This window comes from Cupressus sempervirens, chromosome 9 (genome assembly GCF_028749045.1).
Source record: "Cupressus sempervirens isolate cs-2001-9-10 chromosome 9, ASM2874904v1, whole genome shotgun sequence".
Lineage (NCBI taxonomy): Eukaryota > Viridiplantae > Streptophyta > Pinopsida > Cupressales > Cupressaceae > Cupressus > Cupressus sempervirens.
Genome location: NC_143126.1, coordinates 218,881,008 through 219,025,186, shown reverse-complemented (window position 1 = coordinate 219,025,186; position 144,179 = coordinate 218,881,008). Strand labels below are relative to the sequence as shown.

The 144,179-nt window shown below is 34.1% G+C and overlaps 1 pseudogene; it reads right to left on the bottom strand.

Moving 5' to 3' along the window:
* Positions 1-134,876: 134,876 nt before the first annotated feature.
* On the bottom strand, positions 134,877-138,792 carry LOC149538296 (uncharacterized; annotated as a pseudogene).
* Between the last annotated feature and the right edge of the window lie 5,387 nt (positions 138,793-144,179).

The following is a 144,179-nucleotide window of genomic DNA, read 5'->3' as shown; positions in this document are numbered from 1 at the left end:
TTAATTCCTAAGGTTTTCCTGCCTTGGCCCTGCAGAGCCTAAAGTGAAGTGAGTCCTAGTGACTCTGTTAATATTGGTCTAAAAAATAAGATTTGAACCTGTTGATTATAAGATTTAGCTCATCTTTAGGCTTATCCCTATCTTTTTTTCCTAGTATCTGGTGTTTTTTTACCTGATATGTTCTTTACCAGAATGAACTACAACAAAATGGCAACTCTGCTAGTAAGGTTCCACACTAATTTGCTCTAGGATTCTCATTGGGTTTTATTTCAAGGTTATCATTGTCAATCCTTGTGTTGTTCTTTGTTGGTTAGGCTTCATATTATATATTTCCCTTCATAGGGTGGCGGCTCAGGTTAGGTTTTTTAGCTAGTGCTATAATTTTAAGAAAATCCCAAACTAGATGGTTGATAAGAAGAAGAACACACGTTCTTTTGAAAAGGACCACCCTGAGATACCATTATTTTTTGAGTTACCTTCTAGGGTAAGAAAAAACCAAATAAGAAAAAGCCAAATCTCAACTCTGCATGGGTTCCTAGAGATAACGTGTTAGCCCAATCATTGTATCACCCTGTGGTAGAAAAGTAGTCATCTTCCAAGAGTACTGAGTCAAAAGAAGTTACATTATTAGGAGAGACTTTTTCTACCCCATTAAGGGAACAAAGGGTTTTTCATGATAAAAATATCTCTCCTGTGGGGAATTATCCTTGTAGACCAAACCTGATAAATGAAATGAATCATAGTTGGGGTTTTAGGGAAAACTTGGATGTGGGTTTTAGTCCTAGACATGAAACATATGTAGAAAACCTTATGGATTTTGACCCAATGGGTTCTGAAGTAGCTACTACAGATCATAAGGAGCTATTTCTAGAGCTGGTTCTTCTTAGGAAGAGAGTTTCAAAAGAAGAAGCCAGCCATATACATTTGGAAAAAGAAAAAGATAAAATTATCTTGAATACTATCATTGAAAGGGATAATTTACTAAGGAGAATGGCTTCCTTCCAAGAAAAAAAAAAGAAATTGGAGGAAAGATCTTCTAATTTACATTCTGACATCTTGAAAGATATGGAAGTTTTGAACTCTAATGTTCAAAATTAAGAACAACTTCTTAGATAGAAAGATTCCCTTATTGTTACACAGGTTCACCCTTATAAACAATTAGAAACTAGAGTGGAAGAGGTAAATAAGAAGGACTTAGATAAGGGAAAGCAAAAGGTTGTTGGGATACAGATCAATGAACCGCATATTCCTAGTAAGCCCACTTCTTTTGCTATGTCAAAACTTGACTTAGATCTGGAAAGGGCTAAAAAAGAAAAGGAAGATTTAGCAAAGGAGCTTGAGAAGGTAGAAAATTAAGCCCAAGAAGCTGAGACTAGTAGAAAGATTTAGTTCATTAAGTCTTTAACTTTTCCCTAGCCTTTCAGCCTAGTCAACCTTCATAGGTTGTTCCCACTATATCAAGCATTGTTGCTCTCACAATAGGCCAAGGTTCTTCACAATTAGCCCCTAGTTCAACCTCTATTAAAGTTGGTCAGTTTCCCCTTGTTCAACAGACCCAAAAAACTCTATTTCCTTTTCAAAGTCAGGCTATCAGAGCAAGTATTTCAAGTTTTCAAATATCCTAGAGGAAACCAATTTATATGGAAAAATATAGATAGATGTATTTCTTGGGTATTCCTAATTTTCCTCATCCTATCTCAAATGAACTTAGGGATAAGGTCACAAATTTTGATAGAAATAATGCTTACTGGTGAAGAGCATCTCAAAAATTTCATTGATATGCTAAATGATTATGAGTTGGAACATGAAGATGTAGTAATAATTTTTTTTGTTCTTTCACTAATTGAGGATGCTAGAGATTGGTTCAGAAGGTTGCCTGATGACAGTATCAAATCATGGACTAATCTTGAGACATTATTCAAAGGACAATATGGGGACAAGACTAATGTTGGTTTTATGTTAAATGACTTAAACAACATCAAGAAGAATTTGAATGAGTCAGCCTTTGACTTCAATGTCATATTTCAAAAAGGTATGTATAAGTTATTCCAAGTGATGAGATTAAATGAAGATGTTTGCCTTACCACTTACTTCAATGCCTTTAATAGTATGATGGCTTATGTTCTTAGAGATAAAGATCCAAAAAAATTAAGGGATGCTTATACAATGGCTGTAAATATTGAAAAAAATAGAAGAGCTTCTGGTAAACTTGGAAAAAGGGATGACCCTAAGTTGTTCAATCCTAGAGGTAAGAAAGATAATGAAAAGCCTATTATAGGAAAGAAGCCTGAGGATGATACAATGGGGCAAGTTTTGAGTTTACTGAAGAAGTTGAGTCCTCTTGATTACCAAGGAAAAAAATATAATGTTGCAGAGAAGGTTCCTTTTAATAATAATTTTAATTGGCAACGTAGGATGCAAAATTACCCTTATACCACTCAGTGGAAGGATGGTAAATGAGTTCCTAACCCAACTCAAGGAAATAAGGATAAAGGAACACCAGATCCTTTGCAGAGAAATTCTATAAATATGGTAGAGGATATGACTTGGTGTTTTACTTGTCAGTCCCCTCATTTCCTTGATTTCTATACTGTGGCCCAATCCTTTGTTACAAACTAGCTATTTCAACATGGTGAGGAGGCAGAAAAAAATTAGGAAGGTGTGACATGTAACATGATTCACCTTTGTGATATTGATGGGGAATCTAAACATGATGTTGCAGATCAGGGAGTTTCATAACACACATATCATCAATAGATGTTTTCTGATAATGAAGATCAAGGTGTGAATATTACATGTAACACTTTGTTTAAAACTAGTCATATCAATTTGAGAAAACCTTCCAAAGAGGAAATTTATAAGATTACTTCAGCAATGGTAGCACAAGTCCAAAGTCATCAAAATTTGAGAAATAGAGTTATAAATGGTGCCCTTGTGAAGCCAGTAGGCATTTTTATCAAGGATAATACTGCAAAGGTTACTCATGAAAATAAGAAGAATCTCCTTGAAACTTCTAAAGTTAAGGAAAACAAGAATAAGAAATGGGAACCCAAAAAGAGGGCACATTTCCAAGAAGTTGAAGTCATAAAGCCCATTGCATCAAAGAAAGGATCAATTTCTAAGGTTGTTAAGAAGGAATCATCTATTGTTCAAACTCATGTAGCCATAGGTATTAATGTTAAGCCTACTAATTATGATCCAATTGATATGATTTATATGCTATTACAAATTGCTGTCAAGGTTCCCTTATCAGAGATGTTTAGAATAAAAGAACACAAGGATAAAGTTTTCTCTTGGTCAGGGGGGATAGATAATGGTAATGTTGTTACACAAGAACCAACGCTTACACAACAATTCCTAGACCTAACAAAAGAAAAGGAGGATAGTGGTGTTATGTCCCAAATACCCCAAATGTACCTAGATAATTCACCAGTTGCATATTTGTAGGACATTGATCCTTTTTTCCTCATCTTGGCCATAAATGGTAGAACCTTAAAAAAATGTATGATTGACTCTAGTGCCTCAAACAATATAATGTTGTTTAAGGTTATGGAGGCTCTTGGTTTGGGATTTGATACTAAGCAAGGTAGATGTAGGGCAATGGATGCCAGAGAGGTAGCTATCATAGGTATTATCAACACTTTACCTTTTAGGCTTGCTACATACCTTGATGAAGAATTGACAGTTCTTGTAGTAGATATTCCCCCTCATTATGGAATGTTACTCTCAAGGAAGTGGAGCGCTACAATGGGAGGAAGTTTGTAGTGTGATCTATCATATGCTACTTTCCAAGTAGGGGAAAAGGCTATCAAGGTCAATAGAGAGCCAAGAGTAACTTATACTTTTGAAGAAAAAATTGACAATGATATAACCTGTTTCTTGGACATAGATGTGAATGTTTTCAGAGCTAAATTGATCATCCAAGAAGTTGAAAAATTTCTTGCACTGATTGAACAAGAGGTCACATGTTGCTTGGATTCTCCAAAATTGTGGAGCATGTACTTTGATGTAGCAAGTTCAAAGGAGGGGTTAGGAGCAAGAATTGTTTTTGTCTCCCCAGAGAAAAATACATTCAAGTATTCCTTTTATCTCAATTTTGCATGTACCAATAATGTTGCAGAATATGAGGCTTTTTTGTTAGGATTGAAAGTTGCACCACACCATGGAATCAAGAAAATACATGTTATTGGTGATTCTGAATTGATTATGTCTTAGGTTACAGGGGTATATGTATCAAAAAATAAAATATTGAAGCAATATAGGAATGTTTTTTGGGATATGATTGAATCATTTGATGCCTTTGAAATAATATGGAAAGATAGAAGTAATAATAAAATGGTTAATCTATTGGAAAATGTGGCCATAAAGCCTGATGATATATCATTTGCTAGTGTATCTACTATAGAAGTATAGAATAAGCCCTCAATCCTAGATAATGTACATAGTTGGAAAGTTTTTGAGGATGATAAAGACATCCTAAATTTTCTCCTTAATGAGGATAAGTATCATGGACAAGAACTTGATTGAAGTGCTTGGGTAGAAATAGTAGATGGAAAAGAGAGAATTTTTGGCCAAGAAATATTATAGCTAAAGACCAACAAGGTACCCAAAGGATTGGTTGCATTGGAGAGTTCTTTTGATAATCAAGACTAAGTACATTCAAATGCAGAAAACAAGAAACCACAAGCATTAGAAGAGGTCAATTTGGGCATAGCTGAATCTCCAAAGAGGGTGTACATTGGTAAGACCTTAACCCCTGAGATTAGAAAATCTTTGATAGACTTGTTAAGAAAGTTTAGAAATGTTTTTTCTTGGTCTTATGATGACCTCAAGGCTTAGAGGCAAGATTTGTTCCAACACATTATACCTCTTAAGGAAGATGCAAAACCTTTCAGACAAAATCAAAGACCTATAAATCCTACCTTAGCTCCTAAGATGTAGGAAGAATTATCTAAGCTTAGGAATGGGGGGATAATTAAGCCAATTAGACATTCCTCATGGGTGTCTAACTTGGTACCTGTCAGAAAGAAAAATGGTGATATTAGACTCTGTGTTGATTTCAACAATTTAAACATTTCATCTTTAAAAGATAATTATGGATTGCCTAATATGGAGGCTATGCTACAACAAGTAACTAGTTTAGAATTGATTTCCGTGATGAATGGTTTTTTAGGATATAACTAGGTTCTTGTTGATGAGAAAGAATAGTTCAAGACAACTTTCACTACTCCATGGGGAACATATGTATATGTAAGAATGCCTTTTGGTCTCATAAATGTAGGTGCAACTTTCCAAAGAGCTATGGATGTTGCATTCAAAGAATATATTAACAAATTCATGGTGGTATATCAGGATGAATTGAGTGCTTATTCAAAAAAAGCTAAGGACCATTGTGCACATCTTGAAAAGATTTTTAGGAAGGCCTTGGAATTTGGTGTGCCTTTGAACCCTAGAAAATGTACTTTTGGAGTCATAGAAGGGAAGCTTATAGGACATATTGTCTCAAAGGAAGGGGTAAAGATTGACCCTAAAAGGGTAGCAGTAATTAACAAAGTCTTGAAACCAAAAAATGTTAAAGGTATACAATCTTTCTTTGGACAAGTTAATTTCTTAAGAATATTTGTGACTCTTTTTGTTGAAATTAGTAGGCACATGTCCACCAGATATCAATTATCCTCCATTAAGCATGAGATTAAGTGCAATGATGTGAGGATAAGCCTATAATGGTGTAGCATGCGAATCAGTGGTGTAGACAACATGTGCTAAATGAGGAGTGCAGATAACTATGTTGTCAACATGACAACTCAGTGAATGATGCATACTCACGTGCTGTAGACACCATGTGCATAATTAGGGTTGCATAACTCAATGAGAGTTCACAAACTCCTAAGTGTCTCACCTAAAATAATAATAAAATAATGCAAAATAATTAAATAATGCATTAACCTAAGTAAACTTAAGTAAGTGTAATAAGTAAACACTTATTTACACCAACACCCCCCCTTAAGTGCAACTTAAGGGAATGCCCTTAAGATCACGAAATCTAGGATGAAATGCAATATGGGTCCCGGCTACTAGGCCATGTTAGGTACCCATGTACATAATGATATGCAATCTCCCATAAAGCGAGGAAAGAGGGAAAACCTCATGGGAAAAACCCTCCCCCAAAAATAGAGATAAATAGGGATGCATGGATGGATGGAGTAATCAAGACCCCCCCTTATGACATACATCCAGTATATACATAAGAGAATGATGAGAAGAGGAAGAGAGATAGGATAGGCTCCACACCCCCCCCCCCCCCCCAAAGAAGAATGTCAAACAATGCCTGCTCCGATGAAGAAGCTGACCCAAGACTGCAGAATGGTGTTCCTCCCCTTAGGAAGAAACAATGCCAAGGGTAGAAATGAGACGCTTTCACTGTGTGTGGAAAGAATCCCATGGATAAGTGATGTCTCTGAAACCTGCTCAACTGGTTGAAGAACCTGTCCCAAAGAACTATTTGTCTCTGCAACTGATGAAGAACCCTGTTGCAACTGTTGATCATAAGTATCCACATATCACTTCAACTTGTGAGGATCGATCATGTAGAGAATGAACAAAAGAGTCTAGAACCCTCATGACAACTAAAGAAGGTAATTCTACATCAAGAGGAAGAGGCACATCATCAATACTATGCTCCAAATCTATCACCAAACTTGTATCTAGAAGATTGGATGTACCCTGCTGTTCTGGACCTATCACTATGCTGATGTATGCATGTGGACTGAACTGATGAAGTGAACTCTCGCTATAACTATCGATAGAACCCCAATGTTTGAATCCTTTGAAGCATTATCACTGGTGTCACTATCAGTATCCACACTGTATGATGTGTGAAGAGGAGTAGAGGACAAGCTTGGTGAACTTTCCTCAAAATGTACATCCTTCTCCACAAATATCTGATGTGTCTCAAGATCTAGAAATTTGTATGCCTTCACACTGTCTTCATAACCAATGAAGGTACAAGGCTGAGATGACTATGCCTTGCATTCCTTGGAAGATCTCTTTGCCCATGCAGGACAACCAAAGACTCTGAAGTGTGTCACAATAGGTTTTCTGCCGCACCATTTCTCAAAAGGAGTTTTGCCATCTAAGGCTGGATGAGGAGAATGATTAAGAATGTGAGCGACACTTGAGATTGCTTCAAATTCTAATGATGGATTGAAAGACTTGGCATGAATCATGCAACTTTCCATAGATTTGAGAGTGTGGATCCTCAAAGCTACAACATCTATCTTATGTAGACTAAATGCTGGTGGAGTCTAAAGATCAATTCCCTCATGTCTGCAAAAGTCCCTAAGTCTTCTGTTCACATCCATGTTTCTGTTGTCCATGCAGAGTACTTTGATGGCTTTCCTAGATTTTCATTCTACATGAGTCTTGAAGTCTAGAAACTTGTCCAACACTTCACTCTTACTATGCAGAAAGTAGACGTAGGTGAACCTTGAAAAGTCATCAACTAAGGTGAGGATGTAGCGACCCCGTCTTAATGCAAAAGGATCAACTAATACCATGTGAACCATCTATAGAACACCTATTGCTCTTGAAGACTTCCCTCTTTGTAAGTTTTCCTCTGGATGCATATCCACTAAATCTATTGAACACTCACCCGTAGAAAAGTTGACTTGAGGTAGACCTTTCACCATGTGGTATGTGCAAAGTTGCTGAAGATAGCGGTAGTCAAGATGACCATATCACTCATGCCATAATTGCATGTTTGAATTTGCTTGTGTTAACAAGGCCTTTAAAGAAGACTTGGGTACAAAATGCAAGAAAGAGTACAACGTCTTGTGATCATTCACTTTCCCCACTACAACCAAGGAATTGTCTTTAAGACTGTGCACTTGAAATGAGTTAGGAAGGAACTCAACTCTATGTCCATCTCCAAGGTGAGTGATTTGGTAGATTGAGAGGAGATTTGAACTTAGGTTTGGAACATAGAGAACCTCTTGAAACTCTCCATTTTCCATTTCCACGTTTCCTTTTCCTTTAACTTCCATTTTACTATCATTCCCCATGAAGATATGTGGTACCTTTGAGTGATTCAATGAAGAAAAATCCTCCTTTGAAGAACCCATATGATATGAGGAACCTGAGTCAAATATCCATTCCTTTGAAGAGTTTAAATTTGCCATAAGTGCTTGCCCTTTGCCCTTGGAATCTAAAGACGACCCTTTATCCTTGTAAGCATTAGGCAATGGAAAATTATGTTTCTTCATGATGTTGGTTAATTCATCAATCTTCTTAAAATGACACTCATGCTCTTCATGACCAAATTTCTTGCAATAAGAACACTTCTTCTTCTCCTTATTGTTGTCCCCTTTCTTGTTGGAATTTGAGGACTTTCCTTGTTGATTGGATTGAGGTGTTGTCTTTTCTACATCCTCATATTTTCTCTTCCATTTCTTCTTACCCTTTCCTTTATTTGAAGATTGTGAAGCTGAATTTTGAGAACCCTCATTGTTGGCCACCAATGCTTTGGATGGAGGTGTTTTGAGAATCCCCATTGATTTCAACTTCTTTTCTTCATCATCCAATAGTTTAGCATATTCATCAAAAGTGACTTTCTTATAGGTAGACCCTAAGGTAGTCTTTGAAGTGTTAAAAGAAGATACAAATGTGGAATAATCTAATGGCAGCTTGTTATGTATTAGATAGATTAGTCTGTCATCTTTTATAGAACTCCCACAATCAGTAAGCTTTGTCCTTAGTTCATTCACCTTGATGATGAAATCCTGGATTGAGTCATACGACTTAGGATCTAAGGAAATAACCTCATCTTCAATTTTGAACACATCCTCTTCAAACACTTTCCCATAAAGGCTTTCGAGGTTATCCTAAGCTTCCTTGGATGTAGTACATTTCTTGATTTGATAGATGATCTTATCATCTACCCCCAAACATATATCACCTAGGGCTTTTCTATCCATTGCTACCCATTCTGAAATTTCACTTGCTGATACATTATCACCTGCTAGTTTAGGAAGAGTACCATCTACATATTGTGAAACTCCATTATGCATTAAGTGATACAACATTTTGATTGACCATGAAGCATAGTTATGAGGAGTTAATTTAGGAAACTTAAAGTTGCCTATAATGCAAAAAATGAAAGAAAAGTGTAGAAAAGAGAGAACACAACACCAAAAACACCCCCCCTTTTCACTAAATCAGGAAACCCCCCCAAAATAGATGCTTTGGGCACTTTATTAGTAGTGAGATTACAATGGGCCACTTGCCAATTTTGGCCTTCATGGACTTCTAATTTTTCTTGTTACAACCTCTTAATAGAGTACAAATTTGAAACTTTACAATGTGCTACAATTCTGAAGCATTACAAAGCAAAGAAGGGCGCTATTGTTGAAAGTGACACTTTTGTCCACACAACCCTACAATTTGATGCCAGATCTAGAAAGTAGACAAAAAAAATGCACTTTCAAAAAAAATAGAACCTATTTTTGACTGCAGATGTGCCCGTACAGAGCATTTGAAGTTGCAAAATGTAGGATTATCTAGGTACAATCACCAAAAAATGCAATTTTTGAACAATTCTTGCACCAAAACAAGAAAATAGATGCACCACTAAAAAATTTAGAAAATTTTACCCAATTTCAAAAAAAATTGCACTTGATTTGGAGTCCGGATGTGCGAGTTACGGCCTCTTGAAGTTGGACTGCAAAAACCAAAATGAATGTGGAGAGGGGTTGCACCAGAAAATCATGAGGTTAAATTTGATGGTCATACGACCATCACAACAGTTGAAAATTGCCTTGGTATGATGTCCAAATGACCATCAAATTTAGGATCACGAAAAGATGACATCAACAACACCAAGGCTTGAGATGACGTTAGCGCCTATGTGCAGTACAGAATCGTACAAACATTTCTGCATGTCCTGCCTGCGTGTTAGTACGAATTTGCTGACTAGGTGGTGAATCAGCTGCTGAGTCACTAGGGCTCCATGTGGATCTGATGTGGCATGGGGCAGAGTTGTGTACAGTCAATGCTGAGTGTATTGCTATGTCACTTGGTGACTGGGCATGGCGAACGAATAATTGATCACCATGTGTGTCACTGTTCGGGCAAATTAATTATCACCGCATGGCAGAAAAGGTGGGTGGGAGTTTGCACTTGCCAGAGATTCTTGTATTTTCAGACTGATGAGGAAGCGATGCCGGATTCATGGTTAACATCGTCGATATTTATTTTCTGTTCCTGGGACTTCCCTTATCGTGGCGAGTTCCTCAATTTTTGTCCCAAATTCATGGGTTTTGGAGTGATTAGCACTTTACATGCAGAAGCCCGCAAACTTGATTATGAAGAGGCTATCGAGTTTTGGGGCTGCGTGGGCTTGTTGTCCTACCCAAAAAATTTGTGAATGGCCTCTAGCTTGATGTTGCCAAAAATATAAATTATGGTGGTCATTAATCAGCTATGTACGGGAAAATTTAATGAGCCAATTTGAATATTGAACCCGCAGATTTAATATAAAACCTGTGAATTAATAATCCATCACCAAATAATAGAGCCGAGCTGGGGTGTGACTGCCCGATTTGGAAAAAAAATTTCTCTACTAATACTAATTTCAAAAAATAAATCCAAAAATAAAATTCAAAAAATCCAAAATGGGAATAAATTGCAGAGAAGATCCAAAAAAATAAAATAATCAAATCAAATAAAATGATCATACCCAATTGCAAATCGAGGCTTTCGGGTTTCGATTTGCAATTTTTTTTAACCTCACGATAAAATTCCACCCAATATAGGCAAGTTTATAGTCAATCTTCACCAAATCAATGCTCTAAATGCAACTGTGAGGTTAGATCTAGCTCTAGACACTCCCAATTTCTGCAGATCCTTCGAATTCATGTTGAGGTGTTGAAGCATGAACGGTCTCGAACGGCTACGTGATGAGAATCTCCATTGGCTCTGATACCATGTAAGAATTTGTCTTAGGCCAAAATTCACCCAAGAACTAAAGAACTCAACACAAGCACACAGTAGACCAAAATGGACAAAGTATGACTAGAATGATGATATTCATTCAATAACTGGATGAGAGTACACTAGGAGTGCCTGAATATAAAGGCCTTAGGAGAGCTTCTAGAATGCATAGAAGTCAGCATCAAGATATGTCATACAACCAAGTACATTTCCACTAGATATGGGTTATCCTCCATTAAGCACGAGATTAAGTGTGATGATGTGAGGATAAGCCTACAATGGTGTAGCACGCAAATCAGTGGTGTAGACAACATGTGCCAAATGAGGAGTGTGGATAACTATGTTGTCAACATGACAACTTAGTGAATGATGCATACTCTTGTGTTGGAGACACCATGTGCATAATTAGAGTTGCGTAACTCAATGAGAGTTCACAAACTCCTAAGTGTCTCACCTAAAATAATAATAAAATAATGCAAAATAATTAAATAATGCATTAACCTAAATAAAACTTAAGTAACTGTAATAAGTATATACTTATTTACTCTAACAAAGGTTTATCATGGTGTTAGGAGCAGTGAAATGGGTAGCTATGATGCTATGAAAGGGTGGACATCAAAGGATCATAAGGGAAATGTTGAGGTATTGCGATTATACGATGCCTTACTATTGTAAGATCATAAAGAAGATAAAGGAAAATAAAGGCGATGTGCTATTAGACAAGTGTCCATTTCCTTATTGGACAGAACAAATGTACAAGTGCCAGATGTATGCGTTGTCAGGATTAGTGGGACTACAAAAAGATTTTATAATGTGTTTTGAGAGGCAAATAATGGTCTCTAATCTTAAGATGAATATTTTGTTGTGAGATATCAAGGTTATAAAAAATGTCTTGTGATGTTATGATTAGGGTATGGTCATAAGATTTCCCATAAAAAATGTTAAGTCACTGATGCTACAATATAAAATATTTAAAGGTTTGTTGTGACATCGTAGAAGCATACAAGATAGCTGGCGATGTTATGAAGAGATGAATGTAACCACGATCATTTGATCATAGGCTAAGAAAGGGTAATCTACGATGCTACAAAGTTGCTTGCTGTGTGATTGTAGAGGGAGATCAAGCTAATAAAGGCACTATTTTGATGCTACAACAACAAAGGAGTCTTAAGATTGTAAAGGGGTTTTGCCATTGTGTTTGACTAGTCGACAAGAGTTTTCCAAGGGGTGTTCGTAAGATTGGAAAACCAATTTTGTAATAACGACACTATTGCAAAAGTCTTTTCACCTATCATTGTTGTAACATCGTAGGATCTTTTTTTGATAGTAAAATAAAGTCTTTCATTAAGCTAGAGATGATCATAAGTTCTCAACCAATAGGAATTGAATGCAATACAAAAGACTCATTGTTGAATAATAATGGTGACGCTCTACTGAGTTGACAGGATAGATTGATATCGTATTTCAAGCATGTTGAAATCAATGCAAAATGAACAATGATTTAAATATTAATTCATGAAGATTTTCCTTTTCTCAAAGTCACAGTTCATCATTTGTAGAGAGAAAGAATTTGAGCATCTCGAGAGTTTTCTAAATATTCTAAGTTGTTATTTCCAGAGTTATCTAGCAATTGTTCATGGTAAATAGGGAGTATTTAGGAACCAAGGTGCATAGGGGAACATTTTTGTGTAGATGCTTTACAATTGGTGATTTCACCATTGGCAAAGAAGCCCTAGACTCAATCCACTCCTTTTTGCACCATTATAATATGTGCACTGGCCCCTATAGAATGTATGACCCTATTAGTTAGATGAGGGTCACCCTTAAGGAAATGAGGAACTATGTATTGCCAAGCACCAAGGAGTTGCCTAATGAAGATATCATTCCAAACATAGTGGCAGAAGGTGAGGTAGCTAACAAGTTGACAAAGCTTGATGATGGCCTAAGGGTAGAGACAAAGCTAAAAATAATTGATCCCAAATTTCTAGGTTTCTACATGGATATCCCTTATCCCCAAAGGATTAGGAAGATTTTCATGGATCATACTAAGATTATGGCTAAATTGCCATAGAGTCCAATAGGGGAAGAGGATAGGGTTTGTCTTGATAGCCCTAAACTAGATTTGACCTTTGAAGTAGGAGAAGATGATGCACCTCGGGCATCATGGCTAGCAAAGGAGAACAAGAGGCAAAAGATTATTCACATCCCTCCTAAGGTCAAACAAAGAACCCTCTAGATTTTGCCAGGAAATAGTCAGTATTTTGCTAACTTAAGACAAAATTATTTACAAAGTAGGGCTAATGCAACTGAAAACACCCTCACAGCCTTGGAATTAGCCGTAGCAAGATTAGATGATAAAATCATCCAAGCTCAAAAATTCTTAGAAGATGATGATTTCATTAAATCCCATGAATTCAAGAGTTTCTTATATAAGATCAAACAATACTAGTAAGCTTGTTCTGAAGATGAAACCAGATGAGTTTGATGAGCAGAAGATGGAATTAATAGAAAAACTATAAGCCTATGATCCTGAAAGTGAGGTAATGATTTTAGAGGAGGCTAGAGATTTAGTGCAAAGGAGTGGCATGCTACTGGTGCTTGGATGGGATTTAGAGCAAGCATTCATGCTTGATTAGATCAGGAGGCAGGAAAATGCCATTTTTTATTAGGCACTTGGTGCAGACAGATTAATGAGAGGGACTAGTTTCAACATTGATACCAAGTCCCTAACAGTCTAGAGCATGGCCCCTACTTCTAACAAGCAAAAATTGATGGATGTATAAAGTACTAAACAGGGTAATATGATTGTATGGACTTTACAGGGCACCTCTAGCATAGAGATATCCAAAGCATTGAAACATTTTTCATTCATGAACGAGGCCAAAGTGGAAGAAATGGAAACAAGGTTAGCCAAGTCCATACATGATTACATTGATGTTAGAAAGCTTTATGAAGATGAGCTTATAAGTAGCAATGTGTATAAAGAAAAGATTTTTGAGCTTGAGGCTAAGATCCAAGGACCTTAAAATGAGATTACATCTCTCAAGGAGCAACTTGCACAAGCAAAACATAGGATGGTTCTAGCTAAAGTGGCCATTTATTCATAGGATTGATTCATGGAGTTTTAGGGTTTGATAAAGTGGCCATTTATCATCTCTTTTATTGTCCTAGAATTAGAAGAAAGAATGTTAAATCATGTGTTATTTTGAAATTCATGTTGATTTTTGAATTTTAAGGAAGTAAAGAATGAATTACTAGGTAAACCCACCTAAATCTTGAAAAATTCAAAGTGGAGAAGACATCAGAAGTCTTGTTAGTTCATCCTCTTAGTTTGCATATCAGAATACCCATTATGGTCTTTAGCTAATTCTTAAGTTTTTTGATCATCTAAGAGGTTGTTAAAATCCTGTCAGTTTAGGAGCCAACAAGATGGCAAATCTACTGGGGAATGTGTGAAGAAATCTATTGCTTAAAATATTGGAGTCTCCAGTATAAAGTGTACATCTACAGTCATACTTTTTAGTTGTGTCTTTTCCATGTTGTTATTGGTCTATTTTAATAGACAAACCTTGAGAATCTAAAAAATTCTAATACAGATAGGTTGTATACAACGTGGATTGTGTCTAAATAGTGCCTTGTCTGTAAGATAGAGTTTACATTTCCCAAAGTGCATCGTATTGAAGTTATTATGTATTGGGTCCTTGTATCAAATCTATCGTCAAACTTTCTATCCCATGATATTTCCCTATCTTCTAGCCCTATTAATATTTTCCCCTTAGTTGGTGGTGACTCGATCAAAGGTTTTGTAGCTAGTGCTATATATTTTAAGTGTTATTTCAAATGGAAGATAGAAGGAAAAATACAAGAGCTTACACTAAGGAAAATCTAGTAGTGCCTTTGCACATAGAATTACCTCACATGGGTAGGAAGAACCAAACAAAGGAAAAAGGAGATCCTAACCACACATGGAAACCTCATGATAACACCTTAGCTCATTCCCAATATCATCATGTGGTAGAGAGAGAATCTTCCTCTTTAAATTTTGAATTTGAGAATACTAGACTTTTGCATGAGAGATTCACAATCTCATTACTAGAAGAAAGAAACTATCAAGATAAAATTGTCTCTTATTTAGGAGGTGTCACTTTCAGACCTAATGTGTCCAAAGAAGAAAACCCAAGATGGGGATACAAGAACACCTTAAATGCTAGGAAAAATATGTGGCAAGGTCAATAGATTGAGATAAATCTTATAGATCTAGATTATCAAGTAGATTTAGAGTTTACCTCTATAGACCCTGATGAGTTGCTATTAGAAATCAAAATATTGAGGAAGAAGGTTGTTGAGGAAGACGCTAAACACATTCATTTGGAAAAGGAAAAAGAAGCAATTAGCATGAATGATCTCATAGAAAGAGAAACTTTTCTTAGAAGAATGGACTCTCTAAAAGAGAAAAATAGAACAAAGATCTGCTACTTTACATTTAGACATTTTTGGAGATGTGGGAGCGATAAGGTCAAAGATCTAAGATCAAGAATGCCTTTTGAAAGAGAAAGAAGGACCTATTACTTCCCATTTCCATGCCTATTAACCTATAGAAGAAAATTTTAAAGATCTCACTATTAAGAATCCTTATAAAGGAAAGAAAAATGCTTGTGGGAATACAAATCAATGAGCTCCAAGCTGCATCTAAGAACCCTATCATGTCAAAATTTGACTTAGAGTTAGAGAAAGCCAAAAAGGAGAGGGAAGATCTTGCTAAGGAGTTGGAGAAGGTTGAAAATGAGGCCAAGGCTACGAAAACAAGAAGAAAGATACATTTCCTTAAATCTACCTTTGGGCTAGCATCTTGGCCAAACTGAACATTGCAAGCCATACCTTCTATTCTAGCTTGTGGATCTATAGTAAATAGCCATATTTCTTCTTATTCAATACCAGTTTCCTCATGAAATTGTTTGTGCACTCACTCACTAAGGATGCAAGGAACTAGTTCATAAGACTACCTAATGACATAATTGGTTCTTGGGATGATCTAGATTTTTTTAAAGGAGCAATATGGTGATAATAAAAATGCAAGTTTCATGTTGAAAAAATTGAATAATATTAAGAAAAATTAGAATCAGTCAACATTTGATTTTAATGTAAGATTCCAAAAGGGAATGTATAAATTATTTTAAGTTATGAGACTGGGTGAGAATGTATGTCTCACCACTTATTTCAATGCATTTGATAGAAAAATGGCATATATTTTAAGAGATAAAGATCCCACGACATTAATGGATGATTTTAAAATTGTTGTCAACATTGAGAATATTAGGAGAGCATCTAGTAAGAAAGGAAGAAGAGATGATCCCAAATTGTTCAATCCAAGGGGAAATAGGAAAGAAGGTTATAAGCATGTTACAACTAAGAAGCTTGAGGGTGACTAGATGGATTAGGTCCTAATTCTACTTAAGAATTTAAATCCCTCACCAAACCATAAAAATAGGCCTAATCCTAGTGAGAAGCCATAATTCAATAATACACTTAATAAGTAGACCAAATTACAAAACTATCCCTACAACACACAATGGAAGGATGGAACACCCATCCTAACCCTATCCAAGGCCCAAAGGATAAAAATACACTAGATCCATTATAGATAAATTTTGTAAATATGATGGAAGAAATGTCTTGGTGCATTATTTTCTAATCTCCTCATTCTCCTGACTATTGTGTTGTTGTCCAAACATTTTCTATAAATTAGCAAACACTGCCTGAAGAAGGAGAGGAAGAAAAGAGCCATGAGGATGTAGCATGTAATATAATTAATTTATGTGATGATGGTGAAGAATTTGATCTAGAAGAATCTAAGATTGATGTCAGTAATTAGAGAAGCATGTATCAACTACATCATTAGCAAGTATTTTTAGATGATGAAGATCAAAATGATGATAGGATGTGTAGCATGATATCATATGTTGAACATGTGAATCTAAGAAAGCCATATAAAGAAGAAATTGATAGAATAACTACTAAAATGGTGGCCCAAGTTCATATTACTCATAATTTGAGAAATGAGACAATAAATAATGTTGTTGGAAAAGCATTTGGTATTTTCATCAAAGAAATAACTCATAAGATGGATTGTAAGTAAAGAAGAGAATCCAGTGATTGTTGAAGTCAAGGATAGTAAGAATAAAAAATGGGAATCTAAGAAAAAGTTGCAATTTCAAGGTGTAGAGGCAGTCAAGATGAATACACAAGAAAAAAATATAATCTTGATGCTTCCAGACAAGTGGAGGAGCCTGTTGATCAAATGCAAGCAACAAAAGGTAATCTATGTAAACCTTTTTTTAATGATCTTGTTGACATGATTTCCATGTTATCACAAATTATTGTTAGTCCCTTTATTTGAAATTTTTAGGATAGAGGATACTTAGAGAAAATCCCTCTCTTTCTTAGGGAAAATTGGGAACAATAATATTGTTGAAAAATAATCATCAATAGGGTAGGAGGTACCACTTGTAGTAAAAGAGAAGGAAGATAAAGGAGTCATGTCCCAAATACCTTAGATGTATTTGGATAATTCTTTTGTAGCCTATATACAAAACATTGACCCATTCTTCCTTAGCCTAATCATAAATGGAAATGCCTTGAAGAACTACATGATTGATTTAGGTGCCTCAAATACTATCATGCCTTTTAGGATCATGGAAGTCCTTTGCTTAAAGATAGATACAAAGTAGGGTATTTGTAGAGCTATGGATGCTATATAGGTCCTTTTTATAGGAACAATTAATGCATTTCCATTTATATGAGTTTCTTACCCTTATGTTGACCTAACTATGACTATACTAGTAGTTGATATTCTTCCACAATATGAGATGTTGCTCTCAAGAAAATTGAGTGCTACAATAGAAGGTAGCCTATAGTGTGACTTGTCTATTGCCAAATTTCACATAGGAGATAAAGCCATCAAGCTTGACAGAGAACCAAGGGTTATCCACATTCTTGAGGATTACATTGATACAGATTCTACTTTCTTTCTAGACATAGAAGTGAATGCTTTTAGAGCTAAGATCACCATTCAAGAAGTTGAAAAGATAGTCCCATTAATTTCACAAGAAGCAACAAAATGCATAGATTCTCAGAATCTTTGGACAATGTATTTTAATGGGGCTAGTTCTAAAGAGGGGTCAAGGGCTGGAGTAGTTTTCATATCTCTTGAGAAGAATACATTTAGATACGCATTCACCCTAAAATTTACTTGTACTAATAACATAGCAAAATATGAAGTACTTTTACTTGGATTAAAAGTAAACTTTACTTGTACTAATAACATAGTAGAATATGAAGCACTTTTACTTGGATTAAAAGTGGTAGCAAATCATGGTATAAAGAAGTTTCATTTTATTGGTGATTCAAAATTAGTTGTCTCAAATTAAGGAGACCTATGCATGGAAGAAAAATCGGTTGAAACAATACATGAATGTTGTTTGAGATCAGATTGAAGCATTTGATGTTTTTGGAATCTCTTGGATGGATAGAAGTAACAATGAAATGACTAATATGCTGGTTAATGTAGGCATTAAACCTGATGATATATCATTTGTTGGTGTCTCCAAGATTGAGGTGTAGAATAGACCATCAGTTCCTAACAACATAGAGAATTGGAACATGTTTGAGGATGATAGATATTTTGAATTTTCTCTTAAATGAAGATAAATACCATTGCCAAGAATTGGATTGCAACACTTTGGTTGAGAATATAGATGGGAAGAAAACCATATTTGGACAATAAATTATGTAGCTAAAAAAAAAAGTGTCCAAAGGACTAGTGGTTTTAGAGAGTGTTTTTGACAATTAGAATAGAGTTCACTTAGAAGTGAAGGACAAAAAATCATAGGAACTGGAAGAAATCAATCTAGGGACTAGTGAATCTCCCAAAAAGGTATATATAGGCAATACTCTTTGTCCTTCAATAAGAAAGTCCCTAGTTGATTATTAAGAAATTTTAGGAATTTCTTTTCATGGTCATATGATGACCTTAAATCTTATAGGGAAGACTTGTTTTAGCATGTTATACCCCTAAAAGAGAATATCAAGCCTTTAGACAAAAGAAAAGACCTTTCAACCCCACATTATCCCCCAAGATGCAAGAAGAGTTAATGAAGCTAAGGGATGGGGGGATTATTAAGCCCATCATACATTCTTCATGGGTGTCTAACCTAGTGCTAGTTAGAAAGAAAACAAGTGACATTAGGTTGTATGTAGACTTCAGGAATTTGAATGTTGCTTCCCTAAAAGATAACTATGGCTTGCCAAACATGGAAGTTATGTTGTAGTAGGTTACTAGTTCTAAGTTGATGTCCATGATGGATGGTTTTTCTGGATACAATATTGTGTTGGTTATTGAGAAGGAGCAGTTCAAGAAAGCCTTCACAACTCCTTGGGAAACATATGTATATGTTCGAATGCCTTTGGCTTGACTAATGTAGGAGCTACATTCTAGAGAGCCATGGATGTTTCTTTCAAAGAATATATAGATAAATTCATGGTTGTCTACTAGGATGGTCCAAAATCCTACTCCAAGAAATTTGAAGATCACTGCAGGCATCTAGAGAAAATCTTTGCAAAAGATTTGGAATATGGAGTCTCACTGAAGCCAAACAAGTGTACCCTTGGAGTAAGAGGGGGGAAATTTATTGGCCATATAGTATCCAAGGATGGAGTTAAGATTTATCCAAAAAGGGTGGTAGCAATAGATAAGGTCCCTAAGCCAAAAAATGTAAAAGGTATACAACCTTTCTTTGGCCAAGTCAACTTTTTAAGGAGGTTTATCACCAATTTTGTTGAGATCAGTAGACCTATTTCAAAAGTTATTAAGAAAGGGGCGGTGATAAATTGGGAAGATGAACCATCAATAGCATTTCATGAAATAAAGGATGCCATAATGATGTAGGAGCATCCTAGGTTACCTTGTTATCCTGCTCATTTTTGTTCATTTTGCAAGTTGGTGCCTAGCAATTCCTTCATGTGCCTAGAAATTTCTTCATGTGCCGAGTTACTGTAGCAATTCCTTCATGTTCCTAGCAATTCCTTCATGTGCCGAGTTACCCAGTGTATGCCAAGTGTCAACATTTGGACGTGATTTTTAAGAGCTGACTTACAAGATTTATTTCAATCATGACATTTATGTTAATATTTTTCCTTGGGATGTGTCTAGACCATTGTTGGGTCGGCCTTCCTCTTACATAATGTTCTAGAATAATCTATAAGACATTTTGGCAAGTATATATAGAGTGCTTAGGCTTAGAGTTAGGCAAGTTTTTGGAAGAGGATTAGAGAGCAGAAGTGAAAGTGCAAATTTTTTGTTGGATATTTGAATGTGAATGTATTTGTATTTGATTGTAACCTAGAAGGCCTTAAATCTGGGCATGCATGAAGATATTTTGATGAATAAATAAAAGTATTTCACTCTTTTTCCTCCTTTGGTTTTTGTTCTTTGTGTTTGCTTCTGTTGTGTTGACTCTTATAGGGTGGGTTGGATAGCTGGGTGAGCCTTTCGCCCTAGTTATTCATGCTTTGCCTATGTTAGTTGGTATCAAAGAGTTGGCAAGAGCAGAAGAGGAAAATATTACCATGAATATTTGGTGAAGTGGAAGAACAAACCTATTAAAGATGCTTCATGGATTTCTCAATTTGACTTGGATTCAACTTAGTTGTAACATCTCAATGATTTAGGAGAATCATTTCAACCCTGGTTGTCTAATACAGGAGCATCCTAGGTTGCCTTATTATCCTACTCATTTTTGTTCATTCTACAAGTTGGTGCCTAGCAATTCCTTCATGTGCCTAGCAATTCCTTCATGTGTCAAGTTACTATAGCAATTCCTTCATATGCCTAGCAATTCCTTCATGTGATGAGTTACTATAGTAATTCCTTCATGTGCCGAGTTACCCAGTGTATTTCGAGTGTCAGCATTTGGACGTGATTTTTGTGAGCTGACTTGCGGGATTTATTTCGATCATGACATTTATGTTAAGATATTTTCTTGGGTTTTGTCTAGACTGTTGGTGGGTTAGCCTTCCTCTTATGTAATGTTCTAGAATAATCCGTAAGCCATTTTGGCAAGTATATATAGAGTGTTTAGGCTTAGAGTTAGTCAATTTTTTGGAAGAGGATTATAAAGCAGAACTGAAAGTGTGAATTCGTTGTTGGATCTTTGAATGTGAATGTATTTGTATTTGGCTGTAACCCAGAAGGCCTTATAGCTGGGCATGTATGAAGATATTTTGATGAATCAATACAAGCATTTCACTCTTTTTCCTCCTTTGGTTGTTGTTCTTTATGTTTGCTTCTATTGTGTTAACTCTTGCAGGGTGGTTTGGATAGCTGGGAAAGCCTTTAGCCTTAGTTATTCATCCTTTTCCTACATCACATAAAGAATGCACCAGTATTGAGGACACCAGATTATGCAAAACCTATGCATATCTTTTCATTTGCATATTTTCATATTATTGCAACAATCCTCCTCCAAAAGAATGAAGAGGGGTATGAACAACCTATTGCCCTTTTTAGTAAATCACCCCAACTTGTAGAGCTAAAGTATAAAATTAATGAAAAATAGGCATATACTCTTGTCAAAGCTACAAAATCTTTTAGATGTTATCTTGTAGGTGAGCTATTGTTATAGCTTTTGTGCCCAATGTAGCTATAAAAGATATGTTTTCCCAATAAGAGGTGTCTTTCAAGAGATTTAGGTGAATTAACATAATGCAAGAGTTTAATATTAAAATTTAGATTACAAGACTAGTAAGGGGCCAAGGATTATAAAAATTGATGGCTCAATCAAATTTGGATGCTAACCAAATAAACATTGTAGATGAGGACCATAGGTTAAAAATATGTGATATGGATGATTGTGATTGGTATAGAAATGTTATATACTATTTGCAACATATGTAAGATCCATCTCACTTGATTGATAATGAAAAGTGGTTTATGAAGCTATAGTCAATTAAATATATTATTGTCAATGGGAGCCTATGGTGGAGAAATTTTGAGGCAATACTGCTAAAATGCATTGATTATAAGGAGTCAGAAAAATGCTCACTGAAATGCATTCAGGAGTATGTGGAGGTCATTACATGGCCAAAACTACTTCCCATAAGGTAATGAGACTTGGCTTCTAGTGGCCAAGCTTATTTAAGGATGTACATGCTTTAGTCTGGAAATGTGATCCCTACCAAAGGTTTCTTGGAAAGCTAAAGTTCTCTAGAAGTACCCATTTGAAGTCAATGGAAGTGCAAGCACCTTTCCAATAATGGGGAATGGACTTCACATGTGAAATATCAACTAAGTCTAGCACAAGTTATTCATGGATTCTAGTAGCAATGGATTATTTTACAAAATGGGTAGAGGTCATTCCCAAGAAAGCTACTAGCAAAGTGGTGAACAATTTTTTGTTAAATAATATAATAAACAAATTTGGGTGTCCTAGAGAATTAGTGAAAGACAATGCCATGTGTTTTAAATCAGAAGAATTTATAAAGTTTTGTCATAAGTATGGCATTACAAGGTCAACATCATCCCCATATCATCCACAAGGGAATGGGTAGGTTGAATCTACAAAAAGGAGTTTGTTGAAGATTATCAAGAGGATAATAGACAATAATAAGCATGCATGGGATTCCAAGCTTAACCTAGCAGTTTGGGTTGACAAGGTGATAGTTAAGAAAGCAATATGAATTTCACCATTAATTTAGTGTATGGAATCCAATCTAGAATGCCTCAAAATAACCTGATAGGCCTATATAGTTATATCCAAATGTATGATGATGATGTAATAAATGACATGCAGGAAAGAATGGATGAATTGGTAGGGTTGACTAAAATTGGGATGGAAGCCTCTACTAGAAATGCCAAGTTGGAGTTACAGGAAAAACATTTATATGATAAAAGGGTAGTGGCAAGAAAATTTGAGCCTAGAGATCTGATCCTAATGCGATGCAAGGATTGAAGACAAAGGAAAGCATGATCCAATTCTTCTTGGCCCATACTTGATAGAATCCAAACAGGGTGAAGATTCATATATCTTGAAGGAATTATTAGAAAATATTATTGAATTACCAATTCATGGACAATTCTTGAAGAAGTACTTCTATTGAAGGTACTTCTCTTTCCATGAACAATAGTTTAGGTTTGTGTACAAAATGTAAATCCTCGTATATATGTGTTCTCTGTATATATGTTTTTTTTTCTTTATTGTGTGTGTGGCTCTCTTAAATAGTTTTCATTTACCAAGTATGTCATTTTCTTTACCTAGAGATTCTAAAACCTTATGTGAATTAACAAGTATCCACCATCCCTAGAAAGAGCCACTATTGGGATTTTTTAGTTTTTGCATGTTCATTACTTTTTTTGAAGTTTTCTCCTTTTCTAACCTTGAATCCATTTATTTATAGAGGAGAAAAAAACCTAATCATAAACCCCAGATAGAAAAAACTCTAATCACATCTTTTCACTAAGTCTCTTCTAATTCATCATTAACTTTTTAGCCTAGTCATGTGTATCTCTTTACCTTTTAAATGATGCCCCGTCAGTTATGTTTTATCAATTTAGTGTCTTGACCCCATGTCTCCTTTTATTTTAATTAAATGTTGGTCATTCCTTTCTCTTTTCCTAAGTGTTAAATGTTTCCACAGGGCCCCCATATTATGAAATGAAGGTTAAAAGATCCAATTGCCCACACTATCTCTCATATCTGAAAAATCCTTGTAGCGAACATGTGGGATGCGAACATGTGGTAGAAGGGTCCCATCTCTCCAAAAAAGAAATAAATAAATTGACAACACACATTCAATCACAGTCAGAATTTTCTTATAAAGAATAAACATGAATTTGACAGGTGGATTCTTATACCTTAGAATGAAGTGGGACCTAAGCATCATTACCATGAACTTGAGATTTCATTGGGCTACATAGTTGTTGACATTTCATGATGACATGTCTCTGTTTATAGGGAAAAAATATTGAGGGTGATCAAATGACTCGTGTGCCCTCGCATGAGTTTTTTATATCATGGCAAATAAACAAGATTGCACTATGTATTTCATTTTTGGTAAAGACCTCTACTCTTCTTTAAGAAAATCTATAGGTTGCATTGCTTTGCTTGACTAACACAAGAAGCTTGAGATTGAGCAAGATGTGAACACTTAGCACCCTATGAACAATGATATTGGGAGTTGGAGCTAATGAGTGAGTAGGACCTGAACAGTGATTGATTCATGTTTGCAATATGTTAGTGAGGGCCCATAAACAGAAAGAAAGAAAGGATATGATGTAAAATAGATCCACAACTCATGTTATCTTGATAGTCTGTGGACCTTTCTTTGAGATAGAGCATGATGACGCTACGTATCCTCCCCTTTTTTGGGGCTCATAAGTCATGTTTTATGCATAATTAATTTTTCTACAAACAAGATTTAATCATAATTAAATTGTGTTCATCCATAAGCTCAACAAGGAGTTAGATGATCAACAATTCATGTATCATCTCAAGGAAAGGGCAATTGCATGAGATGATGACACATAGTTGGCTTGTCTATGCTCTAAAGACTTTTCAACATTCATCTACATAGTTGTTTCTCATATTTCTATTGGTTGGAGATTAGGCCTAGGGTGATAAGTGGAATGTCAACAAAATTCAAAAGGAGATCAAGATCATCTACAAGGCCAGATGGGTAACATCTACAATTAGAATTCAAAATCAAAATAAATACGGAGGAGAATCTTGTGATTTCAATTTTTTTAGATGTTGTATCACATGAATTCATGGTGAAAATTTTGTAATAAAAAAGGCTCACCCTCATGAATGAATAATCTTTTTGAGTCAAGTCATCAAATGTAAAGGTTTTTTATTTGCAAAAAAATCAAATTAGTTGGAGATATCAATCGCAAATATTTTGAAGCAGACATGGGTGAAAGATTTCCAAGTGAGTAATTTCAATTTCATGATCTCCTTCATTTGAAAAGAAAAATTACATAGATCGTGAATGAATAATTGTAGAATTGTGAAGCCCTAGTTTCCAAAAATTCTATAAAGAAAAGCCCTAGCTCTTAGTATTTAGAGAAATTATAGAGAAGAGGCCTCCCAAAAAGTATTTTTATAAATTTGAATATGAGGATAGGAGATTGCAAGACAATTTCCTTGAGAAATTACCATTATCTAAAGAGGGTAAAAAGGCAGTTAATTTTTGGAAAACCCTAAGAAGTGAAACTTGCCTTGGTTTAAAGGATAGATTTGGGAGCATGGTTGATACTCATATGCCAACCAAGGGCTTATTGGTTTTTAGATGGTGGTACAACCAGGAAAATGTAGCAAGTCCACTTAGTAACATATGTTAGCATGACCTAGCAAAATTAGTGGTTCCTATCATGTTTTTGGACATTGATTTACTCATTGAGTTAGTACAGAAGTATGATCCTATAACTCATGAAAATAGATAAATTAATGGAAATTTGCTTCTCAAAATTGATATAAAATCCATCAGGAAGGCCTTCAATCTACATACAATGAATGAGGTTACTAATAGAGTTAGTTTAAAAATGATGGAGGAATCATTTGACCATGCAAGAGCTGATAGACAATAGAAATTGGTGATATCTTTTGTTAGACAAGATGGTGTAAAATTATCACATTTAGCCATTTCACACATCATAGGAAATTGAAAACACTACACTAATGCCTTTGTAAACACCCACACAACCCTCTACCAGGTCATAGAATTGCCTAATAATAGGAAATTCAACAAGGCGACATTACGGATGTGTTTTGGACTCAATAAGGATGGAGAGGCAGTCAGACCATCAATGAGTCATTGGGAATTTTGAAAATAGAAAAATCTTCAAACTTTAGGTGGTACTCTTTGCTAATGCATTTAATTCTTTTTCACAACAAGAGGTATTTTGCACAATCTATGGATTTGGAACTTGAAAGAGATGGAGAATCATTGTCAATCCGATTATGGACCACTACTTTGTCCTCTAATTGGGAAGGATCCAATTTCATTTTATTTGAAAATGAATTTGGGATAGTATTGAGGAAGAGAATCTTGCAAAATGTAAATAATTTCCTTCAATCTTTGAGGATATTTCTAAGGCCAATTGATTTTGATGAAAAACCAAAGATGTGTCACTAGTGGGGAGATATCTATTTCTAGAAAAACACAACAGTAATCATAATTAATGGTTTTCCAAGTAGGCCAAATGTATTTCCTAGGTATGTTCCCTTGAGGATGGGATTCCTAGAAGCTATCACACATATTGCAATTTTGCAAGATATTGACTTCCCCCCAAGAAAGCAAGGGAAGGAACTTTCTTCCCTGACCTTACCTTATTTCATCATTTTGCAATAATGAATGAAGGAAAAGATCAATTGGTTCATTTTCTAAGACTTTATAATATGAATTTTATCTCCAAAAGGTTAAATGACATTAAGGGATTTAACACAAGGTTAATACAAAAAAAGTTAACATGAACACTAGGGGTGTGCATGAATTCAATTTTCCTAAAGATATCATTAGGAATGATGAGGAATTAGAATCTTAGAAAAGAAAGAAGATTGGGTGGAATAATTTCAAAGATATGCTAAGTGAAATCCATGAGAAAGACCATAATTATTATCCCCTCTTCAATTGAAAAAGCATAGAGAAGAGATTAAAGATAACCTTCAACAATTTAATAGAGATATATGACACAATGAATTAGAAAGTAGGGAAGAGCAAGAAGACAAAGCTCACATTTGTGGATAATGAAGAGAGTCTAAATACTTTTCTACAATCTATAGAAATAGTCCCAACGGAGAAGAGAGGAGAAAAGAGAGCCAAAGAGAAAAAATTGACTTTTGCTACTAAAAAAAACCAAGAACTAAGAGCTCAAAGTTGGTTAAGGATATATCAGAGAAGGAGGTTAGGTGAGAAACTTGTGTATCCTAATATAGTTGAAGTCCCTCACATGGAGGCTATTACAATAAAAGATCCTAAGAGGAGATCTCCATCTCCTAAGTCTCCTAGTCCACCCCCTATTTCTTTTCAATCCATAGAGGCTCATGTTGAAGATATACCCAAAGGGAAAGAATTGAAAGTTCAAAAAGAAAAGCCCATCATTGAAAAGGAACACATCCAATAGATGGAGCTACTAGGAGAACTTAATATATCTTATGATGATGATGATGATGATGAATACCTATATACTCCTAAATAATTATTGGAGGAGCAGATCCTTGAACACCCATAGCCCCTATTTTTGACATTACCATACAAGAAATTAAACATATTATCCCAAGAGAACTGAAGAAAGAGGCTTATGATGTTAGTGTCAATGATGATGAGTTTTTAAAATCAATAGCTTTTAAGCAATTGTTGTAGCAACACTACATAGAAGATTTCTAAAAAGAGTTGAGAAAAAGAGGAAGTTAAAACTAGATGTTGACCCTAATGACCTAGAACAAGAGATCAAAGGTCAAATGATGATTTTGTTTGATAAGATCACCCCAAAAGAGGGAAGACAAATAGTTAAACAAATAGTAGTCCATCTAGCACCCAATCTCAAAATTGATGATGACATTTCCTTTGACTCCATAATAAGAAATATGAGACTAAAGAGACCACACTTGAAAGAGTTGGAAGATATATCAAGTGGTATATATTATAGTAAATATCTAGGTGTCTTGGCAATATGGAATCTAAATAAATTAGAATTAGGTAGAGGAGATGAAACAGGCACTGGAGTCATAGGAAATGTGATCACACAAAGAGTAAAAGATGAGAAGTTGTTTGATTCTACTATCAGGCTACATGAACAAGTAGCCTATCTTCATGATGTTGCACTAGATAAAGAAAAGATACATCAAGAATTGCAAAAGTGGTTTAAACATGTTTTTTCTGAATGTGAACAAAAGAAAAATGAGATTGTATACATGCAAAACAAAATAAATTTGTTAGAAAAAAAAAATTTTGAACTAGAAGTTACCAAAGTCCCTATAGTTGTTGAATCTTCTACAACAAGACAAGAGGAATGATCCAAATAGTGGAGTATTGTGCCTTTCACTCAACAATCCTAGTTGGAAAAAACCAAAGCCAAAAAGAGCAAGAACGATGATGCACTGATAAAAGAAGTGGTGGATCTACAAATGTAGTTGGAAAGTTGTTAGGATAGGCATAATTATGATAGAGAAAATATTGCTAGAACTATATCAATGACATTACATGAAAAGATAGATCCAGAAACTTTTTATCTTTATGAGGCATGTGAGATACTATATTTTGAAATTAGCAAATTGGAAGATGATAGAACCATGGTAAAACCCACATACCAAAAATGGGTCACAAGGGTAGAAAAATGAAGAAAGTGGAGTTATGTGCAAGAATAGACCCTAATGCTTCTTCAAATTTTATGCCAACTGCAAAGATTGTTAAATATTTAAGGAATTTTTCAATGCTACCAGAAAATATTGAAAATAGATTGATGGAACTGAAAGATGCTATAGAAAATTTCCAAGAGACCTTGGTCCCACCATTCCTAGATGTGAACAAGAATGCCAAAGAATTTATTAACTAGAAAGAAGAGGCTATTGATAAAGTAAGTAATTTAGTAAACAATATAGCAAAGAACATGGATATGATACTTTAAGAATGTATATCTAAATTGGTGAATTCTAACATCTTTTATGTAAATTTTGAAAAAGAGATTACTCAAGCTACATTAAAGTACAACTCTTATAGACAAGTGGTAGATCAAATCCTCAAGCATGCATGGCCAACAGATGAAGAATATCAGGGATGGATAAAGAAATATGATCCTGATGATGACTCAAACCATGAGAACCCACTAGAGTAACAAATTGTAAAGTCAGATTATTTGTTAATAAAAAGATTTTTCTGTGTAAAGGTATTTTGTCTCACATGTCACGTCAAGACAATTGATGATTTTGGGAACTTTTGGTCTTTTGACATAAATCACATGTTGTAACAAAATGAATTTTCAAGTTGCTGAATTACATGTGTCCTCCCATCCAAAGCTTGTTGCAATCCTTGTTTTCTATAAAAGGATTTCCAAGATGTAGAATGAGGGTCCAAAATTTGATTTTTCAACTAAATTTTTGTTCATGTTTTGAGTTGGTCCATGCATACTATATTTTTGTTCTAGAATTGAAAGTTAACAATTGCTTTTCTATTTGAGTCATCTTCTGATAGGGATGGTCATTGAATTGTTTAAAATTTCAAAGAAATTAATATAAAATGCAGAAAGCTAGTTGTTCATTCTTGATATTGTATCTTCTTTATTCTCCATTCTATTCTCTAAGATTTAATGGAAAATTTTATTAAATTTTAGTTGTAATTCATTTTTGAACTATATTTCAATTTTCTTTTGCTGATAATCTAATAGGATATGTAAATGATTAATGTAAATTGGAAGAAATTTATGGGTTTTCATTAAAGATTTTGATAAGTATGAGATCTAGAAATTAATGTTGCTAATCTTTTCACAAAGTATCTAGAAGATCCAGAAGTAGATATCCAATTCATATGATTTCTTAGCCCAATAGATAAGGCATTGATCATCCTTGGAGTTGATCTAATTGGAATATTTAATATGATTTAGAAATTCTTATAAATAAATCATTTAATGTTTTTTTATTGAAGTCTTAAAATGCCAACCTGTGCTTGATTCATGGAGTTTTAGGGTTTGATAAAGTATCCATTAATCATCTCTTTTGTTGTCCTAGAATTAGAAGAAAGAAGGATAAATCATGTGTTATTTTGGAATTCATGTTGATTTTTGAATTTTGAGGAAGTAAAGAATGAATTCCTAGGTAAACCCGCCTGAATCTTTTAAAATTCAAAGTAGACATGACATCAGAAGTCTTGTCAGTTGGTCCTCTTAGTTTACATATCAGAATACCCATTATGGTCTCTAGCTAATTCCTAGGTTTTCTAATCATCTAAGAAGTTAAAATATTGTCAATTCAGGAGCCAACAACAGGAAAGGAAAGTCAAGCAAGGCAAGGCAAGACAGGTTAGCCAAGGGAGCATTTGTGAAGGTTGGAAGCACGAGATGGGATGTGTGTATTCATGCTTGTTCACATAGATTACTTAGTTGTGGCTATGTCTTTGAAGGCTTTTATGGTTGTATTACAATGGTGTTTGGTTAAATAATACATGGTGATGGATGCTTTTGGAGGTTGGGTTTTATCCTTCAAAGAGGTTTTCCCAAGGTATATATTGTGTCACAATTTTTGTGGGTATGTTTTCTTTTCTCTTGCATCTAGATTTTAAAAAGTTATTTTTTTTAGATGTATTATGGTTATGTTAAAATGATTATATTTATAGTTGCAAGTTTTCTTACAAGTGGTATCACAACTATGGTTTTGTTGTTGTAACCCTAGATTGAATCCATGGGAATGCATGAGAGAATAAAAGAAAGGGAAAGATATATGGGTTTCATAGGTTGTTTATTGTAGATTTGAGGGTTTTTCTATTATGATGGCTTGTTGGTAGATTTTGGGCATGTAAAATTGTTATTCAAAATGGTTTTATAGATGTTTCATTTAAATTATGTTTTTAGGGGGAAGCTTGCAAAAATGACCTCCTAGGAAAAGATAAACCTCACCATTATATCTAGGTTGGCCTTTCCATAAATTTTGATATATAAATGCCCTATTTTGGCCATGTCAAGAGAAAATGGAAAGCTTTTTAAGTTTCATCCCATGACGACCGTCAAATTTAATCCCATCAAAACTTAAGTCACCAAAAAAAATCACTTTGAAAGTGGTAAAAAGGTTGTATTGGTAAAATGACCATAACTATCACTCGTTATCAAATTTTGGACTTCTTATAGTTATTGGAAAGATAATTCAGAGAACTACAACTTGGTGTAGGTTTGATTCTATGATTTGGACATTTTCTCAGGTTTCTTAGATTCCAAAATTTAGATGTTATTAATTTTAAGCATAGTTGTGGGCATAACTTGGGGATACATAGTCAAAATTTAGACTTTTAATAGTCAACAAAAATCTCTTGTAGATCTCTACACATTGGTTTAGATTTTCTATAGGCTTTTCATGCACTAGTAAAACTAGGTTCAATTTTTTATGCTAATTCATTGAATTTTTTATAGGAATTGGTGAAACATATGACCAAGCCCCTCATTGTAGTTTTTTGTCATAAATTTGATGATAAACTAGAGTGTCAAACTTTTAATGTGCATTGTCATCATAAATAAAGCCACGATATGGAAAATCACAATGTTACAATCCCATTGGCGTTCTCATAATTTTGATGCTAGCAACAACCATTTTGTGACAAGGATGCCATACCCGTGATGCTCTTCTTGTCATAAGTGTCATCAGTGGCTAGCACTAGAAATACTAGTTTGTGATGAAAACAACCTTGCAACAATTTAGGTTGGGTCAAAATTATGATGACTAAAAAATGTTTTTTTTTTTTATGTTGGTAGTAATGGGTCATACACCCAATGTGTTAAGGAGGAATATGAGTAATGGGTTGAGCATGATCAATATGTAGTTGAGATGGAGAACCTGTAGTTTTATCATGATAGGTTATAAGAGGATTTGGATGCAACACTAGAAATGAAGAGAAGATATTAATAGGATAGAAGGGGACTTGGGGATTGAGAGGGATATGGGATACAACCCCCACAATCAAGAAGAAGTTGACTATAGTGAGGGTGCAAGGAGGATGGGATGGTTTAAATAGGGTGGTGTGGTTGATAGTGGAGAGATTCAAGAGAAAGTATGACTATGACTATGAAGATCACATGGAAAAGTGGCATGATTGAGATAGGAGAGATATTTGGCCAAGGTTATGCTATAAAATTGAGGGATTATGAGAGCCTTTGTGGAGGTGAGGGTTGTGATGAGAGATGTGGCACAATCATTGCAGGAGGTGCAATATCATCAATCATTATATGAGGCGATTATGTAAGTGGAAAAAAGAGTACCAAGACTTGATTAGGTCCAATAGTTAGCATGGGTTATCCACCACAAGATGTGCCATTAACCATAATAATGAAGTCCATCAATTAGAAATATCTCCAACTCACCATGGGATGATATATACCCATGAGAACATTTTCATGTGTATATATCGATACTATTAGAGCCATCTAACACTTATTTTTAATCAAGACACATTTTACCATGAAATTATTCCTTGTGTACATATATTAGATGATTTTTGGTGGTGAGAATGTCATGATGCTATATAATGCATATATGCAATCATTTTACTATGCATATGATGGTTTGATAAGGTGTATTATGATGCATGTTATTCATGATGAACTCAACGATATGTTCTCTATGGATGGATGCTATATTCATATCCAAGAACATGTGCACGTGCTCAGTATTGTTAAGTAGATAATCTTGCCCCTATCCAAAAACAATGAACTTATGGACAAGATGAACAAGGTGAGGGATAAGTATAAAGAAAATTTGATCTGCACTTAATTTCTCTTAATATCCTCTTATTATTGGTTTTTCTTAGGATGTATATTTCATCCTTCATTAAGAATGCATCTATGATGACTCATTGTAAGTCATAGTTGATCTACATATGATTGTTGTTCTTCCAAAATTGTAGTATTGAATCATGAAACCTTCCATTTTTCTTAACTATCAAGCCAAAAATACCAAACTATACACAAAATAACTACATTTGAGAAGTTTTCCTAACCTCTTCAAATACCGCTCAAATGTATGGTAGTTCAGTATTCATACCTAGCATTATGGGACAACAATGTAAAGTTTTAACATTATTTCATGGTAATCACCTTAATCAGCTATACTTTGTAATGTTGACAATAGTACTAACACCCATATCAATTTATCATAGTATTAATAAGAGTGCCAATGAATAGTATAATGATCAAGAATGACAAAATATCACATATGGGTACAAAAAAACTTGCATGCATGTGAAGATATTGGTTTTCTTATTTTGGATATCAAAGACATTAATGCATGTGTTGAAAAGAGATCTCATTTTCTATCCATGATGTTGCATGGTTTGACCATGGAGCGAGGAGGAATACATGTAAGGCATTGTCATGACATTAAGATAATTAGTTTGTTGTGATAGATAACATGAAAAATCACATCACATACAATCTATGAAATTAGTAGACTTAATAGTAATTTATTTTTATGATTTTTATGTTCACAATTATCAAATTGTAAAGATCTACAACCTTGTTAGACCTGTATTAACTTCTAGCAATCATATAATTAAGATTTTTGTATATTAATAATGCTAGAAGATGTATCATAATAATTCAATGAAAACCCAAATGACGAAATAAGAAAAGAATAGGTTAAGTGGGTCTCATTTTTGCCTTTGAAATATACTTATTGAGAGCTAGGAGTAATTTCATGGTTGGTTGATGCATACAATTCTGTAATAAGTGCAACAATTTTTCAAAGTAAGAAAAATGTTTTGATGTCATTCAAAATGGACAATGCAAATACTATATAGAAATAAGGGTAGTCAAGTACTACATCAAGCATAAATATCTTTTGTTTTTACTTGCCTTTATTTCTTCATGGCTACGTTCTCCAACCTCATCTTCAACATCATCAACAATAAGATAATTTGAGCATGCATTTATCTTCAACTTCAATTGTCTCTATATCAAAGGCATGCCTGATAATATTAGGCATGCCTTTGATATAGATAATAGTTGCCTCTCCTTGAACTGTCACAGATCAAATAGTCAAAAAATTCTAATCAAATTAACTGAGACACATTAGAAAATTGTATGCTTCCTAGTTATTTTTATTACAAGTCTTCAAGACTTTGTACATAATCTTTAAAATGATGACAAAAATAACAAATCTGATAGCCAAAACTAAATGAATTGTAGGAATTGAGTAGGTGATTATTGTATGAGAGGAATAATTAGGTGTAGCTGAGGTGAAATTTGTGAGAAGGTCAATCTTTACACCATTTACAATAACACATATAATTAATAAAGTTAATTTGAAAGGACCAAAAATAAAGATGAGAAGGAAGTAAATGCATTCATGTCATAGGATGAAAAAACTGGGAAATAAAGTTATGAAAGTAGCTTCAAGACTTGCAATAGTAATGAAGAAGATGACATTAAGGATGAGGTTGACTGACAAGGAGAGTTAATATGTGCACTTTAAGAACCTAAGAGGATAAGGAAAGAAATTTTGATGCACAAGGCTACTACTAAAAAAAAACAATATCGGTTGAACAAGAATATTTACAAGTCATTGAAAGATTTTTTTTGATCTAAAAACATAGTTAGAAGAGGCCAAGAGAGTAAATTAATTAATTAAATCTAATTTTACTAAAAGAGAGAAAAGATTTCAATAATTAGAAAATAAAGTAGTCAAAAAATGCATGCATGATCTTCAACTAAAACACAAGCATGTATGAAAAAACAATGCCTTGGATGATATATTCAGTAAAAAAAAACCTCTAAGGGATTGTATTAGTTGTTGGAGTTGATGAAATCCAACTTTGAAGACACCCAAGATCACCTGCATGCAAAAACCTGTCAAAGAGAAGCCAAGGAGAGAAGAGCATGGAGTAAGGGAAAAACCCTAAATAGACATGAGAGAGAAAATATGCAAACACAAGAAAATATGTATTTACAATATGCAATGAGATGATGAAAATACAATGAGGGAGCTCGAATATAAAGAGCTCCAGGAATCTCCTAGAACAAGCTAGAAGATGCTAGGAGATAAGTGTGACAACTAAGCATACATCCACATCAGGTGGAAAGTCCTCGAACAAAGTGAGAAGATAAGTATGACTTAGGAGAGAACAAACTCTCGTATTGTCAACAACTTATAACTAACTCCTAGACTACAACTATTTAATGAAATGCATTTACCTAAGTAAGCTTAAGTAAATAGAATAAATAATTAATAAATTAATTATTTACTCTAACACCCCCCCTTAAGTGCAACTTAAGGAAATGCCTTTAGCTCACAAAACTAAGATGAAATGTAGAATGGATCCTAGAAACGAGGCCATGTTAGGTACCCATGTACAAATGCAAAAGATGAAACCTCTGAAAATAGGGAAAGAGAGAAAACCACATGGGAAAAACCCTCCCCCCAAAAGAGGTGAGAACCTAGTGAAGAACTAAAGAAGCCTCCAACTAGGGAAATGTCCCCTAAAATAGGAACAAGAAGTGATCGTGAAGAGCATCACTAAAGCTTGAAGAAGTTGCAAAATCTGCCATCTAAAAGAAAACTGCAACTGCTAGTTTGAAGAACCACCGAGGAAGAAGATGGCACAAACCCAACATGTCTATATGGTAGATGATCCATCTCACTGAAATGCATAGGTAGCCATCCACTGCAATCTCCTTCTATATAGGATCAACCACTAAATACATAGCTCACACTAACAAACCTTTAAACCACGAAAGCATTAGACCATTAGAATAACCCCCCCTTAATGCAGACGGGGTGAGATGACAGGCAACTGAGAAGATGGGCCAAAGTCTCCTGCAAATGAACCAAGAACGATGAGAGAGGGAAAGAGGTACAAAACACCCATAAAGACACAGTCAAACTGACTCTGCATGGGCTAATATCATGGAAGGGACACTCACTTGACAAAGGAAGATGGCACAAACATGGCAACTACTATCCCCCCATGGTGCTTTATGAAAATAGTGCAAGTACAACTGTCTCAAAACAACGTTCATGACCCTTGAAATGCAAGAGTGGCACTTTATCTCAGTGCAATACATAAAAGTGCTTCAAAATGATAACTACAATGATCAAAAACAAAAACAAGTTGCAACAAAACATAGTACAGCTCAAAACAAAGGATCCCATACCAAGAAAATGATCCTCGAACCTAAAACACCCAAGATATCCACCATAGAGAAAAAATGTGAAAATAATGATAAAAAGAGCATGCGGTAGAATCTAAAGGAAATGATAGCATTTTTGAAAAGTACACAGAAACAGCTTTCTAGAAATATAACATTTTCAAAAAATTGACATCGGATGCAAAAGATATGCAAGCCAGAGTCAAAAATAGAACTTTGCACTTTAACTGAAAAAATGGGCACTAAAAATGCATCAAAACCTAAAAATACCTACACCAATGTCTCCATCTCAAAACCAACTTTCTAGCACTTCTTTTGGATTAGAAAAATACCTCCATATGCTCAAATTATGGCCAAAAATTAAAGGTAGGTCAAAAACTAACCCTGGAGATGTGCAAGCAAGGTCTGATACAATGTTGATGTCATGCTGAGATCATCATTTCACAAGCTTAAATTTGATGGCCTGCAGCTCATCAATGCAAAAAAGGTGCCACGTGGCAGGTCCACGTGGTAGAAGAGTGACGTGGTAGTGGTGACATGGCAGGTCCACGTGGCACCCAGGCCATGTGTTACCCCTGCGCTAGTGCCAAGTGTACCAAACTATAGACTATATCTGATGGAGTGTTGACTATCAACAGGCTGAGGATGAGCTGTCTACAGGTGGTGAAAGATTGGCGAAGGTGGTGGGCCGGTCAAAAACATCAATGGAGGTTGTGGTAAGTAGGAGGTGCCTCAAGAGGAGTGGCTCATGGGTCGCAAGGAAGGCTGAGTTGTCTATGGGTTGCACCGTCGATTAGTAGTGGAGCGCAAGTTGTGTGTGGATGGCCCTGCGATGGTGCGGTACTGCGCAAATTTTTTTTTTAATTTTTTGCCAAAAATCGTTCGTACAGTCCATACGAAAGCTCTGCAATGAAAAAAAAATTTCCTCCTGGAGCCCTGTCTCCAAAAATGAAAAGTTTTATATGGATCCTAGCTGAAAAGTGCCTTCTGAATCTAATGGCAATGTTCGTTTGGGCCCTATGTGCTCTAAAAAAAATTTGTTCCCCCAATTTGAAGAAAAATACATAAACAAACTAGGGTTTGTGACTTCAAATCATAGCTTCAAAAATCTTTCAATGAAGCAATAGCAGGAAGGCTCTGATACCATGTTGGAATTGATGAAATCCAACTCTAAAGATGCCCAAGATCACCTGCATACGAAAACCTATCAAAGAGAAGCCAAGGAGAGAAGAGCATGGAGTAAGGGAAAAACCCTAAACGGGCATGAGAGAGAAAATATGCAAACACAAAAAAATATATATTTACAATATGCAATGAGATGATGAAAATACAATGAGGGAACCCGAATATAAAGAGCTCCAGGAATCTCCTAGAACAAGCTAGAAGATGCTAGGAGATAAGTGTGACAACTAAGCATACATCCACATGAGGTGAAAAGTCCTCGAGCAAAGTGAGAGGATAAGTATGACTTAGGAGAGAACAAACTCTCGTATTGTCAACAACTTATAAATAACTCCTAGACTACAGCTATTTAATGAAATGCATTTACCTAAGTAAGTTAAGTAAATAGAATAAATGATTAATAAATTAATTATTTACTCTAACATTAGTGTTGGATTAAAAATTGATCAAATCTCTATTGGTCTTAATTCATCAAAAGGGACATCCACTTTACAAGCATGAGTGATAGCAAGAAAAACTTTATTGTTAGGACCACTCCTAGGAGGAAGATATTTGAACACAACTATTTAGGGTATGAATGCACATACTACAACAAATAGAAGTGATTTATCAAATTATAGAAGCAAATAATACCATGATATATTTTCTAGAGTAAGGGATGTGAATAAAATTCATGGGACATAAAGATAAAATCTATTCATGGCATAGGAGGCTAGGACACATAAATTTGGGCAATCTTGTCAAGGTAAGAAAGAAAGGGTATGTTAGTTTGAGCTTCACTTGGTTTCAAGAATACTTTAATATTCTCTACTTAATAAGGTCAACCACATGAAGGTGGAAGCTCATTTGGCCCCTCCCTCTCCCCCCCTTCTCCCCCTAACATCACTCTAACTTTCCCATTAACATATAATTACATATTTCATTCATTCATTCATCCATTTATGAACTATAACTTTCAACCAATACAATCACATAACAGTCATTAATATGACTTAAAATTCATTAATATGCAACATTGATCAATAATTCATTAACTCATCAATAATTTTATAATCACATAACAATATTTATTAACATGACATGAAATTTATTGATACACAATAATCATCAATGGTTCATTAACACATTCATTAAGATAATGTTCTTTCATTATCAAACAAGGTTTATAATAATCATTTACTTTTGGGTTTTTTCTTCAATTTTTTAAGATAGAGGCTAAGAAGATCATCAATTTCTTCATCATTCTCCTCCTCTTGTGGTTGTGATCTCAACATATGATTCTTCCTCATATTTTGAGGAGCACAAGATTATTGTGCCAAAGGAGGGTTTATTGTAATAACAAGTAAATGGGTTAAATTCACAATATTTTTTCTATTGGTACAAGTATTTCATTAATAAAAATAACATAAGAGGGATGTTTCTTTACCTAATAATGCCACGTCATCTACGATAACATTTTGTTCAGCCCCCACCTCAATATGTTGAACACTCAAATCCTATTCCACTTGTTCACCATGATGTTTTGCATGCTCTAAAATACTCATAAAAAATGTTACATGAATTGCAATTGAATGTGTTAAATTGTAGTAATAATTACATAATTATTTCTCAATAGAAAATGAATACCTCCATCACTGTGCTGCACGTAAGGGCCTTCACCATGTGCATGTTGTGTACCAGGATTTGAAGGTTGTAGTGAAATGTCATGTGCATTGTTATCATTTTTTGCTTTATAAAATAATAATAGCTAATTTATGTTTGAATTAACATCAAACCGATTATTTGTCAAGTATTCAATTTGATTTATTTTTTATTTTTCCTATTTACCTATGTGTAAACCAATGTAACAAAACCTTTGGTTTGGCCATAGGAATTTTGGCATAGGCATGCAGCCATGACTTTATAGCCTTGCTTGAAGGCAATTTTTTGGTCTTCTTTCGTGGGTGCTACATTAAAATTTGATCTGTGTATTTTTGGCTTAATATTGTCAATTTTTCATGTATGGTTTGATTAAACTAAAAAAATTTAAAAAATTTACATAAAAATTTTGATTCAAAATTTCATTTACTGCTACTTACAATTCATGTGTGAAGTTTCATATAGCCACCAAAGCCAAGTTTGTATTGGTCATGCTTTACTTGTTTGACCTTTGTAGCCTTTGATGTGTCCTACAGTCTATGAAAATTTTGAAATATGTTAGATTATATAAATATAAATATCACTAATTAGTGCATGATTACATTGTACTTAATTCTTTTGCATACCTTCTTTTTTTATCTATTGATTGAATTCTTTTTTCCTTTTTCCTTTTCTCTTTTACATCTTTTGTGATTTCATTCCACTCCATCTCTGGAATCATAGGACACTTGTACTTTGGATTAAGCTTTAGAGCCCTTCTGTATTGATCCCTCATAGACATTAGATGTGTGCAATCATTTTGAAGAACTTTGGCATTGTCAAAAAATTAATTAAAGCTATGTAGCTTGAATATATTACAATAAATGGATGAAAGGAAACATATTCTACCAATGATATGAAGATACTTACCTTTTACATATGGTGGGTTTGAATAGCTTCAATGTCATTTCATAAAGAGTTTTGTAAAAAACATCATTTCCTGCAAAAGCATCATGGGATCATCAGTCAAAAACAAGGTATGGATAAGTAAACTACAATTACACTATAAATAATAACAATTTTAAAGTACCTAGAAGCTTAGTTACTTTTAACAGAATCATATACGTTTCGATCAACAATAATGACGCCTGCAATAATCCAGTACTAGCAATATGGGCTAATCCAAGAAATGATGGTAAACTATCACTAGTACTAGTCTATGTTATATCCCAAGGAGGTGTATCTATTACTACACAAAATTAATCCATGACTATGAAATTCACCAAAGAAAAAACAAATCAATGCATAATTAACACATAACAAAATATGGCAAAAATAAGAATTTACCAGCTCTATTCAATGTAACATGGATGTTTGCATGCTCCTTATTGTCGATATTACAATTGGAAATATTGGAGTGGTGATCCTTGAATGAGGTATTTGCACTTCATTATGACCTAAAGAATGCATTGTTCATAAAGACATATGCATTGGATAAAGATCAAATGGGGTACTACAAAGCCTCCCAAACATAAGTTGAGTCAATAATGCATGCAAAGGCTAAATGAATGGTTAAAGGTCAAGTATCTCTTCATCTATATGTTGCATAATTCCTCTTTCATCAAACAAGAATAACTTTAATTTCATAAAACCATTTACATCTAATCTAGTTTGTAAATGTTCCAAAGCAAAAATTTCTTGTAACTTTTTAACTTTATTAAAGTCCCTCAAGGATTATTTCCCTAAAGGATTTTCTTTAGTACCCTCATCATGTTGAGAAAGTCACCGAGGTCTCAAAAAGTCCTATAAGAATAATGCATACATATTTTACATCATGATCCATAAAATACTATAAAATATAAGCCTTTATTGAACTTTTTAATAGCTAAAGATTCATTATTGCTTACTTCCAGACAATGTGCTCTCTATATCAATTCCTCTTTCATCGCCTGTGTCTCCTTAGTTTGATTTGGTTCAATAAAAAAGGTTAAGAATATGTGCATTGATTTTTTATGTTCTTTCTAACCATGCTTATGGGGTCAGTGGCATATCTGATGTCACCATTGCATAATACCGTCACCTCCATTTCAACTTGTAATTGCTCTATTATTATTTGTGATTTTCCCTTTTCGTAAGCATCAATTTGTGATACTAATATCAATAAAACTATCAAAATAACTCCAAAGCCATAATAAAAGAACATAATAATATGTCATTTTGTTTCTATCTAATTTTGACAATTACACTAATTAAGGTTTACCTTTGCTAAAGAAGGTTTGGGAAGAAAATCCCCACCTATGTCATGTGATGGATCCATGTCACCCTCTTATAGAGATTAAATATAAAAACATTAGCAAAATGACAGTTATATAATTATCAAAAAATCTTTTCAATAAAATGGTAGATTGTATATTGGATTTATTAATTGGAAGTAATTATTTAAAATGTTAAATATAAAGCGTTAGAATGATTTAGAATAACTAAGTGAATCAGTTATCCTAAGGTCGAGATGTACTAGTTAAACTTTTGAACTCTTCAAACAACTTAGATCTAATCTTTAATCCATTTGATCTCTATAGCAACTTATCAGTAGTTCACAAACTTGCAGTCTCTATCCCAATATTAACTAACTTACATAATGTAAAACATTAAATAGTAAAACATCTCAAATAACATCCACACAAGTAAGACACTAGGATTTAACATGGAAACCCAATTTGGGAAAAACCACCATTAACATGTCACCAATTTTTCACTCTTCTGAAGTGAGCTCTATTAGGAGCCAAGCATATTAAAGGTTACAATAGACATTTTTAGGTGTGACTCTGTTAAAGTATTTAATCACCCTATTAGGATTGGCCTTGTTAGAGGACTTTAAAACATTCCATTAAAATGTCACCTTGATTAAAGGATTTACAAATAACAATTAGATCAACCTTTATTAAAGGATTTTAGCCAATACAATGGTTAGAAACTAATTGCAGATTTATTTGATAAATACAACTCACTTAAAAAAATATAGATCACAATGTATCTCATATTCTTAAAAAAATATAGATCACAATGTATCTCATATTCTAACTCACTCATTGGACTCCATTCATGTCTCCATCATTGTCTCTGATCTACTTGGAATCCCTTCAAGCAATCACTCTTCACCTCTGCTCTTCTCCTCCTTCTCAACCTTCTTCTAAATTTTGCTAGTCAACAAAATTAGCAACTGCTAACCTCTTTTAGGTCAATCCATATGCCTCCTTAAATAGGTAACTTTGATCTTTTGTCACTTAAATGTCACTATTGATCTTAGGTTTGGTCAGATTTATCAAATCCTTCCATCATGTTGTTTCCTCCTCCTTGTAGAAACTTCTAAAAACTTCTCTTTTAATCCATGCCTAGAAAAATCCAAACACAATTTCTCTTACATTAAATAATCTAGTGCATCAACCCTTATCTTCAACACACTTAACAAATTTCAAGAATTCAAGCTTGTTAGTTGGGAATCTCAATTCCTTCAAAAACTATAAAATGTTATCACTTGGTCAATAATGTGTTCCTCGGTCTTGGTCATCAGTAGATAACTCGCTCATCACTAACTTTCTTTCTTGGCTTACATTGATTTCACTTGGTCCAAATTTTCTAATACTCTGTCTTTACTTGTGCTTGATTAACACTATATTTCCTTAGCTTCTATTATTCACTTGATCGACACTAGCATAGCTCATATTCAACTATAAGTTCCTTACTCTAAAGCTCAATTTAGCCTATGTACTTGGTCCTTCATTGATCATATCTACTAGGCTCCATCTCAACCATCTTCTCCACTTAGTGTTATAATTAAACAACACAGTATCTTGTCAAAGTCCAACTAATCAAGTGCCCATTGTAGTTTCTATATAGCTCAACCTTTCTACTAGGCCTTCTTTTTATCTCTTCTTTTCATATCTTCTCTATTAATCAACTTGATATGACACTCTACTTAGGTAGCAACTATCTCACCAATAGGTTTGACATAAATGACAACAAAACAATTGTTCCAATTGTATTTTCCAACAATCTCCCTCTTTAGCATTGATAGAAAATTCCCTAGTTACCATGTAATCCAAAATTCATCCAAGTATCCACTAGATTTTCTTTCATCAACTCCCTCTATGTTCACTAATAGATCTTCATTAATATCCTTAGTTTCATTATTATAATCATTTCATGAAAATTTGATATGCAACACCTCTAGTAATAATTCCAATATCTCCCTCTATCATATCAGAACATAATACCCTCTTTGATATACATCTTCTAAATGTCTTCACAATCTCTTGATGGCAACACCTCACTCTTATTGATAATAAATACATAGGTAACTATGTATACTCTCTCTCTCTCTCTCTCTCTCTCTCTCTCTCTCTCTCTCTCTCTCTCTCTCTCTCTCTCTCTCTCTCTCTCTCTCTCTCTCTAACTTCTCCCTCTTTCATGTATGACTTCTTTCATCTATAATATCTCCCTTTTTACTTTTTCGTATAGTAACTGTAAAATCTCTTCCTTTTTTTCACTATTGATGCTTACTTATCAACTTCTCCCTCTTTAACAACAATGTCAAAGAAACTTCAACATCTTAAGTAAACTTTGTCTCATACATCTTCAACATGTAGATATATCTTAGTGAGTTCTCTCAACTAGGTTCTTCTTTTACTTTTTCGTATAGTAACTATAAAATCTCTTCCTTTTTTTCACTATTGATGGTTACTTATCAACTTCTCCCTCTTTAACAACAATGTCAAAGAAACTTCAACATCTTAAGTAAACTTGGTCTCATACATCTTCAACATGTAGATATATCTTAGTGAGTTCTCTCAACTAGGTTCTTCTTTTGTTATCTTGCATATGATTGATTCAAAATCTTGTGCTTCTATCTTCAAAGTTTTACGAAATCTCCTAAAGTGTGACTTTCTACATCAATTTGTAAGATATTTTGATCAAAACATTTGATACATAGCCCCATCTTAGCTTTGGTAGCCTCAGTTAGGGGAATCACCCCCAATTTACCTCTTAGATATTCATGTTTATCCTTAGGTAAGGATTTTGTCAATATATCAGCTATATGTTCCTTTGTAATTACATTCTCCAATCTCACTTCTTTGACTTGTACCAACTCTTTCAAGTAATGTTACTTTATAGCAATATTCTTGGTATTAGAATGCATCACAAGATTTTTAGATATGTTTATAGCACTTTTGTTATCACATAACATAACAATAGGTTTAGTGATCTCTTCCTTCAGTCCTTTAAAAAATTGCTTGATCCTCACTATATTAGAACAATTAATTGATGATGCTACATATTAATCTACTTCTGTAGATTGGGAGATGCAATTTTTCTTCTTGTTTGTCCATGAAACTAGTTTCTTTCCTAGAAAGAAAGCTCCACCACTTATACTCTTTTTGTCATCAACATTTTCAGCCCAATTTGCATCCATAGACTTTCAATTCAAAATTTTCATTCTTCTTGTAATACAATTTGTAATCCTTTATTCATTTTAGATATCTTAGTATTCTTTTCACAGCCATCATGTGATTCTCTTTAGGATTTGCAAAAAATCTAGCAACTATCCCAATTACTAGAGAAATATATGGTCTTTTATGAACAACATATTACAACTTTCTAATCATTGATCTATATAAGTTTTGGTTCACATCAACAAAGTTATCATTCTTTGAAAGTTTATGTCTAGTAGCCATGGGTGTTCCAACTAGTCTTGAGTCTTCCATACCAAAAAAATTCAATATTTCCTTGATATATTTTGATTGAGTAATGTAGATACATATCTTCATTTGATGCACTTTCAAGACAACAAATAATTTTCTCTCTCCAAACATAGACATCTCAGAATCTTACCTCATTTGATGTGCAAATGACTTACACAATGTATCTTTTCCTCCAAATATGATATCATCTACAAATATCTTAGCCAAAAGTATCCCTTTTCAGATTTAGTCTTCAAATTTTGATTTCCATTTTTCATTTATCCTTGCAAAACTAATATTTACCAAGTATGTGCACAACCTTTCATATCATGCTCTAGTGGCTTGTTTTGCTTTGTACAATTTTTTGTGCAACTTACATACCATATCACCTTTTTGGGGGTCAAAAAATCCTTCAAGTTTCTCAATATAGACTTCTTCTTCCAATATTCCATTTAGAAATGCAGACTTGACATCCATTTGGTACACTTTGAATCCTTTGTAAGTAGAATATGCAAGTAGAGTTCTTACTCATTCTATTCTTGCAACAAGGGAAAATGTCTCCCCATAGTCAATACCTTCTTCATGTGTATATCCCTTACAAACTAGTCTTTCTTTGTTTCTTATAACTTCACCTTTTTCATTTAGGTTGTTTTTGAATACCCATTTTGTTCCAATAAAATTACTATCTTTTGGTCTAGGTTGATAGAATTCTTTAGAATAACTGAGAGGGGTGGGTGAATCAGTTATTTAAGGTCCAAATGCCCTATTAATACTTTTTTAATAATTTTAATGAATCCATACACTTTTCATCTATCCAAAATTAAATCAATCATATAAGCAAGTTACAGTAAATCAATATACAAAGATAAAACATGCAAGATCAACACATGACACAATGATTTACATGGAAACCCAATTTGGGAAAAACCACCAGTAACATGCTACTTGATTCTCACTCTTTTGAAGTGATGTCTTGTTAAAAGCCTGCCCTGTTAAAGGCTTACAATACACTATTAAATGTAACCCTGTTAGAGGATTTCACCAAACTGTTAGGAATGGTCCTAGTTAAAGGTCTTTAGAACATTCACTTGGAATCTCACCCTGTTAAAGGATTTATCTTATGGCTATTAAACCAACCTAAGTCCATAGGATTTAAACTTACTGTTGCAATTGCTAGAAAGTAATGATAATGTTCTTTTGATCTAATATAACTTACAACATACTTTGCAGATTGCATATCATACTTTCAGTTCAATCCTTATGCTTGGCTTCAATCACTTCAGCTATGTCTGCTTGTCTTCCTCTCAAGCTTCATCTCCTTGAGTCTTCTTACTCATTCTTCCAATGCAATCATCTTTTTGGTCGTCTATCCAAATAGAGTTGCTATGTTTTCTTTTCCTTAGCACCTTCTTCAGTACTTCATGCTTTTATGCTTGATCACCTCTCTCTCTCCCTCATTTTTTATTAACTTGTGTCTTCTTAAATAGAAAATTGATTTTCCTTTTTTGCTCAATTCTCCCTCTCCAACTTAGGGTTTCAAAATGGATTAGGTAGGATACAATGTATCTACCCCATATCTTGTTCTCTTCTAAAAAATTTTTAAAAAAACTTCACCAGTTGTATCCTTAAAAATATTCTACATGGTGTTCTGTGCCACCAGCTCATCATTCTTATCTTCCTTTTAATTCACATATTTCTAGATAGCAACCTTGTCGGCTTAGATCTGGTGAATCTTCGATTTCCAAAATAATGCAGCAACTCGGCATTATTGAGTTACTGGTTCTTGGCACCTCTATGTTACTCGGCAACTATACCTGCTCGGCACTTGATTAACTCTGTGTCACTCGGCATTTGAACTTGCTTGACATCTGAAGTTTACTCGGCATCTGATCTTGCTCGGCATCTGAAGTTTACTCGACATCTAAAGTTTACTCAGCATCTGATCTTGCTCGGCATCTAAAGTTTACTTTGCATTAACTAGGAATTTTCTCGGCTCTTACTAGCTTGCTCGGCTCCTCTCTAATGAACTTAGTTGAGCTTTACAAAAGACTTAGCTAAAACCTTAAATCTTTGATATGTTTCAGTGTGCCCATTCTTTTTATCTTATAGTATGTCATCAAATACACTCTTTCATAAATGGCTTAGCTAATCCTTGTACTTCATTACAACATCATAACTTCAACCTTTTTCTAGGTGTTCTAGTTACATCTTATTGATTGCCTCCTCCTTAACAATCAACTAATTGATAGTATTTGGATCACTAAAGCAATTGTCATTCCTGCAAGTAGCAAGTTTGACATCAATGACAAAATAATGATTGAGGACATTCTTTACCAGTTCCATATATTATTCCAACAACTTTACTTATGATCATTTCAATCATTTTCAACAATCTCTCTCTTTGGCATTGATGACAAACCAAACTGATCAATTAATCAACTTAGTTACCACCAAGATTGTATATGTTGTCTTGTTGTATTTTTATTACTGGTCTCATATATCTCCCTCTTTCTTTCTATTGATCATATTTTTGCATATTTCTCCCTCTTTGACATAAATGCCAAAGATCTAGTATCTTTATCATGCAAAATATAAGCTTTGGCTTCTTGTTGATTTTCTCCCTCTGTCACCATGCTTGTGACTGATTTGGAGTTTCTGCTCTTGCTGTCATCCTTTGCATCAATCTATTAATATTTCAATGATTTATTCCTATTGATGCAGGGCAGCTTCCTTGTTGCCTTAAACTGCTTGAGTTAGGGGTATTACCCCCAACTTGCCTCTAATATATTCATAGGCATCCTTGGGAAATGGTTTGGTGAAGATATCTGCAGTTTATTCTTTTGTGTGAATGTATTCCAACTTTACTTGTTTGTCTTCTACCAATTCTCTGACATAATGATACTTGATTGCAATATGTTTGGTTTTTGCATGCATCACTGGATTTTTGGATATGTTTATAGCACTTGTATTATCATAATACAATATCATAGGTTTTGTTACCTCTTCTTTCATTCCTTCCAATAGATGTGTGAGCCATACAATGTTTGTGCAATTGACTGCAGCTGCCACATATTCTGACTCTGCAGTGGACTGGGATGTACATGTTTGTTTCTTGCTAGTCCAGGTGACCAACCTTTTGCCTAGAAATAATGCACCTCCACTTGTGCTTTTTCTATCATCAATTTTTCCTCCCCATCCTGCATCTGTATATGCATTGAGCTCAAATTTTCCATTATTTTTGTAGTATAGACCAAAGTCATCAGTTCCTTTAAGATATCTCATTATCCTTTTCACTGCTATGTGATGATTTTCTTTAGGATTAGCAGAGAACCTAGCCACTATTCCAACTGCTAATGCTATGTCTGGTCTACTATGTACAACATATTATAATTTTCCAATCATGGATCTGTACATTGTTTGATTGACTTCAGCTGACTCGTCATTTTTGGACAGCTTATTTCCCGTTGCCATTGATGTGCTAACTGGTTTGGATTCCTCCAATCCAAACATTTTAAGAATTTCTTTGATGTATTTTGATTGTGTAACAAATATTCCATGTTTGAGTTGATGTACTTGCAACCCAAAAAAAAATTTGATTTCTCCAAACATAGACATCTCAAATTCATGTTTCATTTTGTTAGCAAAGCCTTTGCAAAGTACTTCCTTACCACCAAACACTATGTCATCCACAAAGATTTTAGATACAATAATGCCTTTACCTTCTTCTATTTTGATGTACATGTTGTTGTTATCATCAGTTCTTTCAAATTCAATTCGCACTAGATACTTGTGAAGTCTCTCATACCATGCTCTTGGTGCTTGTTTCAAACCATAGAGTGCTTTATGTAGCTTACACACCATATCCCTATTGTTTTCATCAACAAATCCTTCTGGTTGTTCAATGTAGACTTCTTCTTCAAGTATACTATTTAAGAAAGTAGATTTTACATCCATATGATAAACTTTAAAATCTTTGTAGGCAGCATATGCAAGTAAAGTTCTTACTCCTTCCATTCTAGCAACAGGAGCAAATGTTTCCCCATAGTCTATTCCTTCTTCTTGAGCATAACCCTTGCATACTAGTCTAGCTTTGTTTCTGGTAATCTCACCATTCTCATCTAGCTTGTTTCTAAATACCCATTTGGTGCCAATCACATTCTTGTCAGTTGGTCTAGGAACCAAACTCCAGGTTTTGTTTTTTCTTATTTGATCAATTTCTTCTTCCATAGCTTTATACCAGTCATCATCTTGTAATGCACCATATACTGTCTTGGGTTCAGATTTGTTGATCAAACATGATTCTTGACTTAGTCTGTTCCTTGTCATTGGTCTTGCATCTTTGTCACCAATTATCTATTTAGCAGGGTGATGTCTTTTTACATATTTGGATAATCTTGGCTCTATCCTTGTTTCCATGTTTGATCTTTCAGATTCAGGATCACTATGCACTTCGTTGTCAGGTTGCTCTTCATCATGTGTACTATCTTCATAATCAGATTGTGCATTTTCTTCATTCTGCAACTTGGCTTCTAAATGCAACTCGGCATTCACTGGTTGAGACTCGACTGAGACTGAAGTTTGTTGTTGAGTTTCAATTTGATTGACATCATCCTTATCAACAGTCATTCATTCATAAGAATACACAAAGGTTCTGTACTCTTCCATTTTCTTTGGTACTTCAGCTTGGACTTCTGTGTGCTCATCAAAACTTACATTTGCACTTTCCACAATTTTGTTAGTGTTAATATTCAAACACTTATATGCCTTACTTCTAGTGAAGTAACCAAGAAATATGCCTTCATCACTTTTTGCATCAAATTTTCCATTTCTAACATCTTTAAGGATAAAGCATTTACAACCAAACACTTTGAAATGTTTTACATTGGGTGAGTAACCATATCATAATTCAAAAGGTGTTGTATTTTTACCTTTCTTGACTTGTACTGAGTTCAGTGTATGAACAGCTACACCTACTGCTTTTCTCCAGTATTTTAGAGCAATAGTCTTTTCCATCATTAATGTTCTGGCATAGTCAATCACAGATCTATTTCTTCTTTCAGCAATTCCATTCTGTGGGGGAGTTCTAGGAGCTGACGTTTTTCTTTTGATTCCTTTATCATTACAGAATATCTTGAATTCATTTGATGTAAATTCACCACCTCTATCTGATCTTAGGCATTTCAAGCTTTTTCCAATTTCCTTTTCAACTCTAGCCACATACCACTTAAACATTTGAAAAGCATTAGATTTTTTTTTTTTAGAACATAACAGTCATCATCCTGGAATAGTCATCAACAAATAGCATTATGTATTTATCTCCTCTATAGCTTTGTATTTCCATTGGACCACATAAGTCAATGTGAACTAACTCAAGTATCTCTTTAGATGTATAGTTTTTGCTTTTGAAACTTGACTTTGTCATCTTTCCTAACTGACATTGTTTGCACATGATATTATCAGGCTTCTTCAATTTTGGTAAACCTCTGACTTTCTTCATTTTACTGATGTTGACTAGATTGTCAAAGTTAGCATGACATAATCTTCTATGCCATAACCATGAATCATCAAATTTTGCAAATAAACAAGAAACATCATCCATATCAAGGTAAAACAAATTACTCTTTGTTTGATCTCCTTTTCCTATCAGTTTACCATCAGTTTCATAGATTTTTGTAGTTTTGTTTCCAAATTCCACTTTGCAACCTATATTTCCTAACTGTGAGACACTCAGTAAATTGTAGTTTAATCCTTCAACATAGTATACATTGTCACATGAAATTTGTTCTGTGAGCTTAATGGAACCTTTTCCTTTGATTTGACATGGAGCATCATTACCAAATCTAACACTATTTCCATCATACTGAGTAAAGTTAACAAACTTACTTTTGTCTCTTGTCATGTGATGTGAGCATTTACTATCTGTGATCCATTTGTCATTCTTGTTTATACATGTTACCAGTGCTGTGGGCTCTTCTTCATCAGATTGGTCCTTCATGGCTACATAAACAACTTCATCGTCATTGTCATCATAATTTTCTTCAACAATATAACACTTCTTACCTTTTTCTTTGTAATCTCTCTTGTCATCATTTCTTCTGTACTTGTATTTCTTGCCTTCCTTGGAATCCTTTTTCCGTGGACACCTTGGAGCAATATGACCTACTTCATTGCAATTGAAACAAATGATAGGCATCTTACCTTTGAATTTTTCTTTGCCCCTATGAAATCTTCTAGCAAGAAATGCCTCCAATTGTTCCACATCTTCCTCATCAGTGCTACTGTCACTGGATACATACTTCATTTTTCTTCCTTTCTTTAATTTCACCTGTTCAGCATTCTTTTAGTAATAACTTGGCCTTAAAAGAAGATTCAACATTTTTAGGTCTGTAGTTGTCAAAGTTAGATAACTCAAATGCAGTGAGTCTACCTATTATACCTTTAACACTTAGATTATTTCTTGGTATACATCTTAGCTCTTGTATTGTTGATACTGTAATAGCATAGATAGGGAGCAAGGTTCTTAAGAACTTACTATTAATAGTATCTTCATCTATTTGACCACTCAAACATCTTATTGCACTTACCACTTCCTTTATTCTTGCACCATACTGAGCAGCATTCTCATTTTCTTCCATTTTCATGTCATCAAACTTTCCTCTGAGACTTTCTCTTTTTTCTCTTTGTACATTCTGATCTCCTCCATAGATGTCTGATAGGGCTTTCCACATTTTGAATGCAGTGTCACATCCTTTGATATCATCAAATTCAGCATAGCTGAGTGCAGAGGCAATTTACAGCATTGTCTGATTGTGTTCTTGTTTGTTTTTCATGTCTTCTGCAATAGGAGCACCTGTTGGATCTACATGTTCAGTGACAACTAAATTTTGGGCATAATCTCCTATGGATCCAAGATGTAGCTTCATCAAACTTTTCCATGCAACAAAGTTGTCTTTGTTGAGCTTGGGAACTTCTCTCTTTGGCATTTTGATATGTTCTACTTGTAGTCCCTTTTAAACTGAATCAGCAGTCAGGCTCTGATACTAATTGATAGAATTCTTTAGAATAACTGAGAGGGGGGGGTGAATCAATTATTCAAGGTCCAAATGCCCTATTACTACTTTTTAAATACTTTTAATGAATCCATACACTTTTCATCTATCCAAACTTAAATCAATCATATAAGCAAGTTACAGTAAATCAATATACAAAGATAAAACATGCAAGATCAACACATGACACAATGATTTGCGTGGAAACCCAATTTGGGAAAAACCACCAGTAACATGCTACTTGATTCTCACTCTTCTGAAGTGATGCCCTGTTAAAGCCTTACAACACACTGTTAAATGTGACCCTGTTAGAGGATTTCACCAAACTGTTAGGAATGGGCCTGGTTAAAGGTCTTTAGAACATTCACTTGGAATGTCACCCTATTAAAGGATTTATCTTATGGCTATTAAACCAACCTAAGTCCATAGGATTTAAACTTATTGTTACAATTGCTAGAAAGTAATGATAATGTTCTTTTGATCTGATATAACTTACAACATACTTTGCAGATTTTAGATCATACTTTCAGTTCAATCTTTATGCTTGGCTTCAATCACTTCAGCTCTGTCTGCTTCTCTTCATCTCAAGCTTCATCTCCTTGAGTCTTCCTACTCATTCTACCAATGCAATCATCCTTGTGGTCGTCTATCCAAATAGAGTTCATGTGCTTTCTTTTCCTTAGCACCTTCTTCAGTACTTCATGCTTTTATGCTTGACCACCTCTCTCTCTCCCTCATTTTTTATTAACTTGTGTCTTCTTAAATAGAAAACTGATTTTCCTTTGCCGCTCAATTCTCCCTCTCCAATTTAGGGTTTCAAAATGGATTAGGTAGGATACAATGTATCTACCCCATATCTTGTTCTCTTCTTTTAAAAAAAAAAAAACTTCGCCAGTTGTATCCTTAAAAACATTCTACATGGTGTTCTGTGCCACCAGCTCATCATTCTTATCTTCCTTTTAATTCACTTATTTCTAGATAACAACCTTGTAGGCTTAGATCTAGAAAATCTTCGATTTCCAAAATAATGCAGCAACTCAGCATTATTGAGTTACTGGTGCTCGGCACCTTTGTGTTACTCGGCACCTATACCTGCTTGACACTTGGTTCTACTCAGCACTTGATTAACTCTGTGTCACTCAAAAATTGAACTTGCTCGACATCTAAAGTTTACTCAGCATCTGATCTTGCTCGGCATCTGAAGTTTACTCGACATCTGAAGTTTAGTCAGCATCTGATCTTGCTCAACATCTGAAGTTTACTCGACATTAACTAGGAATTTTCTCGGCTCTTACTAGCTTGCTCGGCTCCTTCTCTCTAATGAACTTAGTTGAGCTTTATAAAAGACTTAGCTAAAACCTTAAATCTTTGATATGTTTCAATGTGCCCATTCTTTGTATCTTATAGTATGTCATCAAATACACTCTTTCATGAATGGCTTAGCTGATCCTTGTACTTCATTACAACATCATAACTTCAACCTTTCTATATGTGTTCTAGTTACATCTTATTGATTGCCTCCTCGACAATCAACTAATTGATAGTATTTGGATCACTAAAGCAATTGTCATTCCTGCAAGTAGCAAGTTTGACATCAATGACAAAACAATGATTAAGGACATTCTTTACCAGTTCCATATATTATTCCAACAACTTTACTTATGATCATTTCAATCATTTTCAACATAGGTATCAGTGACTAAGTTTTATTCTTTTCTATCTTCTCAATCTCTTCATTCATCGCTTGAATGCAATGTTCATTATCCAAAGGATTTTTTACTAATATAGGCTAAAATTCACATAGTAAGCATATATCATGTTAGAATGATTTAGAATAAATGAGAGGGGGGCGAATTAGTTATCCTCAGGTCTTGATGTACCAATTGAAATTTTAAACACTTCAAATACTTCAGATTGAAATATTCAATAGCTTGGTCTCTATAGCAGATAATCAGTAACATAAACTTGTAGTCCACTATCCTAATAGTGACAAACTTGCAGAATGTAAAATATTAATAGTAAAACATCCAAAATGACATCCACACAAGTATGACACCAATATTTAACATGGAAACCCAATTTGGGAAAAATTACCAATTACATGTCACCAATTTTTCACTCTTCTAAAGTGAGATCTATTAGGAGGAAACCTTGTTAAAGGTTATAAAACACTTTGTTAAATGGATTTAGTCACCTTGTTGGGAGTGGCCTTGTTAGAGGGATTAATAACATCCATTAGAATTCCACTTTGATTAAATGATTTACATATGACTATTAGGTCAACCTTGATTAAAGGATTTAAATAGTATACAATGGTTAGAAAGTAACAATAGGTTAATCTGTCAAATACAACTCACTTTAAAAATTTAGATCATAGTTTGGTTCATATGTTGATCCACTGACTAGCCTCCATTTTCATCTTAGCCTCTAATTGGCAATCCTTCAAGAAATCACTCTTCACCTCTTCACAACTCTTTTCAACCTCTTTCTCAAGTTTGGCAATCAATATCATCAATAGTAGCTCCAACCTTATTAGGTTAGCCCTTTTACCTCCTTAAATAGGTCATTCTAATATTTTTCCACTTAAACATCATTGTAGATCTTAGAGTTAGGTTAGATTCATCAAATCCTTCCATCATTTCATCTCCTCTTTTCTCTTCTAGAAACTTCTCCTTGAATTCTTCTATAGGAACTCTCAAACATGGTTTCCCTTGAACTAAGTGCTCTATTTCATCCATCCTTATCTTTAACATGCTTTACATATTCTAATAAATCAACTATATCAGCTAGAAATTAAGATTTCCTCATAATTTATCAAACTATTTCCCTCAGCCAACACTAGGTTCTAACACTCAATCATCACTGGATTACTTGCTACTAGATATTCTGCTTAGAACATATAATAATGCTCAATCAATACTGATGCTTGCTTAATACTATATTTTCTTGGCTTCTACTATCACTCTATCAACACTAGCATAAACTTTGAGTTCCTTAATCTTCTTCTCTTTTTCTTAGTCAATCCTATGCATTTTGTCATTCTTTGATCACTTCTTCTAAACTTTAGTACAATTGTCTTCTTCACTTAGGTTATGATTAGACAATTGCATTATCTTATCAAAGTATAACTAATCAAATTCATATTGTAGTTCCTCATAACTCAACCTTTCCTCTAGGTCCTTTTGTTATGTCCTTCTCAAATCCTCTTCATCAGTCATCTTGATATGGCCCTCAAATTAGATAGAAAAATGTCTTACCAATAAGGTTTGACATTAATGATAACATAACAATTTTCTTAATTATAGTTTCGAACAATCTCTATCTTTGGCATTGATGGCAACACCTCTAGTTACCATGCAATCCAAAACATGTACTGCTACAAGAATATGCCTTTATGTTCAGTATCAGATATTCATTAATATCCTTATTTTAATTTTGATTCTCATCTCAATTTCCAATACTCTCTCTCTTTTAGTTTCATTCTAGTTCTCATCCATGCATCTTTGACATGGAACATACAAACTCCCTCTATCATATCAGATCATGAAATCAATCAACTTCCTCTATATTGTTGCCAATACCATATCCTTTCTCTTTTCAACATCTCTTGTTGAATGACTATCTCTACCTCTTTCATTTATGACTTATCTTCATAATCTCCCTCACTTACATTCTCTCCCTTTTTCATAGTAGCTAACACACTCTCCCTCTTTCATTACACTACAAAGGTAACTAATTCATAATCTCCCTCTTTGACAATAATGCCAAAGACACTTCATCATACATCTTCACTATGTAGATATATTCATGTTATTACATCTAAATCTTATTCACCATCTTTAATATTTGCTTATAATTGATACAATATTATTTTCTTCTCGCTTCACTACTTTAGGCAGCTCCCAAAGTATGACTTTCTGCATCAACTTGTAAGATATTCTGGTCGACTTATTTGATGCAGAGGTCCATCTCAGCTTAAGTAGCCTTTTCTATGGTAATCACCTCTAATTTTCCTCTTAGATACTCATGATAATTCTTAGGTAAATCCTTAGTGAAAATATCAACTATTTTTTCCTTAGTGTTCACATACTCTAATCTCACTTCTTGATTTTGAACTAGCTCTCTCAAATAGATTTTTCCTTATCTTTAAAGAATTGAAATCTAACCTTATGTCGACTTGAAAGTGGTTTACATAGTTGTTTTTGCAATCATAAACAAATATGTCCAATCTGTGTTACTTGGCACATGAAGTTACTAATGCTCAACACATACTATAATTTGGTTTTTGACTCGGCATCTGAACTACTCGACATCTACTATTCACTTGGCACTTGAATCACTTAGCATGGTCTATCTACTCATCACTTGAGTGACCTCAGCACTCATTGCAAATTGGCACAATCTTGTATTTACATATTACACTCAACATGCATTACTAATTTGGCATAAACTATGTAAATTGTCTTAAGTGTGTTGACACTCAATTGTCAAAACCAATCTGAGATGAACAAGTTGTTGGTTTGTATCTTTATTCTCTTGCTTAGGTAGGGTGAAGGGAATATCTTCATTGACATATATGATTTTTTTCTAATCTCGAAGTTCTATTTTGCATTCAACTTCATTCTTTTTTGCATATTCATCAACTTTCACATTTTCACTTTCTACAACTTTGTTAGTGTTAGAGTTCAAACACTTATAAGATTTTCTCTTAGTAGAATATCATATGAATATGCCTTCATCACTTTTAGCGTTGATTTTTCCATTTCTATTATCCTTGAGTAAATAACATTTGCTTCCAAAGACTAAAATACTTCACATTAGGTGCATACCCATACCACAACTCAAAGGGTGTAACATTTATACCTTTCTTGACTTGCACTCAGTTCAAAGTATAGACTATTGTACTTACATCTACTTTCTAATATTTATCTAACATATTCTTCCCATCATTAGTGTTCTAGCACAATCCATGATTGATTTATTTCTCCTTTTAGCTATTCCATTTTGGGGAGGGATCCTAGGTGATGACATCTAACTTTTGATTCCTCTACCGTTGTAGAATATGTTGAATTCATTAGAGATAAACTTTCCTCCTATATCAAATCTCAAGCACTTTAGACTCTTACCTATTTACTTTAAAACTCTTGCCAAATACCACTTAAACAACTGAAAAGCATCAAAAAATTCTTTAAGAAATATTAAAGCCATCATTCTACAATAGTCATTAACAAATAGAATGAAATATTTTTCTCCACAGTAGCTTTGCACTCCAATAGGTCCATAAAGGTCACTATGAACGAATTCCAAAATATCATTAGATATGTATTGAAACTAGACTTTTTCATTTTTCCCAATTGACATTGTTTACACATAGCATTATCAGGTTTCTTCAATCTTGGCAATCCTCTTACTCCTTTCATCTTACTAACTCTTATTATATTATCAAAGTTCAGATGACATAATCTCTTATGCCATAAATATATATCTTCATTTTGTGCAAACAAGCATGTCTCATCAGTTCAACAGAAGCATCAAATAACGTGGCCTTCCTATGATGGAATTTAAATCCATATCCTAATTTTTTCAACTATGAAACACTCAAAAAGTTATAGTTAAGTCCTTCAACCAATAAACATTGTCACATTTGATCTTGTCAATTAGTTGCATTAATCCTTTACCTTTCACAAGACATGGTGCATCATTACCAAACTTAACACACTACCTTTGTATGATTCCATGGTTTCAAACTTACTTTTAGCACCAACCACATGATGTGGACAACCACTATCAATTATCCACCTATCACCTTTACTCACATGTGAGATTAATGTGGTTTTCTCATCTTCATCAAAATCTTCTTTCATAGCAACATAGACAACTTTCTTCATCATTAGTATCAGACTCATTATCAATTTCTTCTTTAGTAATGTAACAAGATTTCTTACCTTTCTTTGTAGTCCTTGTTTCTCCTATTGTCTTGGTCATCTCTTCTACCTTTTTACTTTCTTTCTCTTTTCTCATCCTTGTCTTTTCTGTTAGGACACCTTGCATCAATATGACCAGCTTTGTTACATGAAAAGAGAATTATAGGAAGTTTAACTTTGTATTTTCCTCTACCTTTTGGAAGTATCCTTGTTATTAGTGCTTCAATCTCATGAAGTTAATCATCATAAGCATCATTGTCACCATTCACACACTTTCCTTTTCCTTTCTTACTAATAACCAATTGAGATTTTAAAGCAGATTCAATAGAAGTAGGAGTAAAATTATCAAAATTTGACAATTCAAAAGTAATAAGCCTACCAACTACACCTTCCAAAGTTATATTGTTACCAGGGGTGCATCTTAGTTCTTGTATTGCAAAACCTATAATAGCATAAATAAGAAGTAGAATTCTGAGTACCTTGTTGATTACAGTCTCATCATCAATATTTCCATCTAATCCTCTTATATAATTTACCACCTCTTTGATTCTTCTACAATATTGCATAATATTTTCACCTTCTACCATTCTCATTTCATCAAATTTTCCTCTACGGCTTTCTAATTTTTCCTTCAAAACATTTTTTTCACCTCCATAGATAGTATGTAGTCTATCCCACATTTTCTTACCAATAGTACAATCCTTTATGTCATAAAACTTTGTATAGCTTAGGGCTGATGCAATCTCCAACATAGCTTGATTGTGTTCTTGCTTCTCTTTCATCTGTTAGGCTATCAGAGGAACTGTTATAGTCACTTATTCATGTTCTGTATAGTGTATTACATAATCTCCAATTCCTACCATATGTAACTTTATCAAAATCTATCATGCAGGGAAGTTCTTTTTGTTCAACTTTGGCACCTCCTTTTTTTACATCTTGATCTTTAGCTCCAAGTACCTTTAAAATTTTCTCTACATACACTAATTCTTTGATACCAATTATTAGAATGATTTAGAATAACTTAGAGGTGGGTTGAATCAATTATCTTCATGTCTTGATGTACCAGTTGAACTTTAAAAGACTTCAAATACTTCAGATCTAAACATTTAATAGCTTAGTCTCTATAGTAGATAACTAGTAACATAAACTTGTACTCCATTGTTCTAATAGTAAAAAACTTGCAAAATGTAAAACATTAATAGTAAAACATCTCAAATGAAATCCACACAACTATGAGAGCAGGATTTAATGTGGAAACCCAATTTAGAAAAAACCACCAGGAATATGTCACCAATTTTTCACTCTTCTGAAGTGAGCTCTATTAGGAGCCAACCCTATTAAAGGTTGCAAAACACATTGTTAAATGTGACCTTGTTAAAGGATTGAATCACCCTATTAGGAGTGGCCTTAGTAGAGCAATTAAGAGCATTCCATTAGAATTCCATCTTGACTAAAGGATTTACATATGACTATTGATTCAACCTTGGTTAAAGAATTTCAATACTGATACAATGGTTGCAAAGTAACAGTAGGTTGATTATCAAATACAACTCACTTTTAAAATTCAAATCATATTTTAGTTCATATTTTGATCCACTAACCAGCCTCCATTATCATCTTAATCTCTGATCTTTTTGACAATCCTTCAAGCAATCATTCTTCACCTCTTTACAACTCTTCTCAACCTCTGGCTCAAGTTTTCCAATCAATAGCATCAACAATAACTCTAACCTCATTAGGTTATCTCTTGTACCTCCTTAAATAGGAAATTTTGGTCTTTTCTTCTTATATATTACTATAGATCTTAGGGTTAGGTCAGATTCATTGAATCCTTCCATCATTTCATCTACTCTTTTCTCTTCTAGAAACTTCTCCAAACTTATCCTTGAATTCTTGCATAGGAATGTTGAAACACAGTTTCCCTTGAATTATATTTTCTATGTCATCCATCCTTATCTTTAAAACACTTTACATATTCCAAGAAATTAACTATGTCAGCTAGAAATCATGATTTCCTCATAATCTGTCAAATGTTTTCCCTCACACAACAATGTGTTCTAATACTCAATCACTACTAACTATTCTATTTAGCACATATATCAATGTTTGGTCAATACTTATGCTTGTTTGACACTATGTTTTCTCAGCTTATACTATCACTCATTCAACACTAGCATCACTTGGCATAAACATCAAGTTCATTAAATTTCTTCTCTTTTTCTCAATCAAGCCTATGCATTTGGTCATTCTTTGATCACTTCTTTTAGGCTTCTAATAAATTGTCTTCTTTACTTAGGTTATGATTAGAAAATCACATTACCTTTTCAAATTCTAACTAATCAAATGCCCATTATAGTTCCTCATTACTCAACCTTTCCTCTAGGTCCTTTTGTTATGTACTTCTTCTCAAATCCTCTTCATAAATCATTTTGATTTGGCACTCAAATTAGATAGAAAATTGTATTACCAATAAAGTTTGACATCAATGACAAAATAACAATTGTCTCAATTATAGTTTCCAACTAGATAATTCCTTGGTATTTCCCTTGTCATAACTTTTGATTTTTTATCTCCAATTCTTTGATCAGGTGCATGATGTCTTCTCACATATTTTTCTAATGTAGGCTTAGGTCTTCTCACTTCTACTTTAGGTTCATCTTGTATATTAGCTTTAAGTAACACATTATGTATTTCAACTTGTTCTTCTTTTTGTTTAGCAATCACTTGTTAATGCTTGGCAAGCTCTTCCTAGCACTTCGCACAAATTGCCTAATGCCCAACATGCTATTGTTGTAACTTGGCATGCACTAGTTTCTTTTTATTGCAAACTTTCTTGTCAAGTTAAGGTAAAGTGCTAAGTGCACCTTCATCAATGTATGTACAAAAATTTTAATCTTCGAGTTCTTTCTTACATTCAACTTCATTATTTTCTACATATTCATCAACTTCCATATTTTCACTTTCCACAACTTTGTTAGTGTTAGAATTCAAACACTTATATACTTTTCTCTTAGTGGAATAACCTAAGAATATGCCTTCATCACTTTTTGCATCAAGTTTTTCATTTTTATTGTCTTTCAATATATAGCATTTGCTTCCAAATACTTTGAAATAGTTTAGATTAGGTGCATAACTATACCATAACTCAAAGGGTGTAATATTAGTACCTTTATTGAATTGTACTCTATTCAAGGTATAAAAAACTATACTTACAGCTTCTCTCCAATACTTAGGTGCAACACTCTTCTGCATCATCAATGTCCTAGAACAATCCATGATAGGTTTATTCCTCCTTTCAGCTATACCATTCTGAGGAGGGGTCCTTAATGCAAACATATGTCTCTTGATTCCTCTATCATTGCAAAATGTGTTGAATTCCCTAGCTATGAATTTACCTCCTCTATCAGATCTCAAACACTTCAAGATTTCACTTGTTTCCTTTTCAACTCTAGCCAAATACCACTTAAACATTCAAAATGCATCATATTTTTATTTAAGAAACATTGCAGTCATCATTCTAGAGTATTCATCCACTAATAAAATAAATAAAAATTCACCATAGTAGCTTTGCACTCCAATAGGTACACAAAGGTAAATATAAACCAACTCTAAAATAACATCAAAAGTGTATTTCTTTCTCTTGAAACTAGACTTTATCATTTTTCTCAATTGACATTGTTTGCACATCACATTATTAGGTTTCTTCAACCTTGGTAACCCTATTACTTTCTTCATCTTACTAATGCTTACCAAATCTTCAAAGTTCACATGACATAGTCTCTTGTTCCATAAGCATTTATCATCACATTGTGCAAACAAACATGTATCATGAGACAGGGCTAGATATAACAAGTTAACTCTTGTTCGTTCTCCACTTCCAATCAATTCATCAAAACCATTGTAGATCTTAGCCTTCCTGTGATGAAATTCAACTTTGTATCATGAATTGTTTAACAATGCCACACTCAAAAAGTTATAGTTAAGTCCTTCAACCCAATAAGAATTATCACATATGATCTTATTAGACAATTTTATTGATCCTTTACCTTTCACAAGATATCATGCATCATTACCAAACTTAACACTAGCGCCTTTATAGTGTTCTAAGGTTTCAAACTTAATTTTATCACTAGTCATGTGATGTGAGCAACCACTATTAATAATCCATCTATCACCTTTACTCACATATGAAATAAGTGTAGTTTTCTTGTCTTCATTAGAATCATCTTTTATAGCAACATAAACAACTTCTTCATCATTACTATCAAAATATCATCAATCTCTTCTTCAGCAATGTAACAAGACTTCTTACTATTGCCTTTGTAGTCTTTGTATCCTTTGTTGTCTCTTCCATCTCTTCTTCCTTTGACATTGCTATCTTTCCAACATCTTGTAGCAATATGAACAACTTTATGTTAGGATTAACCTCATATAGAAATAACAATCACATGAAAATATAACCAATATCAAAAAATAATAGATCACACATAAGAGAACAAAAGACACCAAGATTTAACATGGTTCACCCAATCCCTAGGCTACATCCACCAACAACAAGTCCAATATTATTATTATTCAGTAATTACAATGTAATTACAATCTATAATCCCTTATAGCTCAATATCATCACAAGAACCAATTTTTGCATCACACAATATGAAAATCCCTAACCCTAAGCATTTTTATACAATCTTTTTGCCACTTACAAAATTAGTGCTAGAATAATAATAAAATAGTAGCCAACACCTTTTACAATATAAGGTCATTTTTTTCTTTAGGGGTGCTACCCTCAAAAACCCCCATGGGGGCATTGCCCCTCTACCCCACCCTATACTATGATAGGGAGTGCACTTGGGGTGTTGCCCCTTCATCCCATCTTGGGGGTGCTACCCCCAAACCCCCATAGAAATAATGTGTTTAGAAAACCATGCCGAATAAACCTTTGAGTGTAATTAGACTTTACAACATAGCCATCTCTCACTTGGAGACTAATCAAGCTCCACAACAATAACCTCACACTTGGAGAATGATAATAGCACTGCTAAACATGTAGCTCCTACTAGAATATCAAACCATCCTGGACTCTGTTGTTCATTAATGTTGTTCAGTCTAGAAGACCAACCGAAGCTGAAGAGGAGTTCAGCTTCTCCCTTGTTAATATCTTGATAAACATATCTACTAGGTTATCATCTATATTTATCTTCTCCAACTTTAACTATCCATCATCCAAAAGTGATCGAATGAAATGGTACCGCAATTGTATGTGTTTTGTCTTTGAATGCAAAGCTAAATTCTTTGCAAGATGAATGACACTGTGACTATCTATAAACAAATAATTATCTTTCTGAGGGTGTCCCAATTCTTATAGGAAGAACTAAAGCCATATCATCTCCTTGGCTACCTCTAGAGTAGCAACATACTCTGCCTCCTTTGTGGATAAAGCATTGACTTTCTATAACCTAGAAACCTAGCTCATGACTACCCCATCAACAGTAAATACATAACCTATAGTATTCCACCTAATATCAATATCCCTTGCCAAATCTAAGTCAACCTAGCCCTATAAATTAGTAGTGGAGCCCCCAAAATGTAAACATTACTAGACGTTCCTCTGAAATGTCTGACAATCCATTTAACTATATTCCAATGCTTAATTCCTGAATGACTCATATACCTGCTAACAATTCCCACTACATGTGCAATATCTGACCATAGCATACATCAAGATTCCTATAGCTAAAGCATAAGGTAACTTAGACATCTTATCCTCCTCTTCTTGTGTCTTAGGACACGTCTCCTTAGTCAACTTCAAATGACCAAGCAAAGGTGTGTTGATAGCTTTAGCATTCTCCACAAAGAAATGTTGCAACACCTGCACAATATAATCAGCCTAAGATAATGTCAATTTCTTTTTCTTCCTATCTCTAAAAATATTCATACTAAGGATTTTTTTTTCTGCCCCCAAATCCTTCATAGCAAATGAATGTGCTAACTATTCTCTTAACCCCTTAATGTGATCCATGTTAGACCTAGCTACAAGCATATCATCAACATATAAACATAAAATAATGTAGTTGCTATCATCCAACCTCTTAAAATAAACACAATGATCTGAGTGGCACCTGCTATATCCATGTTCATGCATAAACCTCTCAAATTTTAGATACCATTGTCGAGGTGCTTGCTTCAAGCCATATAAACTTTTCTTCAATTTGCACACTAAGTTCTCCTTACCTTTGACCTCAAATCCCTGTGACTATGCCATATAGATCTCTTCATCTAAATCACCATGAAGGAATTTTGTTTTAACATCAAACTTCTCTAAATGTAAATCTTCAGTAGCCACAATACTTAAAATAGTGTGAATAGAAGTCATTTTAACAACAAAAGATAATATCTTATCAAAATAAATGCCCTTTTTCTGTGAAAATCATTTTACAACTAACCTAACTTTAAATATTTTCTTACTACATCTTCTTCTTTTAACCTATAAACCCATTTATTCTGTAAAGCCTTTTTACTTGCAAGCAACTTGCATAAATCCCATGTCTTATTTTTCAGCAAAGCATCCATTTCATCTTTTATTGTAGACTCTCATTGAATCTTTGTATTCACCTACACAACTTCATCATAACATTCAAGTTCACCAACATCACTAAGTAAAATAGAGTATAAAGAAGGAGAAAATCTTTCTGGAGGTCTACTTAACCTTGTTGACTATCTAACTTTCATTGGGGTGTGTGGTATTTGTTGTTGTGGTTATCAAATCTTTGTACAACACTTTCTCATTGAATATGACATCTCTACTTCTTACAATTTTACAATTTTCAAAATCCCAAAGCCTATAACCAAATTCATCAATGCCATATCCAAAAAATACACATTTCTTTGACTTAGCTTCCAGCTTGGTTCTATTTTCAGAATCTAAATGAGAAAATGCTTCACAATCGAAGGTTTTGAGAAAAATAACTCACCTTCTTACCATTTCATGCTTCCTCTGGAATACCACAACCCAAAGGAGTAGAGGGACCTCTATTAATCAAATATACAATAGTATTAATAGCCTCTACCCACATGTTTAAGGGCAACCCTGCATGCAACCTCATGCTTCTTGCATGCTCCATTATTTTTCTATTCATGTGTTCAACCACTCCATTTTGATGTGGAGTCCTTGGAATAGTTTTCTGTCTATGAATATCATTAGTGGAGCAATAATCTTCAAATTCATGACTGCAATACTCACCACCATTATCAAATCTAAGATATTTTAATTTCTTACCAGTCTCATTTTCAACCAAGCATTTCCATTTCTTAAATGTTTAAAATACATTAAATTTATGCTTAACGAAATAAACCTATACTTTTCTAGTTGCATCATCAATAAATGTAACATAATAATGAGAGCCACCAAGGGAAGATGCCTGAGATGGTCCCCATACATCTGTATGCACAAGCTCTAATCTCTCACTTTTCTTTTCCTTCCCAGTCTTCACAAAACTCACTCTCTTTTATTTTCTATACACACAACTTTCACAAAAATGTATATTAACACATTTTAGACCTAGTCAAACTTGCTTTGAATGAATTACTTTCATACCTTTCTCACTCATGTGCCCAAGTTTGTTGTGCCACAATGATTTATTAGAACCTATAGCAGCTATTTGTTCTCCCTGCTCAACTGTAACAACTATTCCTAAACATTCATTTTTCTCTAAAACAATCAAAGTATAAGGAACAATATGACTTGTACAAAGATATAAGGTGCCTACTTTTACACCTTTTTCTATTACAAGGGAACCTTTTGAAACCTTCCAATTTTTATCATTAAAAGTAACTACACAACCCTCATCACCACATTTCCCTATTGAAACTAAATTCCTACTCATCCTTGGAACATATCTTACCTCATGTAGTAGCCAATTATTCTCATTCTGCAACTTAATCTTAACTTTTCCCTTTCCAACAATTTGATAGGGTTCATTATCCCCCAAATAAACAATCCCAAAATCCCCTTGGAAATAATCAATAAAATAACCTCTATGAGGTGTAGCATAAAATGAAGCACCAGAATCTAAAACCCATGAATCATCAACACTTTCTAAAGACAGAAGAAAAGCATCCTCTTCAAATTTTTTACTTAGCACATTTGCCTCCTTGTTCCCTTATGGTTTATCTCCTTCATTGTTCTTTAAAGTCTAACAATCTTTCTTCTTATGCCCTAGTTTGTCACAGTACCAACAATCTTTGATCCTTTGGATTGAGAGCTCTCCCCCTTCAACTTTCCTCTTGATTTCCCACATTTCTAGAATTATTTCCTCTCTTAATCATTCTACCTCTACTTTATGCATTCAAAGAACTTCATGATGTAGATCCACCTAAGGATTTCCTACGAGTTTCCTCACTCAAAATAACACCGATCACATCATCATATTTTAAGGTATTAGATCCAAAAATAGAATTACTCACAGCCATTACCAAGCCATTCCATCTCTCAAGAAAAGAACACAAAATCAAGAGAACCTTAATTTTTTCATCAAAATTAATACCCATAGAAGATAACTGACTAGTAATAATATTAAACTCATTTAAATGATCTACAACAGATCCACCTTCTGCCATTTTCATATTAAATAAATGCTTCATGAGAAGTACCTTATTTGAAGCATAGGGATTTTCATACAATTTTACTAGGGTTTTCATCAACTCTTTTGTCATCTTCGCTTTTGTAATGTTAAATGTAACCAATGGTGTCAGGCATAACTGAGTGCTTCCAAGTGCCTTTCTATCTAAAATCTCTCATTCCTCATTGGTCATAGTTCCCTAGTTTTTAGTTTTTCCTTCTAATAGTTTCCATAAATCCTTCTGATAGAGAAAGTCCTCCATTTTCATCTTCCATAAATATAGTTCTACCTATTAAACTTGTCAACCCTCAACTTACCCTCGTCTGCCATCACTCCCACTCAATTGTAAGACTCCCACTTGACCGTGAGACCTTCTTGTAGAGGATCGCTAAAAAAAATGATGATTGTCTAGTTCTAATACCACTTGTTAGGATTAACCTCAAACAAAAATAACAGTTACATGCAAATATAAACAATATCAGAAAATAATAGATCGCACATAAGAGAACACAAGACACCAAGATTTAATGTGGTTCACCTAATCCCTGGGTTACATCCACCAATAGCAAGTCCAATATTATTATTATCCAGTTATTACAACCTAATTATAATCTGTAATCCCTTATAGCTCAATGCCACCACAAGAACCAATTTTTGCATCACACTATGAAAATCACTAACCCTAAGCCTTTCTATGCAAGCTTTTTGTCACTTACAAAGTTAGGGTTAGAATAATAGAAATATAGTAGCCAACATATTTTACAATATAAGGTCATTTTTGGTTTTGGGGGTGTTGCCCCCGAAAACCCCCGCGGGAGTGTTGCCTCTTGACCCCACCTTGTACTGCGATAGGAAGTGCACCTAGGGCGCTACCCCCAAACTCCTATAGAAATAATGTGTGAAGAAAACCATGCTGAATAAACCTTTGAGTCTAATTAGGCTCCATAATACAACACTTTATTGCATGAAAACAAATTACAAGAATTTTAACTTTGTATTTCCCTTTTCCTCTTGGTAGTCTCCTAGCTAGTAATGCTTCAAGATCCTCAAGATCATTATCAAAAGATTCACTTTCACTATCCTCATACTTTTCTTTCTTCTTCTTAGATTTATGTAAAACCAATTGTGACTTGAAAGAAGATTCAATAGAAGGCGTAGTAAAATTATCAAAATTTGATAATTCAAAAGTAGTGAGTCTACCAACCAAACTATCCAAGGTTAGATCAATACTAGGAGTAAATATCAGTTCTTGTATTGCAGAAACTCTAATAACATAAATAGGAATTAAGATTCTCAATACCTTGTTGATCATAGTCTCATCACTGATCTTTCCTTCAGCTCCTCTTATATCATTCACAAATTCTTTGATTCTTCCATCATATTGAGGAATATTCTCACCTTCTACCATTTTCATTTCATCAAAATTTCCTCTCAAGATTTCTAATTTGGCTCTTAGTACATTCTTATCTCCTCCATGGATATTTTCCAACGTGTCCCACATCTTCTTTGCAGTAGTGCAATCTTTAATATCATCAAATTATGAATAGCTTAGGGCAGATGCAATATTCAACATTGCATGATTGTGCTCTTGTTTCTTCTTTATCTACTGGGCTATCATAGCTCCATGTACTATTACATATTCATTTTTCAAGTATAATATTGGTGAATCATTCGAGCAATGTGCGGCTTCATCAAACTTTTCCATGTAGTGAAGTTCTCCTTGTTCAACTTGGGTATCTCCTTCCTTCGCATCTTGATCTTTAGCTTCAAGTACCTTCAAAATTTTCTCTACAAGCACCATAGATATGATACTAATTGTTAGAATGATTTAGAATAAATGGGGGGAGTGAATCAGTAATCTATAGCTCTCGATGTACCAATTAAACTTTTAAACTCTTCAAATAACTTAGATCTAATCTTTAATCCACTCAGTGTATATAGCAACTTATCAATAGCATAAAATTGCAATCCACTATCCCAATAATAACTAACTTATAGAATGTTAAACATTAAAAAATAAAACATCTCAAATAATAGTCACATAATTAAGACACCAGGATTTAATGTGGAAACCCAATGTGGGAAAAACCCCTAGTAACATGTCACCAATTTTTCACTCTTTTAAACTGAGCTTTATTAGAAGCTAGCCTTGTTAAAGGTTACAATACACATTGTTAGGTGTGACCGTGATAAAGGATTTAATCGCCATCTTAAAAATTACCTTGTTAGAGGACTTTAGAATATTCCATTAGAATATCACCTTGATTAAAGGATTTTAATTGAAACAATGGTTAGAAAGTAATAGCAGTTTGATCTGATAAATACAACTTACTTTGCATATACAAATCACAATGTAGCTCATATGCTAACTCACTTACTGAACTTCATTCAAGTCTCCATCATTGTCTCTAATCTATGTGGGACTCCTTCTAGTAATCACTCTTTACTTTTACTCTTCACCTTCTTCTCATCCTTCTGCTCAAGTTCACTAGTCTAAAAAATTAGCAATTTCTAACCTCTTTTAGGTTAATCCTTATGCCTCTTTAAATAAGTAACTTTGATCTTTTTCCACTTCAACACCATTTTTGATCTTGGGCTTGGGTCAGATTCATCAAATCCTTCTATCATTTCATTTCCTCATAGAAATTTCTCAAAAAATATCATTAAATCCATGCCTAGAAATGCTCAAACATGGTTTCTCTTACATTAAATAATCTAGCTCATCAATCCTTCTCTTCAATATGCTTTACATATTTCAAGAATTTAAACTTGATAGTTGGGAATATCAATTCCTTCACAAACTTTAAAATGTTGTCACTCAGTTAATATTGAACTCCTTGGCCTCGGTTGTTACTAGATAACTCAATCATCACTAACTGTCTTGCACAAATTACATTGCCTTTTCTTGGTCCAACTTTTCTGATACTCTATCTTTATTGGTGCTCGATTGACATTATATTTTCTTGGCTTCTACTATTCACTTGGTTGACACTAGCACAAATCAATTTTGAATATAAGTTCCTTAATATTCTTCTTTAAAGCATGGTTTAGCCTATATACTTGGTCCTTCATTGATCATCTCTTCTAGGATTCAACTCAACTATCTTCTCCATTTAGTGTTATGATTAAACATCACATTATCTTGTCAAATTCCAACTAATCAAGTGCCCATTGTAGTTCCATATAACTCAACCTTTCTACTAGGTCTTCTTGTTATCTCTTCTTTTCAAATCCTCTTCGTCAATGATCTTGATATGACACTATACTTAGGTAGCAACTATCTCACCAATAGGTTTGACATTAATGAAAACATAACGATTGTTCCAATTGTAGTTTCCAATAATAAAGTAATTACCAATCCCATGACAATAACTTTTTTTGTATCTATTTGATTCAAATTTTAATCTATTATTAGCTCTTCCCCTACACTTATTTATTTTATCACACATACAAAAACATGATTTCCCTTGCACACCTCAAATATGTAATTGTGTTTCTTATTAGTTGACCTAGGTCGTGCACTATTTATATAACTTGCAATATTCCCTTTTGATTTTAGCTTTTCATCATTTTACATAGAGAGCATACTTTTTTATATTAAGCAATCTATATCCAATTATTAGAATTATAATAAGGCCCTACATACTCCATCAATTCAATAATTTTATTATAACTAACCTTTATTTCATCCATGGTAAATAGGCCCAAACCATGTAATGAAGATGCAACTATGTGATATATCCTCTCATTAACACAAAAATTAATGTTAATTAGAGTTAGTTCCTTGCGTACCCATTCTTTCTGAATATGTGGACCTCAAGAGAACCTCGATGTCCCTTTGGTCTAATCATCATAAGAACATGAGCCCCCTTTAGCAAGGAAATTTTTTGTGTTTATTTAATTGTCTTCTAATCTTTTGACCTCTAGCTGATCTCCCTATTTTAGACCTACCAAATTTATCACTTTTGTCTTCTATTCCTTCCTTCACTCAAGAAAGATAGATCTAACAAATACTTATTTGGTAGTACGTACAGTCCATCAAATGAGAGATATAGTTAGTAAGAATATCTATATTTTTCTAAATGAGGGTAATGTTGATGAATTCGGCCTAAATATGATGTTAATGGTAAAGAAAAGTCAAGAAAATAATAAATTATTTCTATAGAGTGTGTCAACTTATACCGATCAATCTATGCCACTGTGCAAGATCCTTGTTAAAGGGGTTAAATTTCCTACATATGGAAATCATTTATCTTAAGTTAGCCAAAAATTAAATGATATGTATTCTACAAATTATATACAAGACAGCATGAACAATATGCATCCTCTACTTTATGTGTGCTAGTTATGAAAGATCATCAACAAAAGAAGTGATGATGTTTGTAGTTATTTGCCTAACAATCATGCACAAAATATATACATTAGATATATGAGAATTATTTGAAACATGTGTATCATAAATAATCTATGTTAGTATGATTAGAATTGAACACAATGATATAATTACATATACTATGTAATTAGAATTCAATGCATAATAAATTAATTATAAAAAACATATAAGTCAAACAAATTTATATGAATAAATCAATACATCTTACATTTCATTGACCATATCTCATACATTCAATTGATCATCTTATTTATCCATCTCATCATCATCACCATCATCATCATCATCACCACCACCACCACCACCATCATCATCACCGTCATCATCTTCATCACCATCATCATTATCATCATCATCATCATCACCATCACCATCATCATCACCATCATCACCAGCATCACCAACATCATCTTCTTCTTCATCATCATTATCTAACAATCATCCATCATCATCTACTTTATCTTCTATTTCTTTGATATCTTCTTCTTTTATCATATTACACTTTATTAGCCTTCCTCTTGGATCATGTCTAATAATAAATGACCAACCTAGTTTATGTTGAATGCCAAAGAAAAATAGTTACTCACATTGGCTTGGAAGAACATAGGGCTCATCTCCAACTAGCTCAAATGGCCTTGTATTAATCATTGTAAATATATCATCATGTTCAATAATAGTTCTATCAGAATCATTTTGATTCAGTCATAGCATGTACCATTTGATGACGAATAGAACTAATTTGAAAGAATTAAAGTCACACTCAAGTATATCATCCAAAATATCATAGTATAATTTTCAAATTATTGAGGATGCATGTCATTTCTAGATGAAATATTAGTGACCTCAGAAATTGTAGTTATCCAAAAATCATAAGTTTTCTTCATGTCATCCAACTTTTTTATGTGAAATTCATGGCCATGGTTATACATAGCTTTGTGGTGTTTGACCTGAAGTTTTTGAAATAGGTGAAGATTATTTGGATCAATCTATGAGTTTATATTAAACATATGGGTCATGATTAATAAATTTATACATACCATTCTACCTCCTAAACCATATGCTAGATCAATTACCATTGGCATAACATTGGAATCTTCATTACAATGAGCTTATTTAACCAATGATGCAACACCCTCCCATGTTAATGAGAAACCATTTTGTTGATATTATTCAATCCATACTATCATCCAATAAATATTGTCTTCTATATACAAATGTATTGCATCCCACTCACGACCAACTATAAAAAAAAAAAATAGATCACTTAGCAAAAACTTATATTGAAGATTTATAAGAATTAATTAACTACAATAACATCTTATAATTACTTCTCACTTTCCTCAATCTACCTTTCCCCATCAAGTACTCCCCTTTAAATTTGTTAATGGGTTTGGGATCCCAAATGAAATCTACATGGATATCTGTTGGCACTTGAGAAGATAGTCACTAATGTACACCATGATCTTGTATACCATATATCCATCTACCATAGAACCCTCAGGATGTAATCTTTGTTGAAACAAGCCCTTTGGAAATTTCAAGTGTCTCTCAACAATCCACATTGACCTAGTTTGTATAGGTCCACACAATTCGATCTCATCAACTTGATGCATAAGGTAGTGTTCTTGTAAATCCAAAAAAGTTGAAGGTGGACAATTTTTCATTTCACACATAACCTTAAAAAATTTTCTCTTCCAATAGTTTATATCATTTTTATCAATTTTTTTAGATTAAAACCACCTAAAAGATATTCATCATGCAAATACATATAAACGAGGCTTTGCAAAAAAATATGCAATAAATTACATAAATAATAAAGCAAGTCACAAATATAATATCTATATAATAAATCTAAGAAAGAACACTTCAAACCTTGTGTATTTTTAAGATCATATATAACTTGTTTAAAATTGTTGTCAAAGTTGTGTGGGAGAGATTGAGGTAGAATATATTGCAATAATTTAAAATGATCTTTTCAATATATTATAAAATAATACAATAAAGAGTACATGTAGTTTTACAAATCTATTATGAATAGAGAAGAACATGACTTACCTTGATGAAGGTATGCCAATCATGTGTTTTCAACCCTAGCCCAAAATCACCTTTCTTTGATATGAGACTACTTATGTTTGAAGCAAAACCTGTGGAAAATTTTGTTTTTTTGTATGACTTCTTTTATGGCATCACTTAGTTTCTCCGTTAATAACTAAGGGAAGGCGCTCGTATTAATCTTCTCTTTGTTTCTATTTGATTCAATGAAATTTTTTAGTGCATGATTGGATTCGTGAATGTCATTATAAATTTATTTTTATTTTTTTTAATCATGTCTTCCATCCAATATTTTCCATAGTGTCTCTTTTAGATTCTTTCCAATATGCATAGAACAAAACAAATGCATGACTGGGAGGTGCCCATGCTACAACAACCTACTAAATTTTATAGGGTAAAGTTTTAGTCCTTTTGGAAGTTGGCCATTAATGCCTTGAGGACCTTTAAGAGCAAAAATTACATCATTACTAAACAAAAGACAATATCAAAATATAAATTACAAACAAAAACCATCAAATGGAATGGCATTACCTCAATGATTTATTCTATTGTATTCCAACTTCCATAGGTGAGGTTTCATTCTTCATGGCTTTGATGGAATACTAATTCGATACTTATGATTATTTTGGAGAAAATTTCTAATCTCTCTGAGCACCTTTTTTCCTAAACTTTTTGAATGATGAGATTTCATCTTTGAACCACAAACTAGACATGCAAATTTTTCCTTTGTCTAAAGACCTACAAGATCATGTATAATTGGATTCAATATGTTTATTTTGATATTTAAAAGTATCATGTGCATCTTAAACATACAAAAAAAATGTGTTAGTACTATAACATACCAAAAATGTGTTAACAGTATAACATACTACAAAAATGTGTTAGCCCAGGGGCATCATTTATTGTACATACAAGCATTGCATGGAATTGAAATTATCTTTGTCCTGTTAATCTAGAGATTTCATATATAGTGAACCTATTCCATAACTCCAAAAATTCATCAATAATAGGCTCAATATATACATTCATATCGTTAACTTGGTACTTACCTAGTTGAATGAATAGAAACATTATGATGAAGGGTGCTCCCCTTAATTCCATAAACCATAACAGAAAACAAAGAAACAACAACAAATGCAAGAACAAAATATGGACTTCTTATTTGTGTCACAAATGCAGAATTACAAAATTCACAAGTACAATATGTTAACCCACATCGACGCCTTCATTACAATAATTTGCAAGACTAGTTGTGAACTATCACCCAGAGTTGTTCCAGACAATGTTCGGGTCTTTCTTAAATAGGAAATTTTATGCTGCTTGGGAAGGTTCTAGACATTGAAACCTAATACCTAGGATCGATGGACCCTAACAATACATATAGAGTCAGCCAAATACATCTTTGACAATTAGTTTAGATATTTTGGGTGGCCCAACTTTGAAAGGCCATAACTCATGAACTGTTGCTCTGATTGGCTATTATAACCACTTTTTGGAAATGCCAGCTCTTGATCTATAGGTTTGAATCAATGCAAGCGCCCTTCCATTGAGTTTTTGAACCTCATCCAGGCACTCTAAAGCCTCCAATGATGAACCTGAAGATTTTTCTACAAATATTTTCACTAAAATTTGTAATAACTTCTCTGATACTTAAGCTGGAGCAATGAGATTTTTATGGTAGGCTTATAACTCTAAAATGAACCTTCATGTAGAAAATAAGAACATTTTGAGCTTGTATGAAAAACTTATTAAAAATAGCAAGTTCCTATAAATAGTAACCACCCTGTCTACTAGTCCTTATTAAAATAGAAAAGCCTAAAGAAAAAAAATATTTTTGGGTGATGCAAGATTGCTCTTACACGTAGGATGCTCTTGCATCACATTACATGATTTTTATGACCATTTTGATCTGGTGTTTATGAATTAATTTAGATGACTATTAAATGAAAAAATACCTAGTACAATAATTTCCAACATTATGTTCTCCCACTTTATGGACATACAAAAATAGTCCACGTTGAGTAAACGAATCTCATCTCTCTAAATGGATTGGCATTGCTCGCTACTAATGGAAACTTGAGATTTTGAGGTTCTTTTTTAAAGTGCGTCCAAGTTTCTTCTACATCCTTAAATTTAGAACTATCTACAGGCATTCACCTAATGTCATCTTGATTTCTATTATGTGCATGGTAATCCATAAATTGTGTTAAGCTAGTGCACCTGAATAATCATTGTAGACATGGCATAATGGGAATGTATTGAAGAACCTTGTGAGGCACCTTTTTATTTATTTGATCTAATTGATATCTACTAATATAATAATTAAGGCATTCTATTAGAAATTCATGTTGTGTATGATATATACTATGATCATTGGGACATACATGTATTGTTTGATACTCCATTCCAATATCTTTCATAATGGCAAACAATTATCAGTATGAGTGAGGTATAATGTTTGATGGTGGCAATAAAAATTCACCTATCAACCTATGAAACAAAATATTATTTGTTAATATAAATAATATCAATGGTATGTTAACATAGAAGATGAAAAAAATGGCATACATTAGATACATGAGATTGTTACATTGGATAAATCATTCATAACCTTAAAGTTCACCAACAACAATATAGAAGAGAGAATATTTTTTTGGGAGCCTTGGTATAGGGATTCATATGCCTTCTCAAGTATAGGTTTATCAAGACCATCTTCATCATGATGATCAGATGCACTAATATCATCATCTTGAACATCTTGATCAGTTGCACCAGTACCATATTCTTCAATCGTGTTCTCTAACACATGATCATTTGTGCCAATACCATCATCTTCAATTGTGTTCTCTATCAAAAAATCATCTTTCACACCTCCATGTTTGTCATGTTGCAAATTCACATTCAACAATGGACAAAAATTGTGCCCCCCTTCATTGTGACCATGTCGCCTACAATGTATCTTAGTTGTTGTGATTAGAAGTCTTTGATCCTTTAATACCTTATAATTTTTGCAAGGAAAATAAAATTTTCCATCACCTTTTCTTTTAAATAGAGGCCACAATCTAGAAATTGTCTCATTATTTTGTTCTTGGTTCATATGATCAGGCAAGGTATTTCTTCACAAGAAAATATCTGGGCTTTAATTATATCAAATATAAACATACAAGCATCAGTAGTATCTTTTATATAATTAAAAATAATCAAATATTACTATCAATTTAAGTTTAGTGCACTCTAAATATGGTATCAAATATTACAAAATAGTTTTCTATCTAACTAGATATGATAACAATCCTTAGAATGAACAACAAAAAATTGCAAGACAAGATGTGAAGCCTACAACTCAAGTAGTAGTATTGTCATTCTTAGTCATGTTCAGATGTAGATGATGTGTGTAGGAATAAAATAAGAAATGGTAAGCTATATTATCATTTCAAAGATAGAGAAATAAACTAATGACTAGAACAGAGTCACAAAGAAAAAAAATTTATTTTATGATGCATCTAATTGTTTGAGTTTTTAATAACTTGCTCCTACAATTCTTATCAACACTTCGAATATAGATTGAGAAATATGGATTAAACTAAACCAAATTATAAAGTGGAAGATAGAAAAGGATATTAGAGACAAGACTAAGAAACCTAGGTGGATGAATAAATCATACACAAGTTCAAGTGACAAACTGTCTTGTCATATATAAGATTCACTCTAGATGTATGAGAGTGATAGCATGCTAGTGGAATAGTGATCCTAGTAGGATGAAAATGATACCATCTATAAGAAGCTCCCTAAAACATAGATCTTTGATGAATACTAAGTTTGGAGCGATATAGACTATCTTAAATATCCTACTAAGAGTAATCTGTAGATGGGGGGACACAAAAGACATCATCAACTCAAATTGACCCACTTATGTAAGTGTTGTTACCCATAAAAATGTGTAAAAAGTATGATTCTTAAAAGATCTAATATTCTCATAGATGATGTGATATAATGAGAGACTCTTTAATCAAGAGTCCAATAGATTGGCTGATGATTCCCTATGTAAAACCTTATCATCATTAGTGTCATATGATGCAAGAAGAGCCTATTATTTTGAAGACAAAAAAATAATCCAACTAAACCAACCTTGCTTGCTCTTGAGTGAGAGATGAAGAAATATTATTAAGTGCATACATGGTGAGTCTGGTACCAATTCCATCTCAAGTGACATAATAGGTACAAACAAAAATTGAATAATCAAGACCAAAATTGGAAAGGATGGAGATAATTAATTAAGGTTGTTAAAGTATAGCTTTGGTAGAAGTGAAGTACACTTTACATTTGGTATATGAATTCATGTTTATTACACACACACACACACACACATACAAAGAGTTTTTGAATATACATTTTAGTATTAGTTCATGTACTTAATTGAATATCTTAGATTATATATATGTATCTTTATACCATCAAAAATAAATAAAGGAAATTATGACTCCTGTTAGTTTTAGATTTAAACTTAATTATATTACTCAAAGTCACCTCCCTATGGGACATGACCTCTCTTGCTAATATAAATACTATTGTCAATCATTGAGATAAGTATCGATCACAACGCAATGTGTTATCTTTATCAGTGATTAGTGATTAGAATTAGAGTTATAATTTAAAGGAATTCATAATATACTTGACATTATAATACATACATGCAACAATATAAATTGTCTATCAGAATTCTATATATAAGAGATACTCATAATTCTATATTAGAACTTCACTATTGTTGATCAGTATAGTTATAGAGAAGAATTTAGTATAATTTTTCTCTATTAGAGATCCTTTTACATTTACATTTTATCATATCCATACTGATAGATAAATTTAGTCAGTCTCATAACAGATCAAAATTTATCTTCAATCTAAAATAATGGTGAATCAAGTAAGACTAGAAAACAGACTTGAAGGAGTCTCCAACTTTGTATCATGGAAAATACAAGTAATGATTATTCTGAGAGAAACAAAATTAGAAGGATACATAGAGGAAAATAAATATATGCCAGAAAATTATCCAGACAAAAAAACTTGGAAAAGACATAACAATAAAGCTATCAAAGTAATGATAGATTCGGTTCAAGACCACATCCTCTCATCTTTATCAAGCCTTAAAATAGCTTATGAGATGTTTTCCACCATTAATAATACCTTCAAAACTAATAATAATAGTAGATTGTTAACATTAAAATAAGATTTACCATACATCAAAATGATCAATGGAGAGTCAATTATATCTTATTTCCTAAGAATCTTAGAGTTAAAAAATCAACTTGCAACTATTGGAAGTCAAGTGGAAGAAAAAGAACTTTTCATTATAGCACAAAAAGGACTACCCTTATCTTGGGAAAATTTTATTCGTTGACTAAGGTCATGACTTGAAGTTTGTCAATTTGAAAAACTAAAAAATGAATGTACTCTAGAGGAGTCAAGATTAATTTCAAGAGGAATTATTTTAAATCAAGAGGGAGATAATCAAGATCTTCTAGTTAATACCAAAAATAAAGGAAAGAAAGGGAAATTCAAATGAAAAAGAAAGGAATTCAACAAAACATATAACAAAAGAGATTGTTCAAAAGTACAATGCTTCAAATGTGACAAGTTTGGTCATACTCAACTTTTGTCTGGAATGAAAGAAAATACAAGTAGCTCTAGAAAAAGTTAGAGAGGAAAAAGATGAAAACTTTGCATTCTACTTAGCACTCTCAAGTGAACTAAACTCTAACAAGAAAACTTGGATTATAGAAATTAGATCATCTCATCATATCATAGGATTTTGAGATAAATTTGAAATTTTTGAAGGCTACTTCTCCGAAGAAGTAACTATCAAGGATATTTCTAAATACCCAGTAAAAGGTATTGGGTCATGTTCAATTCAACTCAATTCAGGTATTACTCTTCAACTAAAGAATGTTTTGTTTGTACATGGTATAAAATGAAATTTGGTCTCCATCTCAGGCCTTGTAGACCAAGATTGTCATATCACATTCCAAGAAGATAAAGTATTATCTTAGCCAAAGAAATCCAACATAAAGAATGTTATATCCATCGGATTTAGAGATGGAAGTTTGTACAAACTTTTTAACCATCAAAATATATCCCTAAATCATTCAATCTCAAACATGAATGAAATTTGGCATAGGAGGCTAGGTTATCTTCATTTTCATGCTTATTCATCCATAGAAAAAATAGTAACGGGGTTACCTAGTCATTATGGTATTTGTAAAGGATGTGCCCTAGGTAAAAAATACAAAAGGGTCCTTTTCCAAAAGTGAACACAAATTTAAATCTGTACTTGAACTCATTCATCATGATCTATGGCATCCAATATATGTACCTTCCCCAAGATGATGTCTCTACTATGTAATTTTTATAGATGACTAATCTAGGAAAACTTGAATTTACTTCCTTAAACAAAAAGAATCAACTGAAGCATTATCCAAATTCAAATAATTTAAGGCACTAGTTGAAAATTGATTTGAATAGAAAATAAAAATCCTAAGATCATATAATGGGGGTGAGTATGTTTCATAAATATTTAAACATTTTTGCATCTCTTTTGGGATTAAGAGGGAGTTTTTTGTACCATATAATCCTCAAAAAAATGGAGTCACAGAAATGAAAAATAGATCTATTATTGAATCAACCAGAGCTATGATGCATGATTAAAATCTTCACATCTCCTTTTGGGTTAGAGCCTCTAACACTACAGTTTATATCCAAAATAGATATCCTCACTCAATATTGGAAAATAGAACTCCTGAAGTAGTATTTAAGGGAAACAAACCATATTTAAGCCACCTAAGAATATTTGGGTGTATTATTTATAGTCACATTCCTAAAGAAAAGAGAACTAAACTAGACCCATCAAGAAAGAAGGGCATATTCATTGGATACCATGAATCATCCAAAGGTTACAAGATCTATGTCCTTGGAAAAAGAACTATTGAAATTAGTAGAGATGTAAAATTTGAAGAAGACGTTTCTTTTAATCTCTCCAAGAATATTGATGAATCATACTCAAAACCTACTATTGAACTAGATGAAAACCTTCTAATAGAGAATGAGAGGGAGATTGATACTAAGAATCTTGCATCTCCTAATCCAAATTCAAATAATACTAAAAAATGTAACAATAAAAAGATACCACTTTGGGCAAGAAAAATGATAGAATAAAATCATATAGAACCTAATGAAGTATTCAAAGAAAACAAGAGAACAAGGAACCATTCATGCTATGTAGCACTACTCTCTGAACTCATCAAAATAGAGCCTAAAAATGTTGAAGGAGCATTATTGTGCCAACCTTGGAAAGATGTAATGATTGAAGGATACCAATCCATATTAAAAAATGATGTGTGGGATGTTGTACCCAGACCCAAAGATAAAGCAGTTGTCTCTTCTAAATGTCTATTCAAAATGAAGCATGCACCAGATGATAGCATTGAAAAATACAAAGCCAAATTTGTAGCTTTTAGATTCTCACAAAAGGAAGAAATAGATTATGAAGAAATGTTTTCTCCAATTTCTCAGTACAACTTTATCAAAACCGTTATAGTTTTTGCAGCATCTAAAGAATGGAAGATACACCAAATGGATGTCAAAATTGCATTCCTAAATGGTGAAATTGAAGAAGTATACATCGAACAACCTAAAGGATTTATCACTCGTGAAAAAAATTCTCATGTATGTAAATTGAAGAAAGCATTGTATGGTCTTAAACAAGCTCATAGGGCATGGTACAAAAGAATAGAAAGCTACCTCACAAAATTAGGGTATTCCAAAAATAAAGTTGATCCTAACATAAAAGGTGATATGATTATTCTTGTACTATATGTTGATGATTTACTAATAATAGGTGAAGAACATGAACTAATAGAAGAATTCAACATGAAAGATCTAGGACTTCTTCATTACTTCCTAGGTTTATAAGTCATGCAAAAGGAGAATTACATCTTCCTAAATCAAAGAAAACATATTGTTGACATTCTAACTAAGTTTGGAATGATGGATTGTAAACCCTTAACTACTTCTATGGAAGAAAATCTATATAAACTAAAGAATAATGGATTTGAATTTGAATCTATTGATCCTACTTACTACAAGAAAATTATCAACTCACTGATGTACTTGGTAAACACTTGCCCTGATATATTTTATGTAACTAATTCCTTTAGTCAATTCATATGTGAACAAAAGAAGATACATCTTATAGAAGCCAAGTATATTTTATGATACTTATGAGGTATAATTGGTATGGACCTAAAATATGATCAAGTTGAAATTAATCTTTGTGGATATTCATATTCTAATTGGGCAAACAACTCTACTAATCATAAGAGTACCATAGGATGTTGTTTTAGTCTTGGGTCAGGTTGATCTCTTCGTTTAGCATAAAAAAATCATTAGTTGCCTTAAGCTCTATAGAAGCATAATACATAGCTTCTTCCATGGGAGCCAAAGAAGCAATATGGTTAAGAAAATTTCTAGTCAGATTATTTAGGAAACCCTTGAAGCTACAGTCATCCACTGTGATAATCAAAGTTGTATCAAGCTCTCAGTGAATCCATTTTTTCACAATCAATCTAAGAATATTGAAATACCTTATCATTATATTAGAGGTATGGTAGATCAAGATGTTTTGAAGCTAGAATACATAAGTACAAATGAATAGACAACAGATATATTTACCAGACCTCTTGTCAAACCCAAATTGGGATATTTTAGAGGCAAACTTGGTATGATTAAATTGTAATTGCAAAACCTAAAATCAAGTTTCATTTTTTTCTTTTATTTATGTGTTTATGTAACTATCTTAAATGGTTTCATAAGATATGTAATGAAAGGTGACAATATTTCATTGACATATATATTCAGAAGGTAACCATTGTAAGGTGACAATCTTACAAGTGGTAAAACTATTATTTTGACAAAATTGTGTAGTTATTTCAAATAATTGGAAGTCTTGTTAACAAACATATTATGATCAAACTTCATTAAGTTTTTGTCTCAAAGTGTCAGAGACCATAATACTTGTCAGGATAGAGTTCATGACATTTTGATTTTGGTTATCAGAATACTCTTGGTCACTATATCTAAGTATTGTGAATATGATAAACCTATTCTCCTGATAGATATCATTAGAGATGATACATGTGCACATGTCAAGAGAATATGAGAAACCTTGGTGTTTCACTTCTCCCTTGCTAAGAGGGAGTGTTAAAGTATAGCTTCAATAGAAGTGAAGTAAGCTTTAAATTTGTTATATGATTTCATGTTTATCACATATATATACACGTATATATATATATATATATGCATAGTTATTGAATATACATTTCAGTATTAGTTCATATACTTAATTGATTATCTTAGAATATATATATATATATATATATATATACACGCACACACTATTAAAACTAAATAAAGGCAATCATGACTCTCGTCTATTTTAGATTTAAACTTAATTATATTAATCAAAGTCATGTCCCTGTAGGGACATGACTCTACATGGCCAATGGCCACATAGAGGCATGTCCCTATGGGACATGACCACTCTTGCTAATATAAATTCTATTGCTAATCACTAAGATAGATATCAATCACAAGGCAATGTACTATCTTTAGCAGTGATCAGTGATGAGAATTAGAATTAGAATTTAAAGGACTTCATAATATAATTGACATTATAATACATACATACAATGGTATGAATTATCTATCAGAATTCTATATATAAGAGATACTTATTTTTCTATATTAGAAATTTACCACTGTTGATCAGTATAGTTATAGAGAAGAAATCAATATAATCTATCTCTATTATAGATCCTTTTACATTTACAAAGGTTTCTCTTTCAAAATGCCACACTAAAGTAACTACAATATAATATTGTGATGTAGAGCCTAATCAAACTCAGAGGTTAATTTTTCCCACTTTATTCAGCATAGTTTTCCCCCAGATTATTTCTACGAGGGTTTACGGGGAATGCCCCATGATGGGGTCAAGCGGTAATGCCAAGAAGCTTAATCTAGCCTTGATTTTGTAAGCAACAAAAATAGTGGATAAAATGTCTTAGGGTTAGGTATTTCATTATGTATGATGAGATTGTAGCTTCTTGCAGTGGTATTGAGTTGTAAGGGATTTCATATTGTAATCACTAGATAATATGGATATTGGACTCACTATTTGGTGGACGTAGCCCAAGGATTTGGTGAACCACATTACATCTTTGTGTCTTATGTTATCTTCTGTATGATTTATTATTTTTTGATATTAGTTATATTTACATGTAATTGTTATTTATATCTCATTAATCCTAACAAGTAGTATCTGAGCAAGGTTGTTTTCAATTACCCTATGCATGAAGGTCTCATGGTTGAGTGGGAACGATAGAAAATGAGGGTAAGCTGAAGGTTGAGAAGTTTAATGGGTAACTTTCAGTTATGGAAAATGAAAATGGGGACTATCTTTATTAGAAGGGTTTATGGTGGTCACTGGAAAGAAAATCCTAGAAATTGACTGCTATGATAGATGAGGATTGGAATATTTTGAATCAATATGCACTTGGAAGTATTTAATTATGCCTAGCACAATCTACAGAATTTAATATTATGAAAGCTAAGATGATGTAAGAGTTGATGCAAACCCTAGCAAAGCTATATGAAAATCCCTCCGCTTCAAACAAGGTATTTTTCATGAAGCATTTATTTAATATGAATATGACAGAAGGTGGATCTATTGCAGATAATTTAAATGAGTCAAATATGGTGTCATGCCCTAAATTTAACAAGGAAAAACACAATCAAAACAAATTAAAATTAAAGGTAACCTAAAGATAACGTATATAGAACTATACTTGTTATGAATCTTTTGTTGAACTACGAGGTGTCCGGATAATAATTCATTGTTCCTCAAGGGTGTTAGAAGATACTAATTTGATCATTGAGTTTGGATATGATACAATTAATTGGTAAAAAAGAATTTATTTTCATTTGAAATCATATACATCAAGTTTTCACGAGAGGCCAATTTGTTTCCTAACATTAATTGACCATCTAGGTTATCACATAATAGCTAGGAAATGTTATCATATCAGAATTCACATCCTATCCTAGAAGTGAGACATTACTTATGTGATTGTGAAACACAAATTTCTGCATCGATGTTGTTATAATGGTTCTATAATTGCTTTTGCAAAGATGTTTTATCGCTAGGTATTTTAAATCATTTATCATTTATTCATTTTCCAAATTCTATGATGTATTACTATTTACCAATACTTTATTATTATCAAGAAATCATACCATTATTATTTAATGAAAATAAATACGGAAATATAAGAGTTCAATTAAGAATTACAATTCTATTTCTTACATTATCAACTATGAACTGTTACTTTTAACTCTGATTCTTAGTTTATATCTCCAAATAATGAATTTATGTTCTAACTAGAAAACATTATCTAATTACCAACTACTTAACTAGTACCAATACATATACTTATCTAACCACTAATATATATATATAACTTTATAATTGCTAAATAAATCCTACAATTCTATGTCTATTCACTACAAATCTATTAATCTATATTTTGCTTTAATATACCTAAATGCCAACTTTATTATTCATACCAACTACTAACATAGAACCTTACACCCCCAAACATTCCACTAATCCTATTTAGGTATAGTAAAGCAAAATATAGATTAATAGATTTGTAGTGAATAGACATAGAATTGTAGGATTTATTTAGCAATTATAAAGTTATATATAGATTTGTAGTGAATAGACATAGAATTGTAGGATTTATTTAGCAATTATAAAGTTATATATATATATATATATAACTTTATAATTGCTAAATAAATCCTACAATTCTATGTCTATTCACTACAAATCTATTAATCTATATTTTGCTTTAATATACCTAAATGCCAACTTTATTATTCATACCAACTACTAACATAGAACCTTACACCCCCAAACATTCCACTAATCCTATTTAATAAAAAACTTTCCCTAAATATCCTAATAATCCCAATTAATAAAATACATTCCCCAACCATCCTAATAATCCCATTTAATAACATACATTCCCCAAATATCATAGTAATTCCATTACCCAACCAATGTTTTCTACCCCAACATAATCCCAAGTGCCCACCACCACCTTTTTCACCTTTATTGGCATGAGGTGATAGGGTCCCATCATGCATGGCTCTCCTAGGTGCCTAGGGAAGTGGTCAACATCACCCTTCCAAAAAACTTCAAGTGGGATGTGGTTGACTTAGAGAATGGGCACCCAAAACAATGGTTTCAAGGGAGAGGCACCTACATGGGGATTTGACCATGTCAGAACACAAGGACTTGTGGGATCCTTGTTTATATGCACCCAAGGGTCTTTATAAGGAGAATGAGGCACCTATTCATGATTTACTAACATCAAACCTTTTCTTTTCAACTTTATAAGTGCCCAAAGTCCTTCCAAGGAATGATGTGATAGGTGGGAACCACTTTATCCACCATGATTGACTTAAAACCTAGCCTACCCTACTTTTTATAAAGGATGGATGCCCAAGTCTTGGTTTGGTTTTATTCATGTTTAATTATTTTTTTGCTCTTTTTTTGTTTAGGTTATCTCTTTTTTTATTTCAGTTTGGGTTCTTATTTATTTATTTTTATTCACATATGGTTTTGATGTGACTCAGTCTTTCAGTCCAATCATGGGTCCTTCTCAAAACATATTAAAATTTAACCTATATTATAACCCCTAAGTCTATCAGCTCCCACTAGGGGTATCACAAAATATTCCCTTATTACTTTATTGGTCTATAATTGGGATGGAAATTAGCTACCCATCCCATACAAATTCCAGAGACTAAAATTTGTAGCTACAGGATGGTTTATTTGTTTTTTTTTCACTTCCTTATTAACTCTTAATTTGCAAGTGGATATTACTATAGTATCTAGCTCATCTAAGGATCTATTAAAACTTGAAATTCAAATGGACATATAAAATGAACTATCAAAATAAGATAACTTTCTTCCCTTTTCATAAAATATGATTTTATAAATCAATCACCTATGTTTTGAATTGAGTCAACTATACCCATAAGAAACTTTCACACAACAACCAAGAAATATTTCTATCAAATGTTTTACAATCTACATAAGAAGAAGAGTCTCATTACATAACTTCTCCATGTTACTTCAATTCACATAATGTGAACCTCTAAATAAATACTTCCTTACATAATCAACTTTATACAAATTCCAAACTTCACCTTACACAATTTCAACAATATAAAATAATAAAAATATTCCTTTTTACATCACAACGGAAACAACAATGGGGAGTTAACATCATAAAACATCATGAGGTGACATGGAAATATTTATCTCTTCACAAACACTTGGTTCTTCAACATTGCCAAAGGCTAAAACCCTAATCTCTTCATAGGAATCATCCTTTCAAAACCTGCAATACAACACAAAAACTTGGAACCATGGAGGCTCACCTCCCATCTTAGGCTTCTATGAAGCCACCCACCGAGTAGGGGAAACAAGGTCCAAATGGGATACACACACACATCACCTATTAATGCATGAAACACATCATATAACACAAAACGATCCCTCCCATGGCTTGCACATTGATTCACCATTGGAATCATAAAACATTGGGTGAAGGTGGACTCTTCAAATAGGAGATGTCATATCCATAAAATAAACATTGCATTGCAATTGCATTTTACCTCTTAAGGCTATCATAAAAATCTCCTCCTTACACACAAAACTCCTTGTGCCTCCCAAAATAACAAAGGTGTATGGCTTCAATGGAGCCCATACTCCATGAAAGAGAGAACAACTCCTCATCATGAGGTAAATTTTCTCAACTACAATGTTGAGCCCAACTAATCCCTTCACCCAAGGCTTCTCTTCTCTCCCAAGGGTGAGTGAAGCCTTCACACCCATGATCACATTCAACATTCAAATCAGAATAAGAAAATCAAGAAAGAAATCTAAGAAATTTACATGAACACAATACACATACACACTATCACAACACAATATACCAAAATCTACAATACAAAGATTCACAATGCAATACATGATTCCATAACAAGTACTCCATATTTGCAGATTCATTATGCAATACTAAAAGAAAGAAAATGAACATTATTTCAACAAAAATTTTGGTCTAAGCTAAAGGCAATGATAGTAGTTGTAGAGCTCCCTTAATCTCCCTCCAAAACCCTAACTATCTCTAAACTTAGAGAGTGGGTGAACACCCTACTAATTCATCCAAGACTCTCTAATAAGGCCTTCCCACTATCTATTTTAGCAAAGACACTAAGCCACTCCCTCTTACAAACTTGTCTCCCTCTAAATTTTTTATATTTTACTTAGTGGGAACATGGAAGAGAACACATGTGACAACTCAAATTTCGAATTGGTGGAAGAATGCATGGGTAAATGGGCCCCCTAGGCTACCTAGGCCTAAGTACAGTAAAAATTAGGTCCCTAACATGTTATACTATCATATGGGTAGCTTATATTCTCATAAAAGACAGTTTGGGACCACCTAATGACCCTTCAAAATCCTAGCCAAGTCCAATTTCGAATTTCCTTTGATTGTGACCCATCCTACCCCTTGTCCAAGTGGCTTTACTTACTCATTAACAAGGTAATTAGTTTTAGGGTAAAATGCCAGCATGACCCAAAACCCTAGATGACATGTAATTGCACACAAAATCCATAATCCTAGATAACATGTAATTGCACACAAAATCCATAAGTGTCAAGTGACACATAAAAGCACATTCCACATCACCATGGCATGTCCCTATTGCATCTTTATGATTAACATTTCCTCATACAAGCAAACTTACATTACAAAGAAAAATACTTTCACAACGAGGCTTTTGAATCTTCCAAAGATTCGCCTTGGTTAAATTGTGTTCACACTCATACAAGAAAACTTACAATACGAAGCAAAATACTTTCACAATGAGGCTTTTGAATATTCCAAAGATTTGCCTTGGTTAAAATGTGTTCACATAGGTTTGGAACTTGTTTCCCCCTAAAACTTCCATGGTTCTTGTTGGGACTAAAAATTGCATGGTCAATTTTTAGTCGCATATTGAAAATTTTGAGAAAATCATGCCCTAAAGTGCCTTTTATGCATATGTGGTCAGTTGTTAGTTTGAGGCCTAGCTGGTGTTTGAGTGGCTTAACACTTTTCATTTGACGTATGCATGTGATCCACAATATTATTTTTCCATCCTGAATCATTCGATGAAGTCCCATTTTGAGCTAGTGTCAAAACTTGCAATTCTACCCAAGTGTCAAATAGCGACCAGAGGCCCAATTTGCATTTGAATATCTTTTACCCAAGAATGTTCCATGACCTGCCACTTTGAGGATGTTTAGTATGCATATGAAAGAACATGTGTTCCAATTTTTAGCCCATTTGGAATCTGTTTAAATAGGTTTCGAACCCCTCAAAGTTGGTAATTTATTGTTTTGTACATTTGTGTAGTTGTTCACAATTTTGGGAAGCCCTGTTCGACCAATTATATCTTTGACCCAGTTGACCCAAATGAAGAAATTCTTTTTGCATTGTGTTCCAGGGGTCAAACACTTCATATGTTCCAATTTTGAGATCATGATGAATCCATTTGGTCAGTTTACTAACATGATTAAAAACCTAGTTTACATTGTTTTGTTATCGCTAAGGTATCCAGATTTATCCGTACCCCTGTTCGGAACATTATAACTTTGATCTTGTGATTGATAAGCCTAAATGGATTATACCATCATGTTTTGTCTTATAAATCCTTGAAGTATGTCAGTTCTTAAGTCATGACAAATCCATTTGCATACTTTCATATGTCCATACATTTGCAAAAAATTACTTTTTGACACATTTCCCAGTTAACATTTCCTAGTGCCTGTTTTCGAAGATTTTCCAAAAGCGTCCTATGATTCGTCATGAGCCAGAACCATAGAATTATATTCTCCTCATGGAAAATAACCTATACCCTAGTTTTTAGAACCCTAAGTGATCAATAACCCAATTTTATAATGCCGAACCCGAGCACAATTTATGTTTTTTTAACATTGTTTGCCTGCAAGTTAATTGAAGTATGGATGTTCGGCAATTAAAATCTCTTGACTGAGAGTTCATCATGGGCTAAAAATTTCCCATATGATAGAGTGTGTAGGATTGAACACTCGTGACAATTTTTGTGGCCTGACTATTTGAGTAAGTCAGTTTTTAAGCCTAGCTGGCGGGCCTCCAAACACAAATTCAGAGTTTGCAGGTAAGAAGTGATATGAGTCTTAATTATCAATTAGTGCTCGAAATTAATTCCAGTCAGTATCAAATTGATCAATGGATTACTTTGCAAAGTTCAAGTGTTTAAAAATGAAGTTTTTTAGCCGGACCCACTTTGGGGGCCGGCTAATTCCATTGAGCAAGCAAGATTTGGAAGGTGAAAGTAAAATGGAATCAAACATATTAAAAAATGTTAAAAGGGGAAATATGGATAGGATAGCATTCATTTGAGAATGATAAATCTTATACATTGATGAATGTATAGGTTACTTCAGAAATGCACAAAATTTCCTTCAAGAGATTCCATCATTTAGAAGGGGAGCGATATTTTAAATTCCCGTGCAGGTTACTTATAAGTTAACCAAGCAAATAAAAAAAGGGGGGACTTCATCTATAATGCAACAGCAAAAAGAATTATTATGTTTTGAGAAGCCCTTAAATCAAATGATTTAAGGTATGCAAAAAGCCATCAAATACCGGCTATTTCAATTTGGCATAAATAATCATAAAGAAGGGGCCGGCAATGCAATAGAGGAGTGTAAAGTATAGAGGAAGGATGAGAAGATTGCAATTTTAAGGAGGAGAACAAGCCAGAAATTATTAAAACATGGGAGCTTTAGTGAAAACCCATATATGATCAGGAATAAATGAGAAATGCAAGAAAGTGCATGCAGCAACGAATAGACCAAAAGGAAAAAACAAAATTGTTTTTTTTGGTTTGTTTTCAAAGCCACCAAGAATAGAGATATTCTTAAGCACAGGAACCTTGCTAATGCAGTGGAAGAGCAATAGATATTAAAGATGTTCTTGGAGAATTTATTTTCATCAGAAGATCAAATTGAATCTAATAAAATGGAGGTTTAGTGGGAATGTTAAAGAAGCACAAAGCAGCAGTCCACACAGGATAAAGAAACCATTGTAGAGCAAGGAAATGTGTGACGAGCTTAATGATGATTACCTCACGCAGAATGATTCTATCATGCAATGATCAGCATTGATTCATAAAGTGACAGAAGTGGTTAGTGTTGTTGGGCACGTTGGGAAAAATCATGGATCTTTCGCGTAGCCTCTATCACGAGTCCAAGAATGCAAGTGGCTCAACGTGAGTGATGACTGCAAATAATGATTGCATTATACATGAATTTGATACATAAAAATTCACAGTTCTTTCACACCTCTCTTTTCTATGGTCAATAAATCATACGGCCATCAGCTCAGATAGTAAACTTGTTGCTATTCTCGGGGATAATACAAATTGCTTGCTTGTTTGCGAATTCACATACTGGAGGGTTGAAAGCAAAGCATGTTTTAAAGTAAAATTGAAGGCTGGCTACAGAGAGAACACAACCAAAATACGCCAATTTCTTGATCAAAAATTTTGGCTTATCATGGAGTGGGGTATGAATGTGGCAATGGCTAAAGCATTACCATCTAAAAGAGTTTTTTTTTTTTCGTCTGGTTATACAACAATAATGATAATCTAGTCTAAAGAGAGCCATGCCATGTACAAGAGAAACAATTAAAACTTTTTATCCCACATTGGGCGCGTTAAGGTATCTCATATTCTTTAAATGCAAAAGTACTCAACCTGTATAGTGTCTGGAAAGACTTGCGCTTTTGAAGTGCTAGATCATATGTGGTGGGACCCTACAGATGATGTCAGCTGGTGGGAATAAATGAAAAATTTTAATCGGAGAGACAAGTGCACTAATGTGGCTGAGAAGTGCTCAGATGCTGCCAAGTGTCACGATCAGAGGGTTGGCGCATGCCCGCAAAAACAAAGTGCCAAGAGGATAAAAATTGCGGGAATGCAGATTTCTACCATGTGGCAACACGGGACCCAGGCATAGTGATGTGGAAATTAGACCAACCTCAAGCAAGAATCGACCAGATCATGACACCGATGGCGGGGGCATACCCGCAATAATGAGTTGCACACTGGATAAAAAATGTGGGAATGCAAACTTTCGACACATGGCGCGGGTCCTGGTGGCACTGATGTGGCAGATGATGCAGAAGGCTCAGCCAATCAAATAGTGCCATGTGGCACCGATCAAATAGAGGGTTGACCACGGATTGGAAGGATGAGGAAAAGGTTGAAGAGTAAAAAATAATAATATTTTATTATTTTGTTCAAAATTTTAAATTCTAAAAGGGCTTAATAATAAAGTTTCAACTTTAGAATTTTTAATTTTTTGAATTTTCAAAGATGCATCAGACTTGAATTTTCTAACAGAGGGGCATTTTTCAGACTGAGATTTAATGGGTTTTTGAGAGGCAAAATAGGCGATGTTATATATCGCCAAAATCGTGAGAATCTAATTTTTCGATTCTGGAATCAGTTTTAGCACAGGAAGTAGTCTGTTCAAGTTACATGACGTTTTCTCCCAAGTTTCTAACTTGCAATCGATTTCAAGTATCAGAGTTTAGTTTTGATTTTTAACATGGTAATGACTTGAATAAGCATGAAATATGGTGAAAATGCAGTTCGAGTAAATTGTAACTACTTTCAAGTCATCTGAAACTCAAATTTCACCAGAATTTCATAAGATTTCAGATATTTTGATGACTCAACAAGGGATTTCATCATTCAGCAGGAGATGCTAGTCAATTACAGAATAATGATGAAATCAAATCAGATCAATAACAGAAAGATGAAAGAGGTTTTCAATGAAAAAGATTGGATTCCAAGTGGACACCTGTCATTCTGAAATCAGATCCGAGAATTTATTTTGTCTATATCTTTCTTTCTTTCTGTCATTTGAGGGGTTCCAATTTTTGTTACTGAGAAAACAATAGGTTGGCAGTTTGCTCTGGGTAATACCAGCAAGGTTCCAGTTTTGCACTGTTAGACCATTTTCTTTCAGCATATTTCTCTCTTGTATGAATAGCATTAAGGAGGTTAATACAGATAGTCCAGATCTATTAGGTGTTTTCCATGTTTTCATTTTCATGCATATGACTGTATAAGTTTCAAGGAAATTAATAGAAAAAGTAGCAAAATTTCATTAGTTTCATCTTGAATCTTGTTTCCTTCAATAGTGAGTTTTAGTGTTTTATGGCCTTTGAACAAAGAGCCTAGGTCATAGTTGCAGTCCCTTAAGGCTCTATGTTATTTCATTGTTTCTTATGACTCAAGAAGTTATGTAAATGCTTCAAGGAATTAATAAGGTTGCAAGTTTGTTGATGGGGATATCATGTAAGAATGAGCTTTAGATTGAGCATTGATGTCTATTTACAAGTTGAATAGATAGATCGTATATCTGAATATATGTATAAGTATCAGATATCCATATGTATGCATTTGATTCATGGATTTTACCAATGGTTAAGGCACTGATCAGCTACAGGGTCATTAAGCCTTACTGTTGCATATCTGAGGGTTTTGTTGAATTCAACATCTTTAATCAAACATTCTTTACATTTTATGTTGAAGGACCTAAATGTTTAACCCTCACTTAGCTTGTGAATATTCTAGATTTGCATTTAGCTACTACAGGTCTATGTCATTTCATGAGTTACTAGGAGATATAAGGGTTTCATCTACTTAATAGATTCAAGGATATAATTTGCACTGGTATGGCATCAATTGAATCTGAGGTATACCCACCTAGGTTTTGCAGAGCCTGAAGTGCAGAAGGAGTGCAGCCTTATAGTTGGTCTGTTGTTAGAAATGGCATGTTGAAAATGGGAGTTAGCTGCCCCTAGATGTGTCACTTTCTCAATGGAATAATTGAAAACCCTCCAGCATTTTCAAACACCAACAAAATGGTGACTCTACTAGGGAGTTGCATATAGAAAGAACTAATATCTCTGGCATGAAATAGATCAGATATAGAAAATATATAGCAAGAGGTGTTTCTTATTTCCTTGCTGAAGTTTCATGTCCCCCAGTGTTCTTATTCATTGACAGCAGAAGTTTGACTGAATTGATTAATTTGTAATATCAAAGTCACTTGAATTTTTGATAAAGTTCCTGTCATGGTTCAGAGTCAGTGTCAAGTGCTTTCACATTGTCAAGAATATGAAATTCCCATGTTGTTGAATAAAGTTCTCAAATACCTATTGTAAATTCTGGACCAGCTTGTTATGTTTTGCAAGTTTGGTAAATCTTTTCTCACTAAGTGAGTGGCGACTCTAAGTATATCTCTGCACCAGTGCTTCAAAATGTGAAGGTATTCTAAAGGAAACAACAGTGGGAAGGCAGATTTGAAGAAATCATTTCAAGTTCTTGACACTGGGTAAAAGAATCAAACAAGATGTAGTGTAAGTGTTAATAAATCTAGTTAAGATTTGAATCTGTTGTTATTTGCAGCATTGAAGTAGTTGCAGGCATCCATATTGAAAGGTATTTTCCACTTTCATGTGTTCTCATTTACATGAAAGTAAGAATTTAAAAGTTTCTCCATCAAATGGTTTATAGTATTAAATAGGAGATTGGTTCAGTACAGTTCAACATGCTTTGTGGAAAGTAGATTCAGCAAAAGTGTTTTATATGTCAAAGTATGTTTGAAGTTTTGAATTGGTAGAAAGAACTCCAGATCTGTTGCAATTAATAAATTCTAAAAGTGTCTAATGGTGAATGAGTCTTGAGTTTGAAGAATGTTGAGTTTCATCTCATCTAGTATGCAGCCTGTTAGTGAAAGTTTTAGATATATTTCTACCAAGCGATATATGCCATTAAATTTTAATGGTATTCATAGTTTTTCGAACACAATGCCCTATGATCTCAAAAAGTACTTACCTAAGTTTAGTGGGAACCATGAAAATTCAGCCAGTCATCATGTTCAATTGTTTAGTGACTTGGTTGGCGATTTTAAAATTGCTCATGAAGATGTTCATATGAAGTTGTTTGTTCAAAATTTGGAAGGGGATGCTAGGGAATGGTTTTAATTTTTACTAGCACTTTCTATTTCATCCTAGAGTGAGTTGCATTCAGCCTTCATGGAGCAATTTGGAGAATGGGTAAGCATATCTGATTCTTATGATAAGTTCTTGAAGATTCATATTCAGAGTGATGAACTTGTCCCACAATTTAATATCAGATTTGCAAAAGTTTTCAATGATATCCCTGAGAGTTATAGACCCAATGATCAAATGTGTTTAGCAGTGTACTTTGATGAATTTGACAAGAAAATGAATTATCTACTAAGGGATAAAGAACCACAGACATAGTATCAGCCTTTTGTGATCGCTAGGGATATTGAAAATAATTTGAGGTATGGATTGACTAGAGGTCATTTGTCCATGTACGATTTTTGGTAGAATATTTTTGAAAGAAAGGATGAATGTGGTGTTGATGCTTCAGTTTCAAATAAGCATATCAATACCCCCGTTATAGGTTTTAATCAAGTGGAAAACTCAGATCAGAATATGTGTATAAGTAAGGTTAGCTTGGTTACAAATGATGACACACATGTTCATGATGCTACAATAGTAGGATGTATCTCGGACTTTGATAGGGTTCAGCAATGTGTTAATATTGTAGATCAAGGATTAGTTACATTAGCAAGTTCTTATAATGTTGATTGTATACATGATTCTATTGCTAATGAAGTTGCTACACCTAGATCTCAATTTTGTGTAAATGAGGAAGCTGAGAGTTGTCTCCATGATCATGAGTTTGTTGATGATCTGACATGCCATGGAAAAGGAATGCAAAATGAAGAGTATGAATCACACTTATCTCAACCACAATCAGAAGAATAGAATGCACATGTTGATAATGTTTCAGCAGTAAATGGTAAGATGTATTCTTTTAATCAGTTGGATAGGCAAGAATTGAATTCTCTTATTGAGAGGTTGCATTATGTTAATAATGAATTAGAAAGATATGAATCTCAATTTGGGTATGAAGAAGCTATAATTCATCTTCCAAGTAATGAAAATGAAGTTGTTTATCCAATGTACAATCAAGAAGCATCATATGAAGCTGATGATGAGAGTTTTTGCTCGAATCATAGTGAGGAAAATGACATTGTATGTTCATCTTCATATGAGTCTAATCTTGATTGGGAGGAAGAAAGCAATGATGGTAGTGAACATTCATCGAAAGCTGAAGGTATGAATTCCTCCTCTGATTCTAAAAAGGAAAGTGCATCTCAATTTTTGTGTCATACAAATCAGTTAGCCAATGAAGATTTTAAGAGTGATCTGTCCCCAAGGTATGAAGATAAAAGAATGTTGATTCCAGTTAAGGTTAATAATTCTAAAGACTTCAGTAGAAGGTTGTCAAATGCTTTTACATTAGACAATAAAAATAGAGCATGTAGTGAAGTCTTTAGGAATGAATCACAGTCTACTTTTAATGGTTATCCTAAACAAGTTGATAAAGAGGATGTGACTATGGATACTATATGTTTGGTAGAAGAAATAGAAAAGGAGTCTTCATATAATTCTGACTTTTCTTCATACACTGAAAGTTGCCATGAGGATAAATTGGATAGTGAATTCAAAGTATATGATAATGCTTTATATGATGTAGCTTGTGATGATGAGCAACCCATGTTTTGTCCTAATGTTCAAAAGGGATTACTGTATGGAGTAATTAACCCATTGTTCGAAGACGACATGGAGGTTTCAGATATAGCAGGGTTAGATGCAAATTGTGATACATTGTCATATTGCTGTAATATATCATAATATTGTTCTTCCATTTCTGATATTGAATCTTCTAATGATGTTGTATTTGGTGGGTGTGAAGATGAAGTGTTCGATGGAGTTGTCTTTGAAGAGAAACCGACACTTCATGGTGAGTTCTATAATGATTCAAATGAGGTAAAAGCCAATCAGCACTTCAATTATGAGAATACATCAGAAGGTTATGAAATATTTTCAGATTGTGATGATGATGTTATGTGTGAATACAAATTTGATTGTTCATTTGAAATTTAGCCAGCAACACTTGAGGAAATGCAAAGTCAAGGTGAGTTAAAAATGCATGATATATATAACTTTTTATGTAAAGTTGAGAATGAGCACTTTGCATTTCTAGTAGACAGCATGCATGAATCAATCAGTAATGATGAGTTTCAGTTTGACACCGATATTCATGAGCATGCTGATCAGTATTTTTCATAATGAGCTAACAGTTGAGAATGAAGCAAGTTTTTATATTCATTATGAAAGTAAGAGTGATGATTTTGTTTTTCCAAGTGATTTGTTATATGATGATAATATGATTGGTGAAACTGATAGGAGAAGAAATTTCACTTTACCTCATGAAAGTTTAGATGAGAATTATGTTTATAATAGAGGTAAACAGTTTTGTCAAAGTTCGATGGCCCGAGGCCATCGTGTGTACATAATCTTGGTAGTTGTAGTTATTTCTCTGTTTTCAATAAAGTTTTTCAAGAAGTTTTTGCTGTCAGGTGTGTGGTCTACTTTTTTCAGAGATCTGAATCCTTGCCATGCCTGCAAGGGACATGCACCCCCAGACAGAGCCACTATTGGGACTAAAAATTGCATGATCACTTTTTAGTCGCATATTGAAAATTTTGAGAAAATCATGCCCTAAAGTCCCTTTTATGCATATGTGGTCAGTTGTTAGTTTGAGGCCTAGATGGTGTCTAAGTGGCTTAACACTTTTCATTTGACGTATGCATGTGATCCACAATGTTATTTTTCCATCTTGAATCATTTGGTGAAGTCCCATTTTGAGCTAGTGTCAAAACTTGCAATTCTGCCCAAGTGTCAAATAACGACCAGAGGCCCAGTTTGCATTTCAATATCTTTTACCCAAGAATGTGCCATGACCCGATACTTTGAGGATATTTATTATGCATATCAAAGAACATGTGTTCCAATTTTCAGCCCATTTTGAATCCGTTTAAATAGGTTTTGAACCCCTCAAAGTTGGTAATTTATTGTTTTGTACATTTGTGTAGTTGTTCACAATTTTGGGAAGCCCTGTTCGACCAATTATATCTTTGACCTAGTTGAACCAAATGAAGAAATTCTTTTTTCATTGTGTTCCAGGGGTCGGACACTTCATATGTTCCAATTTTGAGATCATGATGAATCCATTTGGTCAGTTTGCTAACATGATTAAAAACCCAATTTACATTGTTTTGTTATGGCTAAGGTATCCAGATTGATCTATACCCCTGTTTGGCACATTATAACTTTGATCCTGTGATTGATAAGCCTAAATGGATTATACCATCGTGTTGTGCCTTAGAAATCCTTGAATTATGCCAGTTCTTAAGTCATGACAAATCCATTTGCATACTTTCATATGTCCATACATTTGCCAAAATTTACTTTTTGACACATTTCCCAGTTAACATTTCCTACTACCTGTTTTCAGAAATTTGCCAAAAGAATCTTGTGATTTTTCATGAGCTAGAAGCATAGAATTATATTATCCTCATGGAAAATAACCTATACCCTAGTTTTTAGAACCCCAAGTGATCAATAACCCAATTTTATAATGCCAAACCCGAGCCCAATTTATGTTTTTTAACATTGTTTGCCTGCAGGTTAATTGAAGTATGGATGTTCGGCAATTAAAATATCTTGACTGAGACAATATGATAGAGTGTATAGGATTGAACACTCGTGACAATTTTTGTTGCCTGACTATTTGATTGAGTCTGTTTTTAAGCCCAGCTGGCGGGCCCCTAGACACAAATTCAGAGTTTGCAGGTAAGAAGTGATATGAGTCTTAATTATCAGTTAGTGCTCGAAATTAATTCCAATGAGTATCAGATTGATCAATGGATTACTTTGCAAAGCTCAGGTGTTTAAAAATGAATTTTTTTAGCCGGACCCACTTTGTGGGCCGGCTAATTCCATTGAGCAAGCAAGATTTGGAAGGTGAAATTAAAATAGAATCAAACATATTAAAAAATGTTAAAAGGGGAAATATGTATAGTATAGCATTCATTTGAGAATGATAAATCTTATACATTGATGAATGTACAGGTTACTTTTAAAATGCACAAAATTTCCTTCAAGAGATTCCATCATTTAGAAGGGGAGGGATATTTTAAATTCCTGTGCGGGTTACTTGTAAGTTAACCAAGCAAATAAAAAAAAGGGGGACTTCATCTATCATGCAATAGCAAAAAGAATTATTATGTTTTGAGAAGCCCTTAAATCAAATGATTTAAGGTATGCAAAAAGCCATCAAATGCCGACTATTTCAATTTGGCATAAATAATCATAAAGAAGGGGTCGGCAATGCAATAGAGGAGTGTAAAGTATAGAGGAAGGATGAGAAGTTTGCAATTTTAAGGAGGAGAACAAGCCAGAAATTATTAAAACATGGGAGTTTTAGTGAAAACCCGTATATGATCAGGAATAAATGAGAAATGCAAGAAAGTGCATGCAACAATGAATAGACCAAAAGGAAAAAAAAAAAAAAAAAATTTGGTTTGTTTTCAAAGCCACCAAGAATAGAGATATTCTTAAGCACAGGAACCTTGTGCATTGAAATCCTTAATGTAGTGGAAGAGCAATAGATATTAAAGATGTTCCTAGAGAAATTATTTTCATCAGAAGATCAAATTGAATCTAATAAAATGGAGGTTTAGTGGGAATGTTAAAGAAGCACAAAGCAGCAGTCCACACAGGATAAAGAAACCGTTGTAGAGCAAGGAAACGTGTGAGGAGCTTAATGATGATTACCTCACGCAGAATGATTCTATCATGCAATGATCAGCATTGATTCACAAAGTGACAGAAGTGCTTAGTGTTGCTGGGCACGTTGAGAAAAATCATGGATCTTCCGCATAGCCTCTATCATGAGTCCAAGAATGCAAGTGGCTCAACGTGAGTGATGACTGCAAACAATGATTGCATTATACATGAATTTGATATAGAAAAATTCACAGTTCTTTCATGCCTCTCTTTTCTATGGTCAATAAATCATACAGCCATCAGCTCAGACAGTAAACTTGTTGCTATTCTCGGGGATAATACAGATTGCTTGCTTCACTGTGAATTCACATACTAGAGGGTTGAAAGCAAAGCATGTTTTAAAGTAAAATTGAAGGCTGGCTACAAAGAGAACACAACCAAAATATGTGAATTTCTTGATCAAAAATTTTGGCTTATCATGGAGTGGGGTATGAATGTGGCAATGGCTGAAGCATTACCCTCTGAAAGAGTTTATTTGTTTTTCGTCTAGTTATACAACAATAATGATAATCTAGTCTAAAGAAAGCCACGCCATGTGCAGGAGAAACTATTAAAACTTTTTATCCCACATTGGGCACGTTAAGGTATCTCAGATTCTTTAAATGCAAAAGCACTCGGCCTGTATAGTGTCTGGAAAGACTTGTGTTTTTGAAACACTAGATCATATTATGTGGGACCCTATGGATGATGTTAGTCGGTGGGAATAAATGCAAAATTTTAATCGGAGAGACAAGTGCGCTAATGTGGCCAAGAAGCACTCAGATGCTGCCAAGTGTCACGATCGAAGGGCTAGCGCACGACCGCAAAAACAGAGTGCCAGGAGGATAAAAATTCGCTGATGTGGCCGAGAAGCACTCAAATACTGCCAAGTGTCACGATCGGAGGGTTGGCACACGCTCACAAAAATAAAGTGCCAAGAGGATAAAAATTGCGAGAATGCAGATTTTTGCCATGTGGCAACATGAGACCTAGGCATAGTGACGTGGAAATCAGAGCAAGCTCAAGCGAGAATTGACTAGATCGTGACACTGATGGCGGGGGCATACCGGCAATAATGAGTTGCACAGTGGAAAAAAATGCAAGAATGTGGACTTTCGACACGTGGTGTGGGTGCCCATGGCACTGACGTGGAAGATGATGCAGAAGGCTCAGCCAATCAAATAGTGCCACATGGCACCGATCAAACAGAGGGTTGACCACGGATTGGAAGGATGAGGAAAAGGTTGAAGAGTAAAAAATAATAATATTTAATTATTTTGTTCAAAATTTTAAATCCTAAAAGAGCTTTAAAATAAAGTTTCAACTTTAGACTTTTTAATTTTTTGAATTTTCAAAGATGCATCAAACCTGAATTTTCTAACAGAGGGGCATTTTTCAGACTAAGATTTAATGGGTTTTCGAGAGGCAAAATAGGCAATGTTATATATCGTTGAAATCGTGAGAATCTAAATTTTCTAATTCTGGAATTAGTTTTTGTACAGGAAGCAATCCATTCAAGTTACATGAGGTTTTCTCCCAAGTTTCCAACTTGCAACTGATTTCAGGTATCAGAGTTCAGTTTTGATTTTTAACATGGTAATGACTTGAATAAGCATAAAATATGGTGAAAATGCAGTTGGGGTAAATTGTAACTACTTTCAAGTCATCTGAAACTCAAATTTCACTAGAATTTCATAAGGTTTCAGATATTTTGATGACTCAACAAGGGATTTCATCATTCAGCAGGAGATATTTTGCTAGTCAATTATAGAATAATGATGAAATCAAATCAGATCAATGGCAGAAAGATGAAAGAGGTTTTCAATGAAAAAGATTAGATTCCAAGTGGACACGTGTCATTCTGAAATCAGATCCAGGAATTCATTTTGTCTATATCTTTCTTTCTTTCTGTCATTTGAGGGGTTCCAGTTTTTGTTACTGAGAAATCAATAGGTTGGTAGTTTGCTTTGGGTAATACCAGCAGGGTTCCAGTTTTGCACTGTTAGACCATTTTCTTTCAGCATATTTCTCTCTTGTATGAACAACATTAAGGAGGTTAATACAGATAGTCTAGATCTGTTAGGTGTTTTCCATGTTTTCATTTTCATGCATATGACTGTATAAGTTTCAAGGAAATTAATACAAAGAGTAGCAAAATTTCATTAGTTTCATCTTGAATCTTGTCTCCTTCATCAGTGAGTTTCAGTGTTTTATGGCCTTTGAACAAAGAGCCTAGGTCGTAGTTGCAGTCCCTTAAGGTTGTATGTTATTTCATTGTTGCTTATGACTCAAGAAGTTATGTAAATGCTTCAAGAAATTAATAGGGTTGCAAGTTTGTTGATGGGGATATCATGTAAGAATGAGGTTCAGATTGAGCACTGATGTCTATTTACAAGTTGAATAGATAGATCGTATATCTGAATATATGTATAAGTATCAGATATCCATATGTATGCATTTGATTCATGGATTTTCCCAATGGTTAAGGCACTAATTAGCTACAAGGTCATTAAGCCTTACTGTTTCATATCTGAGGGTTTTGTTGAATTCAACATCTTTAATCAAACGTTCTTTACATTTTATGTTGAAGGACCTAAATGTTTAACCCTCACTCAGCTTGTGAATATTCTAGATTTGCATTTAGCTACTGCAAATCTGTGTCATTTCATGAGTTACTAGGAGATATAAGGGGTTTCATCTGCTTAATAGATTCAAGGATATGTTTTGCACTGGTATGGTATCAATTGAATCTAAGGCATACCCGCCTAGGTTTTGCAGAGCCTAAAGTGCAGAAGGAGTGTAGCCTTATAGTTGGCCTATTGTCAGAAATGGCGTGTTGAAAATGGGAGTTAGCTATCCCTAGATGTGTCACTTTCTTAGTGGGATAATTGAAAACCCTTTAGCATTTTCAAACACCAACAGTTCGACTTCCTACACATTACACTCGAGCATCAATAGTCCAAGGAGGTCATATAAAATATATATCATATATCTGTATAATTCAAATGTTACATAATCCATATTGACATAATTCAATTAAATTTCCTTTCCTAATCATTTCAAATAATTCATTTGAAATGTTAAAATATCAAAATTTGCATATCATAAATCATCATAATCAAATTAACATTGATCTACATATCATAAATCATTATAATCATTTGTCTGCATATAATTCGTCATAATCAATTTAACATTTATCTGCATATCATAAATCATCATAATCAAATTAACATTTTGCATCACATTATAGTCTAATTATATCATGTCATAAAGTTGCATCCATATGTGTTCAATCATTCCATACATAGTATCAGGTTCTTAGTACATATCATGAATGTGAAACACTACTGCAATGTCAAAATCAATAGATAAAACAAGCCACTGTCCATCTAAGTCTTGAATAACTATCAAAATATCAAAATCTCAAATATCAAAATGCAAGTAGAATATCTATGCTATAACAAGTCGGGGTGAGGCCTCACATATGGTTACTAGTCAATTGTCTTCTATAAGTGTTAATTTTGATGAAGAAATTAGGGCTCTCTTAATTTTGTGTTATTTTCTTGAAAGTTGGAATGGTTTGGTAATAGTTGTGAGTAATTATGCTCTAGATCTAATACCCTAATGTTTGGTGATGTGATTGGTTTTATTCTGAGTGAAGAAACTCATAGGAAAAGATCAAGTAGATCTACATCAAGAAGTGTTTTGAATGCACAAAGAAGAGGTAGAACAAATGAGAGAAGAAACAATTTTTGAAATCATGAGAAATCAATAGGAAAATCAAAGGGAAAGAGGTCTCAATCCAGAGGACCAAGAGATTGTTGTACTATGGAGAACCAAGGTATAAGAAGAAATATTGTTGGAATCGAAAGAACCATGAAGGAGACAAACAAGAAGGGAATAAAGAAGCAAATGTGGTAAGTAAAATATCTGAAGAGGATGTTTTGCTTCTTTTTTTAGAAAGCGTTGATGATTCATGAGCTTTAGATTCAAGGACTTCATTTCATGCTACTCCCCATAGAGTTATTTTCTTGATTATGTCCAAGGGGATTTTGGGCTTGTTTTTTTGGGGGATAATGAACTATGTCAGATTGTTACAAAGAGAAAAATTAAGATTAAGTTGCAGAATAGGAATCATTGGCTACTACAAGAGGTAAGACATGGTCCAAGGCTAAGTAGGAATTTAATTTCAGCAGGGCAACTAGGTGATGAGGCTTGCACAGTTACTTTTAATGATAAAAATTGGAAGGTTTCAAAAGATTCCTTAGTAGTAGGAATAGGTGTGAAAGTAGGCACCTTATATATTTGTACAAATCATTTTTTTCCTTCTACTTCAATTATTTTAGAGAAAAATGAATATTCATGAATAGTTATTGCAGTTGAGCAGGGAGAACAAATTGATGTTGTAGATTCTAATACAGCACTATGGTACAACAAACTTGGGTACATGAGTGAGAAAGGTATGAAATTACTTCACTCAAAGAAATTTTTAATATGTTTGAAATGTGTCAATATTTATTTCTTTCATAGTTGTGTGTATGGAAAACAAAATAGAGTTAATTTTGTGAAGAGTGGGAAGGAAAAGAAAAATGAGATATTAGAGCTTGTGTGTATAGATGTATGGGGAGAAGCTCAGGTATCTTCCCTTGTTGGATCTCATTATTATGTTACATTTATTAATGATATAATTGGAAAAGTATAGATTTAATTCCTTAGACAAAAATTTGATGTATTTCAAACTTTTAAGAAATGGAAATGCTTGGTTGAGAATGAGACTGGTAAAAAGATAAAATTTATCAAATCTGATAATGGTTGTGAGAATTGCAATAAAGAATTTGAATATTCTTGTTCCACTAATATTATTTGTAGGAAGAAAACTATTCCAAGGCATCCACAAGAAAATGGAGTGGCTGAACACATGAACAGGACAATAATGGAATGTGCAAGGATTATGAGGTTACATGTTGGTCTTCCCTTAAACATGTGGCTACAGGCTATCAATATTGTTGTATATTTGATCAGCATAGGTCCCTCTACTCCTTTAGGTTATGGTATTTTAGAGTACGCATGGACTAGTAAGAAGGTGACCTATTCTTTTTTCAAAACCTTTGGTTGTGAATTATTTCCACATATAGATTTTGAAAATAGAACCAAGATGGAAGCTAAGTTAGAGAAATGTGTATTTATTGGATATGGCATTGATGAATTTGGTTATAGGATTTGATATTTTCAAAATCCTAAAATTGTAAGAAGTAGGGATGTTATATTCAATTAGAAAGTGTTGTACAAAGATCTATTGCAGTAGCATGAGAAGAAAGAAAATGTAGTGTTGGATGATACTCAAAAGGACATTGTTCTAGCAGTCCCTTATGCTCTGCAACAAGCGCAACAAAAAATACCACAAACCCTAGTGAATGCTAGATGGTCAACAAGGCTAAGTAAACCTCCAAAAAAAATTATTCCTCTTTTTATTCTATTTTATTAATAGATACTTGTGAACTTGAATGTTGTGATAAAGTTGTGCAAGAGAATACAAAGTTTCACTGGGAATCTACAATGATAGATGAAATGGACTTCTTTCTAAAAATTGAACTTGGGATTTATGTAAGATTCCTAAAAGTAAAAAGGATTTACAAAGTAATTGAGTTTACACACTAAAAGAAGAGGATGGAGGTAAGAAATGATTTAAAGTCGTGTTAGTTGTAAAAGAATTTTCACATAAAAAGGGAATTAATTTTGATGAGATATTTTCTCCTATTGTTAAAATGACTTCTATTCACATTATTTTAAGTATTGTGCCTACTAAAGATTTTCATTTGGAGTAGCTTGATGTTAGAACATATTTTCTTCATGGTGATTTGTATGAAGAAATATATATGGCATAACCACAAGGATTTGAGGTCAAACGTAAGGAAAATTTAGTGTGCAGATTGAAGAAAAGTTTATATGGATTCAACCAAGCACCTCAATAATGGTATCTTAAATTTGACAGTTTTATGCATGAGCACGGATACAATAGGTGTCATTCAAATTATCTTATTTATTTTAAGAGGTTGGATGATGACATATACATTATTTTATGTTTATATGTTGGTGATATTCTTATAATTGGGTCTAACATGGATCACATAATCGAGTTGAAACAACGATTAGTGCATTCATTTTCTATGAATAATTTTTTAGTAGAAAAAAAATCCTTGATATAAAAAATTGTAGATATAGGAAGAAGAAAAAATTGACATTATCTCAATCTAGTTATATTGAGAAGGTGTTGCAATGTTTCTCTATGGAGAATTTCAAAGCTGTCAGCACACCTTTGCTTGGCCATTTGAAATTGACTAAGGAGATGTGTCCAAAGACACAAGAAGAGAAGGATAAAATGTCCAAGGAACCTTATGCTTTATCTATAGGGATCTTGATGTATGCCATGGTATGTACTAGGCCAAATATTTTACATTCAATGGGAGTTGTTAGCACATATATGAATCATCTTGGGATTGAGCATTGGAATATAGTCAAATGAATTCTCAAATATTTGAGAGGAACGTCTAGTAAGTGCTTATATTTTGGAGGCTCTACTATTTATTTGAAAGGCTATGTTAACTCAAATTTGGTAGGATATCTTGATACCAAGTGGAGTATTATATGTTATGTATTTACTATTGGTGGGATAATAGTGAATTGGATTTCTTAGGAGCAGAAGGTTATGTTAATGTTTTATCCACTACAAAGGCAAAGTATGCTATTGGAGATGGTATGGCTTCAATTCTTCACATGATATTTGGGTCGCCCTTAGATAGATAATTATTTGTTTACAAGTAGCTAGTGTTTCATTCATCTTGTGAATAATTATTGCTTGCATCATAGACAAATCATATACAATTGCACTACCATTTCATTCGATTAGTTTTGGATGATGGACAATTAAAGTTGGAAAAGATACATATAATTGATAATCCAATAGATATGTTTACAAAGGCAATAACAAGGGAGAATTTTAACTCCTCTTTAGCTTTGGTAGGTCTTCTAGACTAAATAAAATAAAAGAATAGCAAAGTCTAAATGTATTTTTACATTCCAATGGGAGCTATAGGTTCAATGGTCTTATGATTAGTCTCCAAGTGGGAAGTTGTTATTGTGGAGTCTAATCAGTATCCAAGTGGGAGATTGTTATGTTGTGGAGCCTAATTATACTCAAAGGTTAATTTTTCCCACTTTATTTAGCACAGTTTCCCCCTATATTATTGTTATGGGGGTTTGGGGGCAGTGCCCTCAAGACGGGGTCCTAGGGAAGATCCTCATGTGTGCTTTACACCATTGTAAAAGGTGGGGTTGAGGGTCAATGCCCCCACGGGGTTTTCGATGGAAACACCCCCAAAAGTTCGACTGACTTTATTATTATAAAATGTGTTGGATGTTATTTTTTTCTATTGGATGATTTATTCTAGACCTAATTTTTTAAGTGACAAAAAGATTATATAAAAGGACTTAGGGTTAGGGATTTCATGATGTATGATGAGATTGTAGCTTCTTGCAGTGGTATTGAGTTGTAAGGGATTGTGAATTGTAATCATTGGATAATAAGAATGTTGGACTTGCTATTTGTTGAAAGTAGCCCAGAGATTGGGTGAATCGCGTTAAAACTTTGTGTCTTGTGTTCTCTTCTGTGCGATTTATTATTTTTTGGTATTGGTTATATTTACATGTAATTGTTATTTCTGTCTCGTTAATCCTAACATATAAGAGACATGAATTTGATTAAGTAATCTTTTATGCTATCAAAATATATAGGATTCAAGTTAATAAAAGCTAATAAATCCATTCTTCAATTGAAACACCTTCAACACATCCTATCCCAAACAAGAACAAAAATTCTTCCAAATATGAATGGGAGTGGTGCACAAATGAACATGAAAAAGAAGATCGATAGATACCTTCTTAAACAAACATTATATGGTATTAAAGCAAGATTATCTTAGCACTTTCAAATGTTAGAATTACATACTAATTTTTTTAGAAAAAACTTAATATACATTTCTTTTTTGCATCTAAGGATGATATAGAGAACCCAAAATTTTAATGAAACTAAAAGAGGTCCTACTTGTGTACTTATGTAAAAAGCTTCCTTTTGTAGATTAGTGGAGTGAATCCTAATCAACTCTAAGCATATTTAAAAGTGAACTTATGTTCTCTTGTATTGCAATTGGATATTGAAGGCTATATCTCTATAAGGGTTTCCATATAGGAGGTTTTTGTGATATACCTCAATTAGATACCTTTAAATATTGTAACTCTTCATTTGTAAATTTACATGACCTAAAACCTTTATGATCATGTATCATTTTTTTAATACACAACCACTTGGTCTAGAGCCTTCAATGAATATTTTTATACATATACTAGTGAATATTATGCATAATATACATATTTGGGCAAGTTGTCGTCATCAAAAGTAACAATATAGTTATCTAGTTAAGATAATATATTTCAATTTTTATAAGATCTAATCCAAAAACTTTAAGGGTTATAGTGAGATTGGTGCCCTTTTAATCTATAGGTTCATTTTCATGTGAGGTGTTTTATAACCACCACCCCTTAAGGACTTGATAGGATTTTTTGGACTACTTTTCTAAATAATATGTTATCTTCATAAGTGTTTTCCACCTATAACATGACTTAGTAGCAAGGAAAATCTCATCGTAGGCTCCCCATAATGAATTTGTGGCCTCTTAACTAGGATTTCAAAACATTAGTAAGCTTGTGTGGCTCACACTCAAGGTATTACACCCTTGATTAATCTAATTCTAATTTGATTATTACACTTGAAAAGCTTCTCTTTGTAAGCTATTTCTTAATACCAAAACATTATATCTACTTTATAATAATGCAGAGGAATTTTGTTTACTTTATAGAATTTGTATATGTTTACAAATGTGTTTACAAAATGTAACTTATTTCAAGCTAATATGGACTCTTATTTTAAGGTTTTTTTTGTGTGCATAATTTGCATTCATGATATCTATAATTGGAATAATTTTACAAATAGGATGCAGAGCTCTAGATTAATAGCACAATGTATTAAAGTCTTAGATATGTAATTTTTGGAAGGAGAAAGAGACAAATTAACTTCATCCATTATACTAACTACAGATTCACATTGATTTATTTTTAGATCGCACATAAGAAGGAACTTTATTTTGTTTCCTTCCATCCAGTTCTTATTTATTGCCACCAATGGAGGATGCATAGTGAGTTATTAGACAACCCAAAATAAGGATCCTTAATTCACTTCATTACCGATATTTTATCATGCAAATATGGATGATATTTTCTTCTTTATATGTAGCATTCATGTCAATCTCATCTACTACTATGTGAACATTCAGTGGATATAGCAATAATCAATCAAATAAGAAAGGGAGGTCAATCTTTCCTTCATAATACAAGTGTTTTTGTCTATTTATAGTGTCTACATTTAACTCATAATGATCATCTTTGGACCATTTTCATTAGTGATTATTACAAGGGAAAACTCAATAAAAAATTTTAGCAACACCTAGCTGATGGTCTATTCTAGTTACTACTAGTGTAAAAATTTCACATCTATGTTTTAGCAATAGCCTATTCTAATTTTTTTCATTCTATATACATCTCATACATGATTTCATTTTCCGATGCTAATTGTAACCTAATCTTATATTAAAGTGAACAATGTAAAGTTGGATAGATTTAATAGGACAATGTTAGCAATATATTTTTCATATGCTTTCATTGTCTTGAGCTGAGATGAAAGAGAAAAGTCAAAAAAATTAGTCTAAACTTGGAAAGCATGAATCTATCCAACCTTACTTGAATAATATTTTTTTCCTTATCTTTTATTAAACTAACTAAAGGTGGATTCTTGGAGCTTAATATCTATCATCTTTGAAAATGAGATAAACTTGGGAAAATAAGGAATGTTTTCATTTAAGTCCCCAGTGTCCTAAGATTTACAAAGGATACAATGGGGAGTTGAAGTCACCTCCCATAATCCTTCAAGCATTCCTATCTACATAAATAGAATAAAAAAGTTTGTGTGGTTTTTATTTATGAAGCTCAAGGGATTTGATGAGTGGCATTCCTATTTTCATAATCAGCAGCAATGAGTTTTCCCATTCAATCATTCATCCATTTAGATTCAAGAGTGAATATATATTTTGTCTCTTGTTGTGCCTTTGCCATTTATGTCTCTATAGTGATCTTTTTTAGTGGAGATGGAAGAAAATGAATAGAAAAAATAAGAGTATACAATAGGTAGTCCAAATAATCCATAATCGATCCAAAGAAGGGTATGCAATAGGTGTTTTGTGAGCCTTAGTTTTTCATTCACTTACTTTCTACCATTACTACTGAAACACATACATTAAGCATTAGTGTAGAGCATTATTCCTAGCAAAGATGCACTTATCAGTGTCATCAATCAACATGCACATCTCAAACCCTTCCTCCCTCCCTCAATCTGGTTAAAACAAAATGAGCTGAGTATATTGACTATGGTAACATTGTGAGTTTATACCATTGTATGGTTTGGAGATTTGAGATTTGATGTCATTTTATACTCAGGATATATTTCGGATTGGTTTCATGTGGTATGTTTATTGGCATTTGATTTGGATATGTATGGTGACTTGTTGGCTTTACAAGTTGTGTAGTGTTGTAAGTGGTCTATAATTACAAGTTGCACTTATGGCTTGGATATGGACTCTTTTTGCCCATTTATTTTTTCATTATTGATTCATATTCATATTTGTGCCTTGGATTTGGGTTATTTGTGCCTTTTGTCACATGATTTCTTGATTTTTCTTCATGTAGAAGGGATGAAATATTGTTACTAGGTACAATCATGGTGGAGGATTATGGTTGACTATTTTATGTTAATTGGTTGGACACTTTAAAAGTTAGATACTCGATTCATGGATGTGATCATGGTGTCATCAATTTTGGCATGACGTGATTGGATATAGAGGTACTTGATTAGTGCTCATTTGTTTGGATTCTTGATTTGGCTATGGTGGTATGTCTTCTTGGTTGAGGATCATGATTATTTTATTTCTTTTGAGGAGCTCATGATGTGCGCTTGGATTTCTTTGATGGCTTAATTCCTTGTTATTATCATGGTTAGAGGATGATTTTTATCATGATGTCATGGATATCTTGGATGCATGATTTAGTAGTAGGTTGTGATAGTGATGGGGTGGTAGTGCAGGATTGGTTCTTGGTTTGGTTTGTATCTTCTTGGTTTGGATATCATGGTTTCACTTGATACTGACACTTTGGTTATGTATGTAGACCTAGAGGATCTTCATGTAGGAGATGGATGTTATGATTTCATGGATGGCTCAGTACCACGATTGAGTGGGAGTTGTTTGCATTGAATGTTTAAAGATGTTGAAGGATGTCTTAAATCCTATTACTACAGAAGCATCTTTGACATTTCATGGTGCACTTTTTGGTAGTGGTTATCTTCATGGTATGTGGAGATGGTTTCATCTTGATGATGCATGGGGTTCTTGTTGAAAGTGTGCTTTATGCATTCATTTTAAAAGTTATCCATAGTGCTAGGATGGTTTTATTATTATGTCATGGTATACTCTTGATATGCATTTAGATTTTTGACATGTTATGATATGTTCATATGGAGCATGTTGTATCTTTAGTTGAGATGGTTTAGATCATGTTGTCATGTTTATGTTCATAATGTCATAGTTAGAACTTTGACATTAATCTTGGTTTAGTTTCTTGGTATTGAGTACATTGATCATTTGTTGGATTTTTTGATTGAGGATCATGATTATTTTATTTCTTTTAAGGAGCTCTTGATGTGCACTTTGATTTCTTTGATGGCTTAATTCATTGTTGATTCTCATGGTTAGAGGATGATTTTCATCATGATGTCATGGATAGCTTGGATGCATGGTTTAGTAGTATCTTATGATAGTGATGAGGTGGCAGTGTAGGATTAGTTCTTGGTTTGATTTGTATCTTCTTGGTTTGGAGATCATGGTTTCACTTGATACTAATACTTTGGTTGTGTATGTATGTAGAAATAGAGGATTTTCATGTAGGAGATGGATTTTATGATTCCATGGGTGGCTCAGTACTACGATTGAGTAGGAGTTGTTTCCATTGAGTGTTTTAAGATATTGAAGGATGTCTTAAATCCTATTACTACATAAGCATCTTTGACATTTTCATGGTGCACTTTTTTGTAGTGGTTATCTTCATGGTGTGTGGAGATGGTTTCATCTTGATGACTCATGGAGTTCTTGTTGAAAGTGTGGTTTATGCTTTCATTTTACAAGTTATCCATGGTGTTAGGATGGTTTTATTATTCAGCTCCTCTAGGTTAAGATTTCCCAAAAATGTGGGAACTTCAAACTTAGGTCTTTTCCAATCTTGGAGATGGCCCTAAAAAGCCTTTCTTCCTCTAGGTTTAGAGCTAGCTTTGCTTCGGCATTTTCTTCTACTTTGTCCTCATCCTCCTTTCATCTCTTACAGGGAGATTTATTCCTTGTCATGATATACTCTTCATATGCATTTAGAGTTTTGACATGTTGCAATATGTTCATATGGAGCATGTTGTCTCTTTGGTTGAGATGGTTTAGATCATGTTGTCATGTCTATGTTCCTGAAGTCATGGTTAGAACTTTGACATTAATCTTCATTTAGTTTCTTGGTATTGAGAACCTTGATCATTTGTTAGATACTTCATGATATTTTTATATTGCATTTGGATTTGGCATGGATTGATTGATTGCAAGCGCTCATGGATACGTAGAGATGGCGGTGATGTTGATTTCTCTTGGATTAGAGATGTATTTTTTGGGACGGTTGTTTATTTTCAATAAGAAGTCCAAGAGGAATTCACCTGATATGGACATGAGAGGAGATTATTCTTAGATGGGTCTTGGTTGGAGACTTGGATATCTTGATGAGAATTCGCATTCCCACTCTTGATTTGCTACTTCAGAGGTATAGCCCATTGTTTCTCTTAGGTGCATTATGTTTATGCTTGTCTTTCATTGATATGAATCTTTAACTATGATACATGAGTTAGTTCTGGAGGGTTCATTTGAGAGATAGTTCAGCATTGGTTATTTCCTTATGCATGTGTTATTGTTATGTTGGTTGAGTTTTGGAGATCATGGTTTTATATTGGGTATGTTCATTGGATTAGGAATGGTTATTCCTTGGATTAGGGAGATGGTTTTATATTGGGCATGATCCTTGGTTAGGAATGGTTATTCCTTAGTTTAGGAATGGTTTATGAGTTTCATCTTCTTATGAGAGGTTTACATCCATGATTTTCTATGTGGTATGGTTTGGGTGTTTTTGTGGCTACTTGGTTGGGGTTTTATGGAGGAGATCTTACTTGGCACAATTTATATCTAGAGGCGTGTGTAGAAGGAAATGATATAGGTTATAATTTGCATGGATTATCATTGGTCTTGGTTATCTTCCTAGATATTCTGTTTCACTTACATTGGATTTGATATTGGATGAAGATTGTGATCACTAGTTTTTTTTCGTGTATGTCATGTGAGAGATGGCATGGTTGCTCCTTTATCTCTTTCCTATGTTGGTTGTGGAGAACTTGGGAGAGTGTTGGAGATATGTTATGAGAGTTTTTTTTGCAAATTAATGGTTTATATATTGTTAATGTCCTTGATACTACATGGATTCACTTCTATGAGATGTTGTGAGTGGATTGGTTATGGATTTGTCGTTTTCTTTTATAATGGGAACTTCTTGCTGTAAATATGGTAGGTATTTCTCTTAAGGCTTGTGATTGCAAGTTATAGCAGGTATGTTGATGATGTGAGATTCACTTGGTATGCCTTTGGAGGTATAGATACTTGGATGGGTTGGTACTTGTTGTGGGTGTTATTTCAGCTATGGATTTTGATACCTATAGATACATGGGATCACCTTTGGATCAAGTGTTTGTGCTTGACATTTCAGTTGGTACAATATTTTATGATTCTTATGTGACAGGTTGGGTGGCTTTCTCTTTGGATGGCTTCTATGTATGTTTGATGGTAGTGGCATAATAGGAGATGGGATCATTCATGTTCGAGATGCTAGATACATTGATTTTTTGTGGGTACTGAGATGTAGCACATGGTGTACTTTTATTCATGATGGTGGATGTGCTAGGAGGGATTTTTCCCTTGTTTATTTATGTGACTATAGATTGACCCTATGCAATGTATACAACAAGTGGGAGATTGTTGAGATTATGTGTGTTACACACATTACATACTATTATTTATATTGTATTATTTTGTTTCATTATCTAATATTATATCTAGGAGAACCTAGATGGATGTTCAACGTGCAGAGATTCTCATAGAATATCATTGATGAGTCCTATTGTAACATTGTGATAATTTTTAATGTAATAATTTACTATAGGAGAAAATATGAAATGTCAAATATTAAATGTGGGTCAATGGGGGTTTGGTAGCACATTGTTTATGTAATACCACTTGGTGGTTTTTTGGGAGCTTGATACTATAAAAGAAACCACAAGGGTAGTTTTAGAGGCAAGGCAAGAAAGAAAAATCAAGAAAGACAAGGCGAGACAAATTAGCCAACGAAGCATTTGTGAAGATTAGAAGCATGGCATGGGATGTATGGATTCATGTTTGTTCACATAGATTGTTTGGTTGTGGCTATGGATTTGAAGGCTTCCATGGTTGTAATGAAATGGTGTTTTGTTGAATAATACATGGTGATAGATGCTTTTGGAGGCTTGGTTTTTTTCCTCAATGAGGGTTTCCTAAGGTATATCTTGTGTCACAATTTTTGTGGGTATGTTGTCTATTCTCTTGCATGCAGATGTTAAGTGGTTATTTATTTCAAATATATTATGGGTTATGTAGAAACTATAAAAAAAATTGTTTGCAAGTTTCCTTACATTGGGGTCCCTTCAAAACCTAGTTTTGTCTTAATCGAAAATAATAATAAATCATCCCTATTGAAAATAATATGGATATCAACACTGAGAGTAAATTTACTGAAGTAATCAATAAAAGCTTGTAAAAATAGGAAAATGGTGAAAAAGAGATTCAATGAATCAACCTCTAAGCCTAAAATTTTAGAATTGCCTAATTGCTTTTTATAGGTTCTATAAGAATCAAAAACTCTCTCAAAAATCTTAATCAAGAATTTTGCAAGTTGGAATGTGAGAGGGCTTGAAATGCCTAATAGAAAGTATGTAGTGAAAAATTGGTGCACCAAATTGCAGATGAAAGATATTATCTTCCTTCAAGTGATCAAATTCATTGGATATCAAGCATTCATTGGCATTAAATTTATATGGGACAAAGTTGTTCATTTCACCACTAACCACACTAGGGTGAATGTGGAACTACAATTTTGACCACTTCTAATTGGTTTGACCTTATACCTGGTCATGGGACCTACCCATGCAATAGGGTTGTGGGTCACTTTATATTGGGAGATCAAAATTGTTGGTTTTTCCAATATTTATGCTCCAAATTACTACAGAGATAGATCCTCTTATAGGATTGGCCTGGCACATCTCTACCCAATGCACATTGGCTATTTTATGGTGACTTTAATATTACTAAATATGGGGAGGACAAAAGAGGTGGTGTTAAGAATGTATTGAAAGTTAATGAACATTTTTTTTGGGCTAAATTCAAAAGGAGACTAAATCTCATGGATCCTTTAGAAAGAAAGAAAGAAAGACCTCTTCTCTAATATATGCTTTACTTGTTGCCATAAACAAGAATGATCTCAAAGAGTCTATTGAAAATTGGAAAAATTCTATATAAAAACTTTGTTTTCCTCCTCTATCTCTGATGTCTTTTCCCCCAATCTTGCCACCCTTGTTTCTATCTCAAATGGTTATATCATTTCTTTATGTAGTCCTTGACTCTTTCTCCTCTATTCCTATCGTACCCAAGTCTAGGAATGTTTTCAAGATCAACTCTTCCCTTCTTGAAAATCAAGATTCTCTTGATGCTATCAAAATGACCATGTTTCTAATTTTGGTGACATATGTCTTGATTGTAGATCAAGGTGGGATTATCTCACCAATGTATGGAGAAACTTGTTTCAAATCATCAGAGGTTAAAAGGCTAAAGATAGAAAGAGAGTAGAAAATTGTCTGCAAGACAAGCTTAATCACATTGAATGGTAGATTTTTTATTATGGGCTAGTCCATTTCTAGAGACGGGCCATGCTACTGAAATTGATATTGAGGAAATGCAAAATTATAAATTTCAATAGAAGAAACTTGAGCTAGAATGAATTGTATTAATGAATGAGACAAAGTTACAAGATACTTTTTTCAATTTGATCAAATCCAAAAAAAAGAGAACTAATTGAAGAAATTTGAGGAGAATTGGAAATCACCAAAGACTCTAAATAATTCATGGTCGCCTTTGTTAACTTCTACAAAAAAAACTCTTTGCCACTAAACATCATGTTGATAATCAGAATGCTATGAGAAAATGTTTATCTTTAATCTCTAAAAAGTATTTGATAAAGATGATTTAGACATCAATAAAGATATAGCCATAAAGAAATTGAAATATTTATTAGGGATATGGCTAATGATAAACCTCCAAGCCTGATAACCTTTCTATAGAATTTTACAAATACACTATTGGTTGGATTTGTCATGAATTATTCATAGTATACAATGAAGCTTATAGTATGGTACTCAAAGACCTAATATTAATAAAGGTGTCATTAATTTGATCTCTAGAGAAGGTGATAAGACTCCAGTAAATAATTAGAGACTAATAACTTTACATAACCTCTCTTACAAAATAATCATCAAGCTATTGCCTAGAAAGATTGTTAATCTCCTACAAGAGGTGATCTTTGTCACTCATACGGGATTCAATAAAGGAAGGTGTACATTGGAGAAACTCATAACCAATTGGGAGGCTCTAAACTAGTCTAAATGAGATGGTTAGGTCTCATTCGTGATATTGGTGGACTCTGAAAAAGAATATTATTGAATAGAGTGGCCATTTTTCATAGGTATGTTGAAAGCCTTTCATTCTCATCACTACCTATGCATATGGATTGGGATTCTTTTTAAGGGGGCTCCACTACAATCATAGATATTGATTATCAATTTTTTGAAGCAATTCCTCTTCAAATATCCATAACACAAGAGTTTTGTATAGCACCAACCCTATTTGTGATAGTTATCGATGCACTATTCTATAATTTGAGAGCCTCTTTTTTGATCTCTCCTATAAAAGGCATTACTCTTCTCGATCGGGAAGAACTCATCAACTTCCACTTTGTTGATAATACTCCTTTGTTTGTAGAGCTAGATGAAAACAACTTTGATAATGTGTTATAAAGGCTTCAATTCTTTTGTATGGCCTCAGGCTCCAATATTGCTCCCCATTAATCCACAATTCTTGAATGGTAAGAGTCTCTCCCTCAAAGGTTAAGATAAAAAGGTCAAATGTGGATAGGACCCTCTATTATAGTTAGGTATCTTGGCATTATTTTTGTTGTTTCCCCCTCCCCAAAAGAGATGTGCTCCTAGATATATGTCGAGCTAAAAAAAAAAAATCAGAAGTGGCAAACCCACTTGTTATCTCTTGTTGGTAGAGTTCAAGTGGTTGAAAAAGACTTAGCTTCTCATGTTATAAACTATAGCTCCTCTTGATTCTTTGCAAACCATCAAATTGTAAAAATGGATAGAATTATGAGGGATTTCTTGTGGTTGGACGTCATCGGGGTGAAAAATTGCATTTAGTTAAGTGGGAATGATGATATATGCCTAAACACTTGGGAAATCTTGGTTTGAGAGATTTGAAAGAATGTGGGGTTGCCCTAGCATCCAAGAGGATTATTGTTTCTATCTTTGAAAATGAACCATGGAAAGTCTTGGCAAGGAATAATATTATGAGATCTACAATTAATAAAGATAGGTCTTGGAAGGACTTATCTTTCTATGACATGATATTCAATGACTTTGATCTTAAAGATTTTGGCTCAAATGTTTTGCTTCTATTTGGAAGGCTTGGACTCAAGTGAGAGGTCTATCATGCTCCAACGGTCCCACTGGGGTCCTCTATGCTTCGTTGTGATGGACAAATCTATTTAGTGGGCTATTTCATTGGCTCTTACACAAAGTTATTTTTCAAAGTTTTTGAATAGAAGGCATTTCACGGGTTAAAGACATTCCTATTGGAAATAGGTTAGCTACTTTGGATGAAATTATGTCTAAGTTTAATATTCCAAATTATGAGAAGAAAACCTAAAGTATTGGTGAAATAGTTGGTATCTACTTTCCTAGAAAAGTGATGTTCTATACGGTGTGATGTTTTGTAGAAATTTTCTTAAAAACTTAAAATGGAAAGATGGCACCCCTTTGATGGAAACCTCCACAAAGCTAATTTATAAGATGATCAAATATGATTCTTTAATCCCTCAGACCGTGAAACAGTTGTGGCGCCTTAAATGGATTGAGTCTAAATGGCACTTCATTCTTGATCTTTTTTGACATCAACCTATTGAACCAAATAAAGTTTGCTTTTTACATGGATTGCTTTACATGAGAAACTTTTTGTGTGTGTCAGCCTTGTCTACTATTGGTATCACTCTCTATGTTATTCTCTTGTCAAGTCCCAAAAACTTTTGAGAACATTTTCTTTACTTTTTCTTCTTTTGTTTGGTCTTTGTTCTTTGGTTGTCCAGTTTCATGGAATGCTTTGCTTGGTATCTTTGGGATTGGAATTCTCACTAGATAACATTAATATATTTTGGTCTACATTATCAACTGAACTAATATGGTTTCTCTAGAAATAAAGAAACAACGAGGTTTTCCAAGGAAAAAGAAGGGATCATATTGAGTTTAAACTCGACACTATTTCATTATGTCAAAGGTCTCATCTATTTTAGAGATCCCAAAAAGAAAATTCATTGTCCTAATCTAGGAGGGAGCACTTCTAATCTATAAGGAAAACATCCAATTTTCTCATTGACAAAAATGAGATAGACTTGTTGAAGAAAGTGATTAAAGACAAAGGAGTAGTTAATAAACAAAAGAATAAGGAGATAGCAGATACTCATAGTCCACATGCCCTAGGATGGGAAATTGCAGAAAAGATACCAAACACTATGGATCCCCCACTGGGAGCCTATGAGCTTGATTATGTAGTGTGTATAAATAACATTATAGGATCATGGGATTAGCTAGCTTATGCAGTACTTACTATATTATCTTACTTGATTGTATAAACACTCTCGGTACTCATTGCTCATTTTCTATATAACTTTGAAAAAAATGGAAAGATCTATAATAATTCATAGTGATTGAACAATAGAAACAGATACTCTACTCCCAACAAACTCCATCTTTGCTTGTATTTGACAAGTATTACGGTGATTATCAATTATAGTACTGAGATACCGATGTGGGCCTGGATGGTCTGGATGCTGGAAGCCCTATGGAAGCTCAAGCCCTCTTAAAAGAGGTCATCAAAACATTCACAACTCTCTTTTTTTGCAGCTACACTCTCTCTTCTTAATTTGATCTTCATTTTGGCATTTTGAAGGCAAGTTGATTATATTCAAAAGGGATTGATAGGAGGGTAAAGATAACTTCCTCAAAGAAGTTTTAAGCATTTAAGGAAAGCACTCATCCAATTCTTGAGTATTTTGTTGATTTTTTTAAAGATTTTAATAATTTTTTCAAGTTTGTGAAGAAAATCTTCAAGTTTCTTTTTTTAAGGAAATAAAGAAGCAAGTTTGGTTATCTATTTTAGAAGTTTTTTTTTCATTTTTTTGCACTTGTATGCTTGATGTTCAGAATTATTTTCTTGATTTAAATTTATTTAATTCCTTATCATTGCAAAAAAATATACTGTGTTCTGCAAGAATGGCCTCCACTAGTGGCCAATGTTCAATGAGAGGGCAAGGAGCTGATAATTTCAAATTTGATATAGGAACTCCTTTATGGAGACATACCACAAGAATAGTATAGGTTGAAAAAGGTGGCTAGTATTATTAGAAGTGTAAATATTGTGAAAGTGACAAAGGATAGCCTTTCAGTGGCTCATATTCTCAGGTCAAGCTTCATTTTATGGGTTGTGTTGGCAAATGATGTGCAATGTGCAAAGGCAAAAGTAGGCATGGGATAACTAATTTAGAATAGCTTAATTTGTAAAAGAACAACAAGTTGATGCATTGGTTAGTTACTATCAACCTCCATCTACAAAGAAGAAGATGCAAACATCCATTGAACCAATTGTATCCTCCAAACATCCATTCTTGCAAGTATTTGTACCAAGAGAGAAAGAGGAAGAGAGAAATTACCTACAAAAAATGCCCATTGCACATCACATTTAAAATCTAGGAAAAAGATAGTGTTAATGAAACCATTTCATGTTGCTTCTATGTTAATGGTCTTCCTTTCAACTTGGTGAGATCGCCATATTGAAAGGAAATGGTGCCAACCATCAAAAAAGCACCAACTGATTACACAAGTCTTCTTGATTATGAAAAGGTGTGTACCACTCTATTTCAAGATGAGAGGACACGTATAGAGAAAGAACTTCAACTAATTAAAAAAAATCTTGGTAACTTTCAACTATAACTATTGTGTCTAGTGGTTGAAAAGATACAGAAAAATTGGCCATTGATTAATGTGATTGCAATGTCCCCCAAAGGGGCATTGGTTTTTAATGCAGTCAATTATGAAGGGGAGGTAAAGGATTCCCAATTCATTTCTAGAACTAGCATTGAGGTCATAGAGATGGTGGGTAGTGAGAATGTGGTACAAGTAGTTACAAATAATGCAAAACATTGTAGGAGTGCAATTGCTTTGATTGAGGGTTGGTATGAACATATTTTTTGGACTTCACACACCATGCAGTCGTAACTTAATCATGAAAAAAATTAGCACTCAAATACCTAAGGTGAAGAAAATATACCAATAGGGTGAGGAGATACAAATGTTTGTGATGGATCACATGTTTGTAACGAATCACATGTCAAAATCCATTTTTAGATCATACTACATATTGGAGTTGCTGAAGGTAAATTGTAATTAGTAAATTTCATGTGTTTATTTAATTTGAGTAAATTTTATGTTCATATTCAATAATCAAATTGTATATAAATTTATCTTTGATTATTATTTATTGATCTTGCTTAGGTTGTTGAGACCCATCTTGCACCTCATACTATTATTATGAGACAACTTATCAAGGCACAAGACACATTGAACCAAATGGTCAATCTCACTCAGTGGGGCATATGAAGGCTTCAAATTTAGAAAGAGCGCAAAAGATCAAGGCTTTGATCTTGGATGACAGTTAGTGGACTCGTGTAGCATTTGTATTGGATTTTACCGAGCCCGTCATGACCATGCTACACTTTTCTAATACAAATACACCTTGCTTGGGGGATGCTTATTATGGCACAGACACCACGTTTGAGAAGACAATTGTCCATACAAAAACATGAGAATGTCCCCGAAACATGTGAAGCATTATGCAAAAAGGTGGAAGCAAACATCCATCATCCACTAGTACATTTGGGTTGCATTTTTTACCTAAATTTTCAATGACAAGCCAATTTGGCTTGTCAAATTCATTTTTTAAAAATATGATCCCGAAAATGTCAAAATTTTGACAAGAGTTAAGTTTATCATCAAAATTTTGATGTTGTTGAGGATATAAACAAAAAAAAGTGAAACTTCATTTATTCACACAGCAAAGTGTGGGCATGAGGCTTCAACTATGTGACAAAGAGTTGTTCAAGGTAAGGGTTTTCTTGGCTTTAATCTTGCATAATGGAACTATTTTTTTTGGAGTCATTTCTTTCATATACGACATTGTACAGTTCGACTTGGTGCATCATCAATGAAAGCAAATTCAAAGGTGAAACCCATATTGCTGAATAAATAACCAGCACAATCAAGAATGCCTCCCATGCCCTGCAATATGTAACAAAATTTAACTTTTCAGATATCTTTGAGCGTGAATCTACATAGTCACTTTCTTAGATTTTTTTGGATTTTCCACTTATTAAATTCCTCTCATAGCCCATTGGTATTTAATGGTTTCTACGGAGCCCTCTGTACGAATGTTTGGAACTTCACATACAAGATTCAAGATTTGAGACTTGAATTAGGGTGATAAACAAGGACCATTATGGGGTTGTTAATTCAATGGAATTGGTGGCCAACCTAAGTGAATTCCCTAGCTAGCAAGAAAAGAATGCTATGGGTGTTGCTTGCTCTACAATGGAATAGAATATGCTCAGTCGATGAAAGTTGTAAGGTGAGAACAAGGCGATGTGATAGTTTGAGAAGTCTCTTCATATCTCCATTCATTCTACCCTAAAAGATCCAAAAGTGCTCAAGGAAAAAGCATATAAAAATTGGGTTATGATAGAATAAGTAATCATATACTAATTGTTGGCAAGCTATCTAGATTCAAAATAATGAAAAACTAGCAAAAGATAGTGAAATTGATCAATAGAAAAATGGCATATAATGCTATACAAATTATGATCAGTGCCAAATTGATAGATAATAAGTGAAATCGTTTCAATGTCAAAATGACATATTGTCATTTGATGAACACCCAATTGGCAGATAATGATACAAAAATACAATGGGAGATAGAAGTGAATTATTTGGCATGTTTTTACAATAATAAATTACAATTTGGAATTTAAGCAAGAAAACTAAAGTTCGAATCCTTATTTTGAAAAATAACCAATCAACTCAAAACCATTGATTTGAATCTATAAGTAAATTGATACCTATGAATGGTATTGCAAAATCCCAATAAGGTTTTGATACAATCTCCTAAAGATACTTAGAAAATGTCTAGAAATAATGGTGTCTAGATTTTTCTTATCCTTCATACTATGGCTCCTACCTTTAAGTTTTTCACATTGTACTTTGACTATTGTATATGGTCGAATGTATATGCTATGAATTAGTTTCAAAACTTATCGATGTATTATTTCTTAGTTACTAAATTTTACATTTTTCTTAACAAGGAAGGTAGACAAAAGAAGAAATCCCCTTGAAGCCTCAACATTGGACCCAAAAACATAAGCCTAAATAATTCTTTACATGACTTTCTTTCTTTAACTTATCCTTGCTATAAAAAATTGTTGGATTAGTATATATGTTATGAGTTTGTCTTTTTTGCCCCTACAATTAACTTATTGACTTTATCTGAAATAACATCTAGTTACATGCATATAGATGAATTTGATATGATACTTTTGAGGGTTGTATTATACAATGAGCTAGATTATCTAGGGATGCATCCCCTTTTTTTTAGGCATCCTTATCCTAGGGACAAGGGACACCTAGGAGACATCCCTATAAATTCTTCATATTGAAAAAACTCTCTCTAAATAACACAGATTTAGCATAAGCATTTTGCATATTCCTATATTTTAAGGTTTTTTAATGTATATGTGCATATTTAATCCATGCTTTAATGTGATGACATTGAGACATGTCTTGATAGTTCTTTGACTTTAATCAGCCCTGATCTAGATTTAAAAAACTGAAACAAGATAGAAAATTGTGATGACCCTTTTATGGATGATTGTGATAACCTACCATTTGACACTACACAAATGGAACTTATGAGTTGGTAGGTCTTGATATTTGTGGTGACATTGAGGCATGTCTTGATAGTTCTTTGACTTTAATCAAACCTGGTCTAGATTTAAAGGCTAACATTCTTTGTTTTTGAGTTAGTACTATAGGATCAAGAACTCTTGCATTCAAACATTGGCAGATTCAATTTAAGATGTTTGTATTCAAATATGTTGTCTAGAGACATCATCATGGGATAGGTAGTCTAGTAGCATGACATACATTGAGATCATTTCTCCAACAATTGTTGATTCTATAATGTTATCAATCATCAAATATCTTTATGACGCTAACAACATGTTTGAAGCATTAAGCACAAACTGCAACATGCAATTTGCACCATATTTGTACCACCCTAGAATCAACATAGTATGGAAATAGTGGTGCGTTTATTTGGATTGTGGATTTATATAATCTAACATATTTCAAACATATTTCAAAGTTTACATATACATGTTGCAAGACACATCAAAGGTGACACAAGCTAGGAAAAAGAAGGTTGGTCAACACCATCTTGGCTCTGGTGGATATATGAAAATTCAATCACGCCTTGTAAGTAGCAGTAAATGAGATTTCTTATATATATAATTATAAATAAGCAATACATTCAATATTCGTGATATTATGCAAAAAATGCAGGGCATTGATTTTAATCTAGCGCCCACAGAAGAGGACAAACAAATTGGCTTCAAGCAAGGCTATAAAGTAGTGGTTTCTCACCACTGCACAAATTCCAATGGCTAAACAGATGTAGAAGATTTTGGTGCACCGATTCACACACAAGTAAATAGGCCTAATGAATAATAAAAATAATTGAGAACTTCATGAGAAATTATCTATTTGATGTTAATTTTGAACAATGATAACAATGTGCGCATGACATTTTGCTGCAGCCTACTACTCCTAGCACAAATCTTACTCATGGTGACGAAGGCATGGATCCTACACATGACAAAGACCTTTATGTGCATCACAATGATACAAATACATATTCAATTTCTATTGAAAATTAATCATGTAAATATTAATAAAATTTAACATCTTAAATTACAATTAGTGTAAACTTTGTGATATTTTTTGAGTATGCAGAGCATGATGTTTTGATTAAGTAAAAGCATGTTTTAAAGGACCCGAAACCTATACAATAGCAGAGTTCTAGATACAAGCAATAGAAAAGAACTACAGAGAAAAGAAACCAAAACCAAGCATGAAATAGACCTTAGACAACAAAAAAGAGGTCACAGAGGACAATGCTGGAAAAAATAGCAAAAGTCCAGCAAAGGAATAGCAACCGACCAACTAAGGAGTGTTGATCATATTCATCACCTGGTCCACCAGAGAATGCATGGTTTCAACAGCATCTTTGACCTCATCTTTCCTACTAGTTTCCTCAATCTTCTTCGAATGGGATCGGGTACGCATACTTGGTCCTTGAGAATCAGCCCCCAAGGGAGAATCCTGATCTTTACCTGCCTCATTCTTCTTTAGGAAGGTAGAAACATTTTCCACCATCTGCTTAAGTTGTTTGTCCATGTTGCCCAATCTGGATTCAAGTTTTGGCACCTTCCCCTGGACAGTACTAATATCCTTGTCCATAACCCTCTATTTAGCTTCCAACATAGGAATCTTATGCATCAAATTTTTAACTTCTTCAGCATTTCCTATGACCTTCGAGAGCCTGTCAATATGTTGTCCTAGAGTTCTTTCCCCTCTTGCTGTTTTGGAAAATTGTTTTGTTTCCTTGTTTAGCAAAAACATTTTATGCTTTAAGATGCCTATGTCCTTCCGAATAGAGACCGGGTTGCCAAATATACTTTTAGAAAACCCTAACCCACTATCACCCCCATCAGATTTAGATCACTGCTCATCAATATCAGCATCAGAATCATCTTTAACTTTCTTAGCATTTTTATTGACCTGATACCATGCAAGCTTCCTTTTCCTCTCCAAGCGATGAGCCAAAGGCTCATCATCAAAATGCATGGACACTCTATCATCTAGAGAACCCTTACCTTTACCTTTCCTACCTCCCCTGTTTTTTATGTGCTTGTGAACAATTTCTTCAACAAAATCACTTTCCCTCTCCCAGTTAGAATCCTCCTTCTCAGTATTCTTCTTCTTTTCCTTATTGTTGCCACTAGAACCAATTTTAGGGCTAGCCAGACCTCCTTCAGCCTCATCTTGTGTATCAAAGTCATAGCCTTTTTCTTGAATACTCCCTTCCATATCTTGATCTTCCACTTTAAAATTCCTTGGTTTCTGGATTTTTTTAGATTTGAGCATATTCATGATCAAAAGCATAAGTCCTTCATGGCATACATGTTCTCCAATTGGGTCACGTTGAATGGCTTGAGTAGAAATTGCAAGAGATTGCAACAAGTAGGAAGGAAAATTCACCCTAATATTATGTTGAAAATGGTTTGCAATGACAAAGTGATAACCATACAATTTGGTATATCAACCATCCAAAGATAAATATTCCATAATGACAAAGAAAATAAACCGCCTTGGATGAGACACAAAAGCTAGGTTAAAATAAGAAGTACCTATCTTAACCAGACGGTTTCTTTCCTGTTCAGTTTCAACAAAATCATCAATTGCCTTGTCTGAAATCTTCCTTTCCGTGTAGAAATGTATCCTGTCCAAATCCAACCCAGTAGCCTCCGCAATGGTCTCAACTGTAACCTCCATCCTCTGGTTCCCGACCAAAATCAAGCCATCCTTCCAAGATTTTACAAACTGGTGCGTGATAGCAGGATTATTTCCTTTAAGTCTCTCCATGTAGTTGGTAAAATTGCCACGCCTGAGGATATCCCAAACCTCTGATTTATTCTTCCATTCCGCACAACTATGCGGTTCGACCTATTTTTGCTTTCCCCCCATAATCTCTGCAACAAACACCCTAAATTGCTCTAACTGAGAAACCCCAAACTCTCTGCAAGATGAGGCTCCGATTTCCTCACACTAAAGAACACCAATCACCCTGCAATCACCACAAACTAAACGCTGATAGAAAAAGGTAACCCATAATCCATGCGAGCTGCCCGCATTTCCAAAAATAATAGCCCACTTCACTACAAAGAATTAAAAATCATAGTTCCCTGACAATGTCATTATTAAAAAATGTTTGTTGGGATTTCCATTTGTCATGCTTGACAAACTCGTGGCCATTAGCAGGTAAAGTGGCATATGAATCCCATATGATTTTTTGGTCATTATAACACACCACATTGGAAGTCCAATCAGCTAAGCCATTTGCTTCCCTATAATTATGGGAAATAATGCAATTTTGAAAAGAATTAATAATATCCCCAGCCTTAAATATAATGTTACTAATGTTCCATGATGGTGGATATATCTTCTTTAAGAAATTTATAATGTTGAGGGAATCACCTTCAATCCAAATATTTACCAAATTAAGGTCTTTGGCATACATATGACCATAAAGAGCAGTTGAGGCTTCTGCAACATGATAGGTTTGATACCCCAAAGGTATAGCCATACCACCAACAAAATCACCATTAGAATTCCTGATCACCACTCCACAACTAGCAAGGCCTGGATTCCCTTTCGAGGCCCCATCGAAGTTCAACTTAAACCAATTAATCAGAGGACAATCCCATCTAGCACTTTCCCTTGGGTTAGGATCCTTTGCATCCAGAATCAAGCTCCTTATATTCCAATTATTCATCACCCCCACATCCCAATCAATAGAAGGTTGTTGTCCCTTATCGCAAATTTTGATAGTTTCATGCAGAAGGACCTTGATTTTATGAAAAACCTGAATAGAGTTGGATTCCACTCCTCTGAAGATCCTATCATTACGTTCTTTCTAAACCCCCCAGCAAAGATAAGGAAGTATAAAATCCCTCAATTTAATAATCAGAGGGTTCTTAGAAGGATCTTTCCAAGACAAAAAGAACAACTGGATAGTAGCATGAGGTACCTAGTCCATATTTATTAAGTCCCAAATTTTATCCCAAACCTCAATAGTAAAGGGGCAATGGAGCATTAAATGATCCACCGATTCCTCATCATTCTTACAAAGAGCACATGACTAACAATGAAGAATCCTCTCTTCTTGAGATTATAAAGGGTTAAAATTTTGTTTTGCAAAAGGATCCAAAAAAAGATATTAATTTTAGGAGTCATACCTTTTACCCAAGCCTTTGCCCAGCAGGGAACCTCATAATATTCAAAAGAATTAGCAAAATCTGACGAAGTAGAGTACACACCACTAGGATCCTTTTTCCAAATCAGAACATCATCTTCACGATTTAGACAATAAGCATTCAAGCAATTAGCGAGCTCAGCAAGATTCAAATCCACGCTAAGTAGATTCACCTGTGAGTCATTCTTCCAGTAATCACTAACCAAAGTACCAAACTGAGTCTTGCACTGCTCCATAAACCCATTCCACCTTGGATCCTCATAGAGGGGGTAATCCAAAATCCAAATATCTTCCCAAAAAAGTATCTTCAACCCATTTCTAGCCTTCCATTTGACTCATTTCCTTAAAGTGTGTTTAAATTTTTGAGCATTCTTCCAAATCTAAGATCCCCCTTGATCAGAATCAGAAAGAAGGAGATGCTGAAAATCAAAGTTATTCCAATTTTATTTATAATCCCAAATATTCCTCCATTCCCCCTCTTCCTTATGCCATCTCCAAAGAAGTTTAGCCAATAAAAGTTCATTCATAAAAGAAATCCTCTGAAGCCCAAGCCCTCCCTTCCCCTTGGGAATACAAACATTCTCCTAGGCAATAAGAGGAAGTCTCTTTTTAGTCTCCATACCTGTCCACAAGAAAGTTTTTTGAATTTTCTCAATAGCAAGTGCAAACTTTCTCGAGATTTTAAAGACACTCAAAGCATAGAGCAGCACACTTTGGAGGATAGATTTCAAAACAATGACCTTCCCAGCTTGACTAAGGAGGGATCCCTTCCAGCCAGCAAGTTTCAAGTGAATCTTGTCGATCAGAGAGTTCCAAAAAATATCAGGGGGAGATAAACCCAAAGGTAGCCCCAAATAAGTTCCAGGCAATGATTCACTTTCACACCCAATAATCTTTTTAATCTTTAATTGTCTAGCCTCACTAACATTAATAAAATAAATCACACTTTTATTCTAGTTAATGATTTGGCCAGAAGCATCCCCATGGTCAGTCAAGGCCTTCTTAATATTCCCAGCATTTCTCACCGAAGCCTCCCCCATAACAATAGAATTATCCACAAATTGCTGATGTGAGCACACTAGAGCAGAGGAGGAAGGGCTAAGACCAAGAAAGTCTCCTTTAACAACCATATTATTAATAAATCTTCCCAAGCATTTAGCCAGGATAATAAAAAGAATAGGAGAGATTGGGTCTCCCTGTCTAAGGCCCCTGGAAGCCTTAAAAAAGAAGGGGAACCATTAACCAGAACAGAAAAGGAAGTTGAAGAGATAAGCATAAAGATAATATCCCTAAATCTCTTATTAAAGCCAAACACTTCCAAACACCTAAGGAGGAAGTTCCAGTCAACTCTATCATATGCTTTAAAGAGATCAAGCTTAAGCAGAAACCCTTCTTTCTTAGATGCCACAAGAGAATGGATATTTTCATGAACCATGATTATGGAATCCAAGATCTGCCTGCCAAGAACAAAGCCATTTTGCTGACCAGAAATAATAGCTAGAAGAATGGAGAGAATTCTGAGAGTCAAAACTTTGGAAATAATCTTATAAAAAGAATTGCATAAATTGATAGGCCTAAACTGATCCAAACTATCAACACTCGGCTTCTTAGGAATAAGGGCAATGAAAGTCCCATTTAATTCTCTAAGTATATTTCTTGAACCAAAAAATTCCTTAACACCATTACAAACATTAGGACCAATGATATGCCAATATTTATGAAAGAACAAGAGGGGAAAACCATCAGGACCAGGGGCCTTATGACCCTCAAAAGGAAAAATAGCCTTAGAAATCTCATCTGAAGAGGGAATGGAAGACTAAGTTCTGAGCTTTAGAAATACTGGAAGGAATATTGTCCAAGAATATTTGTTGCTTTTCCATATTCAAGTTTGGGTCACACTGCAACAAGCTACCAAAGAACACCTTGGCCTCCCTTTTAATGACATCTTCATTATCATTCATACCATCAGTCGTCATGAGTTTGGATATTCTATTAGCCATCCTATGCTTCAAGGTAGTCATATGAAAGAACTTGGTGTTTCTATCACCTTCTTTAGCAAAAACTTTTCTGGAACGTTGTCTCCAAAAGGTCTCCTCCTTAGAAATGAGATCATGAAGTTCAACCAATTTATTGCTCTCTTCTTCCCTAGAGACCATCTCACAACCATCAGCTTTAGCATTATTCTCAACACATGGCTACAGGAACCGAAAGCGAGAACGGTGAGAGTTTGAGCAAGAATAGGAATTTGAATCCCTCTATACCTGGAGAACAGTCTGGGAATCTCCCTATCAAATCTGGAGATGATGGAAAATCTGGGGATGTGGATGATGGCAAGTTCTTGGTGGATGCGGGAGGGGGGCCCAAACAGAGTAAAAAATGGTCTAGCTTGTTTGGGATCCGACCCACAGGAAAATCTGCTTTTCTGCCGATTAAAGACATTTCAGCGAAGGAGAAAGGTAAGTTTTCTATTGAGATTCTTGATCAAATTATTGATAGAAACATCTCTTGTATGGAGTCTACCCTGGTTGGGCATTTCATTGGTGCACGAACTAATATTGAAGATGTGCAAGCTTTTGTGCAGAGAAAATGGTGTTTGAAGGGTCAAGTGGGTATTTCTGCTATGGCTAAAGGCTATCTTTCTTTTTTTTTCTCTTTTGATGAGGATAAGAGAGATATTTTGTGTAGTAGCCCTTGGGTTATGGGGAAGCATACCATGCTACTGCAGAAATGGGCCCCCAATCTTTACTCCTTGGATGATTCAACTACTCAAGCTCCTGTATGGGTGAAACTTCATGGTCTCCCTCTTGAGTTCTGGATGGAAGATGTTTTCAAAGGCATAGCCAACACCTTCGAGGAACTTCTCTCTTTAGACCCGATGACGGTTTCTAGGAGGAGATTGAACTTTGGCAAGTTTTGTGTTGGAGTATCCCGTGGGATAGACCTCCCGAAATCTATTGCTCTTAAATCTAAACTTGGGGTTTGGGACCAGAGGATTGAATATGAATCTATCCCTTTTGCTTGCTTCCATTGCAAGAAAGTGGGTCACTGGGCTAAGAAATGTCCTTTATTGAAAGGTAAAGCTAATAAGAATGCTAAGAAGAGCAAGAAAATCTGGGTCAAAAAAGCCCAACCTAAAGAGACAGTGGTGGGAGTAGAGGGGCCTGTTCCTCTTAAGGACATGGCCCATTTGAATAGTAGTTGTTCTTCAATGGGGGAAAAGAAAGATCGTTCTAAAGAGTCTGTTGTGGTGACAGTTGAGGTGCTTTCTCCTACTAAGAACCAAGCTCTTTTGGAAATCCCCAAGGAAGGTCTTAAGGAAGTTGTGGGGCCTGCTCCTTCAAAGGACCTTACTCATTTGGATAGAAGAAGCACTTTAGTAGGGGGAAAGAAGAGAGCGTGATGTTAGTGTTGAGCATGTTGAGGTTAGGGTTGAACAAAATATGAGAGTAGATGATGTGGCATGATCAGGTAAAGAAAAATCTTTGTTATGTTCTTTGGATTAATGAAATACTTGTAACATTAAAAAAATGTTTAGAATTAAACCCATTTGTTTCTTATTGCATGGGTGCATCAGCCTTGTCCTAGAAATAAGAAGAGGAAGCCTCACATGTCATAAGATCAGAACCACAAGAGCCACAGGAGAATGTTGAAGATAGTTATGATATGCCTATAAGCCTTTATCTTCAACAAAAGAAAAAATAAAAGAAGAAATGAATGTTAAAATCCTTGTTTGGTGATGAATGTGTTGATGAATTTTTATGAATGTTGCTTATTAATGAATTTAATGTCTTGTTTTTTATTAAGGAAAATAGTTTTTGAAGGGTTCCTGAAACCTTTTACAAATCATATAATTTTCAATGAAGCCCAAACATAAAAAATGACAATCCTAAGGTGAAACAGGTTGCCCGCCAAAACAAGGTGACCAAGGTGGCCTCACAGCAAACAAAGTGCCCTGCTACCACCTAAACAGGATCCTAAAACCCCATGGTTGCAATAGAAAGCATTTAATCCAGAACTATGTCAAACAACAAGACAACAAGCCAAAAAGACTAGGAGAAACAAAACAATATGGGACAGCCTCAGAAAGACCAGGTGCACAGCAAGATAAGAAATCTGAGCCTCAAGATTTACATTTCGATCCCATCTTTTGAGAACATACAGACATATCAAATGTTCGATTGGAGGGATTGACACTTTTTCCTTTTACTGTTGTCCATCCATCCTCCACCTTCCCATCAGCCTTCTTCCAAGCAAAGTCATCCACACCACAACTAGCCCCCAAAATCCTCTTAGCCAGAGAAGAAATACCACCACCAGACGAAAGAGGGGCAACAGCTCCCTCTAGAGATAGAGCCACATGAGGGGCAACAACTGAATCAACAATTGCAACATCTGAATCTGTATTGCCCCTGTCATAGGGAAACATTTAAGTCATGAGGAACAACAACAAAATCTGCCACCAAAGAATCTTGAGAAGAATCAACCAACCCATCCCCAACAGAGGAAGCTTTCTAAACAGTGTAGTGATCATCCAAAACCCCCTTCCACCAAGAAGGTGACATCTTCGATCTAACCTTTCCAAAGGAGCAACGTGCAATGAGGTGGTCGGTCTTATGGCATTTCCTACATCTGAAGGGGATACCCTCATAATCAAGAAGCTGAATCCAAGAGCCATTAGGAGAGGCCAACTTGATCATTTTTGGGAGCCCCTTGGAGATGTCTATCTCCACAAGAATGCGAGCATACGTCGTCTAAAACACACTGGAAGACACAGTATCAACGAGTAAAAAATCTCCAAGGGCCTCCCCCATAGCCTCCAGGACAGAATCCAGCCATAAGTGAAGGGGAAGATTAGGCAACCTTACCCACAAAGCAATATTGTTAAAGGATTCAATCGACGAATCAAAATTCACATACCAAGGTTTGGCCATCAAGGGGAACCTCTCCTCCCAAGAGAAACCATGTCGAAGGATGGCATTTTGATCATCAGTAGTAGCAAATTTCACAATGAGAAAGCCTCTTGCCACAAGGAAAATCTAGACTAAATCTAAAATGATAGGCTCCCAAAATTTGGAAATCCAAGCATGCAGATCCAATAAAGAGGGCCAAAAACCCCTAAAACAAAAAATGGTAGCTATAGAGGAGAAATCCTCTACATAAGTAGAAATCTCATCCACAATATTAGAATTTAATGTCATGTTATTGAATATTGTTATGTGATTATAATGATTGACGTGTTCAAGAATTATTGATGAATGTTTATAGGTATTAATGAATTATATGTCGTGTTAATGAATGTTATGTGAAGATAATGATTGATGTATTCACAAATTATTGATTAATATTTATACGTATTAATTAATTGTGTGTCGTGCTAATGAATGTTGCTTATTAATAAATTTTATTTCATGTTATTGAATATTGTTAGGTGATTATAATGATTGACATGTTCACGAATTATTGATGAATATTTATAGGTATTAATGAATTATATGTCATGTTAATGAATGTTATGTGAATAGATTGATGTGTTCACAAATTATTGATGAATGTTTATATGTATTATTTAATTATACATCATGTTGACGAATATTATGTGATCATAATGATTCAATGATATACTTCTAAAATGAATGAATGAAATATTTACTTAGTTGTTAATGGGGAATTTAGAGTGATTATAGGGGGGGAGAGGCCAAATGAGCTTCCACCTTCACATGGTTGGCCTTGTTAAGTAAAGAATATGAAAGGATTCTCGAAACCAAGTGAACCTCAAACTAAACCTATCAAGTTGGGAGCAAACAAGACTTTCAGCTTGGACACAAGTGGCATCCTATAGTGGACTGGATTGAAAGTGAACTAAACACTTTTTGCTTTGCGTTATGTGTTTCAAGGTCTCATATTAGGCTATATGCTTTTCATAAATGATTGAGACAAATAATTTTGTATCAACTATCATGTGTTTCTAATTTGATATGATTTGCTTTTTGAAATACAAGTTATAATGGCTTTTGTCAATAATCTTCCAAACAATGTTAATGGAGACTTTTTAAGAAAGTTGTTTGAACCTTTTGGGAAGGTATAGTTTTTTCTTCATTCTTTATTATAAAATGAAAATTTGACAATCGACAATTTTCTTAGCTAGTTTGTTGAGATATTTGTGTGTGGTTGCAGTTAGAAAGAGTTGCTATATCGAGAAAGAGTAATGTGCCTGTTGCCTTTGTTCACTTCTTGACACGTGCTATAAGTATAAAATCAAATGTCACAACAATAATTTGTCATAAGTATGTTTTGTTCTCTTTTTATGCCATAGTTTGATTGATATAAAACTGCAACATTTTTTAACACATTTGATGTCTGATGTATTCTTTTGACTTATTTTTTCACGTTCTATAATGGTTGTTATGCTTGGTTTCTTTGTTGAGTGCGGACGGTGCATATTTTGTGGTTCGTTGTTGAATGGGTATCATATGTTTTGTAACAGAACCTTGATAAAGCAATCAAAGAACTTGATGGCAATACTATTGATGGTCCTGATAAAGGTCCTAAGTTCAAGATACAAGTTATTTTTAAAATTGTCATTCAATTAATTTTGTTCTTGTGCACCCTTCCATTGAATATCTTTTATTATTTGTACATGATAGTTTTATTTCTATTTTAAAGCTCCTTTGTTTGTAGTGTTGACCTAATATCAAAATATAGACTATAAAGTCCATTAGAATTCTCATTAGCTTCATTCACTGGTATAGTTATGTGGTTGTTCAACCGTTGTTTTGCAGATACTTACTGCTTCGTTGATTTTCTCAATTAGGTAACAGTTGCAAAGCCAGCGAAGAAGGCTAGGAAACGAAATCATGAAGCCAGGTGTTCATAATCTTTCTAGTTAACTTGTGCTCTGATCGATATATTCATCTCTCAATCTGCTTTAGCTTGAGAAGAAAGGGCTTCGAAGTGAATTTTAGTTATTGGGTATGAAACTGTCAACAAAACAGAGATTGAATTGTTTTAGCCTTACTAGCATTAATGGGGACTGTAGTGGGTGAGTTTGTAAAAAGTCAAGTAGCAAATTGGGATGATGATGTGATAACAAGTGCAAGGTTTAAGGTGTTCAGTAGGCAAAAGTCAGATTGGGAAGCTAGGTTTCAATTCTTGAGAGATCTCATCATTAAGGTTGCTCATATATCCATATATCCATTCAATGAAGAGCAACTCGTTGGAATCCAAGAAAGCTAAGATCTCAATCTACATCCGCACCAACTTGTCTTTTGTTACATAAGAAAGATCAATACAAGCAGCAGCTAGGTTTTGAGATGTAGCCCCTAAGTGTTGAAATTTGGATGCAGCACTTCATGATCTTACTTCACTCATAGATGATGATAAAATGATGCATCGTGCATCTAGCACAAGTGGAATCATTTTTTGTTCAAATGATCTTGAATTTGCAACATCTGAAGAAGATGATGAGAATGTGCATTTTCTTGCAAAACCTTATGATTCAGAATTTGATCTGTTGATTGAATCTTCAACCATAGACTAAGTTTTGATTTTGCTAAAATCTTAAATGAGAAATTGGTGATAACTTCGAACATATTTCTGAATTTTGATTTGAACATTTTTGTCTCTGAAGTTTATTATTTTACGTTGAACTATCACATATGAAATATCTTAAATCTTCATCAATGGTTAAGTATCATACTAGCAAGTGATTTGTTTTTGTATATTTCTTACATTTATTTTCATATATATAACATATATAGACACAATCATGTGTGCTTCCTTCCACATTTGCATCCAGAAGAAACAAAATCATTCAACATTAGAATCCGGCATCCATTTTCAAACCCGCTTCTAAATCAGCAACTTAGATTATAGACATTGATTACATAGATATAAACCCCTCATGATACAATCATCACATTTTAACCCCACCACTATTAGTCATTTAACAACCAATCAGAAGATACCGAGACAGGATAGATGAAATAAAAAATAAAGAATACCGCGAAGAATATTCTAATTTTTAAAATGCAGGGGTATAAACAAAATGCAACCATTGTAGAACCTACGTGTAACTCTAGATAGGACAATGATCTGATAAGTGAACCAAAATCTGATTTGCAAGTAGGAAATGGCAGCTAGCAAAGAACCCAAGACAGATCTGCATAATAGTCCAGAAAAGGATTAGGCATGCTATGAATCCAATACATTGCCTGCTGGTAGTAGGCACAAACTGCAGTCATCCAGAGTAAATGACATTAAAAGTTCTCATTGTCATCATCACCTTATGAGTAAGCCTTAGCAGATCCCTTGTTTGTTTAAACTATGGTCTGTATACCATAGGTTGTCAAAATAATATAGGTGTACAATCCATGTATGCAATTCTTTTTGTTCTCAGATCTTGTCATTCTCACCAACTAATAAATGTTGATCATTATTGCCATGTGCACAACCACAATCACAAGTCCTTACTAATTTTCATAAAACGTGAAAAGGGGATTAAATAATTATGGCTTTTTTTCAGATCCTAAAACACAATAAGCATGGCAATTATAATTTGATTACAACTAATTTAGTGAGAAATTTTGCCGATTTCTTTTAAAATTTGTCAGTTAATACTAGACCATTATGTCCATCTTTTAACCCTCAAGACCTGAACATGCCAAGAAAGCACAAGTAATACATTATATCTAGCAGCTCTTTAGCTCCAAAAGATGCTCAAATCTACCTTTTTCTTCCTCTATTTCATTTTACCTTTACAAACTTACGACCAGGTTTTTCACTCATCGCTCCAAGAGAGAAACTTCTGCCAGAAAACTCAAGTGCCCCTGCTGCTGGAGTAAATGTGCCATGACCACCAGCTACAAAAGGATTAGCTACTTGTGGACTTGGTTGGGAATTGAACATAAATTTTGGTGGCGCACTTTGTTGAGAAGAAAATGTAAATCCTGGGGTTGATGAAGCTGACTGTCCACCAAAGATAGGTGGAGCAGGCGCTTGTGTAAGATCCTCTGCCATACTGTCTTCCATCTGATCGGTGGGTGGTGTTGCTGTGGGTGTACCAAAAGTAGGATTTGAATTTGTCAACCCAAATATTGATTGTGGAGCCAATGTTGTTGTGTCCTTGGAACCAAATGTAAATGTACCAAGTGTGGTACCACTCGAGGCTCCAACAGGAAATGAGCCACTGCTTGCAGCAACAGATCCTCAAAAAGAAAATCTTGTGCAGCCCATAGCTGGAGTACTACCAAACCCAGATCCAAATAAGGTTCCCAATGATTGTGACGAGGAAGTTGCACTGGAAGCCCCAAAAAACTGTGCCCCACCAAAAGGTGGGTTGCTGTTTGAACTAAACATTGGAGTGCTAGCAGAGCCAAATAGAGAACTGCTACCACCAGATGCTGGAAGGCTACTAGAACCAAACGAAGCAATGCTTCCACCAGATGCTGAAAGGCTACTAGAACCAAATGAAGCAAAGCTACCACCACAATGTGAAGTGCTGGCGGAGCTGAAGGAAGCACTGATTCCACCAGATGCTGGAAGGCTACTGGAGCCAAAGGAAACAATGCTTCCACCAAAAGGTGAACTGCTGGCGGAACTAAAGGAGGCACTGCTTGCACCCAAAGCTGTAGTACTGGAAGAAGAAAATGAATTACTGTTTACACCAAATGATAAGTTGCCTGATCCGAATGTACTTCCAGAATTAAATATTGGAGCACTGCCAGAACCAAATGAAGGACTAGAACCTGTGGCAAAACGAGATGTAGTATTTTCATCAAAAATCATACTTGAGACTGGTGAAGACGAGGTGTTCGAAACAAACTGAGAACTGCTATTTGATCCAAATAAAGAAGATGAATTGGAGCCAAACTGTGAAGTGGTACTCAATCCAAAAACAGAAGAGGTGTTGGACTGCGTCGTGGTGCTCAATCCAAATGAAACAGATGCATTGGAACCAAACTGAGGAGTACTACTTAAACCAAATGAAGGAACACTGCTCCCACCAAAAGAAGTGATTCTTGACCCTAATGAAGGGTTACGTGGGGCACCAAATGTGGTTGTAGTGGCAGTTTTGCTTGCTGCAGTGCTGGAAGAAAACAATGGAGCAGGTGTATTTACGCCAAATGGATTGGTACTGAGGCCAACAGAAGACAAACTGCCAGAGCTAGAAAAACTTGATGCAGTCAAGCCAAATGGGCTGATTGAACCACTTGATACCGAAGCAACCCCAGATGATCCAAATAATGGAGGGCTTGTACTACCAAATGTTACAGAAGAGCTTGTTCCAGGAGGCAAAAATGTTGATGAATTGTTACCATCAGTTTTAATAAAAGCTCCATCAAATGCTTTGATTCCTGAGGCAGGCGTTCTGAAAGTTGCTGTAGAGAAGTTGCTACTTGAACTTGGTACAGATGACAAGTCTTCTGCCAAACAAACAAGCAGCAATTAGTGACAAATAAATAAAGTACAATTCTTTGAATACATAAAAACCACTAACATGTGAAATTATCTGGTAAATGATGAGCACAATGTTCCATATCAAAACATCCACCGATTGATATTGTAAGCCCGAAATGGCCTTGAAATTGTATCCATATTGTCCTACTTCTGGACTACCCCAATTCCTATCTTATGCCCAAATTGCAATAACAGCAAAACAAATCCAATTCAAACCAAAATTATCAAAAAATTTGCTGCATAAGTCACTACAACACATTTGTGATTTGAGTTGCTTCCTGCTGCTCTTAATGTAGACAACGTTTTTACATATTTGACTGGGTGTGCATCACAACTGCAATTCATTAAGAAACCTGATTTGAGGTTCTATCAAGGAGCATCTTGAGATTTATGCCCACTGTGACAAAGGTGCGGAACACTAAAAACATCTCAAATCCCCAATGGTATGTGCTAAGGCCAATAAGAGTGTCCCTAATGATGTAGCACAAGGATGGCCCATTAAAGCCCATTGAAAAATGAATAGCAATCAGGCACCTTTATTTTGAATGCTAAGCCTTGTCCTTTTCAATCTTTAAAATCCAACATTTTAGCAAAACAAGGACAAAGTTGGATAGGGCTACATTAATAAATGTTAATGTTAACCATATCGGATGGTGGATAACATGGCAAGTAGTTGATTCGGGGATGGCTGCAAGTCACATCCTTTCTCAAGTTGCCAATTCCTTCTGCTACAAAGAGTAATTGCATAATGCTGCCTAAATTTAGGATCAACGGACTTGAGTTAAATATAGGTCTTGTACTACCAAACGTTACCGATGAGCTTGTTCCAGGAGGGAAAAAATGTCACTGAACTGTTACCGTCAGTCTTATAAACAGCTCCACTAGATACCTTGACACCCGAGGCAGCTAGTGCAATAATAGAAGTAGACAATTTGCTACTTGTACTTTAAACAGATGACAAATTCCCTGCCAAACAAACAAGAAGCAATTAGTGAAAATAAATAAATTATAGTTCCCAAATATATAAAAAGAGCTATTAGAACAAGTTTCATCTCTTAAGTAGCCTAAAGCAGTTATAGGATTTTTCTCAGCATGTTGATAATTGTATACCCAAAATTCAACTTATGTAAAGGTTGCTTGTTTAGAGTCACGCACATGAAATTTAATCTATGTTTCAACTTAAAGAATAGGCAAGAGCCCAATGCCTTAAATTTTACATCCCCATAGATCTAGATTCAGAAAAAATGAACACTGAGTTTACATGCCTGAGAATACTGAGTCCGACGCAACTTTAGAGACTGAAGCCAAAGGTTCTGATGATCCCGATGAAGTTTGAATGGGCAAAGTGGACACAGCTGTAGCTATAGCAGTACTGCTGCAACAAATCTGAAATTGTCACGAATGTTCTACCATGTAGGACAAAAGAATTGTGTTTTTAGCACACAAAAACTACTTTCACAGTTCGATCATTGAGGACCAAGCATCAATAATATCCGCAACCAAAATAGCGATAAAGAATAATAAGAAAATTAAAGATCGCACGCAAAGTAGAGACAAACCTGAAAGCTTCTTCAGGCTTGCTTTCAAATTTGAAATCAAATTCTGGCTTGGAAGTATCTATGTCAGTACATATGCTTTTGGAGAATGAGAAAACAGGCCCTTTGCTAGTGCTTGTTGAACCAAAATTGTAAGTCGGAGCAATATTGTCTGTCACAGGCTGTGTAGAACCTTTAAACAAAAGTGATGGTCTTACCGTTGGGGTCGGTGGTTCTGGGAAATTAGTAGCAGCTGAAGAAACAGGACAGGTAAACCCTGAAAATTTTGTAGATGGCTCAACCATGGCAGAAATTGCATATGGAGGAGCAATAGCTTCTGAGGAATTTATAGATGGTGTTGCTTTATCCCCACTCAAAGTTGTGACCTTAGTACTATTTCCATGAGATATAAATGTGCCATTTCCAGTCTGAGAGCTAGCCAAAACAACATCATTTTTGCTCACATGGCACTCTTCATCAGACTCCTGTGGCATCGAGGTTCAAACAAGGTCAACCAAAGTTCAAAATATTAGTTACACTTCAGAAAGTTCAAAATATTAAAGGCCTGAAGTTCTGTTTTGGTGATGTCATGATGATGTTATGTCCACGATCTTTTATACCTGACCATGGTGATGTGTCACGTGTTGTCTATGATAAGGTTTGATCAATTATTGTAACGCTTTCTAGTTTCTTGTGTAGAACTAAGGTGAATGGTGTGACTTTTTTGGTGTAGCCTTTGAGTCTTTGATCAATTATCTTTTGATGCTTTCCAATTGCTTGTATAGGACTGAGGTGATTACTATGTTTTATCTATATGTGCTTTCTAGTTTCTTGCAAAGAACTAAGGTAAAAATTGTGGCTTAATGAGTTGTACTTTTTATAAGCTTAGGGTAGGTAATCTATGTGTACGTTGGGAAGTGGCTTGCAATGGAGGTCAGAGCCCAGAGTGGCTCCCTGGGTAACCCATTGTAAGTTATTTTTAATAAGTGATAACATTTCATTAAATGGGGATAAAATGAATTAATAAGAATCAATATTTCTCTCGCCCACGCCTCGAGTGCTAGTACAGGCTAGGATGGGAGTAGAGAGAATCCTTGGTTATGACCTTGCTTCGTTAGTATGCCTTGTCTGTATGAAAGGATATCGATGTCACATACAGACACCAAACAATAGAGGGTCAGAGTCTAGAGAGGCCGCTAGGTTAACCTTAAAGTTGGCTCATGCAATGACACATGCCCACTTACATAGTAGATTTTTTATGTGTCTTTGTTGCCTCTAGGATTAGATGATACTTGTGTTCTTGGTACCCTTTGAGATAGTCTACTTTTAGGTGTTTCCTTGACCTAGATGTTAGTTTTGACTTGTGTTTTTATGTTCATTTGGGACTTGAGGTTATCTCCTCAACATAGTGAGAGTGAGCCATTTAGGTTCCACGAGGTCAGGTGGTAGTGCTTCGTACTTATACCATTGAGATATGTCCATTGGATGCTGTTGTTGGGTGTACCTGTGCAGTTGTTCTTTTCTTTCTAATCTTGTATTCTATTGGGTGATTATACTTTGTTGTATTGTATTTGGTTTCAGAGATCTTACGAGATGATGTATTTATTTATGATGTATATTCTTTGAGCTTTTCATACCCTATTATTTGTACAATAGATGATTATGCATTCTAGTTATGCCAAATCGCATCATTTGTAATTGTATATTATTTAAATGGATTCGTACTTATGATTATTCCATGATGTGAATTTTGGGTTACGTGTTACATTTTATATTAATAAACTTAAATGTGATTCAATGTCATGGGACCCTTAAGAGATGTAATTTATTTATTATGGTTGTCTGTCTGTGAGTTATTGCTTCCACTATTATATCTATGTTATCTCTTGTTGCTTGTTATCTTTTAAAAAAAAATTATTTGACAAACTTAGTGAAACTTTGGGTTAATTTCTTCTCGATTCCCTGGCAGGGCATTACAGCTGGCATCAAAGCCTAAGTTTCTACATTGAGACCTCTAGGTATATTGGAAAGCAACAAGTTAAATTGAAAAGAAACTTAAACAATGTTATGTATCTATTGCAACTTGAACACTTTGAACTTTAGACTTGATTTCTTGAAATATAGAAAAAATCAAAACTTGAATAACTCGAGTTGGATTTCAAACATGTTTTCTTATGATTGTGCTTTAAGGTGGTATGCCTTTGATTAACTTTGTGATCGTTTTTGTTGTTCTTGCTTGGATGTTTGTAGTTAAGTCTTATCCTCCTAAAGGGGCAAAGGGTTCAATGGGACCCACATAGTGAGTGCTAGAGTTTTACCTTTCTTGTAGGCTTCCAGGAGTAAGCCTAAGTCTAGAGGGGTGGATGTAATGCCTACCCCTAGTTGAATTTTCATGTTAGATTGTCGAATTCTTTTAAGCAAGTTTTATGATTAGTGGTACTTGGTTACCGGATTTGACTAAATAGATTTCATATTCAGTTGATATATGTGTTGAGTTAGTTATTTATTTCCTGTGTTCATGATTATTTTGATGATGATACATGTATGTTCATATAGTGATTTCAGTTATTTCATGATGTTAGTTAGATGAATGATTTATATGTAGTTTCTATGGATACTTACCTCATACTTACATGTGTATGGTGTACCTGTATGTTTTATTCTATGTATGATGTTTTTGATGTGGTTGAGGGAGGGATATGTAGTCACCTGCTAGTCAGGATCTACACGATGCACCAATTCTCGTCATTGCCTGTTTAGTTTAAAATTATATATGTATGTACATGCTGAGATTTTTTGCAGATTACAAGTACCAGGTATCGACTTCCCTGAATTGCCACGATGAGTGTACCCTATCATAGTATCTCAATGGTAAAAGAGGGGAGATAATCCTTAAGTCCAAATCTTAAACCTCAAATCAATTGTCCTAGAAAGTAGGACAAGTATCTAAGTTTGTGATTTTGACCCTAGAGTTTGATTATGTTCTTTGTCTTCAGTTGAGTTGTCGTATTTGATCTTGTGGGTGTGTGGTGATTTTCAATTATAATTAAATCAAATTAAAAGATAATTTAATGATTTAATTTAATGGAAATTTAACAAAGAAAATTCAATATTGAAATATATTTAGTTGAACGATGGATTTGGGTTTTTCTCTTTGCTACAGTTTCATGTGTCTCCTGTGTACGGCTCTCTATCTATGATTTCCTTCTATCATACTACATTTAGTGCGGGAGTTTTTTAGGGCTAGTTTATAATGACCCCAGCCAGTTGTGACCTAGTAGTTCATACTGGTGTTTACGTTGCTTCTTCAAATAGCCATGGCGCCTCCATTGAACAAACATCCTTGCAAGTTTGTCTCGAAGGTCTTTCACGAGGTAATCCTTATATTATCCTTCCTCTGCAAGAATTTGACGTTGCAAGTGAATGGTTAGAACAACATACATTGATAGGTTATTTTGTGGGTAAAACTCCTCTTGAAGCCATGCTCAAAGAATGGATTACCAAGATCTGGACTCCTCCAGAGTTCGCCTTGAAGCTATGGAAAATCGTACCAAAGGTTTTTTTTATTTCGCTTTGCTAACCCGTCCTAGGTTGATGCAGTTTTTGGCAATGGCCCTTGTCGATTCATGCCTCCTTGCCTGTGTTTCAAAGGTGGTCACGAGACTTTATAGTCTCTGATAATAATTTAAGCTCAAGGTTCCTATTTGGGTTGAGTTTCCTAGTCTTTCCTTACCATGTTGGCCTTTTCTTGAGTCCACTACCAACACTCCTGGAAAAGTTGTTACCAAGGAACACGAGAAGTTTTTCAATGCTCACCCTCAAAAACATGTTTGCATTGAGGTTAATCTCCTCAACATGGTGAGAGTGAACCATTTAGGTTTCATGAGGTCAGGTGGTAGTGCTTCTTGTTGGAATATTCAAATAGGAATAATGCTTTTGAGAGGGGGGGTGCTGAATCAGAAGTATTGTACCTTTACCATTAAAACTTTTAACTGAAAGTAGATTGCATGCATATAAACACATCAAACAATTATGAAAAAACACATATGCATCACCACATAACACTTGAGATTTTGGTAACCCAAAAACCCTCTAGGAATAAGAAGGTAAAACTAGGGTGGGGATGATACCCACAAAAATTACTTCAGTAATAATGTTTAACCACTTCTGATGGTCTGCCCTATTAAAGGCTTTACACTGTATCAATAGTGACCTGATTAAAGTATTTCAAACACTTTACATGAAGTGTTACCCTATTAAAGGATTTAATCACCTATTTATAGGATCTACAAAATAGCTGTTAAGCTAACCTATCACCATAGGGTTTTCTTTCTAATACAATTGCTAGAGAGTATTAGGTATAATAAACCTGATAGCTTACAATCCTTTGATTGCTAAATACAGGCACTTGATTTGCTTTCTCTGACCTTGATCCTCTGAGATCTTATACTCTTCACTCTGAAAATAGTTTTCCTTACACACCCTCGTCCATCCACACATATAATGAGATTTAGTATTCCTTATAAAGACATTCAAAGACTTAGGGTTAGGTATGGATCTACGATCCATATTGAATCTCTGTTTCCCGCTCATTCCTTGCACATTTACTATTGGTTGCATGCCTTCTCCATTTTTCTTATTGGCTGCATGTAGATTGCATAGGAAGAACGAAAGATTCATTCTTAACTTTTTAATCCTTCGAGATTCGTCATATGTCGGCCATGAAAACGGTTTACATCTGCATTTGTAAAGTTACAAACTCATATGTGCATTCTGTGTTGCTTGGCACTTACTGATTCCTGATGCTCGACACATGTAACAAATTGGCTTACTCGGCTCCTGTTGTATTTCTGTATTGCTCGGCATCGTATATGACTCGACACTCAAATACCACTCAGTACTTATTTCATGCTTAGCACCTAAAGTCATTCGGCACTTGATCTTCACTCGGCACATGATCTTCACTCAACACCTGAAGGCTGCTCAGCACCTGAAGATCACTCGGCATACATGGTGTACTTGGCTCCAATGAAGAAAGTGGTTAAGTATGTTGGCACTCAAGTGTTAAAAACCATTTTGAGGCTAACAATCTCCCCCTTTGACATGAGTGACAAAAACACTTAACTGACCTTATGAGTACATTTACTAATCTGCTCAGTGTACATACAGAGGTTTAAAAACCTTAATCAAAATTTTGTAATTTACAATATATATACCTCAAAATTATTGTAACTCCCCCTGAGTTGATTGTGCCATTATTTGTGCTATCTTGGTGACTAAAATTTGATGTTGTATATCATGCTCTACCTTTTTATCTAATCTCCCCCATTCTCTCATCTCCTTCATTCTTGTCTCCCCCTTTATCTTGTCTCCCCCTTTTATCTTGTCTCCCCCTTTTTGATACTTATGTCAAAGGGTTTTAAGGGTTAAGACCATATTTTGCCAAAAATGTGTTGTTTACCTCCATAATCATCCTGAGAGTTGCATCCCAATTATGCAAAGCAATCTCCAATGATTTATGCTGGAGGGCAGTCTCTACAGCAAGGTGAATAAGTCCTTCCGAAGTAGAAAGATTAAGGTCTTTCTTGAGAACAGTTTTAGCATAGGCTTGTTCTTTATGGAGGACTTCCAAATGTGGGGTTAAGAAGGATTGGAGCTGTAATAGTTTGGCCTTAATGGTAGCCTCTTCTGCTGTTAATACAGCTATCTCTTTCTGAGTGTGAAGTGTTTGAGCAAAATGCTTCTCACTTTGAGCTGGATCTTTTGGTAGCTGCATGCTAGAAATATTCAAATTTCTCTCCAGGCTTATTATCTTTTGGCTGGTTTCTTGTGTGAAGTATGAGAAGTCACACAACTTTTTGTACAATGAGAATATATTCTC